This window comes from Neofelis nebulosa, chromosome 8 (genome assembly GCF_028018385.1).
Source record: "Neofelis nebulosa isolate mNeoNeb1 chromosome 8, mNeoNeb1.pri, whole genome shotgun sequence".
In the NCBI taxonomy this organism is placed as follows: domain Eukaryota; kingdom Metazoa; phylum Chordata; class Mammalia; order Carnivora; family Felidae; genus Neofelis; species Neofelis nebulosa.
In genome coordinates, this window is record NC_080789.1 from 128995570 (window position 1) to 129137082 (window position 141513).

Sequence of the window (141513 nt, forward strand, 5' to 3'; positions counted from 1 at the left end):
AGAGTGCAGCCATTCACTTGCATCGCCCCTGTGGGACTTGGGGACAAGAAGAACTGACATAAATATACTCGACTCCTGCATCTTATTGTGCCGTGAGACAAAGTCCTTTGTCTCTGAACTAGGAGGCTCGTGTCTTCTGGCAGCAATAACACCGTAACAAGCCCACTTGTTAGCTTGTGAGCCAGGTAACATCTCAGACCACTCACAGTTCTTGACACATACTATTGCATTTCGCTCTTACCAAGTGGAAATAAAACTGTGTGTGCTGAGCCACAGAGCCTGTACTCTAGCCTTGGAAATTCTGCTCACCAGTCCTTGCACATAGCTCTCAGAAAATTGTGCTTGTGATTCCTGGGGAAGACCACAGTGATGGAAGGAGGCTAAAATTAAATTTGACTCAACAAAATGTCATTATGTGCCTGCTATATGCCAGGCCCCCTCTAAGACACTGAAAAGATGACCGACAACGGATCTCATTCTGAAGGAGCTCAGTGTCCTGGAGAAATGCAAACACAGGACAATACTAAAGTGTGATAATCACCAAGTCCAGAGTTAGCGTGTTAGAGGGTGGCAACTGCGGGCCAGAATCAACTGCAGACTCATGCTCTCATTCACTACGTTATGTTTCCTGAGACAGGCATTGTTTATATTGACATATGATTGCTAAATATGAACACAAAAATGTATCATCTTTATTGATAAAAGAAATAGGAACTTGGGCAATACACTGTCTGGTGCTGCCCTGGTGGACAAAAGCTTGGATATATTCAAGGGATTGGGCAAACAGTGTGGTTTCAAAGACGTTCTTGTTTACAGAGGTAAGGGCACCCTGTAGTTCATGGTATGGCATCATCTCTGCATCCCCTGGCACCTTCATTCACATCGCCCTCAAGTCCCACCTTGTCCTCCGGGAGGCAAGGCGTGAAGTTGCATAGTGCAGCTGGTCTGCAGGGTTCACTGTGGTCCCACCCTACTGGTTTGAGCATGTATGAAAACTTTTCAGCAGAACGCTGAGCAGTCAGAGGTGAAAATTACAGAGTGCTCATCAAAAGTGCTTCTCAAATGCATGTAGTCATAGGTTACTTAACAATTAGAAAGGGAGTCACTTTAAAAAAAAAAAAAAAGAAGAAGTGAAACAGGAGCCTGAAGAGAGCAGCTCTCAGGAATAGGCAGTACGATGCAAAAGTCATGGGCAGGGCTTCGGGGGCATCGACTGGAAAGCGCGAACTAGGGATCTGGCAGCATTTTCCAAACATCCCCTGTTATACAGACAGCAATCACAGCTGGAAAGCAGGACTGAGTCTGTCTTTAAGACTGCAAGTTCTGGTCCTTCTAGATTCCTTCCAGTGCTGCTTGCAAACTGGTGGCTTCTTTCCTTAGCTCATCTCTTTCTTGTTGAACCCTGTCACATGCAGTTAAGAGTAACCAACTGACACTTTGAATATTCGGCCTCGAAATGATCTTTCTTGAGTCTAACGTATATTAGACATATTTTCTATCTTGTAAGTTACTAAACACAAGAATTTTACCCAAATGTTTTGAAAATACACAACATGGGACACCGTATTGTTTTTAGCCTTTTATGGTTTCCTTACCACTTTTCCAATCTTTGCTTCCTTCTTAATTGTAAAGCCAATAGCACACATTTAGCGTGGTAACATCCTATGTTTACAATTTTTTCTTTTTTTTCAGAGAGAGAGAGAGAGAGAGAGAGAGAGAGGTGGGGGGAGGGGCAGAAGGAGAGAGAGAATCTTAAGCAGGCTCCACACCCAGCGCAGAGCTTGATGAGGGGCTTGGTCCCACGACTTGAGCTGAAGTCAAGAGTTGGACGCTTACCTGACTGAGCCACCCAGGCATCCCGTACATCCCAATTTCTGTGTCAGTTACCAATTGTCATGTAACAAAACACCACAAAATTTAGTGTCTTGAGAAAACACCACTTATTTCTCACAAATCTACAGGTCTGCTGGGCGATTCTGCTCATCTAGGCTGAGCTCAGCTGATCTTTGCTGAGATCATGAGTGTATCTACAGAGGGCAGGTGAGATAATGGTTGGTTCACGCTGGGATGGTCTTATCTGGACGATTCCTATCCATGGAGTCTCTTATCCTTCTGGGAGGCTATCTAGGCTTGTCTTTGTTGCAGTGGCAGGATTTTGGGAGAAAGATTGAGAGAGAGAGAGGAATCACACAAGGCCTCTTGAGCCTAATCTTGGATCTGGCACACCATCATTTCCATCACATTCAAATGGCCGAAGCAGGTCAAAAAGCCAGCCCAAATTCAAGGGCTTTTCCTGGAAAGAGAGCCAAAGTCATACTGCAAAGGGTATAAATACAGGGAGAGGTTAAGAATTGGGTTCATTTCCAGGGCGCCTGGGGGGCTCAGTCGGTTAAGTGTCTGACTCTTGATTTCAGCTCAGGTCATGATCTCACAGTTTGTGGGATTGAGCCCCACATCAGGACCTGAGCTAACATCCGAAGTCTGCTTGGGATTCTCTCTCTCCTTCTCTATCTGCCCGCCGCCCCCCACCCAATAAATAAATAAACATTAAAAAAAAAAAGAAAAAAATCTTGCTGGTAACTTGATAATACATAAATCCAAAGGTTCATGGTTTGTTTTTTTTTTAATCAATGGAAAATACACTTCCGTTACTTCCTCAAATACAGTAGAACCTTGGTTTGTGAGCATAATTCGTTCCAGAAACATGCTTGTGATCCAAAGCACTTGTATATCAAAGCGAATTTCCCCATAAGAAATAATGGAAACTCAGATGATTAGTTCCACAACCCAAAAACATCCATATAAAAATCATTATAATACTGTAATTTAATAAAAAATAATAAAGAAAATACAAAATATAGAGAAAAATAAACAAATTAACCTGCACTTACCTTTGAAAACCTTTGTGGCTGGTATGAGGGAGACGAGAGAAGGTTATGTCACAATCACTAACAGAATCACTGCTATCTATTGGCTCGATGGAATCTTTTTCTTTTTGTGCAACTTTAACAAGGAAGCTATTCAATGACCTAGAATGAAGCCAAGCATTCCTAAGTTTACTCTTGTATGGAGAAGCAAAGGACTGTCCACTTTAAAGTGACAAAAAATACACTAGTGCCAGTTCTGGGCACCTTCCAACACTCTGAAAAATCACTGATTTCTGCTAAACACCGTGGCCTGAGACAGAGCCTCGGAGCATCGGAGATGATCATCCACAATCCCATAGAGAGAGACAGAAAAACCATTGGCTCAGCTGTGATCATGTGATGTTTGGCATCACATACTACTCATATTGCAAGACATCGTTCGTTTATCAAGTTAAAAGTTTTTAGGGGTGCCTGGGTGGCTCAGTCGGTTGAGCAGTCGACTTCGGCTCAGGTCATGATCTCAGGGTCCATGAGTTCAAGCCCTGCGTCGGGCTCTGTGCTGACAGCTCAGAGCCTGGAGCGTGGTTCAGATTCTGTGTCTCCTTCTCTCTCTCTCGCCCACTCATGCTCTGTCTCTCTCTCTGTCAAAAATAAATAAACATTAAAAAAAATTTTTTTTAAGTTAAAGTTTGTTAGAAATGTTTGCTCATCTTGTGGAACACTTGCCGAACAAGTTACTCACAATCCAAGGTTTTAGTGTACTATCTTCCCCCATTCTTTGCTTCTGGAACTCCTTTTTTCTCCACTATCTTCTCCCTCTGGAACTCATTCTTTCCTTCTGGAACTTTTGTGAAATGAATGCTAAATCTTTTTGTTCTATCAAGTACGTTTCTTAACTTTAAATTTTCCATCTTTGTATTTCTCTGAACTGCATTCTGGGTTATTTCTCAGGTCTATCTTCTGATTCATTAAATCTCTTTTCAGCTATATCAATAGTTTCCTCTCCTCTGAAAAAATGGGGTAGGTTGGGTCCTCCACTTACTACCCTTCCAAAATGAACCTTTAGATTTCGAGCGCAAATAACATGAACTTCTTGGGCTTTTCCTTTAGTCCTGTTGTCAAATTCTCTTAATTGCCTCTTTCCATAATCTTATTATAGTATCCTACAGTATCCTATAGTATACTACATTATAGTATCCAGAGATGAAAATAAGAGACAATATTCAAATATATCTTGAGGTTAAGTATTATGCGGTATTACTTTACAGCTAATGTGTAATCTTCTAATGATAGACTTATGTAAGAATTTTTTCATTGTAATTAAGGCATCTCTAAGTTAGTCATCTCATATTATTTAACGGACCACAGTAACTATGTTCATTTTATCCTTGTAGTAGATGTGGCTTTACAATTTTTTTTATTATTGTTTTGGTCTAAAAAAATGCACTTTACAAGCAAAAACAAGGGTTCTATATAAATCTCTGGTTATATCACCTCACACCCATAGGATTACTAGCATTACAAAAAATAGAAAATAACAAGTGTTGGTGAGGATGTAGGGAATTACAACCCGTGTTCACTGTTGGTAGGAACATAAAATGGTTGCAGCCGCTATGGAATACACTGTGTCAGTTCCTCAAAACACATGAAAAATGGAATTACCAGATGATTCAGTAATTCCCCTTTTGGATATATAGCCAAAAAAACCTGAAAGCAGGGATTCAAAATGCTGTTTCTCATCCGCTTTTTTTTTTTTTTTTAATAATTTTTTTTTTTCAACGTTTTTTTTAATTTATTTTTGGGACAGAGAGAGACAGAGCATGAACGGGGGAGGGGCAGAGAGAGAGGGAGACACAGAATCGGAAACTGGCTCCAGGCTCCCAGCCATCAGCCCAGAGCCTGACGCGGGGCTCGAACTCACGGACCGCGAGATCGTGACCTGGCTGAAGTCGGACGCTTAACCGACTGCGCCACCCAAGCGCCCCTCTCATCCGCTTTTATCGCAGCATTAGTCACAAGAGCAAGAAGCAGAAAGACCCCAAATGTCTATGGAAGGAGACCTGGAGAAACAAATGTTTATATCCATACAATGGGTATTATTCAGCTTTAGAAAGAAGGAAATTCTGACCCAGGCTCCAACACAGATGAACCCTGAGGATTTTATGTTAAGTGAAGCCACCCCCAGCAGACAAATCCCCCATGATTCCGTGTATGGGAGGTAGCGAGAGTAGCGACATTCATAGGGACAGAGGGCAGAATGCTGGCTGTCAGAGAGGAAATGGGGAGTTGTTTAGTGGCACAGCTTCAGTTTCTCAGGATGAAAGAGCTCCAGGGATTCGGCGCACAACATGATTACACATAATACTACCAAACTACACACTTAGAAATGGCTAGGGGCACCTGGGTGGCTCAGTCGGTTAAACGTCCGACTTCAGCTCAGGTCACGATCTCGCCGTCCGCGAGTTCGAGCGTCGGGCTCTGGGCTGATGGCTCAGAGCCTGGAGCTTGCTTCCAATTCTGTGTCTCCCTGCCTCTGCCCCTCCCCCGTTCATGCTGTGTCTCTGTCTCAAAAATAAATAATAATAATAAAACGTTAAAAAAAAATTAAAAAAAAAAAGAAATGTCTAAGATGGTATATTTTTTTATTATGTGTATTTGACCCCAATTTTTTAACGTTTATTTATTTATTTATTTATTTATTTATTTGAGACAGAGAGAGACAGAGCATGAACGGGGGAGGGGCAGAGAGAGAGGGAGACACAGAATCGGAAACAGGCTCCAGGCTCCGAGCCATCGGCCCAGAGCCTGACGCGGGGCTGGAACTCACGGACCGCGAGATCGTGACCTGGCTGAAGTCGGACGCTTAACCGACTGAGCCACCCAGGCGGCCCGACCCCAATTTTTTAAAAACCAAAAAGTTACAATCCTTTAAATAAAATAAGACCAATTATACAGCTATGGTCTTGCATCTATAACAGGAGATGAGTTAGCAGGACAGGAAATTCTCCAGGGCCTCTAACACTAGTAGCTACTCTATGGTCCTCTCTTGCCCCACGTCACTCTTGGACCTGAGATTCTGGAAGATGCCCCTTGGTTCCAATTCCCCAAACTCTGGGATTAAGTCAGGGGAAGAAGCAAACATTTTTAGAAATAGTTTCTGTACATGACAATAGGATTTAGGAATCTCCCGGGTCATCTGCAAACTTTGCCCTCCTTCAAGTGATTTACAATGGCAAACATTTGTATTATATAATACCTCAATCCTGTACTGAACAGACGTCTGGGCCAACTCCTTTCCATTCTGGGGAACAGATGTTCCCTGTTTGTCATTGTTTTCCAGCGTTTAACTGATTTTTGATGCCCTCATTTTATTTCTCCAGGATTATTTTCTTTTTTTTTTTTTTTTCTGAGAGGTTTTTAGTCAAAGCTTCTTGCAAATCCACATAAATATGTTTGCTGAGTTTCCTTTGCTTTGTATTTTTACAATCTCTTCAAGAACCTTCCCGATAGGTTAGTGACGGGTCAGATACACTTGCTCCTGGTCATGATCCTGCTGGTCACCCAACTAGGTTACAGTTATCCGACTGTTCATGTTCACAGGCAAAAGCCGCAGGAAGCTCTGTGATCTACATTTGCCTTTATTCCAAAGTTTGAAGCCAGAGGCCACAAGCGACTTTCTGCCTCAGAAATAGTTGCAATTGTGAAAGATAGTATTAGATTTCCTTCATGTTTTGGCCCCTTTTTACACTTCTTACAGAACCTTAGCAGGCTCAACACCATCAGTCACAAAAGGCTGATGGGCTTTGAAATCGCTCTGCAATTTTTGTCTTTATATGCTCCATCTCAGTGCATTTTAAGGGCATAGTCTCCCTTGGGGGGCGGAATGGGGTGGGGAGGCACAAAATGCCCCCAATACCTTCTGCAAGAAAACTGACGCACACCGAAAATTGCAAGTGGCTTTTTAAAGTTCTATTTTGCTCGTTGGTCAGTTTCTGATAACTATCCACTGACCGTCAAACCTTCCTGCGTTCTGGGAGGACTTTTGAACACCAACCGTTACGGAAAGCAAAGGAAGAGCTGCTGTGTACAGACTGCGTACAGTAAATAAGAGCCCGGTTATGACTTCTCCTTGGCGGAGCCAAAGTGGCCTACGTGACACTGTCCAGTCCCCCAGCGCCACGGACAGGATTACCCCAATTCCCCCAAGATGGTTGTTGCGCTATGAGCGGACTGCCTGTGATGTCCACCGAAAACAGGGGCAGCTCAGAATTTTTCTCTGTTAAGAGTTTTAGGCCTGCCAGTCTGTTGGAATGGGGAGGTGGGGAGGTGGGAAGCACTCTGTTTTGACTTTGATTTTACCGTGTATTGGAAAGACAGTTACAAGAAATGGAATTGTATGTCTGCGTGTATGTATGCGTGGGGGAGGCTTCTAGAAATCAGGAGCCTCGGCACGCCTATTCTTGGGTTGAAGATCCCTGCAATGGTTAAACGCGCTTCCTAACCTGTAGAGGTGTCAAATCGCGGGGACCGCGTTCCGAAACGAAGACCCACGGATTTTGGGAGTCTGCGTGTTGCGGCAGAGATGAGGGGCGGGAAGGGCTCGGGTTGCAGGGGCTCGGCGCCCGCGCCCTCTCCGGGGCTCGCGACCACCCCGCGCCGCCCGTCTCCGCCTCGGCCCCTCCCCCCGCCCCAGGCGCCGCGAGGCGTGCCCACCCCTCCCCGCCCCCGGCGCGGTGGGCGGGCCCAGGCCGGGCGGGGCCGGTGGGCGCGGCGCCCCGGCTCCTGGCTCCGAGGAGACGGCGGGCGGCACTAGGGGGAGCTGCTGGCGACGCCGCCGCGCCGGCCCCCCACGCCCGCGGCCCCGAGCGCCGCCTCCCCAGCCCGCGCCGCCGCGATGGCGGAGGACAGCGAGTCTGCGGCCAGCCAGCAGAGCCTGGAGCTGGACGACCAGGACACGTGCGGGATAGACGGGGACAATGAGGAGGAGACGGAGCACGCCAAAGGGTAGGCGCGCGGGCGGCACGGGGCGCGGGGACAGCGCGCGGCGCGGGCTGCGCTCGGACGCCGGGTCCGGGGGCGCGGGCGGGGCCGGGGCCGCTCTGAGGGGGCGGGAGGTCCCCAGGCCCGCTGAGGTCCGGCTCCCGGGGGCTCGCGGGCGGCGCGGCGGAGGCGAGGCCCGGGGTGGGCGGGGAGGCGCGGGCCCCCCGTGCGGGGACCGGCGACGCCGCTGTCACCTGCCGCGGGGCCGGCCGGCCCCTGCTCGTCCCCGCCGCCTCCTGAGCCCGGCCCCGGCCCGCGGGTGCGACGTGCGGTCCTGGCCGGTGTGCGACTCGGCGGGACCTAGGGGAGGCGCGGTCCCCGTCCCTTTGTGGCGGCCCCGTTGGTGGTAAGTCCCTTTCCGTTCCTTGTCATCCTCTCCTTAAGTCCTTCTAGACCTTCCCACCCCTCCCCCAGCCGCCACCACCTCCAGAAAAAAAAAAAAAAAAAAAAAAAAAAAAAGAGGAGCTGATGGTGGGGGCAGTGGTTTGACATTTGCGCCGGGTCGGTTGCTCGCTGGAGGCGCGGAACTGCGGAAAGTTGTGCTTCGCGGCCGCTGCCCCCTCCCGCCCCGCGCGGAGAGCCCCCGCGGACGCGCGGGTTTGCCACTGCTCGGCCTGCCTGCAGAGCTCCGTAAAGCAGGTCCGGTCCGCTGATTTGGGTTCAGGCTTGGGGGCCAGCTCCCGCTGGTCTGAACGGATCCTGCTTGCAAAGCGGGTGTTTGATCTCCGAAGCCAGAGGCACCAAGGATTTTAGCACCCGATCAGGTTTCCTCTGATTCCTTTTCACTGGCCGGCTCCCCTTTCTCCCCCGCAGACTAGATTTGCTCTCGCTTTGGAGAAAAGATTGCTTCCGGTTAAGGGTATTGAAGTTCTGTTTTTAGAGTCTGGGAGGGGGGAGGCGGTCATTTTAAATAAGACTGGTGTCCTGAAAGGTGGTGTTTGCATTACCCTTTTACCCCGTCGGCTTCACACTGCGCTGGTACCGAGCACTTCCTGCCGCCCCTTGGATGTGAGATTTTGCAAACCGTGGTGACTGAAGAAGTGGGTCAGCTTGAAAACATGATAGGGAGGCCTTAGACACAGATGGCTTATTTATTCAGTTCATGGAGAGGATTCTTTCAGTGATTGACGATTTAAAGTGTAAAGCATTTGCATTCTGTTTAACGTCTGCTTGGAGATCTGTTTAAGAAAAGAACTTTTACTGAGCTTTTAATGTGTTAGAAAATATTAAAAGAGATCAAGAAAAAGAAAAGCTGACTAAATCTTTCTCCCATTTGCAAGTCGCTTTTTTTTTTTTGTAATGAATTCTTGGGTGGCGCCTCCAAGTACCGAATGTTACAATTCAAGTCTAGAATTTCTTTTTTTTAAGAGGAAAGGAAATTCTTACAGAAATCTGAGCCTGAGTTCTGTTTATGCAGTGATAGAAATGTGCCTGTGATAGCTAGCTAAATATAAATTCGCTTTTGAGACAATAGCGTTAGTGCTAGAATGGGCCCAGGTGCACATGGGACTGGTTACCCCAATAACTTCAGCACCTGTCCATTATCTTTCTGAGGAGACCCTGGACTTTTCTCTTCTCCGCTGTAATTTCTGTTATTAAGTCTTTGGAAGGTTTGATCTGTACCTCCTTGCCTACACAGTCCAGAACGTCCATGCTACAGAGAATTATTTATCTGTGTGTCCACTGATCTGGGAAGCCGTGGCTTCCTTGGCTGTGTGAATTTCCCGGATCGGCACCCAGAGGCATCTCTCTGTCCCCTTCAGAGGTTTTCAGTCTTGTACATCCACATAGCATATATTAGCACAGTTACTCGAAATGTAGAGATGCCCAGTAGACAAGTATTTTAACCAGGAACGGGTAATACAACAGCTTCTAGTGGTAAGAGATTGATATAAAAGGATTTTTTTTTGGTAGTCTGTTAAATGTGAGGACAGCAGTAAAAATTCATGTTGCTGGGCTTGTTGGACTGCTTTTTTGGGGGGTTTGAATTTCGATGGTGTGTGCCAGATTTGGGGGTATTCGTGTTTTATTTGACTTGTGTCCTGATGGTATGGCTCAGTGAAACCTGGATTTTTTTCTTACATCGCTCCAGTTTGTAAATGTTAACATTTGAAAAGAGGTTTTCTCTGCTTGACCTCTTCCTTCTCTACCAGTTTAAATTAAATTACAAATAAGGAGCCTTTGGAGGAATTCGTAGGTAAACACTCTACTTTTTAATGATGAATTGTTGAAGCGGCGCCTGGCTGGCTCAGTCAGTAGAGCCTGCCACTCTTGATTTTGGGGTCTTGAGTTCGAGCCCCACGTTGGGTATAGAGATTACTTAAGAATGATGAATTATCGTTTTGAGGCCACGAGGTATGGGTCAGTACACAAAGCAGTGATTTACTAAATACTATCCTGGTGGCCAGAAGGAATTAATTTCTTCCCACTATTGAGTATGCAGTTGACGCTTGAACAACACTGGTTTGAAACGCACAGGTCCGGTTATACACGGATGTTTTTCCATAAATACAGCACACTATGCAAATATTTTGTCTCTTCCTTATGATGTTCATAATAACATTTTCTTTTTCCAGCTGGCTTAATTGCAAGAATACCGTATATAATCTATATACAAAATAGGTATTCATTGACTGCTCATGTTATCAGTGAGGCTTCTGGTCACCACTGTGTCGTTAGTAGTTAAGTTTTGGGGGAGTCAAATTTATACAAAGATTTCTGACAGCGTAGGCATTCAGAACCCTAACACCCCCGATGTTCAGGAGTCAGCTGTCATGTATTTACTGCTAGAGCCTTAGATAAAAGGAAAATACCAAATTAGATTCTTTTGCACCAAAATGTCAACATTACTATGTATGCTTTTCTTTCATTTTCATGGAATTTTCTTTATGGACTTAAAAGATCATTGCATTTTTGTGGATAATATTTCAAGCCCATGAATGAAATGTTTTATGCTCTGTGAAAAGACCAATAAAGGATTACCTAGATTGTTTAAATAACTCCCTTGTAACATATGCCTCACAATTAGGGGAAGTAACCTTGTAAAGAGCATGGAGGGAACTTGAAAACTGTCAAGCAAATTGGAAGTTCTAAAGTAATTGTGTTTGTACTGTAATTTTCTTAGCAAAGACTTTCTAAGTAGATGAAATTTTACTTCAGTCCAGCTTTCTATGTGAATAATTAGAAAGGGTTCAGATGACTGAAGGTTTCTGTTCTACTGGGGTTGACTGTGCTACTAAAGAGGTTCCCTTTAGGGTGACTTCCCGTGCAGCTTTCCCAGGTGGGTTTGAGGTTAGGTAGATACTCATGGACCTTTAATACTTCTCTCCGTTTGATGCATAGGTGGTTTCTGTTACTTTCTTCGGAAGGGATTTGGGGAAACTTTGAGGACAGGGCAAATTTCACTATTTTCTCATTCTTGCCTTTTTTTTTTTTTTTTTTTTTAGTTTATTTAATTTGAAAGAGAGAGGGTGCACACAGGAAGGGTAGAGAGGGAGAGAGAGAATCCTAAGCAGGCTCTGCACTGTCAGCATGGAGCTCGATGTGGGGCTCGAGCCCGCCAACTGCCATGAGATCATGACCTGAGCTGAAAGTTGGACGCTTAACCAATTGAGCCACCAGGCACCTCTGGTCCTTGCCCCATTTTGTGCATCTTTTCCCCATTTGTAAAGTACACCGGGTGGTGGTAATTATCTCTTACTCGGCCTGCCACACCTCACATGAAGCATAGTTATTGGCCAGTGTTGGAGGCATTGTCACACAATTGGCCCCAAATAAAATTAGCGTTCAGGTCGGCAACAAAACCAAATCCCTTTTCTGGCTTTACCAACACAGATTTTCACAATGCAAAAAAAAAAGGAAAGAGAAAAACATTTTCCTAGACAGATTGATGGCTTTTATCTCCTTCCCACCAAGAGCGTTTTCCTCAATATTCAGTGTGGTGGAATAGGAGGCAGCTACCAGGAATATTTACCTAGGGAGTAACATAAACATTTATGAATATGCCGTTGTTGGCAGATGAATGGCCAAATTATTCCCTGAGGTAGATATGAAATAGCTGTAGTATTTGAGGGTTATTCTGAGACATTTTTAAGACTTTTTTTTTTTTTCTCCTTAGAAAAATGAAGGTCTGGTATTTGGTAAAGATTAAATCTTTGGATTGAACAAAGAACGCAACCTCTCTTCTCCCACACCCCATATAGGGGGGACATTGAAGTTATTCTCTGCACAGTATATTGTTCTTTCTGACTTTGTCTGTGTATCATTGAGACCGGCTGTGGGAACTTCGTAGGATAATTCAAAGCTGCCCTTTCTGAAATCTGATCTGTTATCAACTGTGTAGATCTAAATGGAAAGGTGTGTTAACAGCTTATGCCCAACAACTCCCTCAATTCCAGTAACAGTCTGAAATCATCAAATGTCTGCTCTGACTTGCATCTGAAATGTGATATCACTTTGGGCTCAGAACAAACTTTTTCCAGAAGTTTACCTAAACTCTGGAAAATATCAAGGTATGGGACACACTCTTCATCATGCTGAAGTTGTTTGTTAACACAAGTGTCCACACTAAATATATAGGAGTTAAAGTCAGTTGCTTAGTTAACTCAGGGAGTGGAACCAAATTCTGTACCAAGTTCAAGAAAAAGTTGGTTGATTTTTTGTTGTTGTTGTTCATGTATTTGAAAATATGTTTCTGACTTTTATTCATTTTAATAGTAAAATATGCAGTATTAAAAATTCAAGCAGGGGTGCCTGGGTGGCTCAGTTAGTTAAGTGTCCAACTCTTGATCTCAGCTCAGGTCTTGATCTCAGGGTCATGAGTTCAAGTCCCACTTTGGGCTCTGCAGTGGGTTTGAAGTCTACTTAAAAAAAATTCAAACAATAAAGTGTATAAAGAGTTGAAGGCACCTGGTCATCTTATTTACTAGAGAAACCACTATTGACAGTTTAATCTACTAACATTGTAATGTATATTAAGAAGTGCATATTTAACATAAATGAGATCAAACTTTACATGGACTCATTTGTTACCTTGTGTTTTTCACTGACTATTAGTGTTGTCTGCTAGAACTTTCTGCAGTGATGGGAATGTCCAATAGCTGTCACTAGCCACCTGGAAGGTGGTTAGTGTGACTAAGGAACTGAATTTCAAATTTTATTTAATTTTAATTAATTTAAATTTAAATGGCCCTTTCTGTGGACAACTCAGATCATATCCTGCTTTTGACTTCTTGAAGCTTCTCTGGTACTCAGAATATTTCTTTATTCTTCTGTTGTCTTTCCTGGATATTCGACATTTCTTCCTTCTAGCTCTATATCCTACTTTTCTTCGAAACTCTGAGAATGATCTTTAAGTTTTGAACAAGTATGTTTTTATCTGTATTTCTCTATCAATGTCAAAAATTAACCATTATCTAAAATATTCTACCAAGACAAAACGCGTAGGATATTTGACTTTTCCTTCCTTTACATGTTCTAGGTTTTGTTGGAATAGTCTGGAATTTTAATTCCATGTACCTTTTTTATTTTTGCCCTTATATTCCATTAAGACTTCTTAAACTATTACATTATACTCACATCCATATTGTCAAAAACTTCTTAGACTTTCCTTTTTTGTTGCTTATCACTATTCCTTGTAAACCATACCTTCTTTTTTTGAGTACTTTTTCATTTTTTTTTAAGTTTATTTATTTATTTTAGAGAGACAGAGTGAGTGGGGAAGGGGCAGAGAGAGGGAGACAGAGGATCCAAAGCAGGCTCTCTGAGAGCCCCGTGCGAGGCTTGAACTCACGAACTGGGAAGAATATGACCTGAGCCGAAGTTGGACGCTCAACCAACTGGGCCATGCAGGTGCCCCTCATTTTTTTTTTTTAATTAGAGTATGCAGATGATATATTTTCTGAATTCTTGTATGTCTGGAGATGTCTTTCTTTTGTCCTCATGCATAAACCACAGTCTGGGCATGCGTGTAATTCTGTAATAATCATTTTCCTCCAAACTCCACAAACGCTTTATTATTATCTGGCATTTAGTGGCACAGATGTTATTTCTCTGCCAATCTGCTTCCCTTTCTTGTATAGGAAACCTTACTCCTTTCTTTGTTTTGAATTGTTTTTAGTCTAGAAGTTTCTAGGATTTTTCCCCTATCTTTCTATAACCTGAGGGTTTCTGCATCCTTTTACATCCTAGAATCACACTTTTCTTTAATATCTGAACACAGTGGCTCAAGCTCAGACAGGATGATTGCGGTTTCTTAGAGCCTGAGGCTTTCACGGTCCTCAGCCTGCCCATCACTAGCTCCAAATGCTTTAGGCTCCTTTCCATTTTCTCCTCAGACCTTTGACCCTGGGTCACTTTGTTGTCTGTCATCCCCTGCCCCCAAGAACCACTAAGGTAAGGCTGTTGTGCACACCATTGACTGAGGGTTTTGTGAATAATGAGGGGGAGAGGTTTGATTATAGCGTAGGGCAGAAAACAACGTATTCGCCATCAGACATCACTGTTCACCAAAGGGATTGATTTCCTGTCCGTGCCCGTCCCTGGGCCAGGGCTTCGCACATGTTCTTGGGGGTCCTCTCTCCCCGAGTGTGTTCTCTACATCTTCCCACCTTTGCCTCCTTCTCCAAGTTCAAAGTCTGGCTAAGGTTTCCACTGAAGGTGATAATCCCTGCCAGAGGCCCTACAGCCCTTCCTGCCACAGTGAGATCTGTGGTCCTTTTCAGAAAAGGAGATCATAAACAAGGCTGACACCTCCAAACATGTCTGCAGAACACGAACGTGTGTCCACCTGTCTGCTCACCAGTAGGCTGGGCACGGACGCCGTGCTTGCAGGCTCTGATTTTTGCCATATCTGGTGCACTGAACATACTGGTGGTCTAACAAAGATTTATCAAATGGATTCAGTGGTTCTTAATCCCCCTTGACAAATTAATTTCTAATTTAAAAAGTTTCCCCATATGTGCATTAGGAATATGTGAAGGATTTTTTTTTCCTCCTAATTCTCATTGAAAGGACTTGAGATGTAGAATTCTCTGTTGGGTTCTGTGCTGCAGAGGATCCGGTGTGTAAAATAATTGCTAATTTTTTGAACTTCTGGTATGTTCTTCTTACTTCGTGTATACATTTTTCTTGTTGAACCTTTGTAGCAACAGATGAGGAGAAGGGGGCTTTTCCAAGTTTATGTAACTTGTGCAGGCCACATTTCAGATTCAGATGTAGGTGTTGGGCCTCTTGCTATGTGACTGTAAACTCTCGCCTGTGCACTAAACTGCATGGACCGTAAATCAATAAAGTAGTGATTTGTTTGATAGTGTTTCACGCTTATCTCCCTGGAGGTCAGAGATTACCAACCTGAGCACCTCTTCAGTCACTTTTCTCAAGTGTAATGAGCACAGTAAATGTCAGTGAGTTTAAAAATAAATGAATGCATTTCCTCGTTTAAAAAAATTTTGCAGCTTGATTACAGAGAGCCCTCTTGAATTTCTCTTCAGGCCCGTTAAAGGACTAATTTTAATTATAGCATCAGTGTAATTTGCAGTGAGATCTTTTTTCTTCTCTTCCTGTTTCATGGCTATCTCCTCTCCCTTCTGGACCAAATTCTGTAGCTGCCCCCCCATGGCCTCCTGCAGGCCAGCATCCTTCCCCTGGTGCCCTCTGCCTCCCAGCACTGCGATGGGTCAAGCCTCCATAGTCAGTTTACTAGAAGAAGCAAATCGTGTTCGGGAGTCTGGTGTTGAGCAGCTCCCGTGGACAGCACTGCTGGAGGAATCCACTTGAGCCTGCTGGTTCCCTCTGGTTCACACTGGTTCCCAGCCCCACAGCCCGGCTGGTTTGACACTTGAGAGGGTAGTGCTTTTGTGGGTGTTTTGGGTTGCTGTAAGTTAGGAAGCTCTTCAAGCCACAGGAGAAGATCCAATGCACACATCACCCAGCAGGCGTCCCAAACAGAGGTGGGATTTTAATTGTACAGTTTCTCTTTTGTGAGCACATTGTGTTTCTGTTACTGCGTCAAACACACACACACACACACACACACACACATACACTGGGGAAATATGGGCTCCTTTATTCCCACGGCAGTGTTCACTCATGTTCAAGTTCATGTAGTACATTCCCAGAATGATGGTGATTCAGTTAATATGATAATTGCCCATAATTTCTTCATTTGGTGTTTTTGGGGCATGGGGGAGGGATACTTGCTGTTTACTATCCTTTGGGTGTTGATTAACATTTTGTAAAAACTGAAGGAAAAAAACCAATGAAAGAAGAGATTTTTTTTTTTTTCCAAATGAAGTTCACAGGTTGCCTGGGTGGCTCAGTTGGACTCTTGGTTTTGGCTCAGGTCGTGATCTCACGGTTTGTGAGTTCAAGCCCTGCATTGGGCTCTGTGCTGACAGTGCAAAGCCTGCTTGGGATATTCTCTCTCTCTCTCTCAAAAATAAATGAACTTTGGAAAAAACTTGATTTTGCAAAAGCACATCGTTGTTGTTTTTAAAAATTTTTTTTAATGTTTATTTATTTTTGAGAGAGAGAGAGAGAGAGAGACAGAGCATGAGCAGAGGAGGGGCAGAGAGATGGGGAGACACAGAATCTGAAGCAGGCTCCAGGCTCTGAGCTGTCAGCACAGGGCCCGTTGCGGGACTCAAACTCACAAACTGTGAGATCTTGACCTGAGCCGAGGTCGGACGTTCAACTGACTGAGCCACCCAGGTGCCCCATCACGTCGTTTTTAATAGAGAATGTCAGAATGTATCATTAGGCAAAAAGACAGTTCCTTGGTATATATCTTAAAAAATGTGAATCTACTCTTCTTGTCCTGGAAATTCCTGTCATTTGGTGTCCCGGGAACATCATAGCCCTCGCTGGGTCCTGTGACACGACCGGCCACTCCATCTTACGACTCGGTGGAGACTCATCATTGTTCACTCAGTCTGCTCTTGGGCTCTCGGTCCGCGGCTGCTAGGGGGCCCCTTCTCCAGAGTCAGCTCTGTCTCCTTCCTGCCGCCTGGAGTGTTTCCGTCCTCCCTGCCGCCGGCCGCGGTGTGTGTGATGGGAAGTCACAGGTGAACCCAGCAGACGTCCTGGGGCTGGCAGAGGACAAAGTAGAGGGAGCCTGGCCCCTCTTGTCACAGAACGTCCTTGTGGGGCACACGGAGACTCCCAAGAGAGAAGTGAGCTTCTGTGCCGGATGCTCTGGGATTTGGGACGTTACCCGACACAGCCCGACCCGTGTGCTAACAAATACAGCGTTGGTGTATTAGCTGTGGCTCCGTATCCACCTTAATTTGTTAAATTAAAGAATATTCTGAATAGGTTGTTGAGCGTATGGTTGCGAGATCCAAGAGGCACGAAAGAGTGTCCCGTGGAAAGGGAGTCTTGCTCTCCCAGCACTTGAGTGTCCCCCTTCAGGAGCAGCTGCTGTTGCCGGCCGGTGGCCTGTCCTTGCGATGGCGTATGCCGGTCCCACATACACAGGGACACGGGTGTGCGTGTGCACGCGTGCATGCTTACACGTGCCTGTGCAGATGATAGCGAGCCGGACCGCTGCCGCACCTCGGTTTTCCACGTCACAGTGTATCTCTGAAATACGGATATCGGAGCACATAGACCAAGCTCTTTTTTAATTGTTTGAAACAATATTTTTTAAGTTTATTTATTTTCATGAGAGAGAGAGAGAGAGCGAGCGCGATCAGGGAGGGGCAGAGAGAGAGGGAGACACAGAATTTGAAAGGGGCTCCAGGCTCCGGGCTGTCAGCACAGAGCCCAACGCGGGGCTCGAACTCACAAACTGCGAGATCGTGACCTGAGCCGAAGTCTGACACTCAACTGACAGAGCCACCCACTCAGGCACCCTGACCAACCTCTTTTTTAAAAAGGCTGTATGGGGGCGCCTGGGTGGCTCAGTCGGTGAAGCGTCCGAGTTCAGCTCAGGTCACGATCTCACGGTCCGTGAGTTCGAGCCCCGCGTCAGGCTCTATGCTGACGGCTTGGGGCCTGGAGCCTGTTTCAGATTCTGTGTCTCCCTCTCTCTCTGCCCCTCCCCCATTCATGCTCTGTCTTTCTCTGTCTCAAAAATAAATAAACGTTAAAAAAAATTTTTTTTTAAAAGGCTGTATGTTGGGGGCACCTGGGTGGCTCAGGGTGGCTCAGTCGGTTGTGTCCAACTCTTGAATTCGGCTCGGGTCATGATCCCAGGGTCCTGCTGAGCATGGAGCCTTCTCAGGATTCCCTCTCACTTTCTCTCTCTCTCCCCTCCCCATTCTGCTCCCTTCCTCTGCTCCTCTCCCCCGCCCGCATGCTCACTCTCTCTTAGAAAGAAAGAAAGAAAGAAAGAAAGAAAGAAAGAAAGAAAGAAAGGGAAGCTAAAAAGTTGACTGTTGTATCATTGACTAGGTGTGCCATTATTTAATCTGTCCCCTGTGAATAGATCATGAGGTTGTTTCCGTTTTTTTTTTTTTGTGCCAGTAAGCAGTGCTGAAATTAATATCTTTGTATGTATATCACTTCTCCAAAATATTTCTTTTTTTTTTTAATTTTTTTTAATGTTTTTTTTATTTCTGAGGCAGAGAGAGACAGCGCCTGAGTAGGGGAGGGGCAGAGAGAGAGGGAGACACAGAATCAGAAGCAGGCTCCAGGCTCTGAGCTGTCAGCACCAAGCCTGACGTGGGGCTCGAACTCACAAACCGTGAGATCATGACCTGAGCCGAAGTCGGTCACTCAACCGACTGAGCCACCCAGGCGCCCCTCCAAAATATTTCTTAATGAATATTTTAGTGTCTTTTTTAGCTAACAAGCATTAGAGAGGCTGTGCGGCACATTGAAATTAGTATTAAACCAGAAATCAAGAAACTTCTGTCACTAAGCCTCAGTTCAATTTCTCTGAGCTCTGGGGTGCCTCTGTGCTTTTAAAAAATTTCCTTGTCCCTTTCCTCTACCAGCCCAAAGTGGACTGTGACCTTTAGCTCCCTTCTGGATTGGGGATGGCATAGCCCTCTGTGCTTGAGAACTCCCAAGTTCACTTTTGTGATGCCAGGTGATGGCCTCACGTGTTGCTATGGCAGCCGCATCACTCCTCAGACACGGGTTTTCTCTCCACAGCCATGTAGATCTTGCCCCTCACTTCTTCACAGGATTTTTCTGGGGGAAGAGAGCAAAATATTTTGCCACACTCTGTAACTACAAGGATTTCATGTACGTATGGAATGTTTCTGTAATGAGAGATTTGATGAGGTCCGTGATCAGCATTAGGATATAGAAAAGAGGTAGAAAACAAAACTGTGGGGCGCCTGGGTGGCCTAGTCCGTTAAGCATCCAACTTCAGCTCAGTTCATGATCTCGCAGTTTACAAGTTCGAGCCCCGCGTCAGGCTCTGTGCTGACAGCTCAGAGCTTGGAGCCTGCTTTCAGATTCTCTGTCTCCCTCTCTCTTTCTGCCCCTCTCCTGCTTGCACTCTCTCAGTCTCTCTCTCAAGAATAAATAAACATTAAAAAATTGAAAAAGAAAAAGAAACTGATATGTAAAGGAATTTAGAAATAGGAATATCATTTGAAAAGCACACTGATATATTAACTTTACTGATGCATTAATATTAAATATAATAATGCTAATACAATATGGCAATGACTCTCAGCCAGGAACAAGATTTCTTTATGGCTTGTTAACTATATCTGCCTCTGAAAGGCCCAGAAATGGAAAAAGTCATGTAAGTAGGAGCTGCTGTATATCAGTTATTCTTTTTTTAATTTTTCTATTTTTAATTTTTTTATGAGAGAGAGAGAGAGGCAGGGTGTGAGGCAGGGAGAGGGCAGGGAGGGGCAGAGAGAGGGAGTCACAGATCAGAAGCAGGCTCCGGACTCTGAGCTGTCGGCACAGAGTCCTACATGGGGCTCAAACTCAGGAACCGTGAGATCATGACCTGAGCTGAAGTCAGGGGCTCAACTGACTGAGCCACCCAGGCGCCCCATATCAGTTATTCTTTCAGAAAAATACCGTGAGCATGAGTGAGAGAAGGTCATAGGAAATAGGTAATTTTTCACTAAGTTGGACTATCTTGAGGGATACACTCTGCTGACTACCTCATGCCTTTAAAAAATTTTTTTCCACTTATGTTCATCATTTCATCTTTAAAACAGTTTTGGCCAAGAGACAAAGAGGTAAGCATTTGAGAAATTTGTTTGTTGAGGGGCACCTGGGTGGCTCAGTGGGTTAAGCATCCGACTCTTGATTTCAGCTCAGGTCATTATATGGTTTGTGAGTTCGAGTCCTGCATCTGGCTCTGTGCTGACAACGCAGATTCTCTCTCCCTTTTTCTCTGCTCCCCCACCCAAAATAAATAAATAAAAACTTTAAAAAGAAAAAGAAATTTGTTGAATAGGTGAATAATTTGTACTTTGTCTTTTAATTTATGCAATGAATTTAAAGATATATTTAAAAATTTCATTTTACATTTTAAATATTTCTTCCCTTACTCTGATCTTGTCTGCAGACAGGCCTTAACTTCACAAACTGTAAATCACACTAGACTAGTTTCTTGCTAATGCATATTGATAAAATTTTATTATAATTCACATTAACTCTTACCAGAATTGGGTTTTATAGGAAGTGGGCACCAGAATTGTTTGATAATAAGGAAATGATTATGGCCAGAGAACGCTAATGACACATTTTCCCACATTTACATTATGGTAAGAGTTGAAAGACTAAAAAATTTGGAAGCAAGCAGATATCTCAAAAAGGGGGATTGTTTAGCAAATGGTAGACCAGGAGCGAGCAAAGGAGTCATCCAGCTGCTTCTACCCCAACTGGGCTTGGGTTGAATCTAGGGCTTACTGAAGTCACTGCCCTCCTCCTAACACCTGCGTAAACATTGACATTGTTGGCCGGTCCCACTGTGACCTCTACCCAGCTGCAGCCCCCTTGGCTGACCTTTATAATGATCTCTGACCTTCACTGGCCATAAACTTGGGGGGGGGCATCTCTGAGCTCTGAGCCTTCCAAAGGCAGGTCCGTGATTTACTGCTTGATTGGAGATAACGCCGCTTTGGAGAGCCTCGGACATATATTTCCTGCATCAGCCCCATGAGGAGAAGGAATGTGCTGAAAAAGGCACGAAGCCACCTAACTGATGAGGTGGCTGAAATCTTCAGGTCAGGCGATAATACAGCCACATGATGGCAGCTGGAAGGGTGGTGACACCTCGCTCTGGACTCGGGAAGAAAAAGGGTAAAGGAGTCATTCTTGGAACTGCACGAATGAGCCGCTGACCAGAACAGACTGACTCTTGAATCTGAACCGTGGGTCAAATCCATTATTGAACTGGGTGGCCACATGATCAACATTGGAGATGGCTGTCCCGATCCAGCATGAGGAGAGGCTTGAGGCCAGCGCACCCAAAGGATTTGACTCTACCTCGGCCGACTTCCCACAGCTGCGGGTGCGAATTCTCCTCTGTCTGCAGGGCACTGCCAAGCACCTGTGGGTTACATGTACCGTTCCTAACCTGCATCCAGACCTCCTCATGCATTGTCCCCTGTAGTGCCTTTCCATCTAGTCATGGGATTTGGCATCCTGAACATAACGTACACACAGCACTAAACATCTGTTATAATTCATTGAAAAACCAGGAGGCTGATAAAAAATGTTCAAAGATCACGAATAGGCGGTTGACAGACGAAGACCTAAATATTGCCAGTGTATATCTAAAAAGATGTTCAGCCAGCGGAGATGCATGGAGGAGAGGCGTTATGGTGTAGTAATTGCGTGGGCTCTGGAGCCCAGACCGGCTGGACTCGCGTCCTGGCCCTTCTTCTTGCAACTTTCATCAGGTTCCTTCGTCTCTTTGGATTTCAGTTTCCTCTTCTGTAAGACGAGAAGATCAGAATAATAGCACTTGCCTTACAAGTTGTTGACTGTGCACAAGGTTGACATCTGTGAGGTGTTTGGTTAGCACAGCACCTGGCACGGTGAGTGCCCCACAGAGCTGCTGCCGTGGCTGGTGGGGGCGAGGATGGCAGCCAGCGCTAGATTGTTCTCCAGAGTGGCTTTGTCCATTCACGTTTCACCAGTGGTTATACGGGCGTTCCTTTACCTCCCATCCTTCTGACATTGTTAGACTTGCAAATGTTAAACAAATCAGCAGATGAAGAGTAGAATCTGAGGCGGTTTTGTTTTCATGTTCCTTCCTGCAAGGGAGGTGGATGGAGCATCTTGTTATGACTTTTTTGGTGGTTAGAGATTCCTCTTTTGTGAAGGGCTTACTCACAGCCCATTCTTCTGTCAGTCTTTTGTCTCTTTCTTATTGATTTTTTAAATTGATTTCTCATTCACACAGCAAATATTTATTGAGGATCTTTTGTATGTCAGACACTCCTTTAGGCGCCAAAAATACAAAGGGAAATGCTGTTTTGTGCATCCTATGCACTAGTTAGAGGAAGAATAATAAATACATAGCACAATTTTAGCTACCGGTAAGTTTCGAGAAGAGGTAAAGCAGGGCAATCCTAAAGATAGTTAACACTGAGTGATTTCTATGTGCCATCTACCGTACTAAGTTCGTAAATGTATTAATTCGTTTTCTTCTTGCAATTCTTCCTGTCTGTTCAAAACTCCATCCTTTTACGGCTGTGGAAACTGAAGCACAGACAGGTTAAGTAATATATTCCAAGTCACACAGCTAGAAAGTAGTGGAGCCAGAATTAAGAACCAGGTGGTCAGACCCCTAGCTAGTGCCTGCAATCCTAGCCTGGATGTTGTGTTTTCTCTCTGCTGTGCTGGAGAGAAAATGGGAAGGCCAAAAGAGCTTTTTGTGGATTCTGACCATTGGTGGTATTTTATCATGTGCCTTATGAATATCTTGCCTCGTTATGTAGTTTAACATTTTTATTTATAATGGGTTTGCCACAAAATATTTAACTCCCATGTAGTCAAGTTATTGCCTTTTATTTGTGGCTTGTTTTTTTGAGTCCTTACGTAAGGAATGATTTCCTTCACTGATGTTAGGAAGCTGTTATCTTATTCTTTCAGTTTTTCATTCAACAGGTGTTTACTCGAGCACCTACTATATTCCAGACACCATCCTAGGCCCTGAGTGGATGTTAACTACACTGACAAATATCACCGCCTTCAGTTTTAAAGTTATATTTTCTAACTTTGGGTCTTTAACTCATTTAACATTTATTTATTTTTTTGAAGTATATTTCTTTTGAGAGAAAGAGAGAGAGCGAGCGCAGGGGAGGGGCAGAGAGAGAGAAGAAGAGAGAAAATCCCAGGCAGGCTCCGTGCTGTCAGCGCAGAGCCTGATGCGGGGCTCAGTCCCGCAAACCACGAGACCGTGATCTGAGCTGAAATCAAGAGTCAGATGCTTAACTGACAGAGCCAACCAAGCGCCCCTAAAATTTATTTTTGTAGTTTGTGGGAAGTAGAAAACTAATTTTAGTTTTCTCCACAAAGGAAGTCAGTTTTCCTGATACTATTTACTGAAAGTTCATTTCTTCTTCAGTTGTTGGTGATGTGATCATTGTCATATAGCAGGTTCCTGTACATCATGGGTCGTTACTGGTCTGCCTATGCTATTTCATTGATCTCTTTGTCTGTTATTGAGCTCTGTGGTATTTTTTAAATGTTTCCTTTGTAAAGGCATTGTGATTATTTTTTTTCAGTGATTATATTTATTTCCTTTTTATTGAAGAATACTTCACATACAACATAACGAGTCAATATTTAAATACATTACAAAATGGTCACCACAGTAAATCTAGTCACCATCTGTCACCATATAAAGTTGTTACGATATAATTGACTGTGTTCCCTGTGCTGTACATTACATCCCCATGCCTTATGTATAACTGGAAGATTGTACCTCTTAATCCCCTTTCCCTATTTTGCCCATCCCCCTACCTACTTCTTCTTTGTCAACCATCAGTTTATTCTCTGTATCTATGCATCTGTTTCTGTTTTATTTGTTCATTTGTTTTGTTTTTTAGATTCCACATATAAAATGTACAGAACTTGTCTTTCTCTGTCTGACTTCTTTCACTTAATGTAATACCCTCTAGGTCCATCTGCCCTGTCACAAATGGCAAGATTTCATCCTTTTTTATGGCTGAGTAATAATCCATGGAGTGTATGTATCTGTGTGTGTAATGTGTGTAGTGTGTGTGTGTGTGTGTGTGTGTGTGTGTATGGTCACTTCCATATCTTGGCTATGATATATAAAATGCTACAGTAAACATAGGGGTGCAGATATCTTTCTGAATTAGTGGTGGTTTGGTTTTTTTTTTTTTTGGGGGGGGGGGATAAATACCTAGAAATGGAATTAGCAGATCATATGGTAGTTTTATTTTTAACTTTTTGAGAAAACCCCATACTCTTTTCCACATTGGCTTCACCAGTTTACATTCCCACCAACAGTGCATGAGGGTTCCCTTTTCTCCACATCCTCATCAACACTTGTTATTTCTTATCTTTTTAAGAATAGCCCCTCAGACAGGTGTGAGGTGATACCTCACTGTGGTTCTGATTTGCATTTTCCTAACGAAGAGTGATGTTGAGCATCTTTTCATGTGTCTGTTGGCCATCTGGATGTCTTCTTTGGAGAAATGTCTATTCAGGTCCTCTGCCCATTTTTTAAATTGGATTACTTTTATTATATTGAGTTGTATGAGTTCTTTATATATTTTAACATATTTATATATTAACCCCTTCTCAGCTCTATCATTTGTGAATATCTTCTCCCATTCAGTAGGTTGCCTTTTGTTGATGGTTTTCTTTGCTGTGCAAAAGCTTTTCAAGTTTGATATAGTTCCATTTGTTTATTTTTGCTTTAGTTAGCCTTGCCTGAGGAGAGAGATCAAAAAATGATGTTGTTAGGACCAGTGTCAAAGAGCTTACTGCCTGTGTTTTCTTCTGGGAGTTTTGTGGTTTCTGGTCTTCTATTTAGGTCTTTAATTCACTTCTAGTTTATTTTCGTATTTTGTATTTCATATATGGTGTAAGAAAGTGGTACAGTTTTGTTCTTTTGCATGTAGCTATCCAGTTTTTCCCAATACCATTTATTGAAGAAACTGTCTTTTCTTCATTGTATTTTCTTGCCTCCTTAGTGGTAGATTAATTGACCATATAAGCCTGGGCTTATTTCTGGGCTCTTTATTCTGTTCCTTGATCTCTGTATCTGTTTTTGTGCCAATGCCATACTGTAGTGATACAGTAGTTTTATAGTATAATTTGAAATCCAGGAGTGTGAATCCTGCAGCTTTGTTCTTTCTTGAGGTTGCTTTGGATATTTGGGGTCTTTTGTGGTTCCTACAAATTCTAGGAGTATTTGTTCTAGTTCTGTGAAAAATGCCATCGGTATTTTGACAGGGATTGCATTGAATCTACAGATGCTTTGGGCAGTATGGACATTTTAACAATATTAATTCTTCTAACCCATGAGCATGGCATATCTTTTTTATTTATGTGTATCCTCTTCAATCTCTTTCATTAATGCCTTATAGTTTTTAGAGTATAGATCTTTTACCTCCTTGGTTAAATTTATTACTAGGTATTTTATTCTTTCTGGTGCAATTGCAAGTGAGATTGTTTTCTTAATTTCTCTTTTTCATAGTTACTGGTGTACAGAAATGCAGCATTTCTTCTGTATGTTAATTTTGTACCCTGGAACATTACCAAATTCATTTATTAGTTGTATTAGCTTTGGAGCAGAGACTAAGGTTTTTTATGTATAGTATAATGTTATCTATAAATAATGACAGTTTTACTTCTTCCTTTCCAATTTGCATCCTTCTAATTTTTTTTCCTCACCTAATTACTGTGATTAGGATTCCAGTACTATATTGAATAAAAGTGGTAAGAGTGGGCCTCCTTGTCTTGTTCTTGATCTTGAAGGAAAAGTTTCTCTCAACTTTTTTCACTGTTGAGTGTGATATTAGCTGTGGGTTTATCATATATAGTCTTTGCTATGTTGAGATAAATTCTCTCTGTACCCACTTTATTGAGTTTTTATACTAAATATGTGTTGCATTTTGTCAAATGCTCTTTCTGTATCTGTTGAGATGGTCAAATGATTTCTTATTCTTTGTTTTGTTAATGTGCTGTATCACATTGAATCGATTTGTGAATATTGAACCATGCTTGCATCCCAGGAATAAATCTCACTTGATCATTCTGCATGATCCTTTTAATGGATTGTTGAATTCAGTTTGCTAATATTTTATCGAGGATTTTTGCCTCTGTCTCTATCAGGGATATTGGCCTGTAATTTTCTGTTTTTGTATTGTGTATGTTTGGTTTTGGTATCAGGGATTACTAATGCTGGCATCATAGAATGAGCTTGGAAGCATTCCTTCCCTCCTCTTAGTTTTTGGAGTAGTTTTAGAACAGATATTAACTCTTCTTTAAATGTTTGGTAGAATTCACCGGTGACACTGTCTGGTCCTGGAAGTTTGTTTGTGAGAGTTTTTGATTACTGACTCAATTTCATTACTAATAATGGATCTGTTCAGATTTTCTATTTCTTCTTGATTGAGCCGTGGAAGATTGTTCTTTGGAATTTATCCATTTCTTCTATGTTGTCCAATTGATATGTAATTGTTCATAGTAGTCTTTTATGACTCTTTGTATTTCTGTTGTATCAATTATAACTTCGTTCATTTTGTATTTATTTCAGTCCTCTCTTTTTCTTTTTTTTTAAATGTTTATTTTTGAGAGAGAGAGACAGAGACAGCATGAGTTGGAGGGGGGGGAGGGGCAGAGAGTGGGAGACACAGAAACCACAGCAGGCTCCAGGTTCTTGGCTGTCAGCACAGAGTCTGCACGGGGCTCAAACTCAGAACCCCGAGATCATGACCTGAGCCAAAGTCAGACACTTAACTCACTGAGCCACCCAGGTACCCCGAGTCCTCTTTTTTTCTAGATCAGTCTTTCCAGAGGTTTATCTTTTCAAAGAATGAGTTCTTAGTTTCACTAACCCTTTCTTTGTTATTTTAGTCTCTAATTAATTTATTTCTACTCTGATCTTTATTATTTCCTCCTTTCTAACTTAGGGTTTTGTTTGTTCTTCTTTTTCTAGTTCCTTTAGGTGTAAGATTAGATTGTTTATTCGAGATTTTTCTTCTTTCTTGAAAAGGACTTGTATTACTCTAAACTTCCCTCTTAAAAATGCTTTTGCTACGTCCCATAGATTTTGGAGTATTGTATTTTCATTTTCATTTATCTCAAGGCATTTAAAAAAATTTCTTCTTTGTTGTTTTTTGTTGTTATGGCTGACCCATTGGTTGTTCAGTAGCATGTTATTTTGTCTCTGCATGCATGTGGTTTTTTTGTGTGTGTGTGTTTGTTTTTTGTTTTATTTTTTTTCCAGTTTTCTCCTGGTAGTTGGTCTCCAGTTTTAGACTGTTGTGGTTGGAAAAGATGCTTGATATGGTTTGAATCTTCTTAAATTTACTGAGACTTGTTTGTGGCCTAGCAGCCTGTATCTCTCCTAGAGAACATTCCACATATACTTGAGAAGAAATATGTATTCTGCTGTTTTTGGATGGAAGACTCTGTATATATCTGTTAAGTCCATCTGGTCTAACATGTGGTTTAAGGCCACTGTTTCCTTATTAGTTTTCTGTCTGGATGATCTAAGTGGGATGTAAAGTCCCCTACGATTAATGTATTACTGGCAGTTTCTCCCTATTTATTAACACCTGCTTTGTGTATTTCGATGCTCCATTGTTGGATGCATAGATATTTACAAATGTTAAATCTTTTGTTGGATTGCTCCTTTTATCATTATGTAATGCCCTCCCTTGTCTCATGATATAGACTTTGTTTTAAAGTATATTCTGTCTGGGCGCCTGGGTGGCGCAGTCGGTTAAGCGTCCGACTTCAGCCAGGTCACGATCTCGCGGTCCGTGAGTTCGAGCCCCGCGTCAGGCTCTGGGCTGATGGCTCGGAGCCTGGAGCCTGTTTCCGATTCTGTGTCTCCCTCTCTCTCTGCCCCTCCCCCGTTCATGCTATGTCTCTCTCTGTCCCAAAAATAAATTAAAAAAAAAAAAAAAAAACGTTGAAAAAAAAAATAAAGTATATTCTGTCTGGGGCACCTGGGGGGGCTCAGTCAGTCATGCAACTGACTCTCAATTCTGGCTTAGGTCATGATCTCGCAGTTCACGAGATTGAGTCCTACATCGGGCTCTGTGCTGATATCCCTACTTGGGATATTCTCTCTCTCTCTGTCTCTTCCCCGCTTATGCTGTCTCTCTCTCTTTCTCAAAATAAATGAATAAACATTTTTTAAGAATTTAAAGTATATTCTGTCTGATATCTGTTGCTACCCCAGCTTTATTTTTGTTTCTATTTGCATGGACTGTCTTTAACTATCCCTTCACTTTTGGTCTGTGTGTGCTTTTAGGTCTGAAGTGAGTCTCATGTAGGCAGCATGCAGATGGGTCTGTTTGTTTGTTTATTTATTTTCCATTCAGTCATCCTATGTCTTTTTTCCTGGAGCATTTAGTCCATTTACATTTCAAGTAATTATCAATAGGCGTATATTTATTGCTGTTTTGTTTACTGTTTGCTGGTTGTTTTTGTAGTTCTTTGTTCTCTTCTTTGTGGTTTTTCTTTAGTGTTATGTTTGGAATTCTTTTCTCTTTATTTTTTGGATATTTATTACAGGTTTTTGGTTAGTGGTTACTGTGAAGTTCATATATAACAACCTATGTGCATAGCAGTCTGTTTTAAGTTGGTGTTTGTTTAACTTCACATGCATTCTATATTTTAACGCCCTCGCCACCCACTTTTATGTGTTCGGTGCCATATTTTGCATCTTTTTATTTTGTGTGTTTCTTAAGTAATTCTTGTAGATTTAATTGATTTTTTTGCTTTTGTCTCCTAATCTTCAGACTACTTTGTGAGTGATTGGCCTCCGCTGCCTTCTGGGTTGCATATCCTACTATAAGCTTTCCTTTAAAAGTGAGATTTTTTTCTAATTATGGCTTTTTCGTTTTTACTTAAAGCAGTCCCTTTAATATTTCTTATAAAGCTATTTACTGTGGGTGAACTGCTTTAGCTTTTGCTTCTCTGGGAAACCCTTTATCTCCCCTTTAGTTCTGAATGATAATCTTGCTGGATAGAGTGTTCTTGGTTTAAGTTTTTTTCCTTTCAGCATTTTGACTATATCATGACACTTCTCTCTGGCCTGCAAAGTTTATGTCAAAAAATCAGCTTGTGGTCTTATGGGGTTCCTTTATATGTAACTAGTTGATTTTCTCTTGATGCTTTTAAGATTCTCTCTTTAATTTTTGGCATTTTAATTATAATGTGTCTTATTGTGGATCTCTTTGGGTTTATCTTTTTTCGAACTCTCTGTGCTTCCTGGACCTGGATGTCTGTTTCCTTTACCAGGTTGGGGAAATTTTCACCTGTTATTTTTCAGGTGAGTATTCTGCCCCTTTCTCTTTCTTTTCTCCTTCTGGAACCCCTATAATGTGAATGTTAACATGCTTGATGTTGATGTCCTAGAGGTTCCTTAAACTATCTTAATTTTTTAAAATTCTTTTTACTTTTTGTTGTTCAGTTTGGGTGATTTCCATTACCCAGGCTTCCAGATCACTGATCTGTTCTTTGTCCCCCAATCTGCTGTTGATTCCTGCTGGTGTATTTTTCATTTCAATTAATTGTATTCTTCAGCTCTGACTGGTTCTTTCTTATATATTCTATGTTTTTGTTGACGTTCTCACTGTATTCATCCATTGTTCTCTCAAGTCCATTGGGCACCTTTATAACCATTACTTTGAACTCTTTCAGGAAGAATGCTTACTTCCATTTCATTTAGTTCTTTTTTGAGGCCTTGTCTTTCTCTTCTGTTTGGAACATATTATTCTGTGTCTTAATTTTGCCTGACTCTGGGGGCGCCTGGGTGGCTCAGTTGGTTAAGCATCCAACTTCAGCTCAGGTCATGATCTCACGGTTCATGAGTTTGAGCCCCGCATCAGGCTCTGTGCTGACAGCTCGGAGCCTGGAGCCTGGTTCAGAATCTGTGAACCCCCTTCTCTCTGTCCCCTCCCCAGCTCATGCTCTGTCTCTGTCTCTCAAAAAATAAACGTTAAAAAAAATTTTATTTTTAATTTTGCCTAACTCTGTGTTTGTTTCTGTGTATGAGGTAATTCAGCTATGTCTCTTGGTCTTGAAAGAATGTCCTTTCATAGGAGATGTCCTGTGGGGTCTAGAAGCTCGGTCCCCCTCACCACCAGAGCCAGCTGCTCCAGGTGTGTTCTCTGTGTGGGCTGCATGTGCCCCTCTGTTGTGGCCAGGCCTCCATTGCAGGGAGCTTGCTGCCGGGCAGGGCTGGCCTGCAGCCTGGGACTGCTGCAGGTATGCTAGGGATAGCAGCCTCTGGGCTGCGGGGTTTGAGGAGGAATGGGATTGTGCAGGGCTCTTAGCAGAACATGCCTCCTGGCCTTAGCAGTCCACAGGAACAGTTTCAAAATGGCGCCTGCTAGTGCCAGGATCAGCAGAGCTGAATGAGGCAGCAAAATGGCTAATACCAGTGGAGGGGCCCAGCTGCCTCCTGCCTACCTTGGAAGCCCTCAAGATTAGTAAATGAGTCTCCTTTACCTATAATCTATGCACTTTTCATTCTAGAGCCTTTGTACTCATTTCCAGGTCTAGTGAGTCTATGCGTAAGCCCTCTAAGAGTGGGTTTTTCTTTCCCTAAAGTTGTATAGTTTTCCTGAATTTACTCCCTATTGGTTTTCAAAGCCAGGTATTAAAAAAAATTTTTTTTAACGTTTATTTATTTTTGAGAGACAGAGTGCCAGCAGGGGAGGGGCAGAGAGAGGGGGAGACAAAGAATCTGAAGCAGGCCCCAGGCTCTGAGCTGTCACCAGAGCCCCATGTGGGACTCAGACCAACAAACTGCGAGATCATGACCTGAGCCGAAGTCAGACGCTTACCTGACTGAGTCACCCAAGTGCTCCTCAAAGCCAAGGGTTTTAGGGTCTTCTTGCTCCTGTGCAGGATCTAAGTGTTGGCATGCCTGGTTTGGAGCTCAAATCTCTTGCTCCTTAGAGAAAATTTTCTTACTGTTAAGGCCCCTTCTGACTGTGGAGCTCCATGGCTGGGGGTGTGGGGTTTTTTCCCCCCTTACTGAGACCGTATCTCTACCCCTTCTACCCATCTTCGTGCCATCGCTGTTGTGGTGGGTTCTCTGTCCAGTTTCTAGGTCTCCTTCTGTATGCAGATGAAGATTTGTTGTGTCAGTGGGACTCCTCCTGGGCTCCGTATCTTCTTATGCTGCCATCTTGAGTCCTTTTCCAGAGCCTTTGTTCTTGACCGTCTTAGGCATTGTAATTATTATAGATGATTTAGAAAATGCATGAAAGTACAACCAAGCATACCGATAATCCCATCGTTTTCTGTGCAGAAATAGTAAATCAAGGGGAAGAATTTATAAAATAACTAAAATATCAAACTACTAATGGTTTTTGCGGGGAGGAGCTCAGTGATTTCTAGTGGAATCCTGTGAAACCTAAAATTGTTATTTCGGGGATTCACAAAGCCTAAATTAGTTCCTTTGATGTCTTTCTTAAAATTAATGTATTAGTTATGATAGGCTAAACTGCTATGTCAACTAGACCCTATTGTGTAATTCGCTCAGTGCAACCGAAGTTTCCTTATTCCCGTGACAGCCGCGGGCAGGTGTTCAGATGGGTGGCAAGAAGAGTCTCCTTCGTTCTGCCAGCCAGAGCCTAGAATTCTGCCATCACATGGCTCTCCCATCCTCTGTTGTCTCATCCTACACCCACGTCCCATCAGCACGTGGGAAGGGAGAACACCCAAGGGGGTCTCTGGGCCAGCAGGGAGGGGCGGAACCCCCCTCCCACTCCCATCCCACTGGCCAGAACTTAGTCACATGGTCATACCTGCCTGTGAGTGAGCTGCGAGATGTAGTCTGGTTGTGAGCTTGAGAAGAGGCAAGATGGATCTTGTGGTTCGCTAGCAACCTCTGCCTCACTTGTTTCTCCTGGAGCATCTGCAGGACGTTTGCGTGGCCGTATTGCCCTGTTCATTCCAGTAAGTCCTGTCTGTGGAATCCTTGAAGATTTCCTTGAAGAGATTTGCTGGCTATGCTTATGAAATATGTGCCATTTCTATGGCCGAGAAGGAGTTTATTGGTTTACCTTTTAAGGATAAATGGGGTTTGAACATGGCAAGGATTCTCTGTAGGCACAGATGGAAGTAGCTGTCCTTCCTGCAGTAAGAAAATGGAGAGGCTATTCTTTGTGAACCTTTTGTACGAATTCTTGGGGACCCAGGAAGTGCAGCTTCTGTTCTTTAAAGAACCAAGAGATCTTTTTTTTTTTTTTTTTTAATTTTTTTTTTCAACGTTTTTTATTTATTTTTGGGACAGAGAGAGACAGAGCATGAACGGGGGAGGGGCAGAGAGAGAGGGAGACAGAATCGGAAACAGGCTCCAGGCTCCGAGCCATCAGCCCAGAGCCTGACGCGGGGCTCGAACTCGCGGACCGTGAGATCGTGACCTGAGCTGAAGTCGGACACTTAACCGACTGCGCCACCCAGGCGCCCCTAAGAACCAAGAGATCTTTATATATTGTTTTTAATTGAAAAAAAAAAAGTCGTATTTATTTTTTGAGACAGAGAGTGTGAGCAGGGGAGGAGCAGAGGGAGAGGAGGACAGAGGATCCAAGGCGGGTCTCCATGCTGACAGGCTGTCAGTGAGGAGCCCGATGCAGGGCTCGAACTCATGAATCGTGAGATCGCGACTTGAGCCGAAGTTGGACGCTCAACCAACTGAGCCACCCAAGTGCCCCAGAACCGAGAGATCTTTATAAAAGGGCTGTGTGAGTTCCATGGCTAAACTGTGGTTCAGTGGTCACTCTCAAGCCCTGAGAGTCTGAGTTCGTTTTTCTTCATTGGATTTCCAAGAAGAGTCTTTTTTTTTTTTTTTTAAAGTTTATATATTTTGAGAGAGAGAAAGTATGTGGGGGAGAGCAGAGAGAGGGAGAGAGAGAGAAAATCCTAAGCAGGCTCTGCACCGTCAGTGCAGGGCCTGATGAGGGGCTCAAACTCACGAACCGTGAGATCGTGACCTGAGCCAAAGTTAGATGCTTAACTGACTGAGCCACCCAGGTACCCTGCCAAGAAGAGTCTTCATGAGCAGGGCTTTTTCTTTATTGTTCTGAGGATCCGGCAGCATCTCTCCTACCCAGGGGCCATGATATCTGTGTGTCACACACTCCTCCTGGTCTGCAGAAGGCAGACCACAGGTACGCCACCACGGGCAACGCTTGATCTACGTGGGCCTTGACATCATCCTGACATCTCCAGCGACAGGAGTTTCACCTGCCATTTTTTTTTTTTTTTTAACAGTTCTGTTGAGATATACTTCACATACCCTACAATTCGCCTATTAAAAGTGTACAATTCTGGGGCACCTTGGTGGCTCAGTTGGTTGAGCGTCCCTCTTTGGCCCAGGTCACGATCTCACAGTCTGTGAGTTGAGGGCCCCGCGTCGGGCTTGCTGCTCTCAGCCTGTCAGCACAGAGCCCACTTTGGATCCTTTGTCCCCCTCTCTGCCCCTCCCCCCTCCCCTCCCTCCCTCCCTCTCTCTGTCTCAAAAATAAAATATTAAAAAAAAAAGTGTGGACTCTAACTGGACTTTCTGGCTCAGTCTGGGCTGTCCCACTTTTTTTTTTTCTTTTTTAATTTTTTTTTTTAACGTTTATTTTTGAGACAAAGCATGAACGGGGGAGGGGCAGAGAGAGAGGGAGACACAGAATCGAAGCAGGCTCCAGGCTCTGAGCCATCAGCCCAGAGCCCGACGCAGGGCTCAAACTCACGGACCGTGAGATCGTGACCTGAGCTGAACTCAGACGCCTAACCAACTGAGCCACCCAGGCGCCCCTGGGCTGTCCCACTTTAAAATAAGTAAAGTGTATAGTTCTTTGGCATTTCGTAGATTCACAGGGTTGTACAGCTATCCCACAATCAATTTTAGAACATTTTCATCACCCCAAAAAGAAACCTGTGTCACTTAGCTGTAACTCCCCGGCCCTCTTCATCCTCCCAGCCCCTGACAACCACTGATCTATTTTGTCTCCATAGATTTGCCTGGTCTGCACATCTTGTGCAAACGGAATCCTTAGCCTGATGTTCTCAGGCTCCATCCACGTGTCAGTGTTTCGTCTTTCATTGCTGAGAAATACGCCATTGCATGGATGGAACACGTCTTCTTTATTCAGTTGTCAGTTGGTGGGCATTTGGGGGCTTTCTGCTCGTTGGCTATTACAAATGGTGCTTCTCTGAACGCTCGTGGACAAGTGTCTGCGTGGCTGGTTCACGTCTCTCGGGCATACACCTAGGAGTGGGACCACCTGGCAGTGGTTAGCATTTTGAGAAGCTGCCGGACTGTTTTCCGTTTCTGCCAACAGCGAGTGAGGGTTCGGCTTTGTCCACGTGCCTGCCGGCACTCGTTATTACCTTTGGGGATTACAGTTGTCCTTGTGAGTGTGAAGCTGTATGCCTGTCAGTTCTCATCTCCAAACCGTAATCTGCCGGAGGCTTCTGGAAAGTGGAAAAGTAGTTCTTCCTCATTGAGGGGTGAGGAAGTTCTGCTGCTTATCACTGTGTCACTGCCATCAGATCCGTCTGGGAGTTTGGAGGAGGGGATGGCTAATTTAGTGAGAAGGAGAGGAAAAGGGGGAAAAAAAATTCTTGGTGAGCTAGAGTTAACAAAAATGATTGCCGTTTCTCCATTGTACCACAATAAGTATAATTTAAAAAAAAAACTTTTTTTAATGTTTATTTACTTTTGGTGGGGGGTAGGCAGAGAGAGAGGAGACAAAGAATGTGAAGCCGGTTCCAGGCTCCGAGCTGTCAGCACAGAGCCTGATGCAGGGCTCGAACTCAGGGACTGTGAAGTCATGACCTGAGCTGAAGTTAGATACTTAACCGACTGAGCCACCCAGGCACCCCTAATTTATCTTTTATAGAACAAAATTGACACTCAGGACAAAAATTTCTGGATTCTTCATTGGTGGAGAAATTTCTGTCCAATTGGGTAGGCAGGCATTCAGACTAGTCATAATCTCTCACTCTCTATCCCTCTGGATTAAAGCATTTTAGAGATTTGGAGATACTTTACTTTAAAGTAGGTGTATTAGACAGAAGAGGCTCCCAGTGGTTTCCAGAAAAGCCATAACCAGCAGAGTAAAAGAATTGAGGCAGGACAGGGATAATTCCCTGGGTTGGGAAGCCAAGGGCATGTCTTGATGACTTTAGTTACCACCCCCCCACCCCCTGCACCCAACAAAGTATTGAGCACATAGTAGATGCACAATAAAGACGTGATGATAAGCTATAGTGTTACAGCAGATACTCGGCACCCAGGAAGAGACAAGCGTCAAGCTCTTGGGGAACCAGAAAAGACTGTTTATTTCGCACTGCTGCCGGCCCAGCAGACTCACGTCCAAAGCTGAGAGCATCCAGCTTGGGTTTTACTGATCTTTTATACATAATGTGCTTCTGGGTTGGGCAGGACTAGTATAGTCAAGCTTCTGGTTCCTGGCTGCTGGCTCATGTCAGAGGCAAGCCTGATACAGAAGCCCAGAGCATGTTAAGGGAGTATCTGGCCTCGGACATCTGGCTGGCCCTTTTTATTTGCATTTACCAGCTTTTCTTCTCAATAGTAAGTTTACCCTGTAGGTAGGAGAACTGTAGCTTTCAGAGTTTTTTAACACCTGGCAATAGGTGATTAGAGTCATCTCAAGAGCCAGAATTATTCACTCATTGATTCAACAAGCATTGGTCATGAAAATCTACTGTCAGGCATTAGAGCGTCACAGACCTCAGGGATGCAAATGTGAATAGCTTTCATCTGTTACACGCGCCCCCCCACCCCCCACGATGTGGTACATCCATAAACCACACAGTCACAGTTCAGCAAGTTGACCACTCTACAAAGGTGCCAGCCATACCCTCTCTACGCAGGGACATTCCTGGAATATTCAGACTCCCAAATCAGAGAATTCGCAAAACCATACTTACCCGCAGCATACTTCCTGCGCCAGTATGTGGCTCTGATGTGTTTAAGCCCAGTTGCTAGTCAGATATTTATGGTTGTCTTTAGCCACCAGATGATTTGAAATATAAACATCACAATAGTACAAATGTGATGAAAATAAAGCACTCATTTTGGGGTAGGAACGCGTGACTGTTTTTAGACCACTCGGGTGCCATTTGGCTGGGTCTTCATGTTGTCTCCAAAAATGCGCACTGCTTTCTATTTCAGGATCAGGAACAGGGAGCTATGAGTCTGCATCTCAAGCACTGTCTCTTCAATAGTTTTTCTCACTATGGAAGGTACCTTTTATTTATGTATGTCTCTAAAAATTTTTTTTAATTTTTTTTAACATTCACTCATTTTTGAGAGACAGAGTGTGGAGTGGGGGAGGGGCAGAGAGGGAGACACAGAATCCAAAGCAGACCCCAGGCTCTGAGCTGTCACCACAGAGCCCACTGTGGGGCTCGAACTCACAAACCGCGAGATCCTGACCTGAGCTGAAGTCGGACGCTTAACTGACTGAGCCACCCAGGCCCCCCACCTTTCTCTTTTTGGGGGGTGATTTTTTTTTTAAACGTTGGGAGATACCTTTTATATTTCAACTTTACAGAGGAGTGAATTGTCAATTTTAAATGGAAAAGTTTATGATTTTAACTGAAGGAAAGAAGAGTCCCTTTATGACCTTGCTATTGGGTGATAAGGCTTTGTTATCAATTAGGATACTCTGAGGTATCCTGTGGGTTAAAATAAAAAAAAAGCTCACAGTTCTGTTGTGTAGGTCGCCAAAGGTTTGTCTCCCACCCACACTGTGTGCGTGCAGGCAGGGTCCCCCACTCCTTAGAGGTATCAGGGGTGTCGCTTAGGTAGGAGGCTCCATCCGCTCCTGTGTCAGGGCTGCAGGGCTTGGCAGGAGGGTGAAGTCAGCAAAGAGGAAAGTGTAATGACTCTCCACCTTTCCCCCGGGAGTGACACCTGTCACTTGTTCTAACTTCCCATTGGCTGAGTGAACTGCCTATTCGCACATCAGTTTCCAGGAGATGGGGATGTATGTATGTGTGTGGTACTTTCCAGTGCCCGTGGGGGAGGAGATTCAGAAATCCTGGTAAAGAGAGTGGCTGGCTGTCAGTAGAGCATGCAACCACCCCCTCCCCACTTTTTTTTTCCTCTTTTATAAAGTAGGCTTCACCGAGGAGCCCAGTGTGGGGCTTGAACTCACAACCCTGAAATTAAGACCTGAGCTGAGATCAAGAGTCAGATGCTTAACCCACTGAGCCACCCAGGTGCCCTGAGCATGCAGCTCTTGATCTCGGGGTCGTGAGTTTGAGCCCCATGCTGGGTGTGGAGATTACTTAAGAGAAAAATATTGGTGAGCAGGAATAATGTTTACCACACATCTGAGTAGGAAAACCCTGCTCTCCCGCTGTGTTTCTCCTTTACCTTCCCACTCCTGCCACATCACAGCACTGTGACACCAGGGGTGTGGGCTTTCCACCTAGCAGCTCTGCGACACCAGCTGGGTGCCCTACATACTAACTCCTTTCTGATATTGTCTTCCTGGAGGTCATCTCACATGACTCCCCGCCTCCCCGCTTCAGATGCCAGTCTCAGGCCCTGGTCATCACCCCTTCTGACCAACCAGTTATAAGTTGGGAGATTATACAACCCCTTCCTCAGGTTCAATTAGTTTGAATTCACAGAACTCAAGAAAACGGTGACTTACTATTTACCAGTTTACTGTAAAAGGATGTGATAGAGGGTACAGATGAACATCCAGATGGAAGAGATGCCTGCAGCAGGGAATGTGGAAAGAGGCATGAAACTTCCATGCCCTCTCCAGGTGCCCCACCCTCGCAGCACCTCCGTGTACTCCCAACCTGGAAGTTTTCCAAATCCCGTATGTACGTTTGGGATTTTAATGAAGCTTCGTGAGTAGGCATGATTGGTTGTTAACTCCGTTTCCAGCCTCTCTCCCTTCTCTGGAGAGTGGTGGGGAGGGCTGAAAATTCCAAGCTTCTTTTTTTCTTTTTGATTGTTTATTTATTTTCGAGAGAGAGAGAGAGAGAGCGAGCCAGAGGGCACATGAGCAGGGGAGGGACAGAGAAGGAGAGGGAGACACAGAATCTGAAACAGGCTCCAAGCTCTGAGCTGTCAGCACCGAGCCTGACGTGGGGCTTAAACTCACGAACCGTGAGATCATGACCTGAGCCAAAGTTGGACACTTATCCGACTGAGCCACCCAGGCGCCCCTGAAAATTCCAAGCTTCTAATCATGGCTTGGTCTTTCTGATGATCAGCGACTGATATATTTTTTTCTACTATTTCATACATTTTACGGAGAAATGACAGACATTCTGTTCCTACGGAGCTTACATTGTAGTCACCAGGTTAGAGTGTGCTACGTGGAAAGATGCTCAGATGGCAATGACAGGGGGGTCATTGCGTTGGGGACACCTAATCAGATTAGGGGAGGAGCAAGAAGCTTTCTCGGAGGAGGTGATTCTTGGCGTGAATCTTGAGTGATAAGCAGTTTACCGGGCAGCAAAGGAGACACGGATGTCCTGGCAGAGAAAACAACATGCTTATCCACGTAGTAATAGCAGTACCTGCTGCTTATTGGCCGGCTTTCTTTGTGCGGGCCGCTAGACGGCACACTACAGGCCCTGTCTCATTTAGCTTCCCGTGGGCCTCCCATTTGCGTCTTACCTACTGCCTTAGGATGATATGCCTCATGAGACAGGACTTTGCTCTGTTTGCTGTTGTTCCGGTAACTGGTGCTGTGTAGCAAACAACAGACATCCGATTAGGCTCACAGATCCTGTGGGTTAGGAATTTGGAAACAGCCCGGTTGCAAGGGTTTCTCACTGGGGCTCATGCAGTCCACGTTCAGATTTCAGCTGGGGCCGTGGTAAGCGGAAGGCTCCGCCAGACTAGACACCCAAGGTGGCTCACTCGTGTGGCTGGCCGGTAGCTGTGGCTCAGCGTGCTCCTCCCTCCGCGTGCCCACCTCTGGCCCCCCCCAAGCAGGGCTGGATTCAGGGTCGCCTGACCGAAAGAGTATTCCTCAAGAAGTGGGTGGGGGCCGCTTGCCGTTCTCACTAGACTTGGAAGTCACATATTGACACATCCGTTGTGAGTGCTTGGTTGTGAGTGAGCCACAAGACTGTAAGTGCACACATTCAGGGGAGTGGGACTATTCCCAGGGCTCAGGGGTGCAAGAGCACCTGGCTCGAGGGGTCCCAAATAGACCAGGGTCAGTCCCTCACCACTGACAACATCCAAAGGCAGAGAGATGAGTGGAGGTGAAACAAGAAAGGAATTTATTTTGGTGAGGCCTCAAAGAGTGTCTCTAAAGTACTTCTAGGTTTATATAAGGAAAACATGAGACAGAGGTCGGCGGGTACATGCAGGGGGCAGTCAAGGTCGGGTCGATCATTGTCTTAGGGGTCTCGCTGGTGTCTAGGGAGTCCCTATTGCTTGAGGAGGTAGTTTTCGTTCCTGTGTGGGATGCTTTGCCTGCAGGGTCTTTTGCCTGAGTTGAGAGATAAGCTGGAAAGAAGAACTTAATCAATTAGGAAGTACTGACTGAGGTCAAAATAGAGGTAGTGGAGGTCTCCTTTCACATCCCCACGGGCAGAACAGCATCCCAGTTCTATGGAAGGACAAGCCCGTTTCTTCTGTAGCCACTTCCTGCTGACCAGGGATGACGCAGGAATTTCAGACCGGAGGACTCTGACAGGGTAGGATTTCGTTTCCCTAGTCCCTCCCGAAATATACGGTAAGGGCATCTCCACGCTTGTGCAAATAGCATAGGCTCCCATTTGACGAATACAAAAAAGTCAAACAACAACCACAAAGAACAAGAAATATAGCAATGCTAAGCAGGGCATGTTTCCATTTGGAAGGAATCAAATTTAGCCAAGTACTAAAAGAATCTAGAGCTAGAGTGTTTACAGCAGTGATATGTTTGTTTAAATCTTCTGTGGCTTCAGTTTTCGGGTAATTTGGAGTGTAGACACAACATTCTGGTTTTTTTTTTTTTAACTTTATTTATTTGGGGAGAGCGAGCAAGCACAGGAGGGACAGAGTGGGAGAGAGAGAGAATCTCAATGCACGCTGATAACACAGAGCCTGATGTGGGGCTCGAACCCACAAACTGGAATCAAGACCTGAGCCACGTAGGCCCCCTGACATAACATTCTGTTTTAATGAGAGTATAGGTTTCTTCTTGGGCTACAGTCATAATATCAGGAGCCATGCTGTGTTTTGTTTTGTTTTGTCTTGTTTTTTAGAGTGCTAGCAGGGGAGAGGGACAGGGTGAGGTGGTGGGGGGAGAGAGGGAGAGAGAGAGAGAGAGAGAGAGAGAGAGAGAGAGAGAGAGAGAATGTCTTAAGCAGGCTGCATGCTCAACATGGAGCTTGATGTGAGGCTTGATCCCATGACCCTGGGATCATGACTTGATCCAAAATCAAGAGTCAGACTGACTAAGCCACCCCGGTGCCCCAAGGTTCCATCCAGTTTTGAAGGACTGTTTTCAAATTTATGTGGTTTCGTCATTTAGGAGGGTGACTATTTGCTGGGTTTAATTAAAGGTGGCCACTGTATGCTTAGCTAAAGCCTTTACTTGTAATTCTACATTGATAGAGGCAGTTCCTGGGACAAACATGATCAAGGGATAAAACCATCAAGAAGCCCTCTTTGCCTGATGTCTAGCTTTAACAATGTCCTGATTACAAGGAATCACTGGCATGTAGGAGACAACTCCTCTGGGAGATATGGGCATCCCTAAGTGCATCATCCACTTTAATCATAAGGAAGGTGGGCCATCCACTATTTGCACAAGTCCATAGCTAACCCATGGAGTGGGGTTTGCTCCAGCTTTCGAGGAGCGTTTTGCTATCCCAGCCATGTAGTAAGTAAGCCACGTAGTAAGTCACGGTGATAGTTGACTTATACAACCGTTGAGGAATCCATCCTGTTGTCCAACTGTTAAAATAATCATGTGCCCATGGGGTCCTGTTATTATCCCCGCTGAGTAATAGGCAAGAAGATTGTCTCTATACATGAGCTATTGTGGCCATTCTCTGAAGTTTACCTCAAGTTGTCTAGCTTAGGCAAGCGACAAACATCCCAAAACCACCAAAGCTAGAATTTTATATCCCAAAAGGTGTGTTACTGAAATATAAATTTTCTCTCTAAAATCACTCTGTTGGGGTGCCTGGGTGGCTCAGTCGGTTGAGTGTCCAACTTCGGCTCAGGTCATGATCTCACTGTTCGCGGGTTTGAGCCCCGCATCAGGTTCTGTGCTGACAGACAGCTCAGAGTCTGGAACCTGCTTCTGATTCTGTGTCTCTCTCTCTCTCTCTCTCTCTCTCTCTCTCTCTCTGCCCCTCCCCTGCTTTCACTCTGTCTATGTCTCTCTCAAAAATAAATAAGCATTAAAAAAAAAAATTAAAATCACTCTCATTTTCATCAGAGATAGCCAAAGTAGACTAATCTGTAAAACAAGTCCAGTTTTAACAAACTTGGCCCAATTATTGGCATAAGCACAGCAAGAATAATCATTGTATAAGTTCTTATAAATCTGCTTTGCTGGGACTTTTTATAATGAATTAAAAAAACATTTTTTTAACATTTATTTTTGAGAGAGAGAGAGAGAAACAGAGTGTGAGCTGAGAAGGGGCAGAGAGAGAGGGAGATACAGAATCTGAAGCAGGCTCCAGGCTCTGAGCTGACAGCACAGAGCCCAATGCAGGGCTCAAACCCACCAACTGGGAGATCATGACCTGAGCCAAAGTCTGGCGGTTAACTGAGCCACCCAGGCGCCCCTACAATGAATTTTAGATTGAACTCCAAGGCAAATACTTGCCTTCAGATTTGTCTTGCAGTAGGGCACCTGGGTGGCTCAGTCGGTTAAGTGTGTCCGACTTCAGGTCATGATCTCATGGTCTGTGAGTTCGAGCCCCCATCAGGCTCTGCACTGACAGCAGGGAGCTTGTTTGGGATTCTCTGTCTCCCTCTCTCTCTGCCCCTCCCCCACATTCTCTTCCATTCACGTGCATGCTAACTCTCAAAATGAATAAATTAAAAAAAAAAAAAAAAGATCGCCTGAAATACCTATAGATTTGGATGAATTCCTCTTCTTGAGGTCCCCAAAACATCCTACGGTTTCCTGCAGCCATCAGGAAGTGACCTTCTTTACTCACCTCCTAAGACTGCTGGGAACTCTAAGCAGGGTCAGGCCACCATTTGCAAGCGCTCTGTTGGCTGCATGAAGTCAACCTGAATTAGTTCCTTGAAGCTGTGTGGTCATATTGGAGTCTGTGTGTGTCTCTCCAGTATGACATTCCAGTCAAAACCTTGATAACGTAACCAGCATTTCCAGTGGTGTCCTGTTACAAGGAGGACAGATTTTTATTGAACTTATGCAAATAATTTTATTTTTTTTTAAATTTTTTATTTTTTCAACGTTTATTTATTTTTGAGAGAGAGAGACAGAGCATGAACAGGGGAGGGGCAGAGAGAGAGGGAGACACAGAATCTGAAACAGGCTGCAGGCTCTGAGCGGTCAGCAGAGAGCCCGACGCGGGGCTCCAACTCACGGGCCGTGAGATCGTGACCTGAGCCGAAGTCGGACGTTTAACTGACCAAGCCACCCAGGCGCCCCTATGCAAATAATTTTAATTGCCATGAAGGAAAGAACGCTGGCTGAGAGTTTCCGAAATCTAGAGGGTTTGGGAAGGGAGGAAAGATAAATGTTTCAGTTTGTTCACAAAGGAATATTTTATCATGTTTATGCAAGTCATAGGTATGACAGTTTCCTTAAATCTGGAAGAGCAAACGTTAGAGAACCAGCTCAAACCAGAGTCACAAAACTGTTGTCATCTTCCTCAGTCCATTCAGTCCCTTGTTGCCACCTCTTGTTCTGTTTGAATGCAGCTTTTCCTTTAGTTCCAAAAATTCTTACCCAGTTTAATTTTACGATCTTAAAGATATCAGAAACCTGTAGTTATCAAAAGCCCTTTCAATGAATCTCCTTGAACATGAAACACACTTTCCAAGAGCAAAGGCAAAGTATAAATGACTCAAAAATGGCCATGTTTAAAGATTTGATGAGAGTTCATTATAATGCAGTTGACAAGGAAATCAGGTTATTTCTGTGACATGCAGCGTTTCACCAATTAGAATGTCAAGGGATGGGGCGCCTGGGTGGCTCAGTCGGTTAAACTTCTGACTTTGGCTCAGGTCATGATCTCGTGGTTCATGAGTTCGGGCCCCTCATCAGGCTCTGTGCCGACAGCTCGGAGCCTGCAGCCTGCTTCAGATTCTGTGTCTCCCTCTCTCTCTCTGCACCCCCCCCCCCCCATACACACTCTGTCTCTTTCTCTCTCTCAAAAATAAACATTAAAAAAAAGAATGCCAAGTGATGACCTTATACCAAGACATATTAAAACTTGAGAGATTTTATATAAGAACAGTGATACCATTTACCCATACAACATAACCTAAGAAGGTTTATCATCATTTATTTAACAGTGTTCCCCAAATAACATTCCAAATGAACATGCCTAATTAGTCAAAAAGACTTCATTTAGATTTGAATATTTAGGAACTTTTGTTAAAAACTTCAGAAGGTTTTAAAGCACGTACCCAAATAGGATTACAGATCATTACAAAACTTAATATTTAATTATCTGTTTAACCAAGGGTGGAAGGGTACCTAAGTTGTTAGCAAAACTTAGGTCCTTTAATAATGAGAAGTTTCTGTTCTCTTAAGTAATCAAAGACCTGATAAAGACAAAGCATAGAAACTTTGTTTTTCTGGGCAGATAAAGAAACAAAAGCTTTGTTTACAATCTCTTATCAAGAGGAGACCAACAATCCGAGAAAACTTTGTCTTTTTAACAGAGAGAAGAGCCAAGCTTCAGTCTTAATACAGGTGTCCTTTTAAAATTCATTCATGCCTGCCTGAGTCCTAACCACACATAAAATTCTTTTCCAAAGATTCCCTTCACGGGGCTCCTGGGTGGCTCAGTTGAGCATCCAACTTTTGATTTGGGATCACGTCCTGATCTCACATGTCAGCATGGAATCCGTGTTAGGTGTGGAGCAGGCTTGGAATTCTCTCTCCCTTCCTCTGTCCCTCTCCAGCTCGCATGCGTGCTCTCTCTCTCTCTCTCTCTCTCTCTCTCTCTCTCTCTCTCTCTCAAAAAAAAAACCCAAAAAGCAATGATTTCCTTCACAGACCTTCTACAACTTTCTTCTCACATTCAGATTTTGTTTTAAGTTTTCCCTCTTTAAATAGCCAGTCTCATTTTAGGACAAGTTACTACTTTTCCCTCAATAAAAATGTATTCCCATTCTTCATAACTTTCTTATAAAAGACATGTCTTACTTTCCCTGCATACAGAGTTGCTTTCCTGGTCATTTCTTGGCAGTCTCAATTACATTGATCAGACCTTTTACTTTTAGAAACGTTAGTCTCCGGTGAAAACTAAGCAGTAACCAATTGTGAACTGTCTGTTACACCATCTTTCATTTGGAAGGAGTCTTAAAAGTGTTGAGTGTGTGTTGAAAACTACCACAGTCCATCTTCTGGCCAAAAATTATATTCTCCCATATGTGGACTACATTTACTCTCCCTAAGACCCTTTCCAGAATCATATCTGTGTTTTGGCTTATATATTAGGCTCAAGCTTTAAGTCTAGGATCTCATCATGTAAACTAAGTCTAGGTGTGGTCATGTCCACTTCCTACACATCCCTTGTGAAATGGTGGACAGGTGTCAGAGAGCCCTGGTGGATATTTCCATCCCAGAGCGGGTTAGTAGAGAGCAAACCATACTCAATGGTCTGTGGCAGTTCTGAAATCCAATCAGGAGCGTATTGATGAGGTTTTGGGGTGATGGGTTTGTGAGTCCCAGAGCTGATGACCGAGAAAGAATTCTCGAAGATGTCTTTGGCGCAAAAAGGTGATTTTATTGAAGCTCATGGACGGGAACCATGGGCAGGAAGAGCTGCATCGGGGTTGTGGGGAGACATTGTTTTATGGAGTGGGGGGACATAGAGTCAAGAGGTAGTTTCCCAAACAGACTTTCACATGCTAAAGACTTTCTGGAGGCCTAGCTATTGTCAAGCTAAGGTTGTTTCTCCCTGTTGCAAAGTATTAAGACAGTAGGGAGTTCCTGGACTTTAGGCTATGATGGGATTGCCTTTTTCTGGTAAACTGGTGGATATTCTTACAGTTTAACCTTTTTTGTTTGTTTTTTGTCCTTTCCTGTTTTTGGGTAGCCTGGAGGCTCCAAGGAATATCATACATGTCCCATGGTGAGGGGCAGGGGGAGAGGCTGCTGTTAGCCTGCACTTTGCCCTCAACCTGCCCCACGCTCCCTCATCAGTGTCTCCAGCTCCTGAATCCAAGTTCAGTCCCAGTCCTTGGGAGCTGTCCTCCGTGGCTCTGGTGTCTTGTCTTTCGGGCTCTTGGTGCTGGCTTTCCAATCACCCTTCCAAAAGAAAATGGACTTTGCACCTGAGTGAGTAACCTTTGCTTCCTGCCTATAAAAGATTGAGGGTCCAAAGTCTTGTTTCCATTTTGTTCTCTCTTTCAAGCGGGTATAATGCTTTTAGAAAGGTGTTGGGGGCTCTCCTGCAGTTTTCATTTTAATCCACTCTGTTAGACAAAAGCCACCCAGAATTCTCTTCTTTCAGATAAGCTTTTCTCTTTGTTGGGTTCCTGGTAAGGATGCTGTAGGAAAGAGATTCTTAGAAGCTCTGTTTACGGAGGATAGACAAGTCCCATCCTTAAAGAGATTTAGAAGGCCTTTTGTCTGTCTGGAACGTCCAAAGGCACCTCCTTAGATCTTTCTCAGGTCCTCACAAAGGGTCATACAGCTCCACCCTAGTGTTGAGTTTCTGTCCTGAGGCCATTTCTTAATGTGCAAACCCCGTGCCTTCTGAAGATGCTGGGAATGAGGAACACTTATTTTTTAACCTACAAAGTACTGGGTGAGTTTATATGTTCTCTGACTTCCACTTGGAAACAGAATAGCTTATTCTTCAGTTGATCTCTCTCTTGCCATTATCAACAGCTGGGCAAAGCCAGCAGCTGCAACCCTCTGCTCAGAAATCTTTTTAGTTAGATCATCAGCTCGTAGGTACATTTTCTGTACATCATCACCGGCCACAGCTTTATAAATGTTCCTGTAGTATGTAACACGGGTCTCCCTTCCTTGGTCAGATTCCATATTTGAAAATGAAAAAGTCACTGAAATAATCATGACATGAAATACTGTCTCCCTTTTTCTTGGCGCCCTTGCCTTGTGTTTTGGGGATTTATTAGAGTGGCCCTCCATTTCCAGGCACCGCATTTCTGATCCAGATTTATTGCTGTGTAATAGATCATCGCCAAGGCAGTGACACAGAACAGCGGTCACTTTGTTATGCTCGCACCTGCTGTGGGTAAGGAGGTGGAAAGGCAGTTTCTCACTTGGTGTCTTGTGCAGGTGCAGGCCTGACCGAGCTGGTGGTCCTGCCGGGCTCCCTCCCCCCGCCCCCGTTGCTGCCAGCAGCTGCCCGGAGGCCAGGCCGGTGCGCTGTCCGCCGTCCGCTGGCCCGGCCCTCTTGGGGTGCTTGGACCTCTTCCATGGCTCCTGGCTGCTCCCAGAGTGACATCCTCAGGGAGCCAGGTGGAAACTGCATGGTCACTTTTGTGACCTAGCCTCCAGAATCACACGGTGTCACTCCTGCTGGGTAAAGAGCAGGGGTGACAAGCTTGCCCAGATTCGAGGGGAGGAGAATTGACTCCACCTCTTCTTGGGAAAAGTATCAAAGAATTTTCAGACATGTTTGGAAATTGCTTGCACCCGGCATGGTATCTGGCAAAAAGAGAAGCTCACTAGGTCATTGCATCCAATAAATCGGCCGGTCTGCCTCCCTTATTGTATTTGCTTATCAGTCTTTAGCAGGTGCAGTGTGACCCAGTAATAACAAGTTATGTTACAACGGGGCTTGTATTTATAATGTATTCTTGAAAAATAGAGACATGGTACTTCACACTTTTATTCCAAATGAATTAGAAAGCTAAATATTATTTTCCAAAAGTCATAGAGTCAATAGAGGGACAACACAGAAGGATGATTATATAGTTTTGGAATAGGCAAGGTCTTTCTCATAAGCAATGTTTAAAAGCCCCAGAAGCCACAAGGGAAAATTTTTTAAGTATTAGTCTCCACCAAAATGTTAAATGTCTGTACAGGAGAAGATACCATAAAAAATACACCGGGTAGAGTATTTGCAATCTAAATTATGCACAACAGCTTAGACAGTGTGATGCAGACATGAAGCAGTATTGCACAGGGCCGTTGGAAGGATGAAAGAAAAGTGCCCGGAGTAAAAATATTTAACACCTGATAGGTTCCATCCACGTGGTTCTAAAGACCACCTACAAATCAACTTTTTAAAGAGCGGGCTAACAGAAAAAGGATATGAGTGAGCAATTCATGGAAAACTAGAAGCGGTCCATTAACACGAAAAGATGTATAGCCGCGCTCCTGATTAAACAAAGAAAAATTAAATCTGCAGTGAGACTTTTCTACTTGTCAGAGGATCAGGGATGAAAAAGAATGGTAATAGTTCAGTATTGGCAGAGAGGCTGGGACACTGACGTTCTCATCTACTTACACGGCTCTTTGTTCCTTTATAGGTGAGGTGTGTTTTGCCTCTGACTTCTTTCAGGGTTGTTGGTTTTTTTTTAATCTTTGATTTTCAGTAGTTTGAAAATGATAACGCCTGTTCTGAGGCAGAGTGTTTTTTGACATGTATCCTCCTTGGTGTTCTCCGAGCTTCCTGGGTCTGTGGTTTGGTGTCTGACAAAATGGGGGAAATTCTCAGTCATGTTACTTAAAATATTTTTTCTTTAAATTTTTTTTTTTTAATGTTTATTTATTTTTGAGACAGAGAGCATGAACAGGGGAGGGGCAGAGAGAGAGGGAGACACAGAATCGGAAGCAGGCTCCAGGCTCTGAGCCATCAGCCCAGAGCCCGACGCGGGGTTCGAACTCATGGACTCACAGACCGTGAGATCGTGACCTGAGCTGAAGTCGGACGCTTAACCGACTGAGCACCCAGGCGCCCCTCAAATATTTTTTCTTAATGCTTATTTATTTTTGAGAGATAAAGAGAGTGCAAGCGGGATGAGGCAGAGAGAGAGAGAGAGAGAGAGAGAGAGGGAGGACAGAGGATCCGAAGCAAGCTCCCACTGACGGCGCAGAGCCCGATGTGGGGCCCAAACTCACAAACTGTGAGATAGTGACCGGAGCCAAAGTCAGACGCTTAACCCACGGAGCCACCCAGGCGCCCCTGTTTCACATATTTGGTTTCTGTGCTGGCCTATCTGGTTTCTGTGCTTGGTCTCTTTTCCAGCTGTGTATTTGGCCTTTCAGTACACCTTGTAATTTTCTCTTGATAGCCAGACGCGAGGTACTTGGTAAGAGGAATGGCCGTAAGTGGGCCTTTGGTAGCAAGGTGGCACGGTGTGGGCCGGGGAAGTTCCGTGGTCCCGCGATTGGGCCCCTGCTGGCCTTTAGTGAACCTGTGCCTCTGGACTGCAAACTCACTTGTGCTTTCTTCAGTTTTCTTCTCCCCGCGTATGTGGGACAGGATGCCACAGTGGGCTGGGGTCAGATATTTCCTTTCCCCATGTCTGTTAGGCTCTGGTCGACTGGTTTCTCCCGGGGGCAGGCCTTGTTGAGAACAGTGCACTGGCGGATTTCAGAACGTCACCTCTTCGCCTCCCACTGCCAGGCGTGTGTGAGGAGTTTTGTCTGGTATTTGCTGTGGGAACCTGATTGGGCTCCTGGAGGTAAAGTGTGGGTCCCCTTCTCCACACGCAGGGCCCAGCACTTGGTCTGTTACATTTGGGGTTTTCTTTTCTTCTTTTCTTTTCTTTTCTTTTCTTTTCTTTTCTTTTCTTTTCTTTTCTTTTCTTTTCTTTTCTTTTCTTTTCTCTTTCTCTTTTTCTTTCTTGCTTTCTTTCTTTCTTTCGTTTTTTTTAATGTTTATTTTTGAGAGACAAAGAGAGACAGATTGCAAGCAGGCAAGGGGCAGAGAGAGAGGGAGACACAGAATCCGAAGCAGGCTCCAGGCTCCGAGCTGTCAGCACAGGCTTGAACTCACAGACCGTGAGATCATGACCTGGGCTAAAGTTGGACGCTTAACCGACTGAGCCACACACACGCCCTACATTTGGGGTTTTCTTCCTTGAGCAGTGGCTCCCATGGAGATGTGCACTCCTCTGGCTTTGCTCTGGGAAGCCTCAATACCCTGTATTCACCCATCCATCTCCAGTCTTAGGGCCTCTAGTTTGCCCGGTGCCCTTGCCTTTCTCTTGGATCCAGTAGGAATTGTTGATTTTTCAGTCTGTTAGGATGGAGCAGTGATTTCTAAGCTCTTTACATGCAGAACCAGAAACTGATTTACTGTTGGTGGAGAAGCTATTGGTACAGTTTAGTAAAGTGATCTTAATTTTCTTACTAAAACTAAAAATGTGCATGCTCTTTGACCTAGCGTTTCCACCTTTGTGAAAGCATAAAGATGTAAATACCGGAATTTTTTTTTTTTGGCAGTAGCATTTTTTAATATAGAACTGGTTAAATAAAATATATATTTACACAATGGAATGCTCTCCACCTGCTAAAAAGAAATGAGGTAGCTCGGTGTATCCTGACATGGAAAGGAGTCTAGGGAACATTAAGTGGAAGGAGAAAAAAAAGCAAGCTGGCAAATGGTATGTTGGTTTTTTTTAATGTTTGTTTAGTTTTGAGAGAGAGAGAGAGAGAGAGAACACGTGTGCACAAGCCTGTGTGAGTGGGGGAGGGGCAGCGAGAGGGAGAGAGGGAGAATCCCAAGCAGGCTCCACGCTGTCAGCACAGAGCCTGTCTCGGGGCTCAATCCCACAAACCGTGAGATCATTACTGAGCCCGGACGCTCTGTCATCTGAGCCACCCAGGGGCCCCAGCAAATGGTATGGTTTTAAGATTCAGTTTTTGTTTAAAACTTATGCATGATAGGGGCGTCTGGGTGGCTGAGTCGGTTGAGCATCCACCTCTTGATTTCAGCTCAGGTCATGATCTCACGGTTCGTGGGGTTGAACCCTGCATCCAGCTCTGAGCTGACAGTGTGGAGCTGGCTTGGGATTCTCTCCCTGTCTCTCTGCCCCTACCCTGCTCTCACGCATACTGTCCGTCAAAAAGGAAAAAAAGAAAAAGAAAAAAAAAACCCAACTTATTCATAGTAAAAACGAAGCCATGCTTAGAGAAGAAAGAATATTTTGGAAGAATGTATACCAGAAAAACCATTGGCTGCCTTTGAAGGACAATGTTCTAAAGCTGTTAATGTATATCAGTAAGACTTGTGTCTTGTATGATGCATGTATATTTGATAATTAGGTAAAAATTCAAGAGAGAAAGCAGGCAGCAACAGATAATTGAGAACAATAGAATGGAACTGATTGTTTCTATCACTTTTCCCTACGTCCAGGCAATAATGCGGTAGTAATCTTGGACTCTGAATTTTAACTTACCTTCTGGGAATACCTTGGTAGCGTAGATCCAGGTAACTGGAAATTGCATATCTCTCTGTGTTTCTTTTGCTCTTTCAGAAGGTGACAGCCATAAGTTGACAAGAGTTCCAGACAGAAATGTTTTACCAGTGAACGTTTTTTTTTTTTTTTTCACGTAGAATTTTTTGTTGTTCATTCCTCTTGTTAAATTATTTATTAAGGACAATTTCCCTTCTGCAGAGAAGTGGTTTCTTTGGCTCTGTGGTGTTGAGATTAGTGGCTTGTTGTACCCAAGAGATGTTTATAATGGAGTTTTTTACATGTCTCTCTCCCTTAAAGGGCTGACTGACTAAAAAAGTAGGTTAGCAGAGCAGTGATACATGTGAGAGCTGTTTGACTTTCATGATAAAATATGATCTGTATCTACAGTCTTCCTGCTCTAATGATATCTGAGATCTAAGCACCTGTACTATGACTGAGTGTAGACTGATGATTCTTTGTTATTTGTCCTGTTAACTTCGCATCTAAATTTCATTTCCTGCTTTACATCCTGTTGTGAGTTTCTGGATCTAATCCCATCCTGTGTGTGAGGGGGTGGGGCTTCCCACACGACACCAGGCAGTTATAGGTCACAAGTAGAATTCTCATACAGTTGTGCCGTGATACTATCTACCCAGAAGTAGTATCAGATTCCCTGGGGTAGGGGTTCAGTCCCGCCAGACTGCTCCCACCCTACCCTGTCCCCCCACTTCAGACGCCAGCTACAAACCCAAGTTGTCACCTGAACTTCTGACCAGCCAGCTGTAAATCAGAGGTTCCCAAGATCCCTGGTCTGATTTGATTTGTTAGAACAGCCACAGAACCGAGAGAAACTTTTTTTTTTTTTTTTTACTAGATCACCGGGTTATCAGAAAAGAAATCAGGTGCGCCCCATGGGAGAGATATGCAGGGCTGGGTGTGGGGAAGGGGTGTGGAGCCTCTGTGCTCTCTGAGCCCGCTACTCTCCCTGAACTTCCCCGTGTTCACCAGCCCAGAAGCTCTCCGAACCCTGCCCTTTTGGGTTCTTACAGAGGCTTCGATACGTAGACGTGACTAATGAAGTCATTGGCCATTCTGCTGCCCCCCTCTCCTCCCTAGGGGTTGGGGGCTGGGACTGAAAGTTCCAAACGTCTAACACATGGTAGACACCGCTGGCAACCAGCCCCCATCCTTAGACGCTTTCCAAAAGTCACATCATTAACATAAGAGACATTTTTAAGCTCTTGTCACGTAGGAAATAGGTACGAGAGCTATATACTTGGTCATCTGAATGATCAAATATCTTTGTTTCTTATAAATCACGGTATCATGCATCCTGACAGCTTTTTTTCCCCCTGCCTGTGTCTAATTTGTGTTGTCCTAAATGATTAACTTTATATAATGATTTTTTGTTCTTGTTTTGCGCTCTGTAAATTTCCTAACAGAAGTCCCGGAGCAGACTTGGGTGCCAAAAAGAAAAAGAAGAAGCAGAAGCGAAAAAAGGAGAAACCAAATTCCGGAGGCACCAAGTCAGACTCGGCATCTGATTCCCAGGAGATTAAAATCCAGCAGCCTTCAAAAGTGAGCCCCCTGTTTTATTGTCACCTCTGTGGTTTCTCAAGCACGTGAGAGCTGGTTTGTGCAGCTCGGTGCCGTGTTGGGGCACCCTTAGGGATTTGCTGTGACTGTATGCTGGAGGGCACTATACCTGGAGGCTATTTACAGCCTCCTGAAGCTGATGTTAAGTACCTGAATAACTAAGAGGTACAGACTGAGTTTTTGTGTGTATGTGCATAGAGCCTGCAATTTTCCTTTTTCTCAGAGCAAATTAGTACGTAGATTGTAGCGAAAGAAGTTAAGTCTCATTGGGAGCTTGTTAGGTGTGCTGTTTTTTTTTTTTTTTCTTTTTTGAAGTTACACTTAGTATTTAATTACTTTTAGTTCAGAAGATATTCACATTGTAATTTTTCTGGGTGTCTGTCTAATTACCTGAATAGCACAACACCATCTGGCAGCAGATTCCAGCGGGAGCAGCCACGGGTAAGTCTTCGTTGACCTTGGGTCTGACCAGTCTTCAGTGGCCGTTCTCAAATTCCATTGCCGAGGGTGGGAAATCGCTCCTAACATTCCCGCTGGAGAAACACCCATCCAGGACCAAACTAGCAGTTGTCCCGCTGAGCCCCGTGTTGGCAGATTGCCGGCCTCGTGGGGCTCTGGGGGGACAGATGGCAGGCGCCCCTTCCTGTGTGGCCAGCCGCGGTCCCCTGGCCGTGAACACAGGCCTTGTGTGCTGGCCACAGGGACGCACAGAGCCCTCTTGATGCAAGAAACTCACAGCGTGGAAAGGGGCAAGATTCGAAGGAGGACGAGGCAGAGATGTCGCGGACGGTCACAGCTCCGTGTGGGTTTCCTGGGTAGCGCGTGGTATAGCGGAAAGGGCTCGGGAGTGGACCGGGGAATGTGGGCTCACGAGACGCGTGGGTGTCACCCCCTTTGCGCCTGTGTCCTCACCTGCGGCGTGGGGGTCATGCCTTTTGCCTCCTGCCCCAACTCACGGGGCCATGAGGAGGAGGTTACAGTTAAATGATCTCTGTATTATAAAGCACTGCCTACATGGTGGTTATTAGCGCTATGCAAGTTTCGTGGGGTTGAAGGTTTTTTTCCTTGTGCACAGTTGACACTTTATCACGAGAAGCGAATCTTGCAGGCAGTCTCTCTTGTTACCGTTTTCCGCGTAAGGACCAGGAGTCACTGAGAGGATACTTACTTTGCCCAGTTTCCCTCTGTGGGGTGAGAAGAAAACGGGGTCTTCCCCCGCCCCTCGCTTTTCAGCTCGTCTCTCAGGTGATAAATACTCTGTCCACCAGGCATACTTTCCGAGGTCACTCAATTAAGGTGCACCATAAACTCATTTTTCCCGTTCCTCAGTCGCTTCGTCAGATCCCTGCGGTGTCACTTCTAGGCCGCTGTGACCCTCCTTATTGCTTCTCCCATCACCGACAGCCCGTTGCCCTCTCCACACCCCCCAGTGGTTTTGCACTCTTCCTTTACTTCTGAAGGTCACTTACAAGAAACTAGAGCTAGTCACCGCAGGAGGAACTGCTTGCATCATATGGTAGAGAAATTATTTTCTTTTTAGGTCGAGAATACGTCACAATGTTTTAATGCGGGCCTTTTTCTCCATTGCATTTGTTTAAAAAAATTTTTTTTAAGGTTAATTTTTTTTTGAGAGAGAGACACACACAGAGTGTGAGTGGGAGAGGAGCAGGGAGAGAGGGAGACACAGAATCTGTAACAGGCTCCAGGCTCTGAGCTGTCAGCACAGAGCCTCATGTGGGCCTTGAACCCATGAACTGTGAGATCGTGACCTGAGCCCAAGTCGGACGCTTACCCGACTGAGCCACCCAGGCGCCCCTCCATTGCATTTTGTTTTAAACTGGGGCTTCTTTTCCCTTACACTAGATGCTGGCTCTGGATAACCCTGTAAATTACAGCGGGTGGTGTTTCGGACATGCCCTCCTCTGCACTCAAGGGCCAGAATAAGATGGTATTTGTCTGGATTCTTTAGACGTCTTAGTGGTGGAGGGCCTGGACATTTTTCCAGGGTACTAAATTGAGAAAATAAAGGGCACTGTTGGTATTTAATATTCCACCGAGGAAAAGAGGTGTGCCCGACGTAGGGATATGGTAGCGGGAAGCTAACATGGGGTTGATACACATCCTCACCTCCCCTAACACCAAATCGTTTCCCCTTAGGTGGTGCTGCTGTGTGGAAGGTGGATGGATAGTTTTAAGAATATATCATAGCTAGGGATGAGCACTGGGTGTTGTATGTAAGCGATGAATCATGGGAATCAACCCCCAAAGCCAAGAGCACACTGTATACACTGTAGGTTAGCTAACTTGACAATAAATCATATTAAAAAAAAGAAGAAAATATCATAGCTGAATTTTCCTTGCTGCTTTATGACCATGGATTTGAAAATTGTGCTCACTTGTATCTACTTTAAGAAAGCACTTAAAATAGTGAGCATTCAGATATAAATATTTCATGAATGGTCATTTTGTGGAAAGACTGCTAGTCAACCTGATGAGGCTAATGAGGTAGGGTTGACACCACTCTGAGGTCTTTATGGAGCTGAGATAGGATTGGCTCCTTTGGAGCAAAGATGCTGATTCATGTCGGCCGCAAAACTGCTTGAGTTTGGTATGTTAGGGATTGAGAATTTAACTCCAAAATTAGGAAAGAAAAATTCGCATGACAGATTCAGTGCAGGCACTGTGTAGGTTCAAATTTGCTTTTAAAAAGATAAACGGGTGCGTGTTCAAGCATTACTGGTTGAAATATGCTGTGCTCTGAGTTCCTGGTTAAATTATAGGTCTTCAAAGAGACTGCTTTGTTGGGGGTTCAAATGCATGTAAATTTCATTTTGCTGGCAATCAGTCCCTCTTATGTTGGAGGTTCAGAAGAGACCAGAGCAAGAGAAATCTAAAAATACAATAAATGGGACTAGCCAAAGTATTTTTTTCAAGTTAATATGTGTAATTGAAATCTGATCTTCGTGACTTAGACCTTTATGAAAATACCAGATAAACAGCTTACAGAATTGTGGCAGTCCTGGGTGATGCCGTTGGACTTAGAAGTGGAGACGATACTGACCTCAACCCATCTCTGGTTAGACTCCAGCACTTTGTTTCCTTGAGTTATTGTAGTGGCAAGAACCCTAAGCAAACCCAGTGACAAATCAAAGACAGGGCAGTCTGTGTTAAATAAACCCTGTTTTGTACTGTGGCACATGGGTATAGCTTCCCAAGTCAAAGGATCAACTCCAGACCACAGACCTCAGATTCAAAGTTGAACAGAAGTCCAGAGCCACTGTTAATAAACCAGCGAGTGTCGATGGTGCCTCTCCTTGGTGCCCATGGTGTGTTGACATACAGGAAAACCGAAGGGCTCTGAAATTCTCGTCAACCACTTCTGAACTACATGAAGAGCATTCTTCGTGTGGCATCAAAGTTCTAAAACTAATCATTTTGTGTATTGAAAAAACTCCGTGATTTTACTATTCAGCACTGCGTGCTCTCATTTTAGGAATAGTCTCATTTTCCATGTGGAATTGCATTATTTGAGGGATTAAAAAAAAGAGCTGGGAATCTTCAGAGATAAGAGGAATGTTGGCTTCGAGGAAGGAACCTTAGAATTTAAAGATACGTTCATTTTTCCAGACTGAGAATATGTTTTACTTAAAAAGGTTAGTTTCCAACACTTGGGTTGGGGAAAACAGGCTGTGGTTGCCAAAGAGCTAAACTCTCGGAAGAAACTGCTCTTTGGAAGGTTTTGTCTCTGGGGGAGGATCGGGGCTGGGAGAGGGCAGGGGGTGGTCCAGGAGGAAGGCATTCGCAGTGAGATTTTTCTTTCTTGATTAACTTCCTTCCCAGCTTAGCACTCAATTCACAGTTCTTTCTGTCTTCTTTTTCCTTTTTTTTTTTTTTGAACTAAAATTTCCCTTTTCTGCCTGGTTTGCATCCTAGCAGTCCTTTCCTTTGTCCCCACATTGCTGCTGCCGAGCATTAACCCTAACAGTGACACCAAGGGTGTGCCTGACTGGCTGCTGTAGGGCAGTGACTCATGCGTGTGTGTCACTCCTCCCTGCCGCTCCTTCCAGATGAGTGATGGTGACGACCCCTCCTCGCAGCCAGGTGGGACCCTGAAGCCAGCGGGTGGTTGGCTTTACCTCAGATTTCCAAAACCGGCAAAGCCCCATTAAAGCTACAGAGCTGTTGTGATCTTTAACATAATGCGTTCACTTCTGTTTTAGTGCGTTAGTGCTTGAGCCCAAGACCCTGACCAGGCTTAGAGGAAGATTGTGTTTTTGGTGTTGTAGTCTCCAGGGCAGATACACACGTGTCTGGCCCAGGTTTTGGAGCCACGTAAGCTTCCTCATCTTTGTGTCTGTGTGTCTTTGCTGTTATAGAATCCCACCATTCCAATGCAGAAGTTGCAGGATATCCAGAGAGCAATGGAGCTGTTGTCCGCATGCCAGGGCCCCGCCAGGAACATTGATGAGGCTGCCAAACACAGATACCAGTTTTGGGACACCCAGCCGGTACCCAAATTAAGTAAGCTTTTCTGCCTTTTCCGTGCCCCCCCCTTCCCCCGCCCCAAAACACAGCTGGGTTGACAACAAACAAAAAACACAAAAGGAACTTCACTTATAACATATTTGCCTTATGTCACAGATTAGAAATTTACACAAAAGTCATATTTTTCTTTAAAATATAAATATTGCGTAGTGATATTGGCTTTCAGCAGAAACAGTTTTAGAGTCGCATTCCTCTTCCTATAAAAAAACCCAGGTTTCTCACTTGAAACATTCGTATATTTTTAAAAATGTGTAAAAGGGAGCGCCTGGGTGATTCGGTTGTTTAAGCGTCCAACTCTTGGTTTCGGCTTAGTCATGATCTCACGGTTCGTGAGCTCGAGACCCACATCGGGCTCCTCACTGACAGTGTGGAGCCTGCTTGAGAGTCTCTCTCTGAGCCCCTCCACTGTTTGCATGCCCTCTCTCTCTCTCCCCCAAAATAAAAAAAGTTAAAAAAAACCTAAAAAATAAAATACATATATATATAAAAGACAGTCTCAGAACCAGTTTTGGTTTTAAGCTTCACGGAAGAGTTTTCCCTGTACATAAATTTTTAGCCATCTCACATCTCAGTTATTCCAAAAGACACAGGAAATTTGCCCTATTCAACCTAATTGAAATGGAAAATGTTATGCCTCTTAACAAGAGGATTCTGCACACTCACCACCGGTGTTAACTGTTAGCAGTGGGAGAACATGGCAGCACAGCGAGGGGACGGGGCCCCTCGGGAGGTCTCCAGGGGCCCCTCGGGCAGCGGGCATCGCTCTGACTTTCTCCTGTTACGTGTCCATAAACATCATTTGAAGTGTTCTCTTTTCACAGTAAAAAGGGTGATGATATAAATGCACTAAAATTGTTTTAACTGCATAAAAAGCTAAACCCACTGCTTACTGTTATCCTCATATGAAGATAGATGATAATTATTTCTGTGTTTTTCCTTCTTGATTGTTCAGCTTCCAGCATCTGTGTCAGGTAAAGGGTTACGTGTCATCCAGATCTCATAATAGTTCACTGACGTACAAATAACCAGTTTTGTCGTATAAAAATCGGGGAACAATCGTCTGTGCCTTCAAATAGTGGTTTTCACACTTTTTAAAGTTACCGCTCGTCTTGCAGCCACACATGTTAAAAAGCACGGGATTTGGAGTGTGAAAGATAGAAGAAAGCAGTTATCCTCACTGGTCTTTTCTTTCAGGCTCTAGAAATAAATGTATTTGGTAGTGGAGGGAGACTCTAGCATGAATTTACAGGATTTTAAATGCCATTGAATCGAGGGACCGTTAGCTAAAGCAGTGTAGGTCTATTGACTGAATGTTTTGGGTTCAGCTGAGTGCTGCTTGGCAAGCTGTTGGTGGTTTTTAGGTCAGTGCCCCGGGGGACAAGAAAGCCTCCTGTAGCCTGACTCTAAGCAGAGGTCCTGGAGGGACTCTAAGGGAGCAGCTGAGAACCTGACCACTCAGACTGGCTTGATGGAGCCTCAGGTATTCATAGGGGGGGTGAGCTGGTGGAGCGGATATAAAGAGGGATGTGACAAAGGCAGGGGTTAGAAAGAGAAAACGAAACCCCTTGTAGCTGGTACAGATCCTGTGGCTTCCACCCCTAAAAAGGTGATGCCAAGAACCTGTACCTGAGGGTCATTAATTCAGCAGGTATTTGTTCCTTGTTTTCCTTCCGGTTCTGTTTGTTTATTCATTGGAGTATAATTGACATATAGCATTGTTTTAGTTTCAGGTGTACAACATAACGATAGGGTGTTTGCATACATTGTAAAATGACCCCCACAGCGGGTCTGGTTATCATCCGTTACCACACAAAGTTACAGTTTTTCTTTTTCTTATAGTAAGAACTTTTAAGATCTCTCATAGCAACTTCCAAATAAATCACGGGCTGTACATGACATCCCCAAAATGAACTTGTTTTTATAACTGGAAGTTTGTACCTTTGACCCCCCTTCACCCATTTCACGCACCCCCCCCCCCACCCCCCAACAACCACCAATCTGTGTCTGTGAGTTGAGAATTTTTGGTTTTTAGGTTCCACATATAAGTGAAATCATACGGTATTTGTCTTTCTCTCTCTGACTTACTTCCCTTCCCATGATGCCTTCAGGGTCCATCCATGTTGTCACAGATGGCAAGGTTTCTTTCTTTTTGACAGCTGAGTAAGATTTATCAGTTATTTGTCGAGTGTCCATATTAAATGCCGTGGGCAACGTACCGGAGAAACAGTGATGGGAGAGAACGGTGAAAGTGGTGGCCAGGTGGGGGTGGAGGGAGAGCATCCTCCAGGCAGGAAAAAGCTTTAGTCAGGGAAAGATGCTGTGGGGAAAGCGATGTGTAAGCTTCTATCTGAAAACACTCAAGCTGCCAGCCATGTGGTGAGCAGGAGAAGGGCCTCACGTGCAGAGGGAGGGAAGCCGTGAGCCATGAGCCTGAGGGTGGTCCCTGAGGATGGATCTGGAGAGCCAGGCCAGGTGGGCGGCCAGGTGGACGTCAGCCACAGGAAGAGCCCGGGTTCTCTTCCAGTTGCATTGGGAAGCCGTGGGGAAGGAACCTGGAAAGGGCGCCTTTGTGGAAATCGCTAGCGACGTTTATGACTTTGGCTGTAGTGGCAACATTCCAGGCGGAGAGCAGTGAACAGTCCTGAAATTGGTTGTAGATTTTGCTGGGAGGGGTCAGAGGTCACTGCAGCCCTTCCCTCCCCCGCAACAGGTTTTTGAAATGCAGAGTAAGAGGACACCGACTCCAAGCTGTGCTGTGTGGGGGCTCTGTAATCTGGGGGTTGAGGCTCAGAAGTCCCTGTCATTTCATAATAAACACCTTGTCACTGCATGACAAAGAATTTCTCCTCTTATTTAATTGGTGAGATAGCAGCCCTTCTCCACTACCCAGCTGCCCTGTTGTCACTCCAGAAGTGGCTGAACGGTAGCATGGTTTCAAAGATTATATTCCACCCCAGGCCCCTAAAAATGGTGTCGTTTTACGGAACGGACCATTTTGGGTCATTCGAATACTTTGTCGTTGAATATTCTGTCCTTCTGCCTTTCTCTCTCTGTGTCCCTCTCCAGATGAAGTGATAACCTCGCACGGTGCCATCGAAGCGGATAAGGACAACGTGCGTCGGGAGCCGTATTCCCTGCCGCAGGGTTTCATGTGGGACACTTTAGATCTGGGTAATGCCGACGTGGTGAGTACAGGCCTTCCGTTCAGCACCTGCCTTCGCACAAATTGCTTCCGAGATGGTTCCGAGCGCCATAGAAAGGACGCTCACTTGATCTTGCAGCTCAAGGAGTTGTACACGCTGTTAAATGAGAATTACGTGGAAGACGAGGAGAGCATGTTCCGGTTCGACTACTCGCCCGAGTTCCTGCTCTGGTGAGTGTCGCTGGCGCCACGAGCGGCGGCCCCGGGCGCGGGCGGTCGGGACCGCGTGTCTCCGTCTCTCCCCGGGTCCCGGGACACTAACTGGCACCTGTCTCCCTTGCCTGCATGGACTTCAGGGCTCTGCGTCCCCCGGGCTGGCTCCTTCAGTGGCACTGTGGGGTCAGAGTGTCTTCGAACAAAAAGCTAGTGGGGTTCATCAGTGCCATCCCGGCAAACATTCGGATTTATGACAGGTACGTATTAAAGCTCGTCCGTGTCAGTTTTGATGTGTTACTTTTCCAGAATTGCAGTTCCAGTGGGCTTTTGAAATTACTCATGCAGATTGTTTACGGTGGGGGCAGGGGGTTACGGGAACTCTGCTTTCTGCTCAGTTTTGCCCAACCTGGAACTGCTCAAAAAGATAAAGTTGATTTAATCAAAGAAAACTGGACCGTGAACAACAAAAAAAGGGCAGCTCTGTGTCTCTGCCTCTCAGTCTCATACATGCAGACACCCTGATGTTATGTTTTTTGTTTTTAATTTTTTTTATAACATTTATTTTTTGAGAGAGTTTGAGTAGGGGAGGGGCCAAGAGAGAGGGAGTCACAGATCCTAAAGCAGACTCCAGGTGCTGAACTGTCAGCACAGAACCCGATGCGGAGCTCGAATTTGAGAACCTCAAGATCATGCCCTGACCCAAAGTCAGATGCTTAACCGACTGAGCCACCCAGGCACCCCACACACTCAGATGTTTTATGTGTGTGTCTGAATAAAGATATAAATAGGTATTTCATACTTATTTCTAGAGAAAAAAAATTCTCTTAATAAATTTTAGGAGAGATTTTTGAAAAATCTTTTTATCCATTGGATAACTATGTTGTGTTTTTGCTCCGGTCTTTAGCCCAGAAAGTCAGAGAGCTAATCCATAACAGGTCTGTTTACCTTTCATTGTACTGGGTTCCTTGATTTGCTGCTCAAAAACTTTTGATGTCAAGGTATCTTGGTGCCAAATGAAATGCCCGTGTATCTAGAACCAGCGCAGGAAATGGGCTTTGAAGCCCTGAAAGGTTTACCGTAGCTCAGAAAATTACCAGCTTCTGTCTGGCCAAGGTACCTGTTGGGGACCTAGGAATTGCATTGGATTCCAGTGCAACATCTTACCAGATCCTGCATCTGGGTGACCCCGTTCTTGTCCTCATTGCATACATTACAGGAAAAACAGATGTAGAAACTTGGAGGTACATCTTATCCACTTTCTAAAGTGAAAACTTACAAAAGATCAGAGTCCTCCAATGTCTTCAGGACAAGGGGGTCTGGGTCTCCGTGGCCTATAGTGATAGTTATTTTGGCAGGGGATATATGGGGAATAGAGTATCAATCGGAGTTTGTGAAATGTCTGAACGACGGGCTGTTTTTCTTTAATATTCTGTTGAAGGAGGTCTCTCGGTTTCTTATTCTTTGCAATTTTATGGGAGTTGTCTTGTTTTTAAAACCATTTTCGTCTTATGTTTGCTCTACTTTTTGACATCTTTCTTAGTGTGAAGAAGATGGTAGAAATCAACTTTCTTTGTGTTCATAAGAAATTGAGATCAAAGCGGGTAGCCCCAGTGTTAATTCGAGAAATAACCAGAAGAGTAAACCTGGAAGGTATTTTTCAGGCCGTTTATACCGCTGGAGTGGTTCTTCCCAAGCCAGTGGCCACATGCAGGTAATAGTGCCACGCGCTCACCTTGAATCTTGCCTCCCTCCCGCCGTGTGGCTACCAGTAGTATTCTCCCATGTAACCGGGAAACTGTGCCTTACCTGTTCTTTTGTAGCTGGTTTGGTAGCAGAGGTGGAGACCAGACCCAAGCACCACTGAGACCAGTGTTCTTTCCATTCTACCATACAGCCACTTGGCGATAAAAAGAGGTTTTAACATTTTCCTGCTAACAGTGCCGGTTCTGTATTCCTGCGTCTCTTCTGTTGGAAAGACTAGTGCTGCCCCTACCTTGGGGAACCCAGGGCACCGTGGTCTCGAAATTCAAATGTCCAGAGTACTCCCATTTTTCTTCCTTCCAAACGCTTAGATTTACGCGTTGTTCTGCACTGCTCTCAGGAACTGTTCCAGAAGTTTGGTAAACACCAGTTGAGAAGCCCAAACAGACTTGCTTGCTAAGAGCAGGAAGAGCTTAAGCTCTTTTTAGGAGTTCATCTGTTCTCATCACGCTTTCAGAGGTTAATCCAGGGAGAAAATGGTTTATCAGATTTCTCCCTTGACTAACCTGTTCGTGAAGCATCGGAAGGAGTTTCTCTCCCTTGACTGTTTTTGACTCAAATAAGATGAAGTTTCCACTAAACAGTAAAAAATGTGAAACTGTAAAATGACTTGTCTCCCATTCAATTAGTTATGTACTTCACAGGTAGGTCTTAATACAAATCATCCGTCTAAACTGGAATCACTTAAGAAACTCAAGGTCGTTTCTCAGGAAGTTGTTTTCTTTGATGTGCGTGATATGAAAGCAACGGCTACTCATTTAGAGGGGATGTTTTCATATGTTTTTAGAACTTCTTAGTTTGCTTTCTGTAGAATCAGCAGTGGTCGTTAAATACTTGCAGACCGGGCATTTTTAACTTTATCTTACAGTTTTATGATAGCTCTTTACTGGCAGAGATGAAAGGTCACAAACTACAAAGGAATGTAACTGGAAAGCAGGACATGTTTTAGATGTAAAAAAAGCAAGCTAATTATACAAGAACAGGGCCAGCATCCAACACTGCACAGGGGGCAGCAAGGGTGTTCGTTAAATGCCTCTGTGATGACTGAGCTGAGACAAAGAGTAAAAGCTGGTAGAGTTGGAAAATCGATGAGATTTTAAAACCTTCGTTGTATTCCAGATACTGGCATCGGTCGCTAAACCCCAGAAAATTGGTAGAAGTGAAATTTTCTCACTTGAGTAGAAATATGACTTTACAGAGAACAATGAAGCTCTACAGACTTCCGGATGTAAGTAAGAATGTTCTGGAGTTTTTCGAAGCTGTAACAGCTAAAGCTTTTAATGTAGAAAAAGATTATTTGCAAGAGTCTTAAAAACTGGCTCATGTGTTTGAGGAGGTGAATATGTAGCTTTTTAGAATTCTGGGTGAGGAAAATCAGGGAGCTTATTTGAATATACCAGGGTTTTATTTTGTTTTGTTTAAGGCTTTTTAAGTCTTCAGTTTGTGGTTGGATGGGATTGAACTCAAGACATGTAAGTTTTGAAATTTTGAGTGTTTACCATCTGTTACATAAAAAGAAAGAAAAGTTGAGGCTTCTGATGCTGTCTTAACACAAAGGAACTAAGGAATAAGGCTTAGAGGAGAGGCCAAGGAGAGGAAATAGTATTTCATTAAATTATCTTTTTAAACTAGCAAATTCTCAACATGGTAAGTTGTCTTTTAATAGGGGAAAAGTTAAACGTGCTTACTAGTGTTGCCTTATTTGGGGCTTGGATGGTGTATTAATTTTCTACTGCTGTGTAACAAATTGCTGCAAGTTTAGCAGTTTATTTTATTTTATTTATTTTTTGAGAGAGAAAGTGCTAGTGAGGGGCAGAGAGAGAGAGTCTTAAGCAGTCTCCATGCCCAGTGCAGAGCCTGACGCAGGGCTCAGTCTCATGACCGTGAGATCATGACCAGAGCTGAAATCAAGAGTTGGATGCTTAACCAACTGAGCCATCCGGGGGCCCCAGTTTAGCAGTTTAAAACATACATTTATAATTTCCCAAGTTCTGTGGGTCGGGAGTCAAAGCCCAGCTTGCCCGAGGCCTCTGCCTCAGGGTCTCTCGTGAAGTTCTCTCAAGGTACCAGCCAGGGCTGGGTCTCATCTGAAAATTTGACTGGGGTCCACTTCCAACTCACATGGCTGTTAGCAGGCTTGAGTTTTTGCAGACGGTGGGACCGAGGGCTTTTAATTCCTTGCTGGCTGCCAGTCAGAGGCCTCCCTCAGTTCTTTGCCAGATGGGCTTCCCCATAGGGCAGCAGCTGACAACATGGCAGCTTGCTCCATCCAAGCCAGTGAGGGAGAGAGAGTCTACAGATTGAATCTGCTAGCAAGATGGAAATTAGAACCTTATGTAGTCGTTCATGAAAGTGACAGCCAACCACCGTTGCTGTATTTCACTGTTTAGAAGTGAGTCACAGGTCCCACCCACACTCAGGAGGAGCACAGGGGTGTGAACACCAGGAGGTGGCATCACTTGGGGGCCATCTTGGAATCTGTCCATCACAGATGGGATCTTTTCATTTGAAGTTTTGATTTCATCAGAGCTGTTCTTTCTTTTGGGTTGTTAGAAAGTAGTTCAGTGAATATTTTAGCTTGATTGGGAGATTGGGAGGGCTTCAGCTGTCTGTAGTGGCCTTTCTGGGTTCAGTAGACCCTAGTTCCTTTTGTCATTTGGCCATTGCGTGTTTACCAAGTACATGTAATCAGTAGTTGCCACACGAATTGGTGTATTTTGTTTTGTTTTGTTTTTATGCTTATTTATTTTGAGAGAGAGCAAGCAGGGGAGCAGCAGAGAGAGAGAGAGAGAGAGAGAGAGAGAGAGAGAGAGAGAGAATCACAAGCAGGCTCCGTGCTGTCAGCTCAGAGCCCGAAGCGGGGCTTGAACCCGTGAACCGTGAGATTGTGACCTGAGCTGAAACCAAGAGTCAGACGCTTAACCAGCTGAGCCGCCCAGGTGCCCCTTGATGTATTTTTTCTGATGACAGACAGGAATCAACTAATTTCTGACCTTAAGCAGAATTTCATAAGGACAAAACCGGAGGGAGGTGAAGGAAACCAATCGCCAGAGATACCAAGATCATCATTCCAGGCTTCGCAACATGGCAGAAGGATCAGAAGGCCTCTTCTTCCCTTGTCTTAACTGTTTTTGTAGAGAGTGGGGCGCAAGCCAATTAACTCACCTCCTCTGAGGCCATGATGGGAGAGGAAACATAGATCAGAAGAGAGGAAGATAAAAACTGCAGCAACAGGACAGGGGAGGGTCCACATGCCCCGGGGCTGGAGCGGCAGAAGGGAGGGTGGGCCCGCGTGTGGAGATGCACGCACCGAACTGCAGAAGTAGGAAGACCTTCAAAGATGTCACACTGTCAACATGACAGCTAATGTTTACTGGCCAGGATTCTTTTGAAGCCAGCCGCCGAGACCTGGAGTGACCCGAGAGGGACAGAGTCACGTAGAGGCGCAGGCGGCCGTGAGCACAGCACACAGCTAAGACGAAACACCCCCTCTGCGGGCACCGGCTGTCGTCAGCGTCCTCCTTCCAGCTGTTAGAAAGACTCCGCCGTCCGGGCGTTGGAGTTGGAAACCCACAGGCGTGCCTACAGTTTTCACGGGGGGCTCGTGCTGTGCTGTGGTGGTCTCCCCGAATTTCATTTTTCTGAATCCAAAGCCGTCCAGCTCGTGTGTAAGGAAAGTGCCTGCTTACGTATCGGTTGTAGAAGGAGTTTTAATACCTCTCATCGGGTTTTTTTCAGGGTGATTGGAATCTGAGCTGGTAAGAGGATTTTTGACTTTTGTCCTTCGTCCTTTACGTTTTTACACAAAAATCGATCAACTCAGGTAACAGTTCTAACAAGCTGGTAACAAGTCACTGACTGGTCAGGCACTGGGTTTTTGTTCTTGTTTTTTCCCAGTAAATTGAAGTTGACAGAGTGCTGTCACGCATGTCGTTCGCTGTGTTCTCACGACAGCCTTGTGAAGCTGGTGTGCCTCGTCTGCATTTTCCTGTGAGAAGATGGAGGCCCGTGCAGGTCGACACGGGCCCGTCACCGACCGGTGGGGACTCGGGGTGCGCACCCCAGACACCCGCGTTTCACCTGTTAGACCCCTGAGCTCCCGCTTCCGTCACCTCTGACGCCCCCGGGGGGCGGCATGGCCCGGTCCCGTCGGGCGTCCCTACCTGCCGTCACTGGAGCACAGGCACACACAGGAAAGGATGGTCGACAGGGTCCGGGCGGGAGCTCTCTGGTGTGTGTGTCAGTCTCCCTCCCTGCATCCCGTTATAGGGAAGGAGAGGAAAAGGGAGAGTAAGATAATGACGGAAAGGAGGGCAGAAGAGGTGAGAGTACAGATAGTAGAAAACTGGAAGGTGCCCATGGCAGCCACCTGAGGGTCTGCCTCTTGAGGGCCTGCTGGACAGTGCTGGGGCACCTGGCGGGCTCAGTCGGTGGAGCATGCGACTCTTGGTCCCGGGGTTGTGAGTCTGAGCCCCCCCCCGTAGGGTACAGAGATTACTTAAAAATGAAATCTTTTTAAAAAAAAATTATTTATTTAAATTCAAGTTAGTTAACATAGTGTAGTGTTGGTTTCAGGAATAGAATGCGGTGATTCATCTCTTACATACAACACCCAGTGCTCAATCCAGCGAGTGACCTCCTTAATGCCTGTCACCCGTTTGGCCCATCCGCCACCCATCTCCCCTCCAGCAACCCTCAGTTTGTTCTCTGTATTTAAGAGTTTCTTACGGTTTGCCTCCGTCTCTTTTTTCTTATTTTTCTTTCTTTTCCCCTATATTCATCCATCTTGGTTCTTAAATTACACATGAGTGAAATCAGAGGATATCGGTCTTTTTCTGACTGACTTATTTCGCTTAGCATAATACATTCTAGTTCCATCCACGTTGCAAATGGCAAGATTTCATTCTTTTTCATTGCCAAGTAATACTCGTGTGTGAGTGTGAGTGTGTGTGTGTGTGTGTGTGTGTACACGTTTACACCACATCTCATTCATCCACTTGTCAGTTGATGGACATTTGGGCCCTTTCCGTAATTTGGCTATTGTTGAGAATGCTGCTGTAAACACTGGGGTACGTGTGCCCTGTCAAGTCAGGAATTTTGTATCCTTTGGATAAATACCTAGTAGTGCATTTGCTAGGTCATAGGGTTTAAAACTAAAATCTTAAAAAGCAGCAGCGGCAGCTGGATACTGCAGTGCTTACCACACCACGGCCGCCCCTCCTAGGGGCCCAGGTGGGTGATTTTAAGCAGTCGTGTGATTTAAGAACATTTTTGTACCATGGCGTGTAAGAAGAACCTTCCTGAATACACCTTTTGCTCTGGGTCAGTCTCATCTTCCGATTCGTCATTACTGTTTCCGCTTCATGTCTTATTTGTCGTATTCGTGGAGTTCTTAACACAGGAGCTAGGTTGTTATGGCAAGCGCGGTACTAGATAGACACCGCGTGTCCACGGCCTCATTTCTTACTCGGAACAGTCAGAGAGGGGCGGGGCGTTCGCCCGGTTTCACGGAAGAGAGCAATGAAATTGCTTGGCCCAGAGTCTCCTAGGTGGGAGAGAACCGCACAGGCCCATGCCGTGACCTCTGCTCTCTGAGATGCTGGGGCCAAGCCTGTCCCTGCCCTGTAAACGTTGGCTTGGTTTTATGTTTGCTGTCGGATATTTTTTTTTTTTTGGTCAGTGCTCCTAAAGGTGAAGGCACTTAAATGTAGGCAAAACACTGGAGGCAGGTTAATGTCCCAGTGTCCCCCCTCGGTGCTGCTGGCAGGACACACTTAGGAAGACGTCCTGAGACCCAGTGTTCTGCCTTCAGTAGCCACAGAAGCGTTCTTTGCCATTTAGCACCCTCCTGCTGCCTTTTTAAAGCCAATAACCGTAATCACTGCTTCCATCTCTGCTCTGGAATCTTGGCTCTAAGACAGTTTACACCACATAGCTCGACAGAGAACAACACAGCTTCTGTTTCTTAATAGAGTGCTGAGCCTTTTTTCTCTGATGTACTGATAAGCAGATTTTACACATATTTCAGTGAACAGAGTCCGAATGATGCATGTTAGTTGGACCCTGGGAAAGTAAGTCTGATTGAGACCACAGAGTTTGCTTATGAAACGTTGGATTTTCTCAGTCACTAGAAATGTCTTTGTTTTTTATTGAATTCTCCGAAACATGACCACCTTACTGTTTTGGGTTATGCCTAAACTTAATCATTTTTTATCCAGGCTTAGCGTTCTCCCCCCCTCTTTCTGAGGACCACAGCTATAACTTGAGGGTTTATTTCACAGTTTAAAGTTTATTTCTTGCTTCTGTAGATGTTTTGGAGAGTGTGTGACTTTATGATGTTAGAAGCAAGTTTAGGGACTGAGACACATGGCCATTATGAGCCAGCAAAAATAAATATTCTTCCTCTGTTTTCTGGGATCTTGCCTTTTTTTTTTTTTTTTTAATGCTTATTTATTTATTTTGAGACAGAGTGTGAGCAAGAGAGGGTCAGAGAGAGAGGGAAGGAGAGAATCCCAAGCAGGCTCCATGCCATCAGTGCAGAGCCCAATGTGAGGCACAAACTGTGAGATCGCATGACCTGAGCTGAAACCAAGAGTCGCTTAACTGACTGAGCCACCCAGGCTCCCCTTGCATTTTTCTTATAGCTGATACTGTCTGATGTTCCTTTAAAAAAAAAAAAAAAATTCTGCATAAAAGCACTTGAAGTGCTTACAAATTGCCCAGTGCATATACATTCTCTCTGCCTGTTTGCCCAAACACTGTTTCCCTGAGTTTTCCATTCTCAGTTCTACACCCCTTATTCTCACCTTTGGAGACCTGAGTCAACACTTCTCGAAGTGCAGTCCTGGGACCCTGGAAGTCCTCGAGTCTGTTGTAGAGGAGTCTGTGATGTCAACACTATTTTTGTAGTAACATTGAAACATAAAATGCATTTTTCGCTGAAATTGTCCTGCAGATGTGCTGTGAAGTCTACCAGTGGTCGTATGGAATGTGTGCTCCAGTATTGTTTTGTTGTAAAATTTTCTCTGTTTGAATTTCTAGTATGATAGATATAGGTAGATAGAACCCACATAAGCAAAACTTTCTGGGAATATTCAATTTTTAAGAGGGTAAAGGGGTTTCAGACAAAAATATTTGGGAACTGCTGCTTTAAAGATGTCTGCCGGGCAAAAGATGTTGATTTTAGTGATTTTGCAGTATAAATATTCAGTGAATGAGAATTGTCCTGCAGAAGAATGTTCTGGTCTAGGAAGAAGCTGGCAAGCTTTTTCTTCATTTCTGAATGTCTGCTTAACAGATGCATGTATCCTGTTGCTTTCATTAGTGAATCTAATCGCTCGATCTTGTTACTGAACCAGTAGCAAAAGAAAAAGCAGTTTAATGTTGAGCAGGCTGCTTAAAAATTTATCAAGGTCATCGTCATGGAAGAAAATCATCTTTTTAAATGACTTTTTAAAATACATTCTTTCTAGGGGCTCCTGGGTGGCTCAATCCAGTAAGCATCCGACTTGGGCTCAGGTCATGATCTTGCAGTTTGTGAGTTCAAGCCCCACATCGGGCTCTGCACCCACTTGGGATTCTCTCTCTCTCTCTTTCTGCCCTTCCCCAACTTGTGCGTGCTCTGTCTCTCTCAAAATAAATAAATAAACTTCAAAAAAATAAAAATATACATTCTTTGTATATATATTTTAGTTTTCCTGTTAGCATGGAGAAATATACATTGATTAGGGGCACCTGGGTGGCTCAGTCAGTTAAGCATCTGACTTCAGCTCAGGTCATGATCTCGCAGTTCATAGTTCGCGCCCCACATTGGTCTCTGTGCTGTGACAGCTCGGAGCCTGGAGCCTGCTTTGGATTCTGTGTCTCCCCCCACCCTCCCCCCATCTCTGCCCCTCCCCTGTGCGTCTCTATCTTTCTCTCAAAAATAAATAAAACTATCTAAAAATATATATATGCATTGATTACATTTAACAGTATTTGGAAATCACATGGGTTCCATCTTCCCGTGAATCTGCAGTATAGAAATGCTACCAAACACTAAAATTGGTTCAGGGGAAACAAAAGAAGAAAAGAATTTATGCCAGGCTTACGCATAAGTGCCAGGCAAAGAAATCTCATCTTTGCAGAGCAGACAGTGACTTTTTTCCCTGTGTGCAGCCTTCACCACAGCTTACTAGGTAAATGATTGTGGTACAAAACGTAGGAATTTATTCATTCATGCATTCATTCAGCACACATTCGGGCTGTTATTGCCCTGCCTGCTTGAGGGGTTAAGCGTTCGTTGGAAGCTAGGACCTGGAGATTTCCCATCCTTTCGCTTTGTGCTCCACAGAAAGGCCACATGAGTTCTCTACAGTGTTAAGGACTTACATTCTCTCAGTTTAGACGATTACACTGTATTTTAGCTGCATTCCTGTGTCTTCATAGATTACATGAATCATAACAGAATGGCACATAGTAAGGACATTCGGTCTGTAAATACAAAGAACAAATTGCTCAATCCCACTAATCAGTAATCAGTCAGCATTGTTTGTCATGGACCCTTAGAAACCTCAGCACAGCCACTGAGATGGATCAGAGCCAGCACTCAGGATGAAAACCTATTTTCCACCATCGGCTTCTCCTGTCCTTCTAGACTAGGGCATGCAGGAACTGTAATGATGTAATTTTAGAGGCAGTATTTAATTTTAAAGTATTTAAAAATAACTTAGAATAGGAAAGGTAGACTAGCAGTATTTATATATAGTTACTTATTGGTTAAAATGTACCCCCTATTTAGGGGCACCTGGGTGGCTCAGTCGGTTAAGCAACTGACTTCAGCTCAGGTCATGATCTTACGGTTCGTGGGTTTGAGCCCCGTGATGGGCTTTGTGCTGACAGCTTGGAGCCTGGAGCCTGCTTTGGATTTTGTGTCTCCCTCTCTCTCTACCCCTCCCCTGCTCATGCTTTGTCTATCTCTCAAAAATAAATAAAAACGTTAAAAATATTTTTTTAATGTGCCCACTGTTTCTAAAAGAAAAGTTAACTGGGCAAATGAAACTGTTTTAATATTTTTAATATTTTGTACAAACAAGCACATGTAGTGGGTTTTCCCACTTCTAGGCTCAAGTGTCCTGGTGTCCAGGCAGTTCCTAGGGAGCTAAGTGATGTCTGGAACTCTTGGAGACAAGCAGTTGAACAAATCCACATGGTGACCTGTTCGGACCTTTAGGTTAATTCTGTTCCTCACAGAAATCGTGATGCTCTGGAATGATGGATTCAGTTGCCTGCTCTGATCACCTTTTAATCAAAAGATGGCATGAGAGGCCAGGGCCAGTACTCGGCCGCTCGCCATTCCCCTTTAGAAAATAGCTGACTGTTAAAACGCTCTCCCTTCCCATTCTGACCAACATGATTTACTTTTATTTCATTTTTGTTGCTCATAAGAACAAAATTCCAACAGCCTTTTCGCAGGCTATTGAATAAAGTAAGACTCTTAACTGTTTTCATCTGCATTTTCAACATGTCAGGGCAGTTTTAAAGCACAGTATTCTAGAACACATGCTGATAAGATCGTTCTGCCCTGTGATGTGAGCTGTTAAAAGTCGCGGCTCTGGAACGCGGATCAGCTTGTAGTGTTCCCTTTGACTTTGAGCAGTATTGTCACGGGCAGTACTGACCAAAGAGCAGGCACACGGACAGAGGGAACAGTATACGCCGTCGAACGTATATTCTCAGTCAGTGCTTCTCAAACTTGAATGTGTATACAGATCACCAGGGAATCTTGTTAAATTGCAGATTCTGAGCCGTGCAGGTGGTGGGGGTGGTGCGCAGCACTCAGCAGTTCTGACAAGCTCCCAGGTGACGCCGAGACAGCTGGCCTTTTATTCCTCTTCTATTTAAACTTCCCAATTTGTTTTGTTTTTACTGCAACAAGGCCACCAAGACTTCAGGCTTGAGGCCAATGGAACCGAGAGACATCAAGGCGGTTCGCGACTTAACCAACACTTACCTGAAGCAGTTTCATCTCGCCCCGGTGATGGATGAAGAGGACATAGCTCACTGGTTCCTCCCCCAGGAGCACATTATCGACACGTTTGTAGTGGAGGTAAAGATGAGGTGATAAGATAGTACAGAGAAGTGTGAAAACACCATCTGGTCAGGTCTGTTTGCTGGAAGAATCAAAGAATGCCCCCCCTCCCTTTCCTTCTTTCTCTTGTGTCTCTGCTTCTAGACCAGATTTCTGCTCACCCTGATAGAACCAGACTTTCTTCTTACAGTTTCCATTCCTGGAGTAGAGCACATTTTTACTAGTTGTTAATGGGAAATTAGGATGCTCTTCTGTTGGTCCCTGTGTGATCAGTTGCTTTACCCAGTTTTGAAAATGCCAGTTTGGCTGACATACACTCCAAAGTTTAATACCCTTTTGTTTCACAAAACTGGCTTAACTGAACTGCTTTTTGGTTGAGATGGCCAAACTCAGCCACTTAACCCTTGTTCAGGAAAGGAAGGAAAGAAACCCTTGTTCAGGAAGGAAAAGTGACAGTCTGGATCTTCTGTTGATTGGTTAGACAGATTTAACATGATGCTTTCTAAGCCCTCCCCTCCCCCCCTTTTTTTTAAAGCTTGGAATTTGTTGTCCAAATGACGTTTCACTTAGAACCTCTTTTGGGTGACATGGGATTAGGTTGGAAAGTTGAGATTTAATCTGGTAAGTACCTGGAGGAGAGGAGAAGTGAGGCGGCAGTTAGAAGTCCTGGTGGTGGCCTACTCACCCGTTCAGTTGCGAGCCTTGAGCCGGAAGTGTGTTGCCAGCCCTGTCGGGCATCGGTCCGGATAGGGGATGACAGCCAAGTGAGGGCAGAAGCGGCGAAAATGGACAGGGTGAATTCAAAGGACCTTTCTGGAGAACAGCAAGCTTTTATTTCTGAAAACCGCGCTGGAGTGGACATCTCGATACTCAGATCTTTATGCACTTGTGTAAGTTTCTCCAGGTCAGCAGTTCTCAAAGTTTTTGATGTCAGGACTTCTTGACTCAAGAATTATTGAGGACCCAATTTTTTGTTTGTTTGTTTTTATTTTTCTTTTATTTCTAGGGATAATATTTACAGGTATTTATTACATTGAAAGTTGAAACAAAAATGTGTATTATTTTATAAAGCAGATAGAGAAAGCCAAATACTGTATGTTCTCACTTCTATGTAGAATCCAAAACAAAAACAAAAACACCTGACAGATGCAGGAAACAGCTTGGTGGCTGCCCAGAGTAGGGGGTGGGTTGAAGAGGGTCAAAAGCTATAAACTTCCAGTTAATAAAATAAGTCGTGAGGATGTAATATACAGCATAGTGTCAATATATTTGAAAGGAGCTAAGAGAGTAGATCTTAAAAGTTCTTATCATAAGAAAAAACAATTATTACTGCATGCGGTGATGGATTTTAACTTACTGTGATCATTTTGCAGTATATACAAATATTGAGTTAGTACCTTGTACACTTGAAAGTCATATTATGTTATGTGTCAGTTGTATCTTAGTTTAAAAAACAATAAATAATTGAAATATATGTATACTATTTAATAACAATAGGACAAGAATAAACATGTTACCTAAATAACATGATTTTCATGAAAAACACCTATTTTCCAAAGCAACAAAATTAAGAATGGTACGTTTTGTATTTCTGCAAATCTCTCTAACATCCGATTTACTAGAAGAGAGCTGGGTCCTCCCAGCTGCTTCTGCATCCCATCTATTGTGATGTGCTCTTTTGGCTGAAGCATGTGGGGAAAAATCCTTCACAGGAAGTATTGAAGAGAAGGGAAAGAATGAGTATTTTAATAGCCTGTTCAAATCATTTTGAATATTCTCTATCTGAAAGCATGTTAATGAACGGCTCATATTCTGTTAGATTAAAACCCACTGGTGCGTCTTGTGCTTTGATCATTCTTTCACCAGTGTATGAGTTTGTAATGTCATAGATTGGTCATTTGGGAAATAATTGGTTCGCTGAGTTACACATCTTCCAAACTCTATACCTTCGGGCTTTCTTTGAGACAACCTTTGTGTTTCCAGACGCAGAAGGGCTAGATGTTGCTTCCTTCCAGGCCGTCACACAGGATGTTAGAAGGATGAGTTCTTAAGGGTCGAGAGCTAATACAATTAATAATTCTTTAGTCACGGACATGCTTCAGTGAAGCTTCTTTTTAATCACGAGGGGGTGGCGGTGAAGAGTAAAATGACCACCGTACAGCTTGGTGCCACTGCCTTGTATTGTGCTGGGGCACGGGGAGCTGCACCGCCATCGTTTCTGCATCCTCAGTGCCCATGTCCACACGGTGAAGAAGGCATAGAACTTCTTAGTGCTGTTACGAAAATCGTTTTGATTTCACGGGCTTCTGGAAGGGTCTCGGGCACCCACAGGTGTTCACAGACCACATTTTGAGAACTGCTGCCCTAGGATGCATACTCAGAACTCTAACTGCAGAGTCTAAGGGTCAGACACGTCTTTAACCATCACTAGAGATTGCCAGACAGCTCACCAAAGTATCTCTTAGCAGCGGATGAGAGTTCCTCTTTCTGCACATCCTCACTAACACTTGGTTTTATCAGACTTTAAATTTAGGTTGGTCTGATGGATATCACATGGTTTGTTTTTAATCTGTTCTTATTACTGATGAATTTGAACATCGTCTGTTAGCCATCTGTATGCTGGTCATATACTTTGCCTTTTTTTTTTTTTTAACTATCATCTTGGTTTCTAAAAGTTTTTGCATGTGTTGAATAATAATACTCGAATTGTGCTCTATTTCTGGGTTCTCTCTTCTGTTCCATTGATCTGTGGTGTCTGTTCCTGCCACCCTGTCTTAATTACCATAGCTCTGTAGAAGCCTTGATATGAGGCAGAGTGATTCATCCCACTTTATTCTTCTTTGTCAATTATTTTGATCTATTTCCTTGACCTTTCCTTCATAAATTGTAGAATAAGCTTGTCTTTGTCTACAGAATACCTTGCTGGGATTCTGATAAGAATGCATTAACCTATAAATTAATTTGGGGAGAACTGACAGGTCTTCCAGTCCATAGACATGATATGTCTCTATTTTAATCTTTTCAATTTTATTTTATCAGCATTTTATAATTCTAAATTTTCAAGTTGATAAGAGTAAAGTTGTTTCATTATTCTCACGTCCTTCTAATGGCTACAGGATCCATAGTGATAATGCTTATTACATTCCTGATACTGATACATTTGTGTCTTCTTTTTTTATGTTTGCACCAAATCAACTGTAATTGACTTTTTTCCACAAAGAACAAGACTTTTGTTTTATTGATTTTTCTCTGTTTTCCTATGTTTGGTGTCATTGATTTCTGATCTTATATTTATTATTTCCTTCCTTTTGCTTTCTTTGGGCTTATCATACTCTTTCTTGTCTTGTCCCTTGAGGGATGGACTTAGATTACTGAGGCCTTTCCTTGTTACGTGTAAGCACGTAGTTCTCTAAGTGTCCCTCCCTCCACTGCTCTAGCTTCATCCTAGTATTTTAATGTGTCGTATTTTCATTTTCGTTTGGTTCTATGTATATTTTTAAATTTCTTTTGGAACTTCCTCGTTGAGCCACGGACTATTTAGAATTCTGTTCAACTTTGACACGCTCAGAGATTTCCTATTGATTTCTAGTTTCATTCTATTATGGTTGGATAAGACACTTTGTATGATTTCAGCTCTATTAAGGTTCTTGAGGTTTGTTTTAGGCCCATGTGGTCTATCTTGGTGAATGTGTGTGAAATGTGTATTCTGCTCTTTTGAGGTGGAGTGTTTGTTCTCTGTATGCCATTTAGATCCTTTTGTTATTATTCAGATTTTCTGCTTCTTGATGGTTTTCTTGCCAGCAGTTCTGTCAGTTGATGAGAGGAGTGTGAAAGTCCCCGACTATAACTTCGTATTTTGCCCATTTCTCCTTCCAGCTCTCTCAGTTTTTCTTGATGTATTTTGATGGTCTTGTTTGGTACATATACACTTAGGACCTTTCTGTCTTCTCAGGGGATCAGTATTTTTATCAACATGTAATATCCCTCTTTGTTTGAGGTAACTTTCTTTGCTGTGAAGTCTACTTGATTGGGTGTTAATATAGTCACTCCTGTTTTCAAATTAATGTTTATACGGTATGTCTCATATAGCCTTTTAACTTTCAGCTTACCCACATCATTGAATTTGAAGTGAGTTTCTTAAAAACAGCATGTCACTGAGCCATGTTTCTTTATCCACTCTGCCAGTCTTTTCATTGGTGTATTTAGATCATCTACGTTTGATAATTACTGATGTGTTCAAGCTTAAGTCTACCATTTTATTATTTGTTCTCCATTTGTTTCTTCTGGTTCTTATTCCTCTGTTTCTCTTCCTTGCCTTCCTGTGGATTACTTGAACATTTCTTTAGGACTAATCTTGATGTATTTATGGTGCATTTGAGCATATTTATATAGGTTGCATGATGGTCGCTGTGGGCATGTCTGTGTGTGTGTGTGTGACTTATCACAGGCAACTGGTCTCAACAATCAACATTTTACCACTTCAAGTGACATTACTTCCATCAGATCTCTTTATCCTGACTTTCTTTTTAAGTTTATTTATTTTGAGACAGACAGGGACAGTGCGAGTTGAGGGAGGGGCAGAGCAAGAGGGAGACAGAGAATCCCAAGCTGGTTCCACTGTGCCAGCATGGAACCCCATGCAGGAATTCAAACTCCTGAAACCGTGAGATCATGACCTGAGCCAAAACCAAGAGCCGGACACTCAATTGGCTGAGCCACCAGGCTCTCCATCTTTTTGACTTTTAAATATTGTCTTGAGTATCAGATGGTTTTACAACTTGTGTTTCAGTCATCAAGTCGATTTATAAAACTCATGAGGAGAGGCATAGTTTACAGCATGTACCAGGATTTCCGCTCTGTTGTTCCTTCTTACTTCCTGATGCACTAAGATTCCTTCTGTTATTATTTCATTTCTATTTGGAGAATGTCCTTTGGCCAGTCTTAAAGGTAGGTCTACTAGCAGCAAATTCTTTTAGTTTTCATTTGTCCTAGAATGTCCTTATTTCTCCTTCATTCCTGAAGGGTAGTTTCACCAAAAGCAGAATTCATGGTTGATCGTTCTTTTCTTCCAGCACTTATAAATGATGTGCATTCCTCCTGCCTCTGTGGCTTCTGATGAGGAACCTGCTGTAATGTGAATCTCTTGGTTATGGTAATGTAAGGTAATGGTAATGTAATGGTATTCTCCTTGGTAATGTCTCATTTCTCTGTGGCTACTTTCAGGACTTTTCTTTGTCTTTAGTTTTCAGAACTGTAATTAGGATCCATCTTGGAGTGGATTTCTTTGGGTTTTTCCTGTTAAGATTCGCTCAGCTTCTTGAATCTATTGTGTGTGTTTTGCCAAATCTGGGAATCTTTTCAGTCATTATTTCTTCTGCTTTTGTAGCTCACATTTTTTTCTTTTTCTTTGATTTCTTGTGGGACTCTCCTGATAGGATTGTTGGGTCTTTTGTCGTTCTCCCACAGATCCCTGAGACTTAATTCTTTTTTTTTTTTTTCTTTTTCCCCAGTCTATTTTCTCTGTTATTTTTTCATACTGGGTACATTCTACTGAATTCCTCAAGGGCAGTGATTTCTGTCCTCTGTCATCTCCACTCCACTATTGAGCCCATCGAGTGAGTTTTGTTTTTCAAGTGGAAGTCCTTATTAAAGCTGAAAATTGAGGTCTTTAATTCAACTTGAATATTGAGCTAGCTGCTAATAGAGAGCAGTAGAGAATCACTTTAGCAAAACATGGTTAGTTTCTTAATGTCCGAAAACCGGTTTCGTATATCAGAAGCATTAAGAAAAACAGTATATCCCTTATGGAATTTTCTGCCAAAAGAAATACTAGCAAGAACATATGTGTTGTCTAGTCTCTTCAGCTGTGTATAATTCAGGCATATCACAGTTTGAATTGTATGCCATCCGCATAGGCCACCAGAGCTAATGTAAACAACCCAAACAATACTGGCTAGCTTTTTATATTAAAAGGTATACCAGGGATGGTGAAATCAAGACCATTGTTTGGGTCCCTTTTGATTTTTGGTTGCTTCAGATTCACAGGTGTGTCTGCCTTTCACAAGCTTCTCAAAACAGCTGCTACACTCTGTTGACCTCACTTTAAGCTGATAAAATTCTTGCTCTGTGCCAAGAAGATGTTAGATTGATACAGTATCTTTTAGTTGGGAAAGATGGCCTTCCGGTCCCTGGAGCTCTTGTTTCTGCAAAAACAGTGAATCTGCTTTCATCTCTGTTCCAAGGGTCTAGGGAGACTCATTAGTCAAGCTAAGGGAAACTTTCCTGTTAGAACATTCTGCTTCTTAAGAAGGTTAGGCAAATTGCCAGCCAGCACTAGGCTAAGTAGGGTCTAACTCCATGCTGCTTCTCAGGCTCTACCCAACATACCCTAAGGGCCCCCCAAACCCAGACTGCTGACAGAGACGTAGGAGGTGCTGCCTTTTTTCATAAAGTTCCCGTACAAGTCAGAAATCAAAAAGTTCGCTTAAATGCACGGATGCAGCGTGTTCAAGGAAGGAGGTATTTACCTGACTTACCTTTGTCCTTTAGAACTCCAGTGGTAAACTAACTGACTTCCTGAGCTTCTACACACTCCCCTCCACAGTCATGCACCACCCTGCTCACAAGAGCCTCAAAGCTGCCTACTCCTTCTACAACATTCACACCGAGACGCCCCTGCTGGACCTCATGAGTGACGCACTCATTATAGCCAAGCTGGTAAGTGACTGACTCCTTTTTTGTCTGTTTCTCCATATCTGCGTGTCAGTGTGTATAAAACCTCTTACTGTATTTTCCTCTACACGGGTGCAATTCATTAGAGATTTAAAAAAAAAATTTTTTTTTAACGTTTATTTGCTTTTGAGAGACAGAGAAAGAGAACCAGCAGGGGAGGAACAGAGAGAGAGGGAGACACAGAATCCGAAGCAGGCTCCAGGCTCTGAGCTGTCAGCACAGAGCCTGATGCAGGGCTCAAACCCACGAACTGCGAGATCATGACCTCAGCTGAAGTCAGTTGTGTAACCAACTGAGCCACTCAGGCGCCCCTCATTTGAGATGTTTTTTTACTGTTGACCATCAGAGGAACAATTTTGATAAGAATTTCTTTTAAAACTTCAGTGACTGTTTGCATCATTAATTCTGTTTGCAACTTAACCAAAAACATTTTGTGCAAATTAGAAACTTTTTTGTTTTTAATGTTTATTTTTGAGAGCAGAGAGAGACAGAGCACAAGCAGGGGAGGGGCACAGAGAGAGGGATACACAGAATCCAAAACAGGCTCTGGGCTCTGAGCTGTCAGCACAGAGCCTGACGTGGGCTCGAACTCACAAGCCTTGAGATCATGACCTGAGCTGAAGTCGGATGTTTAACCGACTGAGCCACCCAGGTGCCCCCAAATTAGAAACTGCTAACCCTCATATAAGAATGCATAAAACTCATAATACAAGGCATATAGGGAAAATACATGATGCTTGATACAAGGAACATACATGTTTGTGTTGTAGTGAATAATTAGCAACAACAACCTTATTTTGGACTCAACTAGTCTCTGAATTTTAAAATAAAAGGCATTTTGAAAAATGAAAGGAATTAAATTCAAAATGTGCTATCCTATATTTGCAGTATTTTTCTAGTTGTAGTAATTAGGATAATTGTTAAATTCTTGCTACAAATAAACATTTTGTTTTAAAAGTAAGTTGAGGGGCACCCGAGTGGCTCAGTTGGTTGAGTGTCTGACTCTTGATTTTGGCTCAGGTCATGATCTCACCACGGTGAGTTCGAGCCCCACGTCAGGCTCCACACTGAGCACGGAGCCTGCTTGAGATTCTCTCTCTTAAAAAAAAAAAAAAAGAAAGAGAAAAAAAAAAGTTGAAATTAGCTAACAGTTATTTTGATGTAATTATTAAACATGAGAAAATGTTATTTGTGAGAAACCGGGAACAACACGTGAGACATATCTGCATTTATCTGGCATTTGATAACTGAAAACATTTTTTTTTTAACATTGTACTCTTGGATCCCCAAGTCAACATTATCCAGATTCTTTGATCCTGTTCTTTTTCAGCTACTTCCTCCCCCCCATAAAAGGCCGACAATAAATGATTTAAAGCAAAACCCCTGAGAAATAGAAATTTAGGTGCTTCATCTATACCACGTCTTTCATGGTATTATTACTTAACATTTTTAAGAAATTAGATTTTTACTAGTAAAATGTTACTAAATTTACTTCCCAGCAGCAGCCCAAGACAAGGATACACTTGAAGTCGTTAAAGCTCTAGCTAAGTCAGAACTTCAAAAGGCCAATAACTAACAGTTCTGGAGACAGAGCCATCTGGGCAAAATGTTCCTTCTAAAACAGGGACAGAATATTCTCAGAGATCTTCATAGATTATGTTAGTGTTAGCCAACATACTACCGATTTGGACTGAGCATTTCCGGGTAAGCCTCCTGACTCCGTCAGACTCGCTGCTAGTTTTATAAGACCATTTGAACTGAGTTCTTCACCTACACATAGATTATAGACATTAAACCTCTTTAGGAGAAATGCATATTCAAGCTGTTAGTAGATGAATTAAATATTACACTGAAATACATAATAGAGGAAACACTCTGGTCCTTTGAAATTTAAATTTTTAAATCCTTTTTATATTGGCAGAAAGGATTTGATGTATTCAATGCACTAGATTTGATGGAAAATAAGACCTTCTTGGAAAAACTCAAGTTTGGCATAGGAGATGGCAATTTGCAGTATTATCTGTACAATTGGAGATGTCCAGGAACAGATTCTGAAAAGGTAAGTGAAGTTGACACACCCTTTATAAACTTCATACATTTACCTAGGAAATCCCATACTTGCTTCCCTTAGGATTGGTAAGGTGTTTTTTAGTAGCTTTTAAAACATACAGATCTGTTACACTATAATTTATTTTTTCTTGCTCACCTGTTGTGTTTCTTCCCTCCCTAGGTTGGACTAGTATTACAATAGATGGATATTTCTATTTCTAGAACTCTGGCATCATCATTTGTTAATATTCTATTTAATGATTCCTGGAACTGCCATTCCAAAGAAGAATAAAATAAAAGCACAACTTCGGCAAAATCGATGTCGTCAGTAACAATCAGAAAAGATGAAAAAACACCCATACGTGACCAATAGTACATCTTTCTAGCTAGAATGTTAACATTCTTTTTTTCCACTGTTCACCTATTTGTAGGAGGGATGAAAGGGTACAAAGAGCACATTCCTCGAATTTTCAGACTTTTGGCTGTCTCCTGATGAAGAGAAGGGATTTTTCCTCTCTGTAGAAAAGGGACTGTTTTTCTATGGACTGAACAGAAGTCACAGAATTGTGTAAGCACATCTTTGCTGTTGTGTGGAGATGAACTGCTGCATTTCTTTGATTAAGTGTTGGTCTGTTTGTCCATGTAACAGAATGAAGGATCCATCTGGCAAATCGGTACTTCCCCACCTTGCACAGTGTGATTGAGAGCGTTTATGGAACCGGGACGTGTGTAACTCAGTGAGGAGTGGGGGGTGTCTAAGTATATAGTGAGATCAAAATGTACCGGGGACTAGTAAGTACATTTATTTCTCCAGGAGCAGAGGCGCCAAATAAGTAAACACATAGATTTGTACTTTGATCTTCAACAGGTCAGTGGATTGGTTTCAGAAGCAAAGTTTTGTGCAAACACGGTCTCTGTGAGTCTACACCCATGGCTGACTAGACTTTGCTGCTGCTGCACATACTCGCTTCTTCTCGGCAGCAACAAGAGATGTGAGGCAAAGAAAATAAAAGCTCTAAAGCCAAAAGAAATGCTCAGTGGAATTTATTAGTGCTATCAGGACATTGATAGTTTGAATGTTTTTATTACTTATGCAAAATTGCACATGTTCCTTTATGCTGACTTTAATTTATCATGAAAGCTGTCATGCTAATGGAAAATGTTATTTGTAAATAAGTGTTCATAATTTTGTTACTGATGGTGTTTTTATCTAGAATTTGAAAACCAGTTTTCTCAGTGTACATATCTACGTGCATATTAACTGCCAGTAGTCCAGGAGGGGGAAAACGTGAACGAGGCCATGTGGAAACTGGCTTTGGCTCAAATACCACAAAGTAGATATACTTGTTCCTGCCTTTACTGTACCAGTGCCTAGGCTCTTCAGTCCAGAAAAATTGCATTGTCGACAATATGACAGTCTTTATGTTGTAAGTGGTCAGATGAAACTGGTCATACCTTATACCAGGCAGGACCTAGCAAACTATGGCCCATGAGCCAAATCCAGCCCATCACCTCTTTTTGTACAGCCCGTGAGCTAAGAATGGTTTTTACATGTTTGAATGGTTCCGGGGGTGGGGGTGGGGGGGGGAGGATCAAAGAAAAATAACATCTTGTGATGTGAAAATTATAGGAAATGCAGATTTCAGCATCCATACATAAAGTGTCACTGGAACACAGCCACACTCACTTGCTTACGCATTTCCTGTGGCTGCTTCACACTACAAAAGGCCGAGTTGTGTTATTCTGACAGCACTGTATGGCCCAAAAGGCCTAGCGTATTTACTACCTGGCCCTTTACAGAAAAAAAAATTTTGTCAGCTCTGACTTAACACTAAAGAGCTGAAAGCCACTTTCCGCACAAGATTAAACCCACAGCCGTGGCAGCCCCGAGACCACCACTAGAGGGCCCCCGGGGGGCCACAGTAGTGCCTGAGGACGGGGATGGTTTCTGAAGACCAATGATTCGGACCCAACTGCATTACCCCATTCTTCCTTAACAGGAGAGTGGCTTTGGAAGCAAAACTGAACTAATTCATTGAAACACCAAGAATTAAGTAAACGGGATTTTTTTTTAATTAAAAAAAAATTTTTTTTAATGTTTATTCTTGAGAGAGACAGAGAGAGAGAGAATGAACGGGGAAGGGGCAGGGAAAGGGAGACACAGTACCCAAAGCAGGCCCCAGGCGCTGAGCTGTCAGCACAGAGCCCCACGCGGGGCTCTAACTCACGAAACTGGAGATCATGACCTGAGCCTAAGTCAGGTGTTTAACCACCTAAGTCACCCAGGCACCCCAAGTAAATGGAATTTTAAGTTTATCTGGACTCAAGGCTCTTAGCTGGGAATTAGGGATTTTAATCTGGCGTCAAGACTATAGTTGGGAATTATATTCCACTCATTTTTATGGCACAGTCTTACATGAAGCAGGTTTTCAAATAATTGCAGAATTGCCAAATTTTATCACAAGCTCCCCTCGTGATGAGACTATGGCACTTTTCCTTTGTTTACATAATTCAGTTGTAGAATTCAGTTTTCCTGTCATTTTTAAATGCACTAGTTAATAAATGTCACATTTCCCTCTCTATAATTTAGGCAGATTACCAGTAAATATTTCAAAATTGAAAATCAGTAAAATCGCTTGTGTTGATAAAGTTATTAGGACTAAATTTTTTTTTAATGTTTCTTTTTGCGAGAAAGGGAAGGGAGGGGCAGGGAGGAAGGGGGACAGAGGATCCCAAGAGGGCTCCACACTGACGCCCCATCAGTTTACTTTTTTTAATTCTCTTCCTGACTTATTTCACCTAATTACCGGCCTACTTTGTACCCATGTTATATTTCCAAGAAAGTAAGTTAACCACGTAAAGGGGTGAACTTCAGCCATTCAAAATACCGTGTCTGGCTTTTTTTTATGAACATTAAGCCTTTCTCCCAAGCTCATGCATTTGCCTACCTACAAAGTTAAATCAACAGGAAGTTAAGAAAAAAAGATTTTTTTGTGATGTTTCTTTTTTTAAATTTTTGTCTTACTGTTTATTTATTATTGAGAGACAGAGAGAGACAGAGCATGAGCACTGGAGAGACAGAGAGAGGGGGAGACACAGAATCAGAGGCAAGCTCCAGGCTCTGTGCAAGCTGTCAGCACAGAGCCCGATGTGGGGCTCGAACCCGCAAACCGCGAGACCATGACCTGAGCTGAAGTCGGTCGCTTAACCCACTGAGCCACCCAGGTGCCCCGTTTTTGTGATGTTTCTAAAGACGATGTATTGTTTGGTGTTTGGTAGCTCTTTTAAAGCTGATGATGCATCTGCAGTCCGCTCTCACCGGCAGCACTAGCTAGAACCTGTTTACTGTGGCACACCTTCCAAGCCTGCCAGAAAGATGATGAGTGTCGTGGGATGCAGATTTTCTTGCTTACTAGCATTGGTACCAGCCTCTTGGAAAGTGAATTTATACATGCATGGACATTAGTCGCAATAAACTTTTGTTACGGTATTCGTACTTCTGGATATTTTCTGCACTTAGTGTTTTCAAGCGTCAGCCCATCCAGCTATACAAAGAGTCTTACACATATGAAACGGATGTTACTAAAAGTATTCAAGAATATACGTAAAAATAACGCATTTTATTAGTTCCAAGGCTTCTTCGTAAAGTGTCATCTTACAACTGTGTGAAACGATAAGTTGACCCAAGATTACTTTGAGGTCGTTTTTTTACCTTTGGGTGGTTTCCTTATCTTATTGGGGTTTGGAATCAGTTTCTTTATTTTAAGGGGTTGTAACACCACAGTCTGCTGACTTCCAACAAGCTTTCTTTTCTGTTTAGAGAGGTCTTCAAAGGACGTGTCCAAAATCTCTCTGTCTCGGCTTTCTGAGGACGCAGTGTCTAAACTTGCCCCGGAGTCCTCGGGTCTGCCTTGAAGCCAGGGCACGTGTAAGCTGGGTACTCGGGGGATTATAGCTCTGACTTCAGCGTCAAAGGCTGTGGTGGTCTTTTTGAACCCCAAGGCCAGGACGCACTTCAGGCCGATGACCGGTGCGAGCCTCTCGCTGAGCCGGGGAACCTGGCAAGCGGGAACCGCCCGGCTCAGACTTAACTGAATCAGGTGCGAGGTGAGGATAGCGGGCTTGGCTGACCTGCACACCAGGACCAGCAGCAGCCCGTTCCTTTCCAGAGCGCGGGTGACTTCATTGATGCCAATGGCGAGCTGCTTCCTGACGTCCACGGGGGTCCACCCTGACCCCTGCTCGCTACCTTCTGGCGGTTTCTCCTTCGGGCCCTCGCTCTTCTCAACCTCTGTGCCACACCTGTCTGGGCTTGGTTTTTTTAAAAACTGCTTTCTCTTTTTCTTCTTATCCTCAATCTTCCGAAGCCCAAGAGATTTAAATCTGTCTTCAAGCGTCTGCAGTATGAAGTGCATGTGTTCTCTCTCGAGCGCGCTCCAGCAGATGGCGTAAGGGTTGTTCAGCGAGGTCTTTACGGTTAAGGGTCTCGTCTTCCGAACGGAGCCCCTCCCCGGTGCCTGAGGAGCCGCGGCCATTCCGAAAAATCTCTCGTGGAGAAGCAAACGACAAAGTAAAACTCGTGTTACTGGCAGTGCATGTCATAAGAGTATCCTGTCTGTACTTTGGTTCTCGATGGGCCACAGCAAGCCTCGTTCCACAGAACTGATTACGTGACCATACACGAGACCTCTTTTAAGACTAAGGCATTTCTTTTCCCCATTTTTTCATGACTTTGTCTTTATTCGTATACAGGCAATATATACATGTTTTTACATTACTGCAATCACCGTGACGTTCTATTTATTTATTTCCTTTATTAAAAATGTTCCATGTTTCTACCTGTTCATGGTCATTCTTTTAAGGACTGCGTGGTATTAATCTTACAATTCTGCCAACATTTTCTAAGATGCTCTCCAGTCAGGCTTCATTCAGCAAACACTCCCTGAGCACCTCCGGCGTGCAGGCAGCGTTCCAGTCACTGGGCTCGGCAGGGAACCAAAACCAAGTCCACCTGCACAGAGCTCACTGTGAGCGCCTGGAAGCCTCTGCCATTCATGATTACCGACCAGGTGTGAGTTAATCCACGCACACGGCTAAATACTCAAATGATATTTTCGTTCTATGCCCTTTGTAAGCCTCCCTCCCTCCCCAGACCCTAAGCTTCTGTGTGACCCTCCTCGAACATCTAGAGACAGAGACACGGGCGTACATTCCCCCTGCCCGGTTATTCCAAGAGACTGCTCCTCCAACTGGCAATCTGCTGAAAATCAGGGGAATTTTGTCCTGAAACTTGAAAAAGAAAAATAGGAAGGCTCCTTCTTGGGAAGCTGTTGTAAACCACTGATGTGGGAAGCACATCCTGGCTCTCCTTCCCAGAGCAAGCGCATTTCTCTTCCCTCACTGTTATGCCTCGCTTCTTCCTGGGGCTCAGCCCACAGTGACCTACGTGGCAAAGCTGAAGGGGGCTAAACAAGCCAGCCCCCGACGAGTCTGGCATCTGGAACTGTCCCGGTTTTCAGGTAACCAGATGTTCTCCTTCCAGACAGTCCCTCATTCCAAACCACGTATCCCACCGAGGCCTGCCTTCCCCGACATGCCCCCTGCACAATGAAGTCCGCTCCAGTTAAACTTCCACTCACCCAGGCTGGCTACTACTGATGGTGACAGGCGTCTCTGTGGAGCGTGTCAGAAGCGAGAAGGCACTTTCTCCATGCATCACTTGATTCTCACACAACTCCCGTATGATTGCCCAACGTGTGGGTAAGAAAACAGCCTTGACTTTAAGCGCCTTGCCCAAAGTCACAGCCGGTTTTCCGGACCCAAATTTGATGCCCTTTCAATCCTGGCTGCACCTCAAAAATAACCTGTTGCCTTTCAAAACCTACGGATGGGTTGGTCCTTAGACCGCACGTACTGAACTGGGAGCCCTGGGAATAGGGCCAGGGCGTCTATACTTGTAAAAAGCTGCCCAGGTGAATCTGATACTGAACAGGGTTACGAACTGCTGGGGTAGGGCTGTGGAAAACTGGACGGCCTTGGGAAATGGCCTCCTGACCTCCACTGGTCACTCCTCCTCCTAAGTCACCTTCTAACAGAAATCCAAAATTCAGCTCCTTCGGGCAAGGTCAGACCCTGTTCGTGCCCGTTCTGCCGGAGCCTCTGTATCTGCCGCAGAAGCCCACTGCACAGCACTCCTCGTCCTGCATTTTCCCCGTGTTCCCCTCAAGCTCCGGGAATCAGGAAGTGGGGACTGGGGGAGGCTGGCATCAGCTTGAAGGTGGTCATGAAGACGAGCAAGACAAATCTAACAGGGCTCTTGCCAAACCGCGAGTCCGTCAGCGTGCCTCGGTATTCGAACAGCACAGAATACTTAAACCCTTCAGTAAATACTTACAGTTATGTGCTCCGGAGGGGAGGCCAAGACAGGCGTGGGAACTCCCACCTTCAGAATCTAGCCGGGGAGATGAGAACCAAGCAGTTCAATAAGCACAGTCTTAGGTCACATGATCCAGAAAACAAAGTACTGACTGATGAGAAGTAACAGTTTTGGAGGAGAAAAACAGGCCTTGCTGAGGTGCCTTTTGTGCTATGTCTTGGGGGCATCCACGACCTACAAGATCAAGTGCAAACCCTCTAAGGTGACATACAAGGCCCTCCCCACTCTGGCCCCCCGTCTCCCCACCAGCCTTTCACCTTCTATGCCCCACCAGGCAGGATCACACCCTGCCACAGAACCACATATTGTTTAACGAGGCCTCCAGTTTCCCAGCTCTACATGTTCAGGCACACTATTCCCTCTGCCTGCCTCAATACTCTCCCACCTTCAGCCCCACCACCACCGTTCTTTCTTCCGGTATTTCTGGATTACCCACAATGCACGGAGCCATAAAGTACCAAGTAAAAACCATTCCTGGCCTCACTAGGCTTAGAGTCCATGAAAAAGACGTATCAGCAGGTAATAAAACAAGACGTGCACACTGAGGTCTGGAAACTGCAGGATAGTAAGCACGCGGCAGAAGCCTGACTTAATTGAGGGGGTCAGCAAGGAAGTCCTGGAGAAAGTGACCTTTTTAACCCTACATCTGAAGAGTGCCTGCCAAAGGGAGTATGAAGCCGAAAGGGTATCGCAGGGAACACATTCACGGAAGTGAAGTAAGTTCAAGGTCTCTGGGGCAGAGATGCTCGAAACGGTGAGGTTATTAGCAAAGGCAGACAAAGACCACAGGGTGAAAGTCCTTGCAAGCCTTGTAATGAGAAGCAACCGTAACGTTTAAAGCAGAAGAGTGGAGTGATTAGAAAGGCAATGCAGAAAGATCTTCGTGGATTCCCGGCCTGGTGGCGTCCTCTGCCAGGAGTGGAAGGCGCAAAGAGGTTCCCAGAGAGTCGCCGCGGAGGGAAAGGCACAGAAATACATCCTGGCTCAAACAGTTAAGAGATAGAATCTACTCGGTTTAGTGTCATCAACTGGGAGTGGAGCAGAGGAAGGCCTCAGAAATGCCTACCGGACCCGGTAGCAGAGGGGAGGACAGCCTCAGTTCCCGGGGGCTGCATTCCTGTCCGAGAGTCACCCCTTCCCCGTATTTAGTACCCTCGTTCCTCACTACTTACCATACCGAACTGTAGTTACCTTGTGGTCCGTCCCCGCTTCTAGGCAGCGGAGCACTGAAGGACCAGGGTGGACTATGTCTTACGATTTCTCGTACCTACAGACACTTAACTCCAGGAGGACAGAGGGGAGTAAACCGAGGGCCGGAGGCAGGAAAGTACGCGGGTCCGGACGAGGGGGGGTGCGGCCCAGGAGACGGGGTTCCCGGGGAAGACCTGGGGAGTTCGCAAGCCCACCGTCCCGAGGCCTCCGCCCTCCGCGGCGTCCCGGGCTCGATCCCACCCGGCGCGCCCCTCCCGTCCTCAGCGACCGCCTGGTCCGACTTCCACTAACGACCGCGACCCCACCGCGCCCACGTGCGCCGCGACACGCGTGCGCAGAGCCCTCGCCCTACCCGGCTCCGCCTTCCGAACGCTCAGAGAGCTTCCCATCTCGTCATCCCGCCTTGACACTCACCGGGGAGAGAGTCTGCCCACAGCGTCGCGTGGCAGAAACTTGCAAAAAGCCTGAGTTTGGCTGGGAGCGAGGTTGGGAGGCTCAGGACCGCGTCCTATCGCGTCAGTGCGCAGGCGCAATGTCTGTCTCGCGAGACATCACGGTTGCCGTGGTAACCCGCCGCTCACCGTCTCCGAGGCTAGGTCTGGGGGCTCTTCAACTGTAGTTGCGAGAGGGCTGGTTTTTCACTCGTCGCCCACGCCCTTCTAATCCAGTTTCTACCTTTCAGCGCCTGGCGGTGTTGGCTCTGTCTCTTTTCCCGCTTTTCTGTATTTGGCTTGCCTAAGGGGACGCAAAACCCTGGTCCTTGTCCCAGTGCCCCCATCTCCGTCGCATCCCCAGTACCAGGAAAATCAAGATAAACGGTGGATCAGGGGTGGTTTGCGATTAAAAAAAAAAAGTGCTTACAGGCAACAATGTAGGCAATCATGAGCCCCCTGAAAGGAGAGAGTAAAGAAGACTTTGCGTTCTGCGACAGCGGCTCAGAAAAGTCCTCCAAATGTCCGCCGTAGCAACTCCGAACAGTGGAAACTAACGGTTATGAATGAAGTCGCTAGGAAGGCACGGAAAACCGCAAAACAGCTGAAGGACGTTTGCAAGGTCAGGCCTCTGAACCTGTTGATTTAGCTGTGGCAAGAACTTAGAAGAAAGTAGGTTGCTTCTGACTTAAAGAGCCTGCTCCCTCCCCACCCCATTCCTTTCTCTTTTCCAGCCCAATTTAGCGCCCCTCCCCCACTTTACTTTTCCTCTCTCCATTTTTCTCAAAAAATTTCCGTCCTCAATCTCTTCACTGCTCGTTTTGTTTTCCATTTTTTGGATCTATTTCCTGTATTTTCAGTTTTTGTCACCTACATAGCGCCCAACTGGCGATAAAGTAAACAAAACAAAAAACTGTGTTCCCTTGGGTCAAAAATTATTGCAGGTTACACAGGGTTAAAGTACAGTTTGATTTTTTTTTTTAAATCACAATTGAAAAGATTAAAAAGAATGAAGTTACAATGAGTTTGAGTGTAACAACAGGCTTTTGTTTCATAAGATGAATCTTATTGGTTCGTGATGAACTACCAACATTCAGTTTTAAAGTAGTCTTAGATCTCTGGCTTTTAAGCTGTAAGAGAAATGCAGACGCACATACCTAATTGCAATGCTAGAGTGATGGGAAGGAAATGTGCATAAATTTTTTGTCCCAAGGTTCCAGACTGTGTAGTTAGATTTGTAGCATCTTCTCAGTTTGCATTCCCTCTGTGAGTATTACCTACCATTTACACCCCATGGCTCTGGAGCCAGTCTGCCTGGATTGAAATCCTAACTCCATCCCTGGCCAAGTATCTGACTCCTAAAGCAAGCGAATTAACCCTCTCCATGAAGTGATAAAAATAGTACCTGTTGTGCTTATTAGAAGAGATCATCTCTGTAAGATGATTAGCACAGTGGCACAGAAAAAGTGCTGGATAAGTGTAACTGTGATAAATCTAGGGACAATCTGAATTAAGAGTTAATAAAAATTAACAGTAGCCTCTATGATTTTAGTGCATGTGTTTTATTTTGAGACTGCCAATATAATTGCCACAAGAATTTTGCTAAAATGAATAACCACACTTCAAAGAAGTTGGATCACACAAACATTGCAAGAAAAAAACCAAACACTTCTCCCGTGACCCAATTACTTCAAAACACATTTCCTTTCAATGTTCCTTTCTGATTTGTTTCACATCTGTGCATGTATTTAAATTGTGAAATAATACAGATTAAATTTTGTATTCTGATTTTCTTTCCATATAACTTTTTTAAATGTTTCTCACATAGTCTTCAAATTATCACTTTAACTCATGTGGTGTATATGTATATATATGTACATATGTATATAGAACCTTTTTTAAAATGTTTATTTTTGAGAGAAAGAGAGAGAGAGAGAGAGAGAGATACAGAGTGTGAGTGGAGGAGAGGCAGACAGGGAGGGAGACACAGAATCCAAAGCAGGCTCCAGGCTCTGAGCTGTCAGCATAGAGCCGGTCAAGGAGCTTGAACCCATAAACTGTGAGATCATGACCTGAGCTGAAGTCAGGTGCTTAAGGGACTGAGGCATCCAGGCGCCCCTGTATATATAACCTTGTAATGACAGCTATTACAGTTATTTTGCCCTGTAAAGCCTCAGTTTGGTCTTTGAATAATGAAGTTTACTTTTTACATTAATTTCAGAATTGGACTATTGGTAGATTTATATGCTTGTCATGATATAAGAGTGGTTTAAGGGCCTTGATGATAAGTCATGTCATTAGCTATCTGTAGATACAACCTAAACGTGAGACATTTCAAGCCGTTAAGCGATCTCTAAGCAACAGCATGGTGACGTGCCACACATCCATAGATAAGGCCAGTAAGGAGGAAAAGAATCTAATTGGATATAGGCCATTTATTATACTTCTGAGACCGCAAAAGCAAGATCAGCATGATTATCAGTTCCCTGCCTCCCTAGGCCCACGGGACATCCCTAGTCCCAGAGATCACTAACCATAGGTGTCATGAGTGATGGGGTCACTGCATTGACAAGCCAGCTTTAAACTTCAGCTGAGCAGTTTCATAGACTTACACAGAAACCTGCAGCTATATATACCCTAAGGTGGCGAGCAGAGAGGGCAGGGGGCAAGGTGAAAAGCATTAGTCTCCACTAAAACTAGGGAAATGGAAGAGAAACACCTTTTTTAAAAATTTTTTTAATGTTTATTTTTGAGAGAGAGGGTGGGGGAGGGGCAGAGAGAGAGGGAGACAGAGTCCGAAGCAGGCTCCAGGCTCTGAGCTGTCAGCACAGACCCTGATGCAGGGCTCAAACTCACGATCCATGAGATCATGACCTGAACTGAAGTCATACATTTAACCAGCGGAGCCACCCAGGCGCCCCAAAGAGAAACACCTTTGTGGGAATCTTCCACAAGATAGGGACCCTCGCTGCAGAAGGGTTCTCAGGCATTCTGCCTCTGCAGTCAAGCCTTGCCTACATGGCTAGATGGAGACATGCAAGGTTGTCAGGGGGCCTTGGAGCAGAGCTGTCCTATTCAAAAAGAGATATTTGAAAGATCTTAAATGGTCAAAGAGCTGTCTGGGATGTTCTTTTTTTTTTTTTTTTTTTTTTTTAATAGATTCTATTTATTAGAGTTTTGTTTTATTTTTTGAGGTTTTCTTTTTTTTTTTTTTTAAAGTAACCTCTGCACCCAATGTGGAGCTCAAACTCACAACCCCAAGATCTAGAGTCACACGCTCCACTGACTGAGCCAGCCAGGTACCCTTGTTTTGTTTTCTTTTTAAGGGCAGAGGCCTAATGTGATAGGAATCTAGGCTTTAGATTTTCCATAGGTCCTAAAGAGCCAGCACCAGTAATTTTGGAAATAAAGTGTCTGTATGATACAAAATAAGCTACAGGTAACTATTCACAATGTACCATAGATATACATAAACATAAACCTGTAATTTTAGACTTTTTTAAAGTAGACATTTATACTGGGGTGCCTGGGTGGCTCAGTGGTTAAGCGTCTGACTTCAGCTCAGGTCATGATCTCATGGTTCGTGAGTTCGAGCCCCACGTTGGGCTCTGTGCTGACAGCTGGGAGCCCGGAGCCTGCTTCAGATTCTGTGTCTCCCTCTCTCTCTGTGTCTCAGCTGGGCTGGGTGCTAAAAGGCCTCACAGAGAGGTGCCGGTTCAACCAAGACCTGGAGGAAGTGGAGGACTGAGCCGGAGAAGAGTGGGGGAAGGTTAAGGCCCTGAGGCAGGAGTGTGCTTGACCTGTTAGAACGGGGAAAGAGACCCAAGCAGCAGGGGGAGACCTGGGAAGGAAGGTGAGAATGACAGGAGAGGAGAGAAGTGGCTCTAGGCTTGTAGCCCACACTAAAGATAATTCTTACCCTGAAGGCTTCCTGGAGGAGGAGGTGCGAGTCTTGAAAGAGGGCCTGGCCAGTTAAGAAGATGGGGAAGAGCATTCCAGACAGTGGGGTGGTAGCTAGCTATGGGCCTGGATAGCTGGGGGTGGGATGTGCATGTGAGGAAGGAGAGCAGTGAAAGATGAGGTCGAACAGGTCAGTAGGACCTGAATAATCCTGGACCACCACATACACTATGCAGAGGCTACTCTAAAAGGAGAGTTAGCGGGCGCCTGAGTGGCTCAGTTGGGTGAGCATCCGACTTTGGCTCAGGTCATAATCTTGCGCCTCTGTCCCCCTCTCTCTCTGCCCCTCCCCTGCTTACGTGCTCTCTCTCAAAAAATAAAAAACATTTTAAAATATGATAAAAATAAATAAAAGAGTTACCGTTTTGCTTCAGACAATAGATCTCAGCCCTGCTGTGTCACTCCTGGTGCTTGCACCCCACAGCCTTTTTAACATAATCTCTGGTGGCAGGAATCAGGCATTAGGTTTGTGTCTGTGGTTTGTCTTCCAGATTAAATGCTCAGCCACAATTAAGAAGTGCTCATCTTGATAAAAACTACGCAAAGTGACCTAAAGAGTCATTGCAATCCCTATCAAAATCCCAATGGGCGTTTTTGTTGCATTTAAAAAAATCCTAGGGGCGCCTGAGTGGCTCAGTCTGTTAAGCATCTGACTTCAGCTCAGGTCACTATCTCATGGTTCATCAGTTTGAGTCCCGCGTTGGGCTCTGTGCTTACAGCTCAGAGCCTGGAGCCTGCTTTGGATTCTGTGTCTCCCTCTCTCTCTGCCTCTCCCCTGCTCATGCTCTCTCTCTCTCGAAAATAAATAAACATTAAAAAAAATTTTTTTTAAATCCTAAAATTCATATCAGATCTCACAGAACCCCTGAACAGCCAAAGCAGTCTTGGGAAATGAAGAACAAAATTGGAGGGCTCACACTTTCAGATATTAACAACTAACTACAAATCTACAGTAATGAAAACAGTGTGGTGTTGGTATAAAGACAGACTTCTACATCAATGGAACAGAGAGCCCAGAAATAAACTCTCACATAAATGGTCAATTAACTTTTGACAAGGAGGCCGAGACCCTTTAATGGGGAAAGAGCTGTTTTTTCAACAAACGGTGCTGGGAAAACTGGATATCCACATGCATATGAATGAAGTTGGACCCTTACTTATACCTCATGAAAAATTAAACTCAAAGTGGATCAAAGATCCAAACTTATGAGCCAAAACCATAAAACATAGGGGAAAATCTTTGTGACATTGCATTTGGCAGTGATATTTTGTATCTGACAACAAAAGCACAGGCAACAAAAGAAAAAAATAGATCAATTGGTTCTTCATCAGAATTAACGTTGTGCATTGAAAGACACCATCAAGAGAGTGAAAAGCCACAGGGGAAGATATTTTTACAAATTATATCTGATAAGGGACTAATATTCAGAATATATAAAGAACAACAACTCAATCACAAAAAACAAAGCAAAAACAAACAAACAAAAAACCATGGGGCCCCCGGCTTGCTCAGTTGGTAGAGCATGCAACTCTTGATCTTGGGGTTGTGAGTTAGTCTCCCAAAAAGCCAACTCAAAAATGGGCAAAGGACTTGAAAAAGACATTTCTCCAAGGAAGATATACTAATGTCCGATAAGCACATAAAAAGATGCTCAACATCCTTAATCATTAGGGTAATGCAAATCAAAACCATGATGAGATACCACTTCACATCCATGAGGGTGGCTATTATTAAAGCAACAGAGGGGCACTTGGTTGGCTCTGTCAGTTAGGGATCCAACTTTGGCTCAAGTCATGATCTCATGGTTCATGGGTTCAAGTCCCATTTTGGGCTCTGTGCAGACAGCTCAGAGCTTGGACCCTCCTTTGGATTCTGTGTCTCCGTCTCTCTCTGCCCCTGCCTGGCTTGCACTCTGTCTTTCTCTCAAGAAATAAAATAAAATAAACATTAAAAAAAAAAAAGCAGAAAATAACCAGTGTTGGTGAGGGATACTGTGAAATCAGAACACTACTACATCACCAGTTGGAATGTAAAATGATGCAGCTGCTGTGGAATACAGTTTGTCAATTCCTCTAAAAGTTAAAACGTAGAATGATGATATAACCCAGCAATTCCACTCCTACGATATACCCAAAAGAATTGAAAGCAGGGACTGAACAGATACTAGTATGACAATGGCCATAGTTGCTTTATCCACAAGAGCCAAAAGGTAGAAGAAACAATTTAGATGTCCATCAACAAATGAGTGAATGTCATATTTACATACAATGGAACATTATTCAGCCATAAAAAGGAATAAAATACTGACACCTGTACAACATGGACGAACTTGAAAAACATTATGCTAAGTGAAATAAGCCAGTTGCAAAAGGACAAACATTGTGCAATTATGCTGTATAAAGTCCCCAGACTAGGCAAATTCATAGATTAAAAGGTAGAAGAGAGGTTACCAAGGCTGGGGGGAAGGGGAGGAGAAGGTGTTTAATGGGCACAGAGTTTCTATTTAGGAGGATGAAAAAATATTGGAAATACTAGCGATGGTTACACAGCATTATGAATGTACTTAATACCACTCTACATACTATTTTTTCACTCATTTTCTTTACTATTCCTTTTTTTATCTCATTTTCATTTTTTTCTTTACTTTTTCTCATTTCTTCCTTTTAATTTTTTTCTCATCTTTTCCTTTTATTTAGTTTGCTAGTGTTCAGTTTTGTTTATTTGTATGCTCATCTAGCATTGTGTTTTGATTCCATTACAAAGATCAGCTGATCAGGTGGACTCTGGAATTTTCTTTTGAGGTGACGTGGGCCAAGCTTCTCACCAACTTCTCCCAATTTTAAGTTGGCCTTGGGATACCTTGACTCCAAAGTCAACAGTAAGTCCAACATGCCCCTGGGCCTCTCTGCTGTCTCTGCTGATGAGGATCCATATGGCCAGCCACCAGCCCTCAAGACCATCATCAAGGGTTAACTTGGCCAAGCTGAAGTTGGCTCGATGCATCCTGCCTTAGGAAAGAGGTGGTCATTAAAATCATTGACAAGACTTAGCAGAACTCCTCCAAACGCAAGAGACTATCCTGTGAATAAGAATCAGGAAGGCTGTGAGCCATCCCAAAACAATTATTTGAAGTGATCCAGACTCTGCCTTGTCCTGGAATACTCTAGTGAAAGAGAGGAACTTGAGTTCCTACTGGCTCACGGCAGTCTGCAAGAAAAGAAGGCCACAGGCAAATTCCATCAGATAATGTCTGTGGGGTATGGTCACCAGGAGTGTGTTGTCCGTAGATTTAAAGGCATGTTCTTGGATGCTGACATGGTAAGTTTGAAGACTTTGGCTTCAGTCACAATTCACCTTTGGCAAAAAGTTGGGTGCCTCCTTTGGCAACCCCCTCTCCATGCTGTCCCAGAACTCCTCCAGGGTCAGATAAGATGGAACCGTGGTGGGTGTGTGGAATCTGAGGGTGTTCTGTAGACACTGGTCAGCGGACCCCTGCCTCCAAGGAGTACTCAGTGGAATATACCATATCCCCTTTTACATATGCGGGAAATGTGAAAAACTGCTCAAGAAATCTCTCATTGTCAGTCTCAGCAAGAGAGCACTTTAGAGCCCAAGATCTATGGATGAATACAGGTCATGGAGACGAATAAAAAACCCTTATGTGGAGCCACTCCCTGACTACAAGGAAGCCTGGTTGAGTTGATCGTGCCCGGAGTCACACAGGGAAGAGATCAAGACTCGCTGATGGGCCGTAAGCACAAGGAAGCAATGACCTCCTGTTTGCTCCTGAGTTACTAGGGAGCCGAGCTGGAGGGCCATGTCGTGGCCCAGAAACCCCAGGCTTCGGCTGAGCTAACCAACAGCAGCATGCTTTTCTCGTCTCACCAGGTACAGCGTGGAGTCTGCAACACGGAGCGAGGTAGCCGTGAGCTGGCTGTTCTCACCTCTGATTCCTGCTCTAAGAGCGCTCAGCAGAGTAACACAGAACATGGGTCACCTGACAATGGTCAGGTGTCAGGGTAGAAGTTCCACCAGTCCCCCACCATGCCTGGAGAGGAAGAGACCACCCTCACCTTCAGAAGCAGTGGCCCCTCCACCAGCACAAATCAACTTCTGAATTCCCTGCTTTGGAAGGAGGCTGGCCTCGGCCAGGCCTCCATGCAGAAGGGCAGAGACAGCCTCACCCTGCCAGAGTCTGGGGCCTCCACAGCCTGTGCTCCCCTCCACACTCCACCTCTGCACCCCAGTCTCCCAACAAGGCCGCACCCGCAGGGACCCAAGTGCCACGGCCCAGTCAGGCCTCAGGGCTGTGCCCCCCAGACCTCTCAGGTGCCCCAGCCCAGCACAGACTCCCAATTGTGTCCCTTTGGCCACTTCTTCTGTCCACACATCAGAAGCAGTGGCAAAGCCACAGAGGGAACCAATTTCCTCCGGGGTGTGGCCGAAGGAAACCCGATCTACCTTGGCAACTTCCCACAGATGAGCCATTCCCGAGGCAGGGGGCGGCAGGGGACCACTGAGAACTTCTTCAGCCGGTTCAGGTTCAAATTAATACTGAGACATCTGTGTTTCAGGTTTGCCAGAAGGAACCTGAAAGCAAACACTGATAGCAAACACTGAGACACTCAGACCTCACAGACTGAGAGCAGGAACAGTGATAAAGGAGAACTGTGGGGAGGCCAAGCAGTGCTCATTACACTTGACATGGGGTAGAAAGAACGTGAACTTCATGCAGCCCAGTGAGAAGGTGCAGGAGACCGGCCAGGGGCTGCACACAAAGAGTGGCCAGTAGGAGCCGAGGAAGAAGTTTGCCCCGCTGTGTTTGCAGCGTACTCCAGCCAAGGGGATTTTGCACAGTGGATAGAAGGGTCCACGCGGTCACAGCCATCTCTCAGTGGAGTTCCACTTAAGTGGACAGCAGCACCTCTGCGGCATTCAAAAGCATCGCTTCCAAAACCACGGCAGCTTAACCTTTAAAAGGCTGCCAGGAGCCTCCAGGGAGACAAGGGGCGGGGCGGCCACCGGCACCCCTACCTGGGCAAGACTGCGGAGGCCCTGTGGCCTTCTTTGTGCCGGAGCCGCCAAAGCTCTGCAGCGCTTGGCCCGCGGTTCTCGTGTGCTCATGGGGGAGGCCAGTTGGTGTTTCCACAGGGCAGTTTGGCAAGGCGTCAGAACCCTTAATGGGTTCTTCTGGGAAAAATCTCCCGGGTGACTTTCACGAGGGCCTCAATAGCATTAGCGCGAAGTCTGCTGCCAAAAATAGTTTGGAGTTTATCATAAGAAAACTCGGCTGCCCCTGATATATGCACGCTTAACGCCGCTTGTGTTTTCGGATGCTCATTCTGGCTGCGAGCTGGGGGATGGGTGGGGTAAGCATTAGACTCCCTTGTGCTTGGACAGTGGCTTTAACCTCAGGGACTGGAAGTGAAGGAGGCAGCAAGCAGAAAATCAGCCTGAGTGTCATTGGCTGCTGTGCGACCTTCTCTCATTTGTAATTTTCTTCATTCTACACAATTTATTCCAGAACGCAGAGACAGGAGGATGCTTTCCCAGCTCGTTTTTATGTGCCGGCATAATGCTGATACAGGAAAAAACAAAACAAAATAAAACAAGACAGTATGAGGAAGGGAAGTTACAAAATAAAGATGGATGAAAAATCCCTCAAAATATAACTCACAGTCCAGTCATGTATTTAAAAAAAGAGAAACAGGGGCGCCTGGGTGGCGCAGTCGGTTAAGCGTCCGACTTCAGCCAGGTCACGATCTCGCGGTCCGTGAGTTCGAGCCCCGCGTCAGGCTCTGGGCTGATGGCTCAGAGCCTGGAGCCTGTTTCCGCTTCTGTGCCTCCCTCTCTCTCTGCCCCTCCCCCGTTCATGCTCTGTCTCTCTCTGTCCCAAAAATAAATAAAAAACGTTGAAAAAAAAAAAAATAAAAAAAAAAAATAAAAATAAAAAAAGAGAAACATTTCATCAAGTTCAAAATTAATAAGGAATGCAAGGTTGGTTTAACAATCAAAAATCAATTCATGTAAGCTCTCTTGAAAAGATTAAAGGGGAAATATATGATCATCCCAATCCCAACAGAGACATTAAAAAAAGCTTTTGATGAAATTCTACATCCATTTATGAAAACAAGTTTTGCCAAACTACAAATAGGAAGAAACCTCCTTAACCTACTAAAACATGTATATCCGTCAAAATAAGCCAGCTGCAGCGAACATATCACATTTGATGGTGAAACACTGAACACATTACCTTTAAGGAACCATATACTATTCCTAGCCATTATTATACTCAGGTCCTGGCTAGTGCAGAAAGGCAAGGAAAAGAGAGATTTGAGGAATGCAAAGGACTAAGTAAAACTATCATCATTCATAGACTATTGTTTGATAAATAGAAAACCCCAAATCATTTACTGAAAAGTAATTAAAACTTAAGAGATCTATCAAGGCTGCTGGATAAAGAGTCAATAGACAACAATCAATTCCCTTTCTCTGTACCAGTTACAAAAGGATGAACAATGCAAATTGTTTAAAGGCTCCATCTATAACGTAATAAAAAAATTATAAAGATACTTAGAAATAAATCCCCTTAAGGGGCTCCTGGGTGTCTCAGTCAGTTAGGCATCAGACTCTTGATCTCAGCACAGGTATTGATCTCAGGATGGTGTGTTCAAGCCCCGAGTTGGGCTCTGTGCTGGGCATGAAGCCTACTTAAAAAAAAACTAAAAACATATAAGATGTGTGAGACCTTTAATGGAGAAAATTGGAAAACTCTCTGAAACCATTACAGAAAAATAATTGAAAAAGATATGAGTCATGAATAGTGAAACTGTCACAAAAATATCTGCTTCTCCTCCCCCACCCAACTGATGTAGCTTTTCAATGCAATTCTAAGAAAAATTCAAGAATTTTCTTTTGTGGAACATGACTCATGGATGTTAGAGTTTAGAGGGAGGAGCAAAGTGCCAGAACAACGCTTTGTGAAGATGAAAAAATAGGTAGGATTTAATGATTAAGACAGTTTGACATGAGTGGAGGGATAAACAAAGGGAGAGTCCAAAAAACGATTATATAATTGCACCTTGTGTTTTCTTTTTTTATTTTATTTTATTTAAAAAATTTTTTAATGTTTTTATTTATTTTTGAGAGAGAGAGAGAGACAGAGTGTGAGCGGGGGAGACACAGAATTGGAAGCAGGCTCCAGGCTCCGAGCTGTCAGCACAGAGCCCAATGCCGGATCCGAACTCACAAACCATGAGATCATGACCTGAGTCAAATTTGGATGCTTAACGGACTGAGCCACCCAGGTGCGCCACACCTGGTGTTTTCTTAAACACACTCTAATCAGCCTTTGTCCCCCACCACTGCACTGAAACTTCTCTCTCCAGGTTGTCAGTGATCTTGACAATGACCGAGATCCAATCGATAACTCTCAGTCCTCCTCCGCCCTGACATGCTTTCTCACTTGATGTGCTTTCTGGACACCGCATTCTCTTGGTTTTTCTCTTACTCAATGACCACTTCTTCTCTGTCTCCTACACTCATTCTTCCTCTCCTTTCCAAGCTCTTAATGTTGCGATTTTCCATGGCTTAGTCTTCAATCCTCTTTCTTCATCTATATACACTCAGTTTCTAGAGTCACCCAGTCTGAGAGTTCTAAATACTATTTCTCTGTTCATGAGTACCACATTAATGTACCCTGCCCAAACTAGACTTGATATCCAACTGCCTATTTGACATCTCACTTGGATGTCTGATATCTCAAAACTCACATGTCCAGAACTAAACTTCTGATCTTTGCTCCCCACCAAACCTACTCCACCAGTGGCCTCCCAGTGACTCAGGCCGACACTCTTGGAATTATTCCAACTCCTCTCTTTCCTTCACATCCCATGTAGAATCTTTGAGGGACTACTGTTGACTTTACCTTCAAAATATATCCAGAATCTGAGATACTTCTCACTACTACCACCTGAGTTTGAGACACCCTGTAAGTTCTTCCCTGGATTATAATTATGGTAAAGATTCTGCTTCCAACCTTGTTTCCCTGCAATCTATTTTCAACACAGCAACAAGAGTGATCCCTTTAAAAAGTAGTGGTATCTTGGCAGATCGCACTCAAAACTCTTCAATGGTTCTGTTTCACTCCCATTTAACCCCAAATGCCTAGGGGCGCCTGGGTGGCGCAGTCGGTTAAGCGTCCGACTTCAGCCAGGTCACGATCTCGCGGTCCGTGAGTTCGAGCCCCGCGTCAGGCTCTGGGCCGATGGCTCGGAGCCTGGAGCCTGTTTCCGATTCTGTGTCTCCCTCTCTCTCTGCCCCTCCCCCGTTCATGCTCTGTCTCTCTCTGTCCCAAAAATAAATAAAAAATGTTGAAAAAAAAAATTAAAAAAAAAAAAAAAAACAAATGCCTTTGTGCAAGGTCTTGTCCAGTTTCCATCTTCTGTTCCCTGGCCTCTTCTGCTCCTCTGCTCTGGCCACACTGGCTCCTTGGTGTTCTTCACACCTGCCAGGGAAGCTCTCTCTTGAGGGTCTCTGTATTGGATGCAGCTCTTAGGGGGTCTTCCTGATCAGCTCTTTCACCTCCTTCAAGCTTTTGCTCAAATGCCATCTTCTCAAAGAGACCTTCCCTGTGTCCCCTACTTACCATTGCAGGTTACCTCTTCCACCCCACATACCCACGACTGCCCATCTCAGCAATCAGAAAGAATGAAACCTTGCCATCTGCAACAAGGCAGATGCTGAGTGAAGTAAGGCAGTCAGAGGAAGAGAAGTATCATATGATTTCACTCATATGTGGAATTTGAGAAACAAAACAGATGAACATAGGGGAAGGGAAGGAAAAATAAGATAAACACAGGGAGGGAGGCAAAGCATAAGGGACTCTTAAATACAGAGAACAAACTGAGGGTTGCTGGAGGGGCTTGGGGTGGGGGGTTGGGCTACATGGGGGATGGGCATCAAGGAGGGCATTTGTTGGGATGAGCACTGGGTGTTATATGTAAGTGATAAATCACTAAATTCTACTCCTGACATCATTATTACATTCTATGTTAATTAACTTGGATTCAAATTAAAAAAAAAAGACTTGCCATCTCTTTTGCTCTTTTTAAAAATTGCACTTATCAGGGCATCTGGGTGGCTGAGTTGGTTGAACGTTCGACTCTTTATTTCAGCTCAGGTCATGATCTCCTGGTTCCTGAGATCGAGCCCCATGTCGGGCTCTGTGCTGAGAGCACTGAGCCTGCTTGGGATTTTGTCTCTCCCTCTTATGCTCTCGCTCTCTCACTCTCAAAAATAAATAAATAAACTTAAAAAAATTTTTTTAATTGCACTTATAATCTAAAATCTTTTAATAGACTATAGAATTCACTTATTATATATGGTATTGTCTGCAATGCCCTACCAGAATGTAATGCAAGGATGGGGATTCTTGTTTGTTCTGTTGACTAATGTCTTTCAAGAACCTAAAACAGTGCCTTGCTCATAGTGGGCACTCAGTAACTATTTGAATGAATGAATGAGGAAGATAGGATATAATGGAATCAAGGGAGTCACAAAGGTAAGGATAATGTTCTATTTATTTTAAAAAAATCTTTAATGTCCACTTATTTATTTTGAGAGAGAGAGGGCATGAGCGGGGAGGGGCAGAGAGAGAGAGGGAGAGATAGAGAATCCCACACAGGCTCTGCACTGCCAGCGCAGAGCCTGGAGTAGGGCTCTAACTCATGAGCTGTGAGATCATGCCTGAGCCGAAGTCAATTTAACCAACTGAGCCACCCAGGCACCCTGGTAATGTTCTATTTCTTAAACTGGTGGTAGTTTCATAAATGTGCCCTTTATTTTTAAAATTTTACATATATATGAGTGTATGAATGTATATTGATCTGTAATCAATATTTAACAATATAGTAAAAAAAAAAAAAAAAAAAGAACTTGATTGTCCAAATTGATTCACTTCCTAAGGGCTCCAGAAAGCTGGGTTTTCACTGTACCTAGTATATTATTATCACTGGACAGAGACATCAATATATCCATTGTCTTTTCTTTCTTTTTGTTCCTTGGAACAAGGCACCGTGGCTCTAGCCTCTGGTCAGAGGAGGGCAACTCAAGAGAACATGCTTTGAAAAGAGTTCTTAACATTAGATAATAAAACAGCACAGTGTACCTTCCCTTTCCCCTTTTCCTGATTTTTTAAAAATGTTTATTTTTGAGAGAGAGACAGAGACAGAGATAGAGCGCAAATGGGGGAGGGGCAGAGGGAGAAGGAGACACAGAATCCCAAGCAGGCTCAGCCTGGGAGCTGTCAGCACAGAGCCCCACGCAGGGCTCGAACCCACGAACCTCAAGATCATGACCCAGAGGAGTCAGAGGCCCTTCTTTTCCTGATTTCTTATAATGACTATAATGCCCAAATGTCTCAGCTACAGGTTCACACGGATACTGGCCCTCACCCTGTATTTCCCTACTGGAACACTTGAGGGCTTCCCCAGCTGAGAAAGCACTCACTGTCCTGAAGCTGCCTTTTGCCTTTGTACCCCACAGTGCATGTCCCATCACCTGGAAATTTAAAAACTAAAAACCAAAAAAAAGCCTGGCCAGTGCGTTTTGTTAACATTAGCTTTTTGTCTTTTACTTGGAAATTCATTGATTACACCATGAAAAAATTTTCAAGGAGAAAATTTAAAAACCAAGGGATTTACACGAAAAAGACAAGCAAATATTTTTTTAAATGTAGTTTTATGCAAAAACAAGCTAAAATGAAAAAAAAAACCAAGCTAAAATGTTTTAGGGCCTATCTTTCCCATCTCTTGAATGGTTATATGTTGTATTGTTAGACGTTTCAAGTCAGTAACTTTCTAAATCCTGAATTTGTCAGTTTTTCGGGGCACCTGGCTCCATGAAAGTTTTTTTTTTTTTAATACTGTTTATTATTATTTTTTAATGTTTATTTGAGACAGAAAGAGACAGAGCATGAACGGGGGAGGGTCAGAGAGAGGGAGACACAGAATCAGAAGCAGGCTCCAGGCTCTGAGCCATCAGCCCAGAGCCCCATGCGGGGCTTGAACTCACCGACCGCGAGATCGTGACCTGAGTTGAAGTCGGACGCTTAACCGACTGAGCCACCCAGGCGCCCAATACTGTTTATTTTTGAGAGAGATAGAGTGCTAGCAGGGAAGTGGCAGAGAGAGGGAGACACAGAATCCAAAGCAGGCTCCAGGCTCCAAGCTTCAGCACAGAGCCGGATCCGGGGCTTGAACTCACGAACAGTGAGATCATGACCTGATCTGAAGTTGGACACCCAACCAACTGAGTCATCCACGAAAGTTTCTTTTAAATGAAGAGTTGGAGGTAGTGGTGGGCGGGGGAGGTGGGGTACCTGGGGCTCCGTGGGTTAAGCCTCTGACTCTTAATTTCAGCTCAGGTCATTATCTCACGGTTTGTGGGACAGAGCGCCTCCCGCCCCGCTTGGAGCATGGAGTCAGGTTGGGATTCTTTCTCTCCCCCTCTGTCCCTTCCCCACTTGTGCTCTGTCTCAAAAATAAACATTTAAAAATATATAAAAACATAAATGAAGAGTGGAAAATTAACTCCTCATATCACCAGAAAATGCTGTTCCAGTTCTTTGAACAATTAATCCAATGTGAATCACAACATCATTCTGTGTATCTGTAGAGCTGCGGTGACACTGGATTTGTTCCCCTGGCGAAAGGGCTCAAATTGAATACGCACGTAGTTTTGTGCCTTTGCCCTGAGAACTAGTTAGGGTGGTTGCAGCACGTGTTCAGAACGTATTTTTGCTTTTTAAAGAGAAGACGCCTTTTTCATTGCCGATGAACTGCACCTAGAGATGGGAGAGGAGACGTGAGAGGTCTCAATATACTGCCTACAGTCCAAGTTTCTCGGTTTACGAGGGGGCGGAGGTATACATATATACACAAAAAGGAATCCCCGCTGATTTCCGTGCCCTGCAGAGACCTCTCTGGATTTCCTGAAAACGGTCTCTTGAGAAAGAATTGGGGAGCGAGCCAAGAGCGGAGAGGAACTCATTTAAATTCCCAGCTCTTTCCCTTTCCAGTTCCAAGCTGCACCCTCGCTCGCAACTAACTACCCTTGCGAGAGGCTGGAGAGCCGGCGGCTGCCTCCTACACGGCAGGTGCGGCTCACAGCTCAGCCCCGCCCCCAGAACCAATGGCCAATGGGAACCATCCAATGGGAGCTGGCGGGCGGAGGCGCGCCGCTATTTAAGGAGTCGCGGGGCGGGGTCTGGGTGAGTGTGCGTCGGGAGTGGGGCTGCGGTTGGGTTTTGTGACCATGTCTCTGCAGGTAAGTCTCTGCAGGTAAGCCGTGAAGGAGGGTTTGCCCCCCCCCCACCCCCCCGAGGGAATCGCTGCAGTGGCGCGTGTGGCAAGCGTGACGCTCCTGGCCGGCGGGCCGCTCGGACCTGGAACTTGGGACAGTAGCTGCCTGCAGTCCTCTTGCCCCCGTTTCCTCCCCTTCCCTCATCCCCGCTCCCGCCCGCCCCGAATTGTCCTTTGTGACCCCGAGGACACTCCCACCTGCTTCGCGAGCGTCCACTTAGGACAGTGGGGACCGCACCGGTGCCATCTATGGATGGCGAGCCGGGGCTCCCTATGGCAACGCTTGTGAACCCCGGGGATTGGTTAAACGCCAAGTAGGCTCACGTTCCCAGGAGGGCAGACACCGAGTTGCTCCAGGAGGACCAGGCGGCCCTGCCCCTCCAGTTCTTCCCATCTGAGAAATGGAGGCGAGGGCGGCTGGGGTCCCACCCGCACCGCCTCGCTCCTTGGTACAGCCAGGGGCCTCTCTCAGGCAAAAGTTGTTTTGGGCAGCAGAGAGCTGTAAAACTACAGTAAAAAATACTGTTTTGCTGATATGCGAAAAAAGTAAATGTTCAGGGTGGGAACTTTGGGGAAAGAGAACAAATGTAAATAAAGGCCATCAGGAGTTCCTTCACCCAGGTGACAACCACTGCTAACACGATGGATTCGTTTCTAGTATGTGTGAAAAATGTGTATGTGTATATATATGCCTGTACGTGCTTGCACATACAGGTGCATGTATACATAGATACATATGCATGGTATAAGTGTGCATATACACACACTGATTCGATTATACTCTTATGTGTATACAGTTTTGTTCCTGTACCTGTCACTGTATTATGAGCCCCCTTCCAAGCCCCTGTCCGTCCTTCGGGTGCTGACCCCTCGGGCTTGGGCTAAGCGCCATGTCCTCTGGGAAGGCTTCTTCCACGCCCGCTGACACTCTGTCCTCTGTGTCCCCAGAGTGCCTGCAGCTCCTCCACTATAGCAAGTATCACGTGGTCACTGTTGACTTGCTCATCTCCCACTGGAGCCCGAGCTCCTTGGGCGCCGGCTGCCCTGTTTCGTCCCCATGTGCCTGGCAAAGGCCTGGAGCATCATAGGTGTTCAGTACGTGCATTAAGTAGTATGATCCAAGTGATGAGCTCTGGCTGGGCAGAGTCAACAGAATGAAATCAAGAATATGTGCTTTCTTTTTTTTTTCAACGTTTTTTTGTTTTTTTTTAATTTATTTTTGGGACAGACAGAGACAGAGCATGAACGGGGGAGGGGCAGAGAGAGAGGGAGACACAGAATCAGAAACAGGCTCCAGGCTCCGAGCCATCAGCCCAGAGCCTGACGCGGGGCTCGAACTCACGGACCGCGAGATCGTGACCTGGCTGAAGTCGGACGCTTAACCGACTGCGCCACCCAGGCGCCCCTAGAATATGTGCTTTCTTAATGGCATTTAATCTTAACACCTTCCCCCTGAGGTTAATAGTATCATTGTGGGGGGGGGGGGGTGGTGGAGTCTGAATCACAAGAACTTTGTTGCTAGCATAGAGTCCCATGGCATTGTCTCTCAAAGCTAGAATTCAAACCCAAGATCCTGATGTGAGACCAGTGCTCTTCCCACTTGAGCTCCTCATGGTTGCACCGGGAAGGGCCCCATAGAGAGGGTACATGGGAGCCACACCATGGAGCAGGAATGTATCAAGTTGTGGCACCACAAAATGGCACGCTGGATGGAAAGAATGACCTTGGTCCCTGCTCTGGAATGGGCTTCTCTACCCTGGAAGGGAGAAGAAAGGGGGATCCTTGAAGTTGTGTGTGAAACTGTGTCAGGGGCTGACCTCTTGTAAAGAGGGCCAAGCGTTTCATTAGGTTATCAAATGGTTCCATGTTCCCCCACATTATGAGGAACGCTTTTCCAGAAGTTCTTTCCTGGAAGGCAGGGACCTAGCATGGTTGTTGAGAATCCTTAGAATTCTCCTCAAGGCTTGGCTTGCCAAGGGGAATTGGGTTTCTGTCACTGGGAGAGGGTATAAGACCTTACAGCAAGTAAATCTGGAGGCAAAGATCCCTATGCCTCTGAATAGCCCTGTCCGGCCCTCAGGAAGCCGTGGGCACTTATGGAGCATTTTCATTTTGTCCTGATTATAGACACAAGAGGGGCACACTATAGAACATTTGGAGAGTATAGAAAGTGGTAAAACACCAGAAAACTTACCAATAATCAGAGGCAATTACTGTTTGCATATTTTAGTATACTTCTTGCTGGTCTTTATTTTTTCTACATGGCTTACAAAGCTGAGTGTATAAAGACAATTTGGTATTATTTGTTAAATCAACATATTTTTCATTGTGAATAAGTTTTCTCTAGAATTAGGTTGTTTTTTTTCCCACAAAGAGACTTAAAATAATAATGGTAGCCTTTGTTAAACACTCACCATGTCCCAGGCACTATTTAAAATATTTTATATGTGTTGGGACGCCTAAGTGACTCAGTTGGTTAAGCGTCCAACTCTTGACTTTCTCTCAGGTCATGATCTCATGGTTCGTGAGTTTGAGCCCCACGTCGGTTCTGCACTGACAGTGTGTGGCCTACTTGGGATTCTCTCTCTCCTCTCCACAAACCCCCCCACCCCAAATAAATAAATAAACTTAAATAACTATTTTACATGTGTTAACCTGATTAATCTTGCCAACAACCTTGTGGATAGGTGGTATTATTGTCCCATATTCTGGCTGAGAAAACAGACACAGGTTAAATAACTTCCAAGGACACATAGCTCTTAAGAGATGAAGCTGAGATTCTAATTGGGGCAGTCTGGCTCTGGAGCCAGTGTTTTGTTTTTGTTTTTGTTTTTGTTTTTGTTTTTTGAGAGAGAGAGTGCAAATGAGCAGTAGAGGGAGAGAGAATCCTAAGCAGGCCCTGTGTTCAGCACAGAGCCCGATGTGGGGCCTGATCTCATGACCCTGAGATCATGACCTGAGCCAAAATCGAGAGTCAGGTACTCAACTGACTGAGCCAGCCAGGCACCCCTAAAGCCTGTGTTCTTAACCATGACATTGTTTAAAGCAGTTGGCAACTTCCTAGAAAGAAACTCAGAAAGAGAAGGCAGGGTGTATGACCCTTGTCACATGCACCCATGCTTCTTAGACCCTTGTAGGGATTAACTAGGAGGCTGGGCCATTTTCCAGGTTATTTAGGTTGGAGAACCCAGTCTCTCTGATTTACAAGTGATTTTTGTTCATGACAAAACAACTGTCCTAGTTGTGCTACTGTTCTGTCTTTGGCGCTGGAGGAAACTTTATCCAGCACCTCTGCTGAGATCACTGAGGTTCTGACATTACATTGGGGCTATCCACTTTCTGTACTGGGACTTTGGATATTTGGATCAAAGGCAGCTCTGCATTGGAGAAAGAAAATGGGGGTGGGGGTGGAATGCCTTCTTGAGCTTTTCTTGTTTGATACCCAGGCCGGTGACATTTCCTGCTTATCCCTGATTTATTTTTTTAACGTTTATTTATTTTTGAGACAGGGGGAGACAGAGCATGAACAGGGGAGGGTCAGAGAGAGGGAGACACAGAATCTGAAACAGGCTCCAGGCTCTGAGCTGTCAGCACAGAGCCCGACACGGGGCTAGAACTCAAGGACTGTGAGATCATGACCCGAGCCGAAGTCGGCTGCTCAACCGACTGAGCCACCCAGGCGCCCCTGCTTATCCCTGATTTAAATAACACAAGGTAAAATAATGTTTATTTATTTTTTTTAAAGAATAGAAAAATTCTATTAAGGAAAATAGTTACCAAAGCCCTTTTTAGAGAAATAAAGAGGTTATAAGACAAGGAATAAAGCTAAGAGCACATAGGGGCCTCCTGGCTGGCTCAGTCTGTGGTGTGGGCAGCTCTCGATCTCAGGGTCATGGGTTCAAGTCCCACACTGGGGGCAGAGATTACTTAAGTAAAATATAAAACAAAATCTTTTTTAAAATACGGGGAGCCCATAGACATTCCTCTGTGCAGAATATGTCAACGGGGAGCTGCCGGCCAGCCTGACGATCTTTGGGAGTTGGGCAAAGAGGAACTAGGTGGTGAAAGCTCTAGACAAAGACTGGTTGGTAGCAAAGCTATTGCAAACGGCAAAGGGTGGATTTAGGAAGGAGAGGGGGAAGTGTCCATGAGGGGGATCAACAAAGCTGCACTAAGTGTAATGTTGTTTTGTTTGTTTGTTTGTTTTTTTAAACATTTATTTATTTTTGAGACAGAGACAGAGCATGAATGGGGAAGGGTCAGGGAGAGGGAGACACAGAATCTGAAACAGGCTCCAGGCTCTGAGCGGTCAGCACAGAGCCCGACGCGGGGCTCCAACTCACGGACCGCGAGATCATGACCTGAGCCAAAGTCGGACGCTTAACCGACTGAGCCACCCAGGCGCCCCTGTAATGTTGTTTTTAAAAAGTTATATTTGTATGCTTTAAACTTACAAGAAATGTGGGTTGAAATTTCTCTTGATAGATTTTTTTTTGCCACCTTTTGACCACATTCATCCATTTCCCCCACCCTTCATCCCCACCTGTGGTAACTGCCAATCTGTCCTCCTTTCCCCTAAGTTTAGTGACCTTAGATTCCACATACAAGTGAGGTCCTTTAGTATTTGTTGGTCTCTGTCTGACTTCACCTCACATAATGCCCTCAGGGCCCATCCTTGTTGCTGCTCATGGCAGGATCTCCTTCCCTTTTATGGCTGAATGATATTCCAGGATGTGTGTGTATGTGTCTGTATAATATTTTCCTTATCCATTCATCCATCATTGTGATGAGGGACCATAAGGCAAGCTGAGGGTCAAGCACAAGCTAGCACAACCCACACCCCCTTGCCACCCCAGGTGGGATATGTGTGACATTCCTCAGACACTCCTGGCTGCCCAAGAACAAAGGAAAGGACAGACAATAAATGGTTAGACTGATAGAGTCTCCCTCAATTTACAAATATCTTAGTAGTAATATCACAAGAAAAAGGCAATCTTATCAGTAGCCTAAAGTCCAGGAACTGCCTACTTTCCTAATGTTAATGCTTTGCTAGAGGGAAACACAACCTTAGCTTGACAATAGCTAGGCCTCCAGTAATCTATGAGTCTTCTTTAGCATCTGGAAATCCCTTTGCTGCCAGCTCAGAGCCTGGAGCCTGCTTCTGGATTCTGTGTCTCCCTCTTTCTCTGCCCCTCCCCTGTTCGCACTTGTCTGCCTCTCGAAAAAAAATAAACATTAAAAAAAAAAACAAAAACACTTCCTCTTGACTTTACCTCCCCCATCTCCATAGTGTATAACCAGTCACTGTTCACAACCCCAGTGCTGCTCTTTCTGCCCACAGGTCCTGTCCCCGTGCTTTAATAATAATCACCCTTTTGCACCTCTTCAAGAATTCTTTCTCTGCCATTGGTTCTGAACCCCCTCCATCACCCCAAAACCTCATTGATAGGGCACTCAACTTGTACTTTCCAAGTCTTGACTCTTGTTAAAAACAAAAACCAAAACCACTGGGCGTGACCGTGGGGGTGCCAGCATCGCTGTGAGACGGGCTTTGCTTCCGCCCAGAGGTAGAATTACTGGATCACGTGGGAGCTGGATTTTTAATTTGTTGTTTTCCACTGTGGCTGCACCAGTTTATGTTCCCAGCCATAGCGCGGGAGGGTTCCCTTTTCTCCAAGGTCTCACCAACACTTATTTCTTGTCTTTTGATTTTAACCATCCTAATAAGAGTGAGGTCATATCTCATAGTGGCTTTGATGTGCATTTCCTGGTGATGAGTGATGTTGAGCACCTTTCCATGTGTCTGTTGGCCATCTCTATGTCTTATTTATTTTTTCTTAATTTATAAAGGATTTATTGGATTTTCTCAGAAAAATTCTCTGAACTACATAACTAAGTTCTACACACACAAGCTCTCATTCTTCATTTAGCCTTGATTTTCTTAGTTTTCATGTTTCTGATCATCTGCCATCTTTTTTTTGTTATTATCTCCATTTTATTTATTTATTTTTAACTTATTTATTTAAATTCAAGTTAAGGGGCGCCTGGATGGCGCAGTCGGTTAAGCGTCCGACTTCAGCCAGGTCACGATCTCGCAGTCCGTGAGTTCGAGCCCCGCGTCAGGCTCTGGGCCGACGGCTCGGAGCCTGGAGCCTGTTTCCGATGCTGTGTCTCCCTCTCTCTCTGCCCCTCCCCCGTTCATGCTCTGTCTCTCTCTGTCCCAAAAATAAATAAAAAACGTTGAAAAAAAAATTTTAAAAATAATAAATTCAAGTTAATTAACATAATTTTTTTCATCCACTGTCTTTTAAGCCATTTGGCATTTTGTTTTTTCCACTTGGCATTTTGTTTTTTCTGCGTTCCCCAAGCATTATTCAGCAACTGGGCTGCAGCCCTTCTCACTGGTAACCTCTTCTTTTCAAGAGACAGGCACTTATTTACAATAGTTCTGTTGGTTCTGGGACCATATGAAGAATTCTGTCTAAAGGCTTTCCCTGCTTGTTGTCTTGAATCTCTCAGATCCTGCTCTTTCAGCCTTAGAGCAAGTAGCTTTCATTCCAGACTGTACTTTTTATACTTTCTCTTCAGCTTTCTTGGAATCGTTTCTTTTTTTGTATTTTTTGTTTTTCTTCTGCAAATGAGCTTCTTTCAACTTTCCTGATGACTTCTTTATGTTGTCTGGCCAGCTGTAGTTAACTTGTCTAGAATGTTATCTGGGAGGGGTTTTCTTTTTCTTTTTCTTTTTGCTTTCCTCTGAAGCCCTTTATCAATAAGTGCGCACCACCGACGCCCCATCTGAAGCCCAACCACCGCTCCTCTTCTCAGCCTTCCCCAAAAGGGAGCTCCACTTGCTACCCTGCTGCTGGGCTGCGCCTCCTTCTCCTCCCCCAGGGGGTGCTCCGCTTCCCCTACCATCCCACCCCCCAGCCCCAGGTGATGCCCTGCCTCTCGGTCCTCCCCCAGAGGGTGCTCTGTGCTCCACCTCCTACGCTGGGCGGGCTGGCTCTCCACCCACATCACTAGTGACGAGGTGCGAGAGGATCTGTGCAGCGTCGGACCCTCTCCATTTGCCTTCCTTTCCCATTTTGTTTAATTGATTTTTTTAAAGCTATCGAGTGGTATGAGTTCTTTATATTTTTTAAATATTAAGCACTTTTTATTTTATTTCATTTTTGCATTGTTTATTTTTAAATTTTTTTTCAATATATGAAATTTATTGTCAAATTGGTTTCCATACAACATCCAGTGCTCATCCCAAAAGGTGCCCTCCTCAATACCCATCACCCACCCTCCCCTCTCTCCCACCCCCCATCAACCCTCAGTTTGTTCTCAGTTTTTAAGAGTCTCTTATGCTTTGGCTCTCTCCCACTCTAACCTCTTTTTTTTTTCCTTCCCCTCCCCCATGGGTTTCTGTTAAGTTTCTCAGGATCCACATAAGAGTGAAAACATATGGTATCTGTCTTTCTCTGTATGGCTTATTTCACTTAGCATCACACTCTCCAGTTCCATCCACGTTGCTACAAAGGGCCAGATTTCGTTCTTTCTCTACTCCATTGTGTATATAAACCACAATTTCTTTATCCATTCATCAGTTGATGGACATTTAGGCTCTTTCCATCATTTGGCTATTGTGGAGAGTGCTGCTATAAACATTGGGGTACAAGTGCCCCTATGCGTCAGTACTCCTGTATCCCTTGGGTAAATTCCTAGCAGTGCTACTACTGGGTCATAGGGTAGGTCTATTTTTAATTTTTTGAGGAACCTCCACATTGTTTTCCAGAGTGGCTGTACCAATTTGCATTCCCACCAACAGTATTAAGCACTTTTTAAAGATACATGATTTGCAAATATTTTTTCCCATTCCATAGGTTGCCTTTTCATTTTGTTGATGCTTTTCTTTACCTTGTAGAAACTTTTCAGTGTGATGGAGTCTCATGTCTTTATTTTTGTTTTAGTTGCCCTTGCTTCTGGTGTCAGATCCAATCATTGCCGAGACCAGTGTCTGCCCCCTATATTTTCTATCTAGGAGTTTTATGGTCTAAACCAAAGGTCTTACTTGACCTTACTTTAAATCCACTTTGGGTTGTGCATAGTGTCAGATAGTGGTCCAGTTTCATTCTTCTGTATGTGGCAGTCAAGTGGTCCCAGCACCATTTGGTGAGGAGAGTGACCTTTCCCCCATTCTACATTCTTGGCTCTTTGTCAAAAATTAATTGACCATATATGCATGCTTTTATTTCTGGGCTCTCTGTTCTGTTTCATTGATCTGTTTGTTTTTAGGCCAGTACCATACTGTTTTGATTACTGTAGCTTTGTAATATACAGTAGTTGCAAGTCAGGAAGTGTGATGACTCCAGCTTTGTTTTTCTTTCTCAAGGTTGCTTTGACTGTTCTATACAAACTTTAAGGTTGTTTTTTTTCTATGTAAACTGTGCCATTAGAATGTTGATAGGGATTGGCTTCGACAAATCTGTAGATTGCTTTAGGTGGTAGGGACATTTAAACAAAATTATTTCTTCCAATTCATGAGTATAGAATAGCTTTCCATTTATTTGTGTCTTCTTCAGTTTTTAGAATTTTCAGTATTAAGAATTTTTAGTATTGGGGCGCCTGGGTGGCTCAGTCAGTTAGGCATCCAACTTTGGCACAGGTCATGACCTCAGGGTTTGTGAGTTCGAGCTCCACATTGGGCTCTGAGCTGACAACTTGGAGGCTGGAGCCTGCTTCAGATTTTGTGTCTCTCTCTGTCCGTTCCCTGATTATGCATGCACTCTCTCTCTCTCTCAAAAATAAATAAATAAACATTTAAAAAAAGAATGCTCATAATTAAGAATTTTATATAGTTGTCCCTATCTTATCTGTTTATCAGGTACCAGGAGGGGTATCTGTAAACCATAGTTCTGGTGGAGCCAGACTGCAATGGTTCCAATTCTGTTTGAAAGCTTCCTCTTTCCTTTTGACTTCCCGGTGTTTGGTGGTAAATGCCCCCAAGATAGATGGGCCTGCCGAAAGTTAGTGAATGCACCATGCACCTTTTTTTCCTTTTGTTCTAGGCTGATTTTGATAGGATCGCCGAAGATGTGAAGAAGATGAAAACAAGGCCAAATGACGGAGAACTGAAAGAACTCTATGGGCTCTACAAACAATCTGTAGTTGGCGACATTAATATTGGTATTTCATATATATGTATATGTATGTTAATATTTTTTAAATAATATATTTAAAAATAATGATAAGTTTCATTTGAACAATGTTTGTTAGAAGTATAGAGTAAAACATAACCTTGAAAATGTATCTGTCCTTCTTTTGGCAGAGTGTCCAGGAATATTAGATTTAAAAGGCAAGGCTAAATGGGAAGCATGGAACCTCCAAAAAGGTTGTTAATTCTTTAATAAGTGAAATAAAGTTTCTTAATTGCCCGATACATCAGTGAGATCATCTGTTTTGTCTTTCTAGGATTATCGAAGGAAGATGCCATGAGTGCATACATTGCTAAAGCAAAAGAGCTGATAGAAAAATACGGAATTTAAAATTCAGCTATGAGAAAGTTTTTCTTTTGAAACCTTCATAATGGTATCATGACCTAACATCTGGATAAGAAATGCACTGTTAACTCTACGTGTCGTGAATATTTTTGCCATTAACATGAATTGTAATCCTTAAGTAGTGGTACACTGAAACTGTATTATATAATGAAATTTTACTTGCCTAAACCAGATGATTGTAAAAGTTCTTTTAAAAGAATTTTTTTGCCCTGGTAGTATGTGCACAAAAACATTAACAATTTTTTTTTTTTTTGGCTTACCAGTTTTTCTACAGAGAGTTAACATTATTGGTGTATAATCAAAACAGTTTATTAAGAACGAGTAACAAGGTTTTTCCTTTGTTGCACCGTGTAGCTTTGGGATTCTCACTGACCTGGGGCCTTTGTTAACCATAGACATCTGTGGTTCTTGTCCTTACTCTGTAATTCTTTACTAGGTGACTGAGGCAAATTATGTAACCTCGCTAATCAGCCTCCTCTATAGAGTACGGGGAAAATCAGTCTCACAGTGTTGTAAAAACTGAATGAGGAAACTGTAATTATCATACTTTAGTTTAAAGCACACGTTATGAAAAGCCTAACAACAAATAAGCTAAAAATTTTAAAAAGAAACTTATGAGTCGATGACTATTCAAAGAAAGAAGCTACCAACTATTTTTTCTCTAAATTTCTACCTTTAAGACAAACCAAGAAATCAAATGTAGTGTCTAGTGATAATAAACCTACAACTACTCCGCCTCTTAAGCTCAATTTGTATCGTAGTGAAAATGCAGAGTCTGGAATATCATATTGGCCTAATCCTCAGTCTTTCTTGCCGGCACACAGCTTCCCTGGAGGAAGGTGGCCTTCTTTTAGCAGTTCTAGAACCTGTCTGAGATTGCGTAGGATAAACATCATCAAAACCAGTGTAACTCTATTCCCTGGATAAGGGTGTGCATTTGGTATGCTATGACCAGTGAGGGACAGTTCATTTCATGTGACTTTAAAAAAAAAACCAAGCAAACAAACAACCTAGGTTGACTAGATGAATTTCCAGGGAAGTGAAAAAAGCCAGTCTCAGAAGATCATGCTGTGTATGATTCCATTTATGTAACATTCTTGAAATGGCAGACATAGAGGACGGAACAGTGGTTGCCACAGAGGATGGAGTAGGGAGGTAGGTGTGGCTTTAAAGAAAGGCAGAAGGGATCCTGTGGGGATGGAATGTTCTGTCCCTTGACTCACAGTGAACATCTAGCTGTAACATTACACTGAGTTTTGTACATGTTACCATTGGGGGCAACGGGGTAGATCTGTATTATTTCTCACAACAACATGTGAATATACAGTTATCTCAAAATAACAAGTTTAATGAAAAAAAAAATCTAGTCGATTCCTATTCCGGAAAATTTTGGAAAGTAGAGATGATTCTCATCTCTACTAAATCTTCCCTAAAGATAGTCAGGAGTCTTCGATGATGACGTCAGCGTCCAAATCCAAGAAAATGAAGACGTCAGCAATGACGGGGCCGCTCCTTCTAATCGAGGACCTGGAAGCTCCCAGAGCTATTCCCATGTGACTTCGCCTTCACCGGGAGGAGAGGCGGCCGGGAAGGCGCACCTCAACAGCCTGACAGCGTCTACATCATGCAATTCCCATTGTGGACCATATTAACTAACAGTTGTTCAAATGAATGATCACAAATCAAATGACTTTTGTGTCGCTCCTTCCATAGGGAGCCCTGGAGATGGTGTCACGCCAAAGGGTAAAAGCACAGCAGGTACTAAGCACGAATTATGATTGGCTTGAGGCTATTTTTAGCTCAAGTTGATTACATGAATTCTAACTCCTCCCACAATGAATTTTTAATAATTTTAAGATTATTTTAAATTTTAAGATTTTATTTTTAAGTAATTTCTTCACCCAGTGGGAGGCTCACACCTACAACCATGAGATCAAGGGCCACACGTGCCACGACTGAGCCAGCCGGGTGCCCCACCCCACAAGGAATTTTTTATATTATTTGCTCTTCTGTTAGGAATGATCAACTATGAAAACTACGTCCTGTAGGCATTTTGCTCTACCTCATTCACTAACACAGACGTGAACCCCTATTATGTGATCGTTAGCAAACCGATGCTTTAAAATGGGACATTTTAATACGGTTCGCTGTGTTAGGCACTGGAAGCCTTCGGGAAGACACATCAGCGGCACCGCTTAGCGGGGTTTATCGCGAAGACCCACAGGACATGGGAAATCGGGTCTCTGCACCGACGGGGTTCCGGAGACAAACACAGACTTGGACTTGCCAGCCCCAAGCGTTCTGTGCCTCTTGTCCCGTCAGCAGGAGGCTGTGGTCCCACGTGCGGTGTTGTGCCTTCCGCGGACTCGGCTGGTTTTCCCTGTATTTCTGCATTCTCCCCTTTGAGCTCCTGTGTCCCCCAGCTGTTCTGCTTCCTCCCCGTGTCCGCAGGGCGTTGTCCCAGGGCGAGGCTGAGGCCTCGGGTCGGGCGTGGCATTCGCGCGTGGCCGCTCCGCACACCGGAGGCGGGATACCAGACTGGCTGTCCTCGGGAGGACTCCTGCCGGCCAGAGTCAGTCGTTGCAGGGCGCCACCGGGGCCCACGGAGCCAGCAGGTGCCGGGTGTAGGAGGGGCCCGCTGGGAGCGGCCGGGCTTGGGGGCTTTCTGACGACTGGCCCGTGGAGACGGCGGTGATCGCTCGGGACTACCTTATTTTAAAAAACAGCAAGAGGTTACATGTTCTCATTGAAAGGGAGGACCCCACATTTCAAGCTATGGATCAAGCTTTGAACCAAGCGTGTTGATGAAACCATGTATTTTCTAGCATTCCCCCCCTATCATTTCCACTGTTAAGATAATTGAAGGGGAAAAATGGATGATTCACCAAGCAGAAATTTTGCTGACAGACGAGACGCCTCCCACAGATGAGTCTCAAATGAGATTCCCATGTGAAGATAAAGGGCCCTGCCAGAAATATTCTCTACCCATTTGTCTTTTGTCTCCAGATGCAGAAACTTGCTCTGTGAAGAAATACATTTCTGTATAACACATCACCCCTGATAGTAGCAAATGTGTAATTTTCCAACCTCTGAATAAAGCTAACCAACTACTTCTCCACGGGGCACCTGAGCGGCTCAGTGGGTCCAGCCTCCGACTTCAGCTCAGGTCGTGATAAGGCAGTGGTGCATGAGTTCGAGCCTCGCACCTGGCTCACTGCTGGCAGCCCAGAGCCTGCCTCCAATCCGCAGGCTCCCCCCTCTCTCTGCCCCTCTCCCACTAGCGTGCTCTCAAAAATAAACATTAAAAAAAAAAAAAAAAACCTAACAAACTACTTCTGAAAAATTGAAGAGTATCATACAATCACTTGGGGTACCTTCAGACTGAAAGGGAAAATATCTAAAAATAGGCAAGTATCTAGCTGTAGACACTTGGTTATGTAGTTCTTGAGGAAGTTCTTCTCCTTGGAAGTTTCCATAAAGATAACAGTGATTTCCTGGAAGGACATGAGTATCAACACTGGCATCAGTTACATCTTCCCAGGCCAAAAATGAACAAAATTACGTTTAACAACAACCGATGCCTACTACCGCCAACAAAAGATTTACTTCCAGACGCTGCCTTTCTAAAGTTGACACCGACGATAGAGTTACGTCTAAGGTCTCATGTTCTGTAAGTCCTGCGTTTTTAATTTCTCTAAGACCTATCAGTATACAGTGCTATTATCAGCATTCTCTCCGTTTACACTAAATAAAGCCTCGGCCAATCTTCTACTTACCGCAGGAACTGCTGGTTGATATTAGTTGAAAATCACCAAACAAATCCCTGGAAATACAGCAAACTATCAAAACAATTTCACCTTCTATATCCTTGGCTATATCTTCAGATCCAATAAAACGTGTTAAATCACAGGAAGGAACAGCTTCAGATGGTGGATCAAAGCAGCAAATCTTAAGAGCTGGTTAGTAACGTTTCATCATCGACGTCTCGGAACCTTTCCCTGTTAATGTCATGAAGTGCGGTGCGTCTTCGCTTTCCAGCAATTCAAGCATGTTTCCCAGTGCTACCTACACTTGCACCTGTCAGTACCTGCCTGAGACTCACTGTGGGCCTGGCCATTTTCCAAGGTCATCTGACTTCTAGAACAATGCAGGTGGCAGGCGGCACGAAGACAGGCAGGCACCCAGTCCAAGGAGGCCAGTACCAACCAGTATCTTTAACTGTCATCCCCAGAAACATCAACCTATTTCCCAGCTCTCCAGATGGTTGCCATGTACAGAGCAAAAGCAGGTTCAGGAAAGCAGGGCTCCTGAGTGGTCTCCACCTGTTCTCAGCTGGCACAACAACAGCATTTATGAAGCTGGGTGTTGGGTGCTGTGTTCACCGTAAACAGTCTGATTACTTCAGCGGCTTAGACACTGGCTGGGAGGCGACTAGAGAGAGGCGTTAAGTGCTGCCGGGTTCAGGGTGATCTGTGAGCAAGACAGCTGGGGTTGGGAAAGCGCCAAGTGAGGGCTCCCTGGGGAAATGGAGCTGGTTCTGAGGTCTGGATGGGTAGGGAAAGGGTTGGCCGAGGGAGAGAGGCAGCAGGGGTAGAGGGAATAGAATGAGCACAGACTGTCGGCCGTCAGAGCAAAGCAGGGATGGGGACAGATTAAGGGAGAGGGGGTAGGCAGGGGCCAAGTCTAGGCCTCCTAAGTGATTTTGGTCATCCTAAAAGTGACAGGAAGCCACCGAAAGGATTGAAGGCAAGATGTGTCACGACCAGACTTGTCTTTTAGCCCTCTGGGTAGTGTGAGGAATGGGTTGGAGGGGGACAGAGCATCTAAGACGGGGCCAGTCCAGCCAGCTCTTACTTTCCGCTTCCGTCTGGGATGGAGGAAATGAGGAATGCCACTGGGTCCCTAACAATGAGGAAAAATGTAGTTTGTAAACTACAAAATCATAACTTTTCTTGAACTTAGCTGAGTTTTGCAAGGCAAGGTAGAAAGCAAATTCCGAGGAGAGGCAGGCCCCTCTGGGGAGAGGTGGGACGTGTGGCTCACGTGGGCAGAGCACAGGAGGAAGGGGTGTGTGCCGTGCATTCCAGAAGAAATCAGCTAAAATGTTAACAAAGCGCTGGCCATCCGGTGAGGGGCCATGTGTCAGATGGGACTCACACCGACCTGTGGGCTCTTTTCCACAGGCCTCCAGTAGGGGTTCAGGAGAGAGATGGGGAGCAAGGCGGGGGCCAGAAGGAGCCCCACCTGTGGGGCAGGCCGGCAGCAGGGAATTGGCTGTGGCCTTGAGAGGGGCGCTGCCTCTGCCCAGGCCCTTCTCTCCCAGGAGCCAAAGCCTCAAACTGCTGGAGGAGAGGCAGCCAAAGCTTTGGCCCTGGGCACAGGCACGGACGCACGGCTGCAGGGGCAGAAGCATAAACCCTCTACCCTCGAGGAAGGAGGGGAGGAAGAGCTTGGGCCTACATGGATACCAACACTCCTTCTGGGAAGGGGCCGGGAACTTCCTCCCAAGACCAACCACAGACACGAGGAGAAGGGGCAGGTGTGCTGAGAAAGGCCCACCCACAAGGACCGGGCACAGAGGACCTGCCTCAGATCAAAGTTCACGCCTGTCTGGGACATCCAAGAACCCCCCCCCATGTTGCCCCAGAGGCTAACACAGCACATCGGGTAACCAGCAACAGCTGCCTGCCCATGGGGAGTACCTGAGGCCTGTTCTACGAGGCCCTGGCAAGACTAAAATAGTGAGAAAATTCTCCAGCAACCTGGGCTCCACACTCGGCCCACACAACACCAGGGAATTTGGAGGCTGGTGTTGTCCTGCAGTGCCCATAGTAACAGCCGTCTCCCGTCTAGACGGACTCAGCTCTCCACAGCGCCCGATAGAAGACATGTGCACAGATCCAGGTATAAAACTATTTCCTTCTACTTCTGTTTTATGCATGATACCTGGCTTTCAGCAAAAAATGATCAGACCAGGGCACCTGGGTGGCTCAGTCAGTTACGTGTCCGACTTCCCTCAGGTCATCATTCAGCATTTTGTGAGTTCGAGCCCCGCTTCAGGCTCACTGCTGTCAGCACAGATCCTGCTTCAGATCCTCTGCCTGCTCTCTCTGTGCCCTTCCCCTGCATGTTTCTCTCTCTCTCTCTCAAAAATAAACATTAAAAAAAACCTTTGATAATATAATTGATAAAAATATTATCAGACCTAGAAGAAAGCATTGTCAAGAGGCAAAGCAATAACAACCATCAGACTCAGATGAGACCCAATGTTGGAACTATCAGAGAGTGACTTTAAACCTATGATTGAGGTGTCAAAGGATTTAATGGAAAAGGTGGACAACACATGTGAAGAAGTGGGGAAGATCACTAGAGTCAAGACGATGAGAGTCAAACGGAAATTCTAGAAATAAGCAGCAGCGACAATGAGGAATCCCCTTAACAGGCTCATCAGTAGACTGGGCACAGCTGAGGAAGTATTCTGTGAACCTGAAGGTGGTCAATAGAAATGATCCAGGGGCAACTGGATAGCTGAGGCAGTTTAGCATTTCTGCTCAGGTCATGATCTCAGGGTTTATGAAATGGAGTGCTGTGTCTGGCTCTGCACTGAGTGTGGAGCCTGCTTGGGATTCTCTCTCTCTCTCTCTCTCTCTCTCTCTCTCTCTCTCTCTCTCTCTCTCTCTCTCTCTCCCCCTCTCCCTCTCTCTCTCTGTCTCTTCCCCTCTCCCTCTCTTTCTTTCTCCCCCCATCTCTCTCCCCCTCATGCACTCTCACTCTCAAAACATGGAGTAGAAGGAGGGGGAGGAGGAGGAAAATGATCCAAACTGAAACGTAGATAAAAAAGAATGAAAAAGAACATCCGAGAGCCAAGGGGCACTATCACCCGGCCTGACGTATGCATAATGATGGTGGCAGAGAGGATGGAACAGCACACTAGTCCAAGCGAAGGATGGGGGCAGCTCCGGGGAGTGGGGGCAGTTGGCCATCTCCCCCCCCCCCGCTGTGCCAGATTTCCATTTGGCCACCAAGCTGACGCCTTGTTTGTAGGGGATGGGGAGGGGGAGGCCTGGGAGGCGCCTTATCAGCCTGATTGTGTGCACTTTGGAAAAGGCTGAGAACGGGCAGGGGAGACTGAGAAGTGGGAAGGAGCGGGAGCGGGTCTGGGGCACGACTGTGATTTGCAGGGAGGTAGCCGACACTTGTGCACAGCTATTGCCATTTGATCCACTGGGGAGCCGGTGAGAACGTTAAGGAGGATTTTTATACTTCCTGGGTGAACTATGCCAGAGAGTGATTTATCTTTTGTTTTTGGCTTTGGGAGGTTGGAGAGCTGTGGAGACTTTAGCTAAGCTCCTCTACAACGTTGTTGCGACGGCATCCACCCTGTGGCGTCGGCAGGCCCTTGGACAGACGCCAGCCCTCCGGTGAGCGCGTGAGCGCATGCGCTGGCCTTTGCGGGCGAAGGTAAGATCCCACAGCACTCCCCCACCAGCCCTTGCGTCCCTCCTGCCTCCCCGAACCTTCCCTCGTGCACCCCTCAGGTGAGACCCGGGTGAAGCTGACCCAAAGCCCGCTTTTTTGTTTGAGTTGACCACTCAGGCCTTAGCGGAAGTACTGCACCCGCACAGCCCAACAGAGGCGTGCGCTGTGCGCGTCCGGTCCCGCCGCTCCCTCTGCCTGCACCTGGCCTTGACCCCAGCGTGGCGCCCCTAGGCGGGCTGTGGGGCTCCTCCGGGGCCCTCGGTAGTAAACTCCTCCGTTTTAATTTCTCTGGTGGTCTCTTGTTGAACCGAGGCTCGCCACCCCGCAGCTGGGGCTCTGCTTGGGAAATGTTAATCTAACAAACTCCCAAGAGCCTTCGGTAGTGAATCTCTTTGTTGTGGTTAAAAATTGCTTGTGGTTTCGTGCCAAACTGTCAGCGAAGCGCGACCTCGTTTAATACCCACCACAACACCTGGATTACTCCTCTCCCTTCCCCGACAGGTGAGACACCCCTCCCCAGTCTGAGTGTCCAGGCTCCCAAAGCCGCAGGCGGAGGGTTTGATCCCGGTAAGTGGAGTCTACATACAGATGGCGTAATTTGCATTTATGCAAGGCTTGATTGTAAACACCCAGCGGCTGCTTACGTTATTTCTTTGAATGTGCACAGTTATTAGGATCACTTTTCCATTTTGGGGGGTTGATCTCACACTGGGGTTTCTTTGATTCTGACTCTGTGCTAAGCCAGCAACACACAGCCTCCCCCCATGGGGATCACAGCGGGGAGGAGCCGGCCCGGCGGAAATGGAGAGATGGATACACCTGGAAGCCCCCAGGAGGCGGGTGGTGGGCCCTGCGATAGATGCGAGGTGGGGGTGGGCGGTGAACGGAGGGACGGGAGGGATGGTCTCCGTTCTCGAGGTGCGGCAGGTCCCTGCCTCGTTTCTCAGCAGCCTGTTTAAACTTCTAGTCCCAAGCACTGGCCACCGTGGCCCTACACCCAGTTCCAGGCTTTGTGGAGAAAATAAAAGACGCGTCTGCCAAACATGTGCCTTCTAGGAACTTACACGGAAGGGACGACCCCCAGGCAAAAACAGGAGAAAAGTCTGACCATGTGTAATGGTGACCAAGGGCCACATGCTGGCCCCTCAGTATCTGCCATGGGGAAGTTAGAACAGGAAAGCCATTCGTAGGCTTGGGTTATTGGGGAAGGCTTTGCAGAATGTTCCAGCTCCACTCCCTAGGAAGAAGCTAGGTGAGCTCTGGAACAAAACTCACAGAGAGGCGCCTGGGTGGCGCAGTCGGTTAAGCGTCCGACTTCAGCCAGGTCACGATCTCGCGGTCCGTGAGTTCGAGCCCCGCGTCAGGCTCTGGGCTGATGGCTCGGAGCCTGGAGCCTGTTTCCGATTCTGTGTCTCCCTCTCTCTCTGCCCCTCCCCCGTTCATGCTCTGTCTCTCTCTGTCCCAAAAATAAATAAAAAACGTTGGAAAAAAAAAAAAAACTCACAGAAAGGCAAACCACTTCTCTCTCCTGATTCAACCTCCACGTTTGATATGTAGGGACCCGCTTCTGTTGACCTCTCTGCGGAAGAGGAGAATGCTCTGGCATTAATTCATTCAACAATATTTGTTAAGTGATGAAACATAATTGCTCAACCACTGATGGATTGGCTTTCAGTGAAGCCTAGGCACAGGAATTGTATGTACAAAGCGTGAATAGAGCATATTTTTACTTAAAAATATTTTCTAGCTAGAATTTCTGTGCCTGGGCTCCATTGCGAGCCAATAAAAATGTGACAGGTGGCCCCACGGGAGATGAAATGAAACTCTTAGAATGTTCTCTTCCTGTATCAGCTGCCTCAAAGAACTGCCAATCTATTTTTTTTTGTAGATAATTACATATGTTTAAAAAAACACTTGTCTCAGTTACGTACGTGCAATTACTAACAGCAGGCTTATCTGCCATCGGTTTGGGAAACCACGGCTACAGAAGTCGTCATCAGTAAAATCCTTGAGAGTGCCTCCAAGATCCGTGAGGACACAGTCTTGTTCCTCTGACAATTCTTTATCTGAGGAATCTGAGGCTGGGCCTTTGGCTTGAAACGTTAACGGCGAAGGCCTGATATTTCCCATAACACGCTTGTTCGGAAACTGAAAACTACTGGAAGGGAAGAGTCATTAAATCGTTACGGTTTGAAAGTGGATTTCTTTATCTACAAGTTTCAGGGAGAACTAGGTCTTTGCAAAAGCAGGGAGAAAAACGTTGACTAAGTAATTCCAGTGTCATCGTGCCACCAAAATGGCCCTCTGGGCCTCAGATCTGGGGGCAGTGTGGGCCTCTCTCCTGGTGGGGAAGGGAGAGCGAAGGGGAGGAGGATGGGCAGCGGGAACAGCGGAGCCCACTTTAAACGCCACGAGACTTCTGAAATGTGGATGTCACCATCTCCTTGCGAGCCAGAATTCTAGCCTGGCTCCCATCCAGTTACTTTGCTGAAAGTTGATCAAGTTCCCAGCTAACTCAGGATGAAAGAAAACGCACTCAGGGTCAGTATCAGCTCAGAGATACCAGGGACATGGCAGGCGCTGACCAGGAAACATTTCAGAGAAAAGGAGAGATTATACTGACGGAGATTTGAAGGTTTTTTCATTAGCCAGTAGTATCCGTGTCGTTATCCCCACACTTGACCAAAACTCACTGGGTAGGAAAATAAGGACCTGATTTTTAGTTCCATTTCTCTCCTCACCACTGTTCTCATCCAAGGGAAATGAAAGTACTTGCATGAGGAGTTGGCCTTGACTCAAAGAAATGCATTGATTCTAGCTTCTCTCTTTCCTCTTAGGTCAGTCAAAAAAGCAATGTAGGATCCATACTACCTTTGGGGAAGGAAAACACGGTTACAACTATTAGCAAAACTCAGGATGATCCACTGAAAGTGGATCAGAACAAGTATCACACACAGGGTAATGATCACGAAGTCAAAAGAAAAGTATAAATCAGTTGAATAAGAACTAATTTATTTGCGGGTTATATCAGCATAAAAAGTCTTTTAAGACAGCCTAAAATGGGTGGTTCAGTTGGTTGGTGGTCCAACTCTTGATTTTGGCTCAGGTCATGATCCCAGAGTTGTGGGATCGAACCTCAAGTCAACTTGAGCAGGCATGGAGCCTGCTTAATATTCTCTCTCTCTCTCTCTCTCTCTCTCTCTCTCTCTCTCTCTCTCTCTCTCTCCTCCCCCTCTCCCCCCTCTCCCCCTCTCTCCGTCTCCCTCTCCCACTTCCCCCTCTCTCCCATGCACGCATGTTCTCTCTCTTAAAAAAAAAAAAAAGACATCCTAAATAATTCAGATGAAAATTTGGTACTGACTTCCACAATGTCTGGAAGTTAATTTTTGTTTTCTCCCTTAAAGCTAGAAATATCACTATGTCTTTGACAGTGTATGTATCAGCAGTTCTTGTGGTATGGTCGGGGGAACCCCTGGGGATTCCTGAGACCTTGTCAGGTGGTTAAAGCTATTTTCAGGAAAATACTAAAATATTATTTGCCAATTTTACCCTGATTCTCTTATGGGCACATAGTTGAGCTTTCCAGAGGCTGTGTGACCTGGGATTTCGTCACCGTTTGAATGTAGAAGCAGAAATGAGAATCTAGCTGCCTTCTAGTAATACATTGAACAGATTTGCAAAACCGAAAAGCAGTGCCACTCTTCTCACGACATTTTTGGGCGTAAAATATAGTCTTTGACATAAAAAGATATTTATATATAATGGTGTATTAATGTTACCATAAATTAAATGTCTTTAACATGTCTGAGTTTTAATTTCTATATTGACAAATAGGTCCCATGTAAACAAAAGCTCTCTGAGGTCCTCGATGCTTTTCAGAAGCATTAAAGCACTTCCATGACCACAACGTTGGTGACCTGCTGGAGGCATTGTCTAGCTACATTTTGTAGGAGATAGGTTATGTTTTGAAAATTCCTGATGGGGGGACGGAAACCCAGTGCCATATTCATTGCTAATGGGATGTAAGTTGCAGGTAATTTGGAAATATGTATCAAGAACTTTAACAATGTGTTAAGCCGAAATTCTGGAAATATCCCGAAAAACCTAGGACTGATATACGCTACATTTTCTACAAAATGTTCATTGAGGTGTTCGTACACCAGAAAAAGATAGGAGTCACTCTTATGTCCACAAAAGGAAATTGATAAAACAAGTCACGAAGCGGTGTATTCTTACAGCAGTAAAAGATGTCCACGGCAATAGGAAGTGACAAAAAAAAAAAAAACAAAAAAAACAAAAAACAAAAAAAACAAAAAAAACCCAGGAAAAGATGTAAAAAGGACTTCATCATGTAAGAAATAATACGGAATCAAAATTTTCAGATATTATCTGGGATAATGGATACTTTTCATTTGTCATCTTTTACTTGACTGTACCTATTGGGGAACCCACGTGGGTCAGTCGGTTGAGTGTCCAGCTCTTGATTTCCTCTCTGGTCATGATCTCACCATTCGTGAATGTGAGCCCTGCATCAGGCTCTCTGCTGAACAGTGTGGAGACTGCTTGGAATTCTCTCTCTCTCTCTCTCTCTCTCTCTCTCTCTCTCTCTCTCTCTCTCTCTCTCCCTCTCCCCCCTCTCCCTCTCTCCCTCTCTCCCTCTCTGTCTCTTTGCCCCTCCCCTGATCTCTCTCTCTCTCTCTCAAAATACATACAAACTTAAAAATTATTAAACATTTAAAAAGGCAATAGCATAAAATGCAGCAGACTAACTACCTTTTGCAATTTGCAATTGTCAATGGGATTGATTCCTTGATTTCTCTTTCTGTTGCTTCATTATTGGCATATAGGAATGTAGCTGAGTTCTGTGCATAGATTTTAGATCCTACGGCTTTGCTGAATTCGTGGATCAGTTCTAGCAGTTTTTTGGTGGAATCTTTTGGATTTTCCATATAGAGTATCAAGTCATCTGCTAAGAGTGAAAGTTTCACCTCCTCCTGGCCGATTTGGATGCCTTTTATTTCTTTGTGTTGTCCGATTGCTGAGGCCAAGACTTCCGATACTGTGTTGAATAACAGTGGTGAGAGTAGACATCGCTATCATGTTCCTGACCTTAGGGGGAAAACTGTCAGTTTTTCTCCATTGAGAATATTAGCACTGGGTCTTTCATATATGGCTTTTATGATCTTGAGGTATGATCCTTCTATCTCTACTTTCTTGAGGGTTTTTATCAAGAAAGATGCTGTATTTTGTCAAATGCTTTCTCTGCATCTATTGAGAGGATCATATGGTTCTTGTCCTTTCCTTTATTGATGTGATGTATCACATTGATTGTTTTGATATTGAATCAGCCCTGCATTCAGGTATAAATCTTACTTGGTTGTGGTGAATAATTTTTTTTTTTTTAATGTATTGCTGGATCTGGTTGGCTAGTATCTTGTTGAGGATTTTCGCATTTGTCTTCATCAGGGAAATTGGTCTGTAGTTCTCCTTTTTAGTGGCTTCTTTGTTTGGTTTTCAAATCAAAGTAATGATGGCTTCATAGAATGAGTTTGGAAGTTTTCCTTCCATTTCTATTTTTTGGAACAGCTTCAAAAGAATCGGTGTTAACTTCTGTAAATGTTTGGTAGACTTCTGGGCGCCTGGGTGGCTCAGTCTGTTAGGCATCTGACTTCTGCCCAGGTCATGATCCCACACTTTGTTGGTTCAAGCCCCGTGTCAGGCTCTGTGCTGACAGCTCAGAGCCTGGAGCCCGCTTCAGATTCTGTGTCTCCCTCTCTCTCTGCGCCTCCCCTGCTTGCACTCCGTCTCTCAAGAAATAAACACTAAGGAAAAAAAATTAAGTGTTTGGTAGAATTCCCCTGGAAAGCCATCCAATCCTGGACTCTTTTTTTTGGGAGACTTTTGATTAATAATTTGATTTCTTTACTGGTTAAGGGTCTGTTCAAATTTTCTATTTCTTCTTGTTTCAGTTTTGGTAGTTTATATGTTTCTAGGAGTTTGTCCATTTTTTACAGATTGCCTAATTTATTGGCATATAATTGCTGATAATATTCTCTTATTATTGTTTGTATTTCTGCAGTGTTGGGTTGTGATCTCTCCTGTTCTTGATTTTATTTATTTGTGTTCTTTCCTTTTTCTTTTTGATCAAACTGGCTAGGGGGTTAATAATTTTGTTAATTCTTTCAAAGAACCAGCTCCTGGTTTCACTGAACTGTTCTACTGTTGTTGTTGTTTGTTTTAAATTTCAATAGCATTGATTTCTGCCCTAATCTTTATTATTTACCTTCTTCTGCTGGTTTTGGGTTTTATTTTCTCTTTTTTTTTTTTTCCAGCTCTTTAAGGTGTAAGGTTAGGTTGTGTTTCTGAGACCTTTTCTTTCTTCCTTCTTTAGGAAGGCCTGGATTGGTGTATACTTCCCTCTTATGACCACCTTTGCTGTGTCCCAGAGGTTTTGGGTTGTGTTGTTAACATTTTCATTGGCTTCCATGTACTTTTCAATTTCCTCTTTAACTTCTTGATTAGCCCATTCATTCTTTAGTAGGATGATCTTTAGTCTCCATGTATTTGTTGTCTTTCCAAATTTTTTCTTGTGGTTGATTTCGAGTTTCATAGCATTGTGGTCTGAAAATATGCATATGATCTTGATCTTTTTGTACTTGTTGAGGGCTGATTTGTGTCCCAGTACGTGATTTATTCTGGAGAATGTTCCATGTGCACTGGAGAAGAGTGTATATTCTGCTGCTTTAGGATGGAATGTTCTGAGAATATCTGTTAAGCCCATCTGGTCCAGTGTGTCATTCAAAGCCATTGTTTCCTTGTTGATTTTCTGCTTAGATGATCAGTTCATTGTTGTAAGGGGCTGTTGAAGTCCCCTACTATTTTGGTATTAGTCTCAATGAGTTTCTTTCCATTTGTGATTAATTGATTTATATATTTGCGTTCTTTCACGTTGGGGACATAAATGTTTACAATTGTTAGGTCTTCTTGGTGAATAGACCCCTTAATTATGATATAATGCCCTTCTTTGTCTCTTGTTACAGTCTTTATTTTAAAACCTAGATTGTCTGATATAAGTATGGCTACTGTGGTTTTCTTTTGGTGGCCATTAGCATGATAGATGGTTCTCCATCCCCTTACTTTCAATCTGAAGGTGTCTTTAGGTCTAAAATGGATATCTTGTAAACAGCATATAGCTGGATCTTGTTTTCTTATCCATTCTGTTACCCTATGTCTTTTGATTGGAGCATTTAGTCCATTGACAGTCCATTAATATTAAAGGTATTAATTTATTGCCTTATGTTGCCTGTAGAGTTGGAGTTTCTGGTGATGTTCTCTGGTCCTTTCTAGCCTTTGTTGCTTTTGGTCTTTTTTGTTTTGTTTCATCTTTTCTCCCCTCAGAGAGTCCCCCTTAAAATTTCTTGCAGGGCTGGTTTAGTGGTCATGAACTCCTTTAGTTTTTATTTGTCTGGGAAACTCTTGATCTCTCCTTCTGTTTTGAATGACATCCTTGCTGGATAAAGAATTCTTGGCTGCATATTTTTCCAACTCAGCATATTGAATTAACCTGCCACTCCTTTCTGGCCTGCCAAGTTTCTGTGGACAGGTCTGCTGTGAACCTGATCTGTCTTCCCTTGTAGGTGAAGGACTTTTTTTCTGTTGCTGCTTTCATGATTCTTTCCTTGTCTGTGTATTTTGTGAATCTGACTATGATATGCCTTGTTGATGGTCAGTTTCTGTTGAATCTAATGGGAGTTTTTGTGTTTCCTGGATTTTGATGTCTGTATCTTTCCCCAGGTTAGGAAAGTTTTCAGTTATGATTCACTCACATAAATCTTCTATCCCTTTTACTCTCTCTTCATCTTCTGGGACCCCTATGATTCAGATGTTATTCTTTTTTAATGAGTGACCGAGTTCTCCAATTCTTATATTTGCTCTTTTGCCTTAGTTTCCCTTTTTTCCTGCTTCGTTATCCTCTATAAGTTTGTCCTCTATTTTGCTGATTTGCTGCATCGCTCCTGCCACTATGGCATCTATTTGAGATTGCATCTCAGTTATAGTATTTTTAATTTCGTCCTGACTAGCTTTTACTTCTTTTATCTCTGCAGAAAGGGATTCTAATCTATTTTTAGCCCCAGCTAGTATTCTTATTATCGTGATTCTAAATTCTGGTTCAGACATCTTGCTTGTATCTGTGTTAAGTCCCTGGCTGTCACTTCTTCCTGTTCTTTCTTTTGGGGTGAATTCCTTCATTTCATCATTTTGGAGGAAAAAAAAGAATAAAATAAAAAATTTTTAATTAAAAAATTAAAAACAACACACACAAAAAAAATCAAATAAAGGATGCTAGACCCTAGGTGTGTTTTGGTCTGGTTGTTGAAAGAAGCTTGGTAGAATAGAGAAAAAAGGAAAAGAAAAGAAAAATAGGGGGAAAGAAGTAGGAAAATGTTGTAAAATTTTTAAAAATGAATACAATAAAAAAGAATAAAGTGAAATGATGAAAATAAAATAGAATAAAAAGACAGCAAAAAATAAAAAATATAGTAGAAAAAATTAAAGAAAAATCTTTTTTATAAAAACGGAAAATAAAAATAATCTTTTCCTTTTCTGTATCCAAGAATAAAAAAATAAAAGGAAAAAAAATTGAATAGATGGACCAATGAACAGAATGAAATATGACTGAAATTACATCCAGTTTCTCTTAGAAGTCAGATTATGAAGCACTTTATAGTCCGTAAACCAAGCAGGCGGAGAGACTTGTGGTGTTCCTCTAGAGCGCAATTGGCATAATTGGGTGGGGCGTAGTGTGCTGCTTAATTTACTGGGGTGGATCGTTGTGGCCCGTGTACACAAGTATGCACATGCTCAGGAGAGGTGAAAATGGCTCACCAAGATACCCAGTCTCTAGCATCAGATCTTTGTGCTCTTGGCCAGTGGCAATCAAGCACCCCTCCTTTGTCTCCAGCTTTCATCCATTCCGCACTTCTACACTGTCCTCAATTAAGCCATCAGCCTGCCAGGTGGCACCTCCCTCCCGAATTTTATCTCAGATGAGGCTGCAGATGTCCAGAGACTTCAGCTGGGTGCCAGCCTGCTCCAGAAAGAGTTTGTGTGATCTTGTAGCAGCAGCATTTCAGAGATTGTGATAAATCCCAACACACATCTGGTGCCAGGCTTCACTGCCCCTTAACATTCTGTTCTCTTAACCCTGTTCCCCAGGGTCTGCTTGGACCTTTGCCTGTGGGGAGGTCACACAGCCTCTACCAGATGTCCTCTCAACAGGGGAACTGCCTCTTCCTGTTTGGCCTGAGGACCCCTCGAACCTCGCTGTCTGCTCCTGGGGATTTACCCTTCCCACCAGAGCTCTGCCAGGTATAGAGCTGCAGAGTTTGACTCTGCACTCTCCTGTTGACAGAGTCCTAATGGTATTTAAACCTTCTCCTTTCTTCTTTCTTTCTTTCTTTCTTTCTTTCTTTCTTTCTTTCTTTCTTTCTTTCTTTCTTATTCATCCCTTGTGGGTGTTTGCATCTCATTCTTTCTCTCCAGCTGCTTTCAAGGGTAGTAGTTTTCCTGTACTCTCCCTGCTGTCTCCATCCTCTCTCCATAAGCAAAAACTGCTCCCTACCCTCCACGGCTTCTCTCTTCCCCAGGTCACCTGTCTGTGCCGCATACCTGCTGAGTTCTGTGGCTCAAGTTATGCAAATTGTTGTGTTAATCCTCTGATCAATTTTCTAAGTATACAAGATAGTTTCATATTGGTCTAGCTGCATTTCAGGGACAAGAGAAGCAGAAAACTTCCATGCTACTCCGCCATTTTGGCTCCTCCCCCTACCAACATTCTTCTAGATGCCTCTCCTGATGCAAGGGAAGCAAAAGCAGAAATAAACTACTGGGATTTCATCAAAATAAAAAGCCTCTGCACAGTGAAGAAAACAGTCAGCCAAACTAAAAGGCAACCTTCAGAATGGTAGAAAATATTTGCAAATGACATATCTGATAAAGGGTTAGTATCCAAAATACATAGAGTTTATAAAATTCAACACCCAAAAAACAAATAATCTAGTTAAAAAATTGGCAGAAGACATGGATAGACATTTTTCCAAAGAAGACATACAGATGGCTAACCACATGAAAAGTTGCTCAATATCATTCAGCAGGGAAATACAAATCAAAACTACAATAGGGTATCACCTCGCACCAGTCAAAATGGCTAAAATTGACAACAAGAAACAACAGGTGTTGGTGAGGATCTGGAGAAAGGGGAACCCTCTTACACTGTTGCTGGGAATGCAAACTGGTGCATCCACTCTGGAAAACACTGTGGAGGTTCCTCAAAAAGTTAAAAATAGAACTACCCTATTACCCAGCAATTGTACTACTTGGTATTTATCCAAAGGATACAAAAACATTCACTCCAATGTTTATAGAAGCATCATCAACAATAGCCAAATTATGGAAAGAACCCAAATGTCCATTGACATTGGGTGGGTAAAGGAGATGTGGTACACACACACACAATGGAATATTACTCGGCCATAAAAAAGAATGAAATCTTGCCATCTGCAGTGACGTGGATGGAGCTAGAGAGTATAATGCTAAGTGAGATAAGTCAGTCAGAGAAAGACAAATACCATATGATTTCACTCCTATGTGGAATTTAAGAAACAAGACAAATGTACATAGGGTGAAGAGAAAGAGAGGCAAACCAAGAAAGAGACAATTAGCTATAGAGAACAAACTGATGGTTACCAGAGGCGAGGGGGGTACAGGGATGGGTGAAATAGGTGATGGGGATTAAGGAAGGTGCTTGTTGTAATGAGCACTAGGTGTTGTATGGAAGGTGTTGAATCGCTAAGTTCTATACCTAAAACCAATATTACACTATATGTTTAACTGGAATTGAAATAAAAACTTGGAAAGAAAAAAGATGTCATGTGTTTAGGAATAAAATAAAATGTAAAAAAAAAAAACCCACCTATAAAGCTGAAGAAAACTTAATACAAACACTCCAACATGAATTAGGTTTAATCAAACAAATTGTAGAAATGTGAGAATGCCATAACTCATAAATTTAAAATTCTGAACAGAAATATATAAACAGTTGCAAAAAGCTGACAGGATACTGGAAAGAAATGGGATAAAAAGGGTCTCCTTTTCTCCACATCCTCACCAACACTTGTTATTTCTTGTCTTTTGATAATAAGTGCTCCGACAGGTGTGAAATGATATCTTATTTTGGTTCTGATTTGCATTCCCTTGATGAGTGATGTTGAGTATCTTTTCATGTGTCTGTTTGCCATCTGGATGTCTTCTTTGGAAAAATGTCTGTTCGGGTTCTCTGCCCATTTTTAAATTTGATTTTTTTTTTTTTTTGCTTTTGCCTATTTTTTTGAAATTGGATTTTTTAAATGTTCTTTGTTTTGTTTTTTACTATTCAGTTGTATGAATTCCTTATATAGTTTGGATATTAACCCCTATTGGATGTCTGGTTTGCAAATATTTTATCCCATTCACTAGGTTGCCTTTTCATTTTGTTGATTGTTTCCTTTGTTGTGCAGAAGTTTTTTTTGTTTGATGTTTCTGTTATTCTTTGAGTGTCACATATAAAAAAAAAATCATCACCAACACCAAGGTCCAGGGGCTTTCTCTCTTCTTCTAGGATATTTATGATTGCAGGTCCTATATTTAAGTCTTTCATCTATTTTCAGTTAATTTTGGTGAGTGATGGGTCTACTTTGCTTCTTATGCACACGGATATCCAATTTTGCCAGCACACTTTATTGAAGAGACTGTCTTCTCTCCGTTAAGTGTTCTTGGCCTCCTTGTCAAATATTTCAAATACTAGTTGACCACATATGCATGAGCTTATTTCTGGGCTCTTGATTATGTTCCGTTGTTTTTATGCCAATACCATACTGTTTTGATTACTATAAATAATTTCTGGGGATGTAATGTACAGCAGGGTGACCGTAGTTAAGAATACTTTATTTGAAAGTTGCTAAGAGAGTAGATCTTAAAAATTGTTATAGAAAAAAATTAGAACTGTATGAGGTGATAGATGTTAACTAAACTTAGTATAGTAATCATTTTGCAACATAAACCATTATGTTGTTCACCTTAAACTTACACAATGTTGCATGTCGATTACATCTCAATAAAACTAGAAAAAAATAAAATCGGAATAATTACATGCACAGATGGGCAAAAAAAAAAAATCCCTCAAAATTGGACAATAACAATATTGTCAAAGATATAGAGCAGTAATGATTTTCATATACTGTTTTGGCAGTGTAAATCTTTGCCATTCCTTTGGAGAACAATTTGGCAATATTTTACAGAGTTGAAGACATTCATACCCTACCCTCTACAAATTCCACTCCTTGATGTAGACTTTTTTACACATGTATGTAAGAAGACATGTATGACTGTTCATAGAAGCATTGTTACTAATAGCAAAACAACGAAAATGACCTTAATCCCTGTAAAGAATACAGGGAGTTATAGTACACATAAATTGTATTATAGTCACACGATAGAATACAGTAATTAAAAATCAACGAAGTAGAGATACGTATATCCGCATGATGAATCTCAAAAAAGCAAATTGAGAAAAACAACTTTATATATGATACACATAAATAAAGTTAGAAATGTGTGAGATGATACTGTATCCGGCTTCAGTCGGTATTTGAGGAGGCCAAAAGCAGGGAAAGAGGAGACGCAATTGGAGAGGGAGTAAGTACCTGGAGACCTCACTTGTAACGTCTTATTCTTTAAGGGGAGCAGTGGATATGGTTAAGTTTGTGGCATTATTCTTTATACATTTTATGTTAACTATTTAAAAACGTATTTAACGGAGCAGCTTTTAATTGTCTATACTGAACCATCAGCTGCTGCTGAACAACCTCATATGAAAGTGTTTTTAATCATTAAAAAATATTTACACATTAGGGGCGCCTGGGTGGCAGTCGGTTAAGCGTCCGACTTCAGCCAGGTCACGATCTCGCGGTCCGTGAGTTCGAGCCCCGCGTCGGGCTCTGGGCTGATGGCTCGGAGCCCGGAGCCAGTTTCCGATTCTGTGTCTCCCTCTCTCTCTCTGCCCCTCCCCCGTTCATGCTCTGTCTCTCTCTGTCCCAAAAATTAAAAAAAAAAAAAAAAAAGTTGAAAAAAAATATTTACACATTAATAACTGGGCTCTCTCTTCCAGTGAATGGATTTTTTTTTTTTTCTGGTATCAGAGTCATGGCTGGCAAGTAGAAAGAGACGACCTTGGTAAATGAGGGAACACAGAGGTGTGGGGTTGGGAAGGCAGCATTTCCAGGGGAGGGAAAACCACCTTGGCAAGCGGAAGTGCCTAATGGCAAAAATAAAGAAGGGGCTGAAGATAAGCAACATGGTTATAATAGAGAATCCAAATACACAATCCCCAACCATACAAACAAATGCCATTTATTTTCTTAAAAACTGCCCAGAAGAGGGCACTCTTGATCCAAGAAATAGAGCAAGCAACCAAACACCTTGGTCCCAGTAGAATGATCTGTTATTGCTGGTCAGGAAGTGAACACACTTTATCATAAGCAAGAATAAACGTAATACACAGAGTACAGAAAATATAAATCATGCTTTTTCAGCTTATGAAAATGCTATTTTTTTCTTTTAATTTTTTTTCAATGTTTACTTATTTTTGAGAGAAAGAGTAGACAGAGCATGAGCAGGGGGATGTTTCCCTCTCTCTCTCTAGAGAAACACAGAATCTGAAGCAGGCTCGAGGCTCCAAGCTGTCCGCACAGAACCTGACGCGGGGCTTGAACCCACGAACATGAGATCATGACCTGAGCCGAAGTCGGACACTTAACTGACTGAGCCACCCAGGCGCCCCATGAAAATGCTATTTAAACTCATAAGGCAGAAGATAACTTAATACAGCACTGCAACATGAATTAAGTTTAATCCAACAAATTATAGAAATGCAAGAACACTGTAACTCACAAATGTAAAATTCTGAATAGAAATAGTTGCAAAAAGAGCTGGCAGAATACTGGAAAGAAATGGAGTAAAAAGACAATTATTTCAAAAGTGACTACAAGTAAATTATGAGATAATAGATGCAAAGTATTTAAATGGATACAAATGACAGGAACAAAAGAGCTAATAACTACCATTTGAAATTATTACCTATGCAAATTTCACTGAAATAAAATATGAAACACTGTATCAAAATAATCTATCATAGGACCCAGAATATTAGAATTTAAAGGCTAAAAAAAATTAAAACCCTCTGGACCTGCAGACAAGGTAACAAGTCATTTATATAGGAAAGTAAGTCAGAATGGTGTTGAACTTTTTAATAACAAAATACAAAGCAAGAAAACAGTAAAGCAAAATTTTCAAGGGACTTAGGGAATGCAGATACAACAATAATTTATCTCCTGTATCAAAGAAGTCCTACAGATGCGAGAACCTACAAAATACTGTAATTGTGTACCTTGCCCGAGGAATCTATTAATCAAGAGTCAGCAAACTATAGCCTACTAGTCTGGTCAAACAGCTGCCATCTGTTTTTGTAAATAAAGTTTTATTGGAACACAGCCATCCTCCGTTTGTATGTATTATGTGTGACTGTTATGTGCAACACCAGTAATGTTGAATTGTTACAATAGGGACTGCATGGCCCACAGAACTACAAACATTTACTTTCTGGCCCTTCACAGAAATTTGCCATTTACTATACTAGAAGCTGAACTTCATCCAACCAAGGGATGATTGGGGAAATTTGACAAAAGGACTGGTAGGGAGCTTAGAATGTTTTTAATTCCAGTTCTAAGATTACAGAAAGGCGGGGGGGGGGGGGGGGAGGATTAGGGTGGAAGATCAATATATAAATGAATGTTCTGATAAAGTAGAAATAAAACAACTTGGTTTTTTTAGAGTTTATTTATTTTGAGAAAGAGAGACAGAAACAGAATGAGCAGTGGAGGGGCAGAGATAGGAGAGAGAGAGAAGCCCAAGCAGGCTTCATACTGCCAAGGCAGAGCCTGATTTGAGGCTTAAACCCACAGACCGTGAGATCATGACCTGAGCCAAAACTAAGAGCTGGACAGTCAAATGACTGAGCCACCCAGGCACCCCAAAACATCTTGTTTTTAAATGCAAGAAGGAAGCAAGGGAAAATAGAATAAGTTTACTGATTTCATATAGATAATAGATGTGTGTCTAAGCATATTAAACCTGACCAAGCAAAGAGTAGAAGCCTAATTAAGGAATTAGAAGGCTGAGGAAATTATATCAAGTGTGAAGGTAACTGCTAGGACAAAGCTATAAACATTCCTAAATAACAAAATATTAAAAAAAAAAAAAAGAGAGAGAGAAACAGTTCTACTACATGGTGAAAACACATGATAAAGGTGACAGAATAATATGATTGATCAGAGACCAAACATGCTGTTGTAACAATAAATGTAAATGGGCTCAAACCACCTATTCAAAGAAAAAGATCTTTAGATTGCCATGCAAAGCAAAATCAAACTCTGTGCTATGTACAAGAGACAATAGCAAAAGTCAGAAGAAGGAAATGGAAGTATGCTGTTGTAAGGTTCTTAAATTTTACCTAAAACTGAACAGCACATTAAAAGGATCATACACTATGATCAAGGGGGATTTATCCCCAGGATGCAGTGATGATTCAATATATGGAAATAAGTCGGTGTGATACACCACATCAACAGAATGAAGAATAAATCAAGTGATCATCTCAATAGATGCACAAAAAGCATTTGACATCCTTTCATTATAAAGATTCTGAACACATTAGGTATAGAAGGATCGTACCTCAACATGATAAAGGCCATGTATGACAGGCCCACAGCTAATATCAGACTTAACAGTGAAAAGCTAAAAGCTTTTCCTCTTAGATCAGGAACAAGACAAGGATGCCCACTCTTGTCATTCTATTCAAAATAGTTCTGGCATCCTAGCCAGAGCAGCTAGGCAGAAAAAAAGAGATAAAAGACATTGAAATTGGAAAGGAAGAAGTAAAATTGTCTGTTTTCAAATAACATGATCTTACATACAGAAAACCCTAAAGACTCTACCAAAAAAACTCTTGGAACTCAGAAAAGCTGCAGGACATGTAAAAACCAGTTGTGTTTCTATACCCTGGCAACGTACTATCCAAAAAAGAAATTAAAAAAAAAAAAATCCCACTTACAATAGAATAAAAAACAATAAAGTGCTTAGGAATAAATTTAACCAAGAATACAATTTGAAGATAGACTGTGATAAGTTAAAAAAAATGCATGTTATAAATTCTAAAGCAACCACTAAAACAATAAAACAAAAACATATGGCAATAGTGGAGATACACAGAATATTTTTTAAAATAGTCTATTAATTCAGGGAACCTGGGTGGCTCAGTTGGCTAAAATAGTCTATTAATTCAAAATTAAAGGAGAAAACAGGCAAAATGGAACAAATCACAGAAGGGGCAAAGTGAAAATAATTGTAGATTCAATTTAACCACATCGACCATTAAATTAAAAACAAGTGCAGGGTTAGAATGCCATCTCCTGAAAAGCCCTTCTAGCTCAAGTGATATTAACAGAATAAAGTGACAGAATTTAGTACTTTAGAAATATAAAAATCACTTACTGAAGGGCAATCTCGAATGCCTATTATTTGCTATCAATAAGGAAATTTCTTTACACGTATCAGATTCCTATACATGTGTGTCATTTGATCATATAAATCACTTAGATGGTAATACAAATTAACATACCTTCCAGTGACTCATGAATCTTTTGGCTCTGTTTGGCAAAATAAAGGGAGTTTACCTCCTGCCCAGGAGAAGCAAATCAGCTTAAAAATTGCATCACTGTTTTGGTATAAGTAGTTCATAACTTTTTCATTATTAGGGAGAAAATGCAAATGTATGTAACATTACATACATCAAGTAACCTGTCTGAACTCCATTGGGTACGTTTTAATGGAGATCTTTATTATGTGGAAAATGTGTTCAAGTATAGTGATTGCTAGTTTTTCCAAAAAGAAAGGCTAAAAAAGTTTTTATGGGCTTGATTTTGACAATTTGAATATATAAACTTTTAGGGATGTAGAAGAAATAGGTAAGAATCTTTAACATTTAGTAAGTACATTTCATATGCACATTTAAAGTGATATGAATGTTAATTTAGAAATCACCTTTAAGGGGCACATGGCTGGCTTAGTTAGTTAAGCATCCAACTTTGGTTCAGGTCATGATCTTACAGTTCGTGAGTTCAACTCCCGAGTCTGAGTTTAAGGCCCATGTCAGGCTCTGTGCTGACAGCTCAGGGTCTGGAGAACGCTTCAGATTCTGCATCTCCTTCGCTCTCTGCTTCTCCCCGACTCATGCTCTCTCTCTCTCTGTCTCTCAAAAATTAAAAAAAAAAAAAATCACCTTTCAGGGAATATTTTTATCTAAATAGTTCACAGCAGCTTCAATCTCAGTGTCTTCATGATCACTAGAGACACTATGCACATCATCTTCAGATTTTCCTGAGCACACAGTCTTTACTCCTTCTGAGTATTAGATAAATGCAGCTTCTTCATATACATATAATGTTGGCATTGGAAAATTTTCCCCAACATCCAAGTATCCATTGTAGGAATGATGACAATACTGACTCCATCTTTGGCCCGCCATTTTGTTCATGTGTGCTCAGTGACCCCTCTTAGAGGCCCCTTGGAGATTAATACATACCTTAGAAATGCCCATGAAGGCTGAGATTAGGGGAAGCTTGTTTTGGCCTTACATGAATTTGTTAAAGATAACATTCTTCTCCTTCCTGATGAGCAGGTGGTGACCAACATCTAGTTAAAGGTTTGCTGTCAGTTAGATGCACTCAAGCCCTCTGAGGTGCATGTGAACCCTTTGGTCTCATGACAGTGCCCTTCTACATGTCCTCTTGCTCTACATAATCTCTGGACTAAGGTCTGGATTTTGCGAAGAATAGCTGTGCACCTGCTGTAGATCATTGCCCACCTGATGCCCTGTCAGTAGTTTACCCTGAATAAAATTTTGTGTAAATTGCTTTTTGGTCTCAAAGTGCCTTCTCAGTTCAGGGGATATTTAGTTCATCCCCGACTTCTAACATCCATTCAGCTAGTATTAGGATCATTTCTATTTTAAAAATTCATATGTATAGATTTGTATTCTCCACAATTTTAACACTTGCTATGAGGCTTTCAAATTGATCATGAATTCTTTACAAATATATATAGTCTTTGCAAATGTGAGGTCATCAATCCTAGAGTAATGACTGTTTTGCTTCTTTTTGCATTTTTTGGTATTAGCTTTCTCAGTTGATCTCTGTAAGCAACCAAAACTAACACTGATTGAGAGCCTCTTAGGGTAACATGTGTTTTCTAAAGAGGACTTTGTTTTTCATGATAAAATAATTGAGAGAATACTAATAATATGAGAGACTTCATAGGAATGTAAGCACAAGTTAAAATCTTTTCAGGGGAAAGATAAAAAATTTTTTTCTACGTTTATTTATTTTTGGGAGACAGAGACAGAGCACATGTGGGGGAGGGGCAGAGAGAGAAGGAGAAGCACAATCCGAAGCAGGCTCCAGGCTCTGAGCTGTCAGCACAGAGCCTGACGCAGGGCTTGAACTCACAAACAGCGAGATCATGACCTGAGCTGAAGTCAGATGCTCAACCGACTGAACCACCCAGGCGCCCCATGGGGGAAAGATAATTTTTGAAGAAAAACTCCTTGCCTTCTATTTGGGTGCTTTTCTTAATAGTTGCTGATTTGAAGATTAAAAACAAAGGGACTAATTAAAATTTTTCTTTTGAGGAATATTTGTACTTAAAGCCACCTTCCCACTAACCAACCCCATTGTCAACAAACTCATTGACAATAGATCAGCATTAAATGAGAGTTTCATAGGTATCTACCATTTTCTTGGTAGGAAAACACTGGAGTCATCTTTTAAGCAGTGAAGAACCTTAGTAGAGCATACCACAGTTTGGTAAAAACTATACAGCAAATGAGTTACTTTTCTGAATATCATTTTTTTTGGCCGTTGAAGAGTCTAGAAAAATCAATTGAATTCAGCATTTCTTTAAAAATAATTCCAGGGGCGCCTGGGTGGCTCAGTCAGTGAAGCACCTGACTCTGGATTTCAGCTCAGGTCACGATCTCATAGTTCCTGAGTTCGAGCCTTGCATCGGGTTCCATGGTGAAAGCTTTGAGCCTGTTTGGCATTCTCCTTCTCTCTGCCCCTCCCCAACTTGCTCGAGTGCACTCTCTCTCTTTCTTTCAAAAATACATAAATAAACGTAAAAAAAAATTCCATATTTTTATAGTCCAGGAGCCCTACTTCAATCTATTTAAAGTATTTTCATCCTAACAAATATGTTAGCACAAGAGTGGGTATAGGTTTTGCAGT

General features: G+C 43.8%; 3 protein-coding genes and 1 long non-coding RNA gene across 10 annotated transcripts; 2 read left to right on the plus strand and 2 right to left on the minus strand.

Annotated features, from left to right (window-relative positions):
* Window positions 1-670: 670 nt before the first annotated feature.
* On the minus strand, window positions 671-7538 carry LOC131483561 (uncharacterized). Its single transcript, XR_009247769.1, has 2 exons — window positions 7370-7538; window positions 671-3508 (listed from the first exon to the last, which is right to left on the minus strand). It is a non-coding gene; the product is annotated as an uncharacterized LOC131483561 (long non-coding RNA).
* Window positions 7539-7652: 114 nt separating this feature from the next.
* NMT2 (N-myristoyltransferase 2) lies at window positions 7653-83307 on the plus strand. 4 transcript variants are annotated; one of them, XM_058681831.1, is made up of 13 exons: window positions 7726-7871; window positions 51987-52122; window positions 52539-52581; window positions 56517-56661; window positions 59752-59870; window positions 59967-60058; window positions 60184-60300; window positions 61584-61754; window positions 62924-63032; window positions 71721-71891; window positions 78423-78590; window positions 80527-80664; window positions 80836-83307. In XM_058681831.1, the coding sequence occupies exons 1-13, from the start codon at window positions 7844-7846 to the stop codon at window positions 80854-80856; spliced, it is 1458 nt and encodes a 485-aa protein (XP_058537814.1). In that variant the 5' UTR covers window positions 7726-7843; the 3' UTR covers window positions 80857-83307. The 4 variants fall into 4 exon arrangements, with proteins under 4 accessions (XP_058537815.1, XP_058537817.1, XP_058537813.1 ...); XM_058681830.1 differs by lacking the exon at window positions 52539-52581 and having other exon boundaries at window positions 7666-7871; XM_058681832.1 differs by lacking the exons at window positions 52539-52581; window positions 71721-71891 and having other exon boundaries at window positions 7653-7871.
* Window positions 83308-84259: 952 nt separating this feature from the next.
* On the minus strand, window positions 84260-85189 carry RPP38 (ribonuclease P/MRP subunit p38). The gene has a single exon (XM_058681835.1). The coding sequence runs from the start codon at window positions 85187-85189 to the stop codon at window positions 84344-84346; it is 846 nt and encodes a 281-aa protein (XP_058537818.1). The 3' UTR covers window positions 84260-84343.
* A 3731-nt stretch (window positions 85190-88920) lies between these two features.
* Window positions 88921-115243, plus strand: ACBD7 (acyl-CoA binding domain containing 7). Of its 4 annotated transcripts, none has more exons than XM_058681836.1 (4): window positions 88921-89355; window positions 114110-114227; window positions 114370-114432; window positions 114513-115243. In XM_058681836.1, the coding sequence occupies exons 1-4, from the start codon at window positions 89296-89298 to the stop codon at window positions 114584-114586; spliced, it is 315 nt and encodes a 104-aa protein (XP_058537819.1). In that variant the 5' UTR covers window positions 88921-89295; the 3' UTR covers window positions 114587-115243. The 4 variants fall into 4 exon arrangements, with proteins under 4 accessions (XP_058537819.1, XP_058537820.1, XP_058537822.1 ...); XM_058681837.1 differs by lacking the exon at window positions 88921-89355 and adding an exon at window positions 104917-105021; XM_058681839.1 differs by lacking the exon at window positions 88921-89355 and adding an exon at window positions 105287-105370.
* Window positions 115244-141513: the final 26270 nt, after the last annotated feature.

What these genes read in the sequence shown, in the direction of transcription:
- NMT2 (XM_058681830.1), top strand. Translation starts at nt 7,762, where the DNA reads ATGGCGGAGGACAGCGAGTCTGCGGCCAGCCAGCAGAGCCTGGAGCTG. An exon ending in AAATCCAGCAGCCTTCAAAA is followed by an intron (nt 52,123 to 56,516) that starts GTGAGCCCCCTG and finishes TTGCTGTTATAG; the next exon opens with AATCCCACCATTCCAATGCA. An exon ending in CCAGCCGGTACCCAAATTAA is followed by an intron (nt 56,662 to 59,751) that starts GTAAGCTTTTCT and finishes GTCCCTCTCCAG; the next exon opens with ATGAAGTGATAACCTCGCAC.
- RPP38 (XM_058681835.1), bottom strand. Translation starts at nt 85,189, where the DNA reads ATGGCCGCGGCTCCTCAGGCACCGGGGAGGGGCTCCGTTCGGAAGACG.
- ACBD7 (XM_058681836.1), top strand. Translation starts at nt 89,296, where the DNA reads ATGAATGAAGTCGCTAGGAAGGCACGGAAAACCGCAAAACAGCTGAAG. An exon ending in AGCTGAAGGACGTTTGCAAG is followed by an intron (nt 89,356 to 114,109) that starts GTCAGGCCTCTG and finishes CTTTTGTTCTAG; the next exon opens with GCTGATTTTGATAGGATCGC. An exon ending in AGCATGGAACCTCCAAAAAG is followed by an intron (nt 114,433 to 114,512) that starts GTTGTTAATTCT and finishes TTGTCTTTCTAG; the next exon opens with GATTATCGAAGGAAGATGCC.